This window comes from Oryx dammah, unplaced genomic scaffold (genome assembly GCF_014754425.2).
Source record: "Oryx dammah isolate SB20612 unplaced genomic scaffold, SCBI_Odam_1.1 HiC_scaffold_25, whole genome shotgun sequence".
In the NCBI taxonomy this organism is placed as follows: Eukaryota; Metazoa; Chordata; class Mammalia; order Artiodactyla; family Bovidae; genus Oryx; species Oryx dammah.
In genome coordinates, this window is record NW_024070209.1 from 1,096,000 (window position 1) to 1,223,756 (window position 127,757).

At 47.9% G+C, this 127,757-nt stretch overlaps 1 protein-coding gene across 5 annotated transcripts; it reads right to left on the reverse strand.

Annotated features, from left to right (window-relative positions):
- Positions 1-51,443: 51,443 nt before the first annotated feature.
- On the reverse strand, positions 51,444-120,424 carry BCL2L11 (BCL2 like 11). 5 transcript variants are annotated; one of them, XM_040267542.1, is made up of 6 exons: positions 117,308-120,424; positions 114,552-114,688; positions 114,294-114,383; positions 85,889-85,998; positions 70,393-71,986; positions 67,637-70,346 (listed from the first exon to the last, which is right to left on the reverse strand). In XM_040267542.1, exons 2-5 carry the CDS (start codon positions 114,673-114,675, stop codon positions 71,891-71,893), a joined length of 420 nt encoding a protein of 139 aa, XP_040123476.1. In that variant the 5' UTR covers positions 114,676-114,688; positions 117,308-120,424; the 3' UTR covers positions 67,637-70,346; positions 70,393-71,890. The 5 variants fall into 5 exon arrangements, with proteins under 5 accessions (XP_040123475.1, XP_040123476.1, XP_040123477.1 ...); XM_040267543.1 differs by lacking the exon at positions 114,294-114,383; XM_040267539.1 differs by having other exon boundaries at positions 114,294-114,688.
- Between the last annotated feature and the right edge of the window lie 7,333 nt (positions 120,425-127,757).

A 127,757-nucleotide genomic window follows, 5' to 3' on the forward strand; every position in this document is an offset into this window, starting at 1 on the left:
TCAGACCCAGTTCTCAAAAATTTAGACTTAACTCTGGCCCAGTAAAGATTTTAGTTGGAAATTAAAGTTTTAGCCTAGGAGCTATTTTCCAAAGATCTTTAAGGCTTATCAACGATGATGATGATAACAACAATGGTGAGCACGATAATAGCATCATCACCAATAGCTGCTCCAACCTACGATCCCATAGTATGTGATCACAGGTTCTCTCCATCATCTCAGCACCTCATTCTGCAGATGAAGAAACAGACTTTTCAGTGAAGTAAGTCCTAAAGAGAAAAACAAATATCGTAAATTAATGCATACATGTGGAATCTAGAAGAATGGTATAGATGAACTTATTTGCAAAGCAGAAATAGAGACAGAGAACAAACACGGATACCCAGGGGGAAGTGGGGTGGACTGAGTTGAGAGAGTAATATTGACATATATACACTGCTGTCTGTGCTTCCCGGGTGGCTCAGATGGTACAGAATCTGCATGCAGTTCAGGAGACTCAGGTTCAATCCCTGGGTCAGGGAGAGTCCCTGGAGAAGGGAATAACTACCCACTCCAGTATTCTTGCCTGTATTCACTTCCTTCACTCTCACTGTGTGTAAGATGGATAACTAATGAAAACCCGCCTGATAGCACAAGGAGCTATACTCAGTGCTTCACGGTGACCTAAATGGGAAGAAAATCCAAAAGAGAGGGCACATATGCGTACATGTGACTGACTCACTTCACTATACAGCAAGAAGCTAACACAGCATTGTAAAGCAGCTACTTCAGTTGCTTGTCGCTAAGTTGGGTCTGACTTCTTTGCAACCCCATGGACTGTAGCCCACCAGGCTCCTCTGTCCATGGAGTTTTCCAGGCAGGAAGACTGGAGTGGGCTGCCCTTTCCTTCTCCAGGGAATCTTCCTGGACCAGGGACTGCACCTGTGTCTCCTGCATTCCAGGCAGAGTCTTTACCGCTGAGCCACCAGGGAAGCCCCCAAAACCTCGAATTACAGAAAAAAGAAGAAGCAGCAGACTCAGTGAGCCTATGATCTCTGCTCATGACTAATGGAGGCAGGATTCAGTCAGTGTGGCCCTAGGCCCCCCTCCCCACCTTTTTTCCACTGTGCCACAGTACTGGCCCCCTGGGCTGGGATGTTACCTCAGACCAAAACCGCACGATGAGAGCCATTTCCTCCAAAGGGCCTGAGGATATTGTTTTTTTTCTTTATTTCTCCATCTCACAAGGGACTTGTCTCATGACTCAGAGGTCCTGTGTTGTAGCTCTGAGAGTGGATTACCACCTGGAGGTGTCCTGGGCAGAGGACTTGATCCAGCTCCTTTCTCTCTAAACCCCAGATCTCAGCTGCTGGGTGAAAACTCCACTCTGAGACCCCAGCTATAGCTCTGGGGGAAAGGGGAGAAAATGGCAGGGAGTAAGTTGGAAAGTGAAATAGCTGGCTTGCATGCATGCTAAGTCACTCAGTCGTGTCTGACTCTTTGTGATCCCGTGGACTGTAGTCCGCCAGACTCCTCTGTCCATGGAACTCTCTAGGCAAGAATACTGCAGTGGGTTGCTATGCCCTGCTCCAGGGAATCCTCCTGACACAGGGATGGAACCCATGTCTCTTCTGTCTTCTGCATTGGCAGGTGGGTTCTTTATTACTAGTGCCAGCTGGAAAGCCCCTAGAGCTGACTCAAAACTAAACATTCAAAAAACTAAGATCATGGCATCTGGTCCCATCACTTCATGGCAAATAGAAGGGGGAAAAAGTGGAAGCAGTGACAGATTTTATTTTCTTGGGCTCCAAAATCACTGTGGACAGTGACCGCAGCCATGAAATCAAAAGATGCTTGTTCCTTGGAAGGAAAGCTATGACAAACCAAGACAGTGTATTAAAAATCAAAGACATCACCTTACCCACAAAGGTCCATCTAGTCAAAGCTATGGTTTTCCAGTAGTCATGCACAGATGGGAGAGAGCTGGACCATAAAGAAGGCTGAGCACCAAAAAACTGATGCTTTCAAACTGTGGTGCTGGAGAAGACACTTGAAAGTCCCTTGGACAGCAAGATCAAACCAGTCAGTCCTAAAAGAAATCAACCCTGAATATTCACTGGAAGGACTGTTGCTGAAGCTACAGCTCCAATACTTCGGCCACCTGATGCGAAGAGCCGATTAATTGAAAAAGACCCTGATACAGGGAAAGAGTGAAGGCAAAAGGAGAAGGGGGTGGCACAGGATGAGATAATTGGATGGCATCACCAACTCAATGGATGTGAATTTGAGCAAATTCAGGAGAGAGTGAAGGTCAGAAGAGCCTGGCATGGGGTCCATGGGGTCACAGAGTTGAACACAACTTAGTGACTGAACAACAACAAGTTGGGCTAAGCTTCAAGGTTTAGATGTTAAAGGTGGTTAGTTTACATGGCTGGAGTGATGCCTTCAGGGTCCTAGAGGCTGGTCAGAAACCCTGATTATGCTGGAAACATCTGAGCTGCAGTCCCCTCAGATATGACTGAGACAGGAGCTTTGGTAAACATGTCCCTGAAGAGCTTGCTCATTTCTTGGAAAAGGGACTTCCAGAGAGTTCTCAGAGCACATAAATAGCAGGGCCACACAGACAAAGGTAACCATTCAAGGAATAGAGAAGTATGTTCTCAAAAATTACACTCCAAGCCAGAGTTGTGGTTCAGAAAGGGGGTTTTATACTGTTGCTTCATTGGCCTCAGAAAAGATGCCCTGGGCTGCTGTCAACAGACTCCAGACACTGAGAAGGGGTGTGCCTCATGGCGATGGGCAGAGACACAGGTACAAAGGGCCCATCCCGGCCAGTCTTGGGGTGCTCTTAACGGAGCCCTGGGTTGAGTGAAGAGCATTTCTGTTTAGAAGCAAGCATCTGGGAGGTGTTTCTGTGTTACCAGTCATGACTTGTAATGCAGTTTTCTCCCCGCTGCCTTGCAGCTGGGATTGCCATGCATGTTTGACGAACCAGGAATCTAAGTCTTGAGATGAACTCTCTCAACTCTGAGCACGTTAACACCCAAAGTGAGAGGGAGTGCCAACGTGGCCGCGGGCACTTGGAGGTGAAACCCTCAGATCCTCTCAGATCCCGTTGCCTTGTTGGATTCCTAGTTTAATTTCTGCACTTCATCAACATCTACGCCAGGCTACCTTCCACTACATGCCATATTCTGGGCCATGCCCCGTTGACAACCTGCTTATTTCCACTAATTGCTAATGGGAGCCAAAGTCAGAAGAGCAAAGAGCCGGTAGAGTTCCTGTGAATGTGCCATAGTCAAACTTCACCTCTCCAATGGGCTCCTTCCCAAGGGGCCATTCCTACTGTCTGGGAAGCCAGATCTCAGAGAAGAGAGAGGTGTGATCGGAGATGACCCTCCCTGGGCTTTGTGGGCAGCCACTGAACCAGAAAATGTGCCTCCAGGGAAAGTCTCATTTGGGGAATGAAGAGGCTAAAATTCTTTATTTTGAAAACAGAGGACAATCTTCCTCACGCCCCTCTTCCTTCCAACCAGAGTATCGGCCCCTCTTTGCCAAATATGAAGCGTTAGTGAAGTCTGAGGGACATCTGGGTGATGATGAAAACCAGCTGGAGAATAGAGAGAATATATCTCTCACTACGAGAGTCTGAATGGTGGGGGCAGCTACTCCGCAGGGCAGAGACCAAGCGCTGCCTTCACCCATTGAACACCCTCCGTGCACGGGAGCTCAAAGCTCCCGATGGATGGACGAAGCCAGTGAGGAAGCAGCGAGAAGCAGAAAGGAAAGAAACACAGCATGGACTTGCCACTCCCTATTGTCGAACTGTGGCGAGAACCAGCCTGCCTGCCTTCTACCGCCTCCAACCACACACACACACACACACACACACACACACACTCACTCTGCACCCTGGCCCCGTGGTCCCTGTTTGGAATCTGAAAGCCCATCTGCATCAGACAGTGCTGAACTGGTCACCAAGGGGCACAGGAAATCTAGGGACATGATGATACCCCCTCAAGGCAGGTGATGACAGGATGGGGATCCAGTCTGGGGCAGTGAGGCTCAGGCAAGGGCTGGACTGGGCTTCACTGACCTTGTGTGTGGTATTCTCCTTGCTGGAGAGCAGCTCATTCAAGAGATTTACAGGTTGGGTCTAATTAGATCTCTTGTTCATGTTCTAGATTGGAGGGAGTATGATGATTTTGTTGTTGTTGTTTAGTGGCTAAGTGGCATCTGACTCTTTTGCAACCCCAGGACTGTAGCCCACCAGGCTCCTCTGTCCATGCAATTTCCTAGGCAAGAATACCAGAGTGGGTAGCCATTCCCTTCTCCAGGGGGTCTGCCTGACCCAGGGACTGAACCCATGTCTCCTGCACTGGCAGGCAGATTCTTTGCCACTGAGCCAGCATGGAAGCCTATGGTGATTTTAAGATCAACTGTGTAGATAACTTTCTCAATCAGGAGTTTTCTAAGCAGTGCTTTGATCAACCTTTAGGAATGTCAAGAGAATAGTTACAAGTATCTATTTAACTGGTGAGAGAGTGACAAGTTCATATTTAAAATAAGACATGAGTTTGGAAATGTTTTTTCTATCTTCCCATTCTTTACAGCACTGATTCTTTACCGTCTGAGCCACCAGGGAAGCCCCTTAGTGACCCTGTCAGCATCTAAAACTAACCTTCTCTGAGGATGTTGGAGCCAACGGTTCTTTCCCAGATACAACTCTGTGCTTCAAACTAAACTGTTCAAAATTATTAAGCAAATTGGTGTCCTCTAATGTGAAAAGCTTTAGGAGAATTTCACTCTAAAGTGACTTCCTCTTCTGCAGTGAGTTCAGAAACCCAAGCAAACCTGGTCGTAAATTTGAATATATCTCAAAAGCAACTGGGGCGTGGCTCAGTGTGTTGACAAGCTCACTGTGAAGGTGACCAGTGCCTTAGCAAGTCTGGACCTGAGGACTGGACCTCTTGAGCCCAGAAGGGCCAACAGAGATGGGCTGAGACCCTGCAGGCCCCGGGGACAGCAGGCTGTCCAAGGCTACAGAGCAGAGACCACTAGGCTGAGGCCCAACGCAGCTCTCTTGACTCAAAGCCTCTTCCCAGGGCTTGCCCTTCCCCCTAAATATATGTGCCCCAAATTGTCACCAGAGCTCAGGAAAGCACTGACTTTGTCTGGAATAAACACTAGCCCCACAGTACACCCAGTCATTATCAGATGGTCAACTCTCCTCTAGGTCTTGTGGCTTTCTTGGGGTTTTCTCGAGTGTCTCTCTCCCAAATCTTTCCCCTTCCCTTTGATTATACTCACATAAACATTCAGCTCTGTAGCCCTTATGCACTCGCAAACGTCACTCGGGTTACCCATCTGGAGTGCCTGGTGGGGTCCCCTCTGCAGCTGCCTGTCAGCTGTTGTCCAAGGTGCCCCAGATGCCCCCAGCATGTCCGGCGGCTCCGCCTTCTCCTCTCTCCCCCACTCCTCTCCTGGGAAGATCTCTGCGAGGATCCTGAGGGAGGAGACCTGAGGTCTAGATGGATGACATAATCCCTTTAAGTCTTACAAAAACAACCTTGCGGCTCCTGGCTCTCTCGGCCTCTCATTTTGGTGGCCTCGCGGCAGCGGGCAGGGGGCCAAGGTGCCCAGCCCCAGCGCGGAGACTTGCTGAACTCTAGGAGCACCGGCACTGCTGCAGCCCGCCCTCTCCCTGGCCCAGGACTCAGCCCGCAGAAACTTAGGGCAGGCCCCGAGACAGGCCCTGAAACTCCCCTGTGCCTCCCAAAGTCTGCAACTGCTTAATCCCACACTGCTTCGTACTGACTTCCCCTTCCCCTCTTTGTGTGTTTTCACTGATGAGCTGACTTCGTATAACCTGATGTTAGACAATGATTCAGGTGTGGCTCTAGTCCTGGCAAAGAGCAGGTCCCATGGAAGGCTGAACGCCTATTATTCCGAATCGCTTGAAACAGAAGCGAGGTGTCTTGAAGACAAGATACTGAAGGGTGCTGAATTTGGGTAAGTACTCCGGGAGTTGCTGATGGACAAGGAGGCCTGGTGAGCTGCAGTCCATGGGGTCGCAAAGAGTCGGAACTGAACTGGAGGGAAAAAGTCCAAATATTCATAAGGAGTGGAATGGATCAACAAATCACAGCATAGTCCCACAAGGAAATACTTGTTATTCAGTTGCTAAGTCATGTCTGACTCTTTGCGACCCCATGGGCTGTAGCACAACAGGTTCCCGTCTTCCACCATCTGGCACAGTTGGCTGAAACTCATGTCCATTGAGTCAGTGATGTCATCCAACCATTTCATTCTCTGTCGTCCCCTTCACCTCCTGCCTTCAATCTTTCCCAGCATCAGGGTCTTTTCCAGTGAGTCGGCTCTTTGCATCAGGTGGCCAAAGTACTGGAGCTTCAACTTCAGCATCAGTCCTTCCAATGAATATTCAGGCTTGATTTCCTTTAGGATTGACTGATTTGATATCCTTGCAGTCCAAGGGACTCTTAAGAATCTTCTCCAGCATCACAGTTTGAAAGCATCAATTCTTCAGCAGTCAGCCTTCTTTATGGCCCAACTGTCCCATCCAGCTTTGACTAGATGGACCTTTTTTTGGCACAGTGATGTCTCTACTTTCTAATACACTGTCTGTGTTTTCATAGTTTTCCTTCCAAGGAGCAGGCATCTTTTAATAATGGTATAGACTTAGGTTTAGCTCTTTTGCCTCTGTTTCTCCAGTTACGCCAGCACTGTTTTCTGAAATGGTTCCTTTTGATCCATTGAATTCCCTTTCCACCTTTTGACAGAAATCACTCGGCCGGGGCTTCCCTGGTGGTCCAGTGGTTAAAAATTCACCTTGCAATGCCAGGGACACTCGTTTGATCCCTGGTCCAGGAAGATCCTACATGCTGGGGAGCAACTAAGCCTGTGCCCCGCAACTACTGAGCCTGTGCTCCAGCGCCCACAAACCGCAAACTGCTGAGCCCACAGGCAGCAACTACCGAAGCCCGAGTGCGCAGGGCCCATGCTCTTAACAAGAGAAGCCGCTGCAGCGAGAAACCTGCGCTGCCAGAGGAGGCCCACGTGCAGCAGCGAAGACCCAGGGCAGCCAAACACAAGCGTCTTTTTACAGACCAGTTGGCCACAGTTCTGTAGGTCTCTGTCTGGATTTTCTAACATTGATCTCTTCTGCCAATACCATCCTGACTCGGTCATCGTTACTGTACAGCACTCCTTAACGGTAAGTAGTTTTCTTCTTGCCTTATTCTTTTTCAGAATTGCTTTAGTTATTTTAGTACCTTTGACTTTTCATATACATTTGAGAATAATTGTATCTGTAGCTACAGAAAATGTTTCCAGTAATTTTATAGGAATTTTGTTAAAACTGTAATATATATCAGTGTAGGAAGAATTGATATCTACTGTGTTGAATGTTCCAATCCATAAATGTGATATGTCTCTCCATTTATTTAGATCATCTTTGAGTTCTTGGATCAACATTGTATAGCTTTCAGCATACAAATCCTGTACATATTTTCCTAAATTTGCACCTATTTCTTTTTTCTTGTGTGAGTGTGTGATTATAAGTTGTAATATAATGTATTTTATTTTTTAAACATCACTGTTTTTTTAATGCTTTATTTATTTATTTATTTGCAACCCATGCAGCATGAGGGATCTCAGTTCCCTGACCAGGGATGGAACCCAGGCCCCTGCAGTGGAAATGGAGAGCAGTCTTAACCACTGGACCACCAATATCCTTCATAAATATAGACATAAAAATTGTTCATTGCTATCATATACACAAACAATTGATTTTTGTTATGCTAATCCTGTGCCCTTGCTGAAATCATTTATTAGTTCTAAGAGTTTTTTGGTAAATTCCTTAGTATTTTCTACATATACCTTTAAGAAATCTGCACATACCCAGTTTTATTTCTTCTCTTCTGATCTGCATGCCTCTTATTTCCTTGTCTTGCTTTATTGCACTGGCTAGAACTTCTAGTAATATGTTAATTAACTTTCCCTTGTTTATGGTCTTGGTGGGGAAAGCATTTAGCTTTTCATGGTTAAATATGGTGTTAGCTGTAAGTTTTTTACAGATGTTTTTATCGAGGAGATTTCTCTTTATTTCTATTCTTGAGAGTTTTTATTATGAATAGTGATTGAATGTTGTGTGTCTTACCTGCATCAGTTGAAATGATCATGTAATATTTCTTCTTTAACTACACAATGACGTGGATTACCTCTAGAAATCTGAAACAGTCTCGTATCTTTGGGATAAAATTCACTTGGTCATGGAGTATTATTCTTTTTTCATGCTGCTGAATTCCATTTGCTAATATTTCCTTAAGAATTTTTCTGTCTATATTAATTTGTACTTTCTTTGTCTGGTTTTAGTATCAGGGTACTAGTGATCTCATAAAATTAATTAGGATAACACTGTAAAATCAGTGTCACTTCCTCTTTAATTGTTTGATAGAATTGTCCAGAGAAACCCTTTGAGCTTGAAAATTTCCTCCAATGGAGTTTCTAAATAATGAATTGAATTTCCTTAACAGTTATAAAGCTGTTTATATTATCTACTTCATGTTGTTGAGTTATGGTAGTTTCTGCTTTTTAAGCTTACATTTCATGTAAGTTGCCAAATATATATATGCAGTTATTTATACTATTTTCTTATTAACATTTTAATGTCTACAGGACATGTAGTGATTTTTCCTGCTTCATTCCTGATATTAGTAATTTGTGTCTTCTTTCCCTATTTTGTTCAGTCTTGCTAGAGGCTTGTTTCATGAATTTTGTCTTGTTTCATGAATTTTGTCTGTTTTTTGCTTGCTTTCATTTTCATTGTTTTCTGTTCATATATTTTTATTTTCTTCTTTTTGCTTGCTTTGGGATTATTATTGCTCTTCTTTTTCTAGTTTCCTGAGGTGATAGGCTAGATTATTGATTTGAAAATGTTCCTCTTGGGACTGACCAGTGGCTAAGACTCCATGCTTCCAGTATGGGGGGTATGGGTTCAATCCCTGGTTGGGAAACTCAGCAAAAAATAAAAATAAAGAAAATGTTCCTCTTTTCTCAATCTTCTCAGTATTGCTTTAAAAGCTCCACAAATGTTGATGCAACATATTTTCATTTTCATTCAGTTCAGTGTCTATCCCTTGAAACTTCCTCTTTGACCCATGGATTATTTGGAAGTAGTTGTTTAGCTTCTAAATATTTCAGAGTTTTCTGCTGTATTTCTGTTATTGATTTCTAGTTTGAGTCCATTGTAGTCAGAGAACACACTTCATGATTTCAATTATTTTACCTTTGCTGAGGTTTGTCTTATAGCTAAAGATATGATGTTTCTTGGTATATGACCTGAGAGCACATGAGAAAATGTTTATTCTATTAGTCTGGGGCTATTTTATCAATACCAGTTAGATCCTGTTGGAAGATGGTAGGATTTTTAAAAATATTTATTTGCCCATGTCAAATCTTAGTTGCACATGGGCTCAGTAGTTGCCATGCACAGGCTTAGTTGCTCCATAAGATGTGGGGTTTCAGTTCCCCAACCAGGGATCAAACCCATGTCCCTTGCTTTAGAAGATGGATCCTTAACCACTGGACCACCAGGGAAGTACCTGATGGTATTGTTGAGTTCTTCTCTATCCTTGCTGGTTTTCCACTGATTTTTCTATCAATTGTAGAGAGACAAGTGCTGAAGTATCCAACTACAACGGTGACTGTATTTCTCTTTTCAGTTCTATTAGTTTTGCTTCACATATGCTTCATTCTGTATTAAAAAGCAAAGACATCACTTTACTGGAAAAGGTCCATATAGTCAAAGCTATGGTCTTTCCAGTAGTCATGTATGGATGTGAGAGTTGGACCATAAAGAAGGATGAGTGTTGAAGAATTGATGTCTTCAAAATGTGGTGCTGGAGAAGACTCTTAAGATTCCCTTGGACAGCAAGGAGATCAAGGAGTACGTCAAGGCTGTATATTGTCACCCTGCTTATTTAACTTCTATGCAGAGTACATCATGAGAAACACTGGACTGGAAGAAGCACAAGCTGGAATCAAGACTGCTGGGAGAAATATCAATAACCTCAGATATGCAGATGACACCACCCTTATGGCAGAAAGTGAAGAGGAGCTAAAAAGCCTCTTGATGAATGTGAAAGAGGAGAGTGAAAAAGTTGGCTTAAAGCTCAACATTCAGAAAACGAAGATCATGGCATCTGGTCCCATCACTTCATGGCAAATAGATGGGACAACAGTGGAAACAGTGTCAGACTTTATTTTGGGGGGCTCTAAAATCACTGCAGATGGTGATTGCAGCCATGAAATTAAAAGACACTTACTCCTTGGAAGGAAAGTTATGACCAACCTAGATAGCATGTTCAAAAGCAGAGACATTACTTTGCCGACAAAGTTCCATCTAGTCAAGGCTATGGTTTTTCCAGTGGTCATGGATGGATGTGAAAGTTGGACTGTGAAGAAAGCTGAGCACCAAAGAATTGATGCTTTTGAACTGTGGTGTTGGAGAAGACTCTTGAGAGTCCCTTGGACTGCAAGGAGATCCAACCAGTCCATTCTGAAGGAGATTAGCCCTGGGATTTCTTTGGAAGGAATCATGCTGAAGCTGAAACTCCAGTACTTTAGCCACCTCATGCGAAGAGTTGACTCACTGGAAAAGACTCTGATGCTGGGAGGGATTGGGGGCAGGAGGAGAAGGGGACGACAGAGGATGAGATGGCTGGATGGCATCACTGACTCAATGGACGTGAGTCTGAGTGAACTCCAGGGGTTGGTGATGGACAGGGAGGCCTGGTGTGCTGCGATTCATGAGGTTGCAAAGAGTCGGACATGACTGAGCGACTGAACTGAACTGAACTGAACTGAAGGGAAATCAACCCTGAATATTCATTGGAAGGACTGATGCTGAAGCTGAAGCTCTAGTACTTTGGCCACCTGATGCAAAGAGCCAACTCATTGGAAAAGACCCTGATGCTGGGAAATATTGAGGGCAACAGAGGATGAGATGGTTGGATAGCATCACCAACTCAATGGACATGAGTTTGAGCAAACTCTGGGAGATAGTGGAGGACAGGGGAGCCTGGTGTGCTGCAGTTCATGGAGTCACAAAGAGCCAGACACGACTTAGTGACTCAACAGCAACAACAGTCTTGTTTGCAGGTTGGACTCTGGGCCCTGAGGTATGTGAAGTATTAGCTGGACTGGTGGGGGTGTAGGGGTGGGACATGCTGGGCAGGGGATATGGCTTTGAGGAATGAAACTACTCAGCTTCCCACAGTCCTAAAGCTGGCACTGAGGCAGCAGCCAGATGGGCCCCCAAGGTAAAGCAATGGGAGATTCATTCTCTGTTGACCAGAACTCCAAGACAAAAATAGCAGGGTGATTAGGCGAAAAGGCTGGACCCTGCACAGGCCACATATTTCTCATTACTGAAGTCAGGAGACCTCCCAAACCACACATGTGCAGAAAAGGATCCCTGGAGATCAAAGAGGGAGCAACGTCAAGGGATGGTCTATGGCACTTTTCAGTAGGCTGCATCTTGGCTAAGAGCCGTGTGTGCACATATGCAAGATCCTGAGATATACCAAGTATGGACTGTGGACCAGGCCAATCAGAATGACTGGCCAAAGCAAACCCAGAAGAAATGCCCCATGAAGGCAATTCAACCTGCCACGAGGGCCAACTCAGCAACTCAGGGATTTTCTGAGTCTGCCCATGTACACTTTTTCCTCCTAATCAAGACTTGCTTCACTACTTTCCGTCTTTGTGGAAATTCTTTTCTGCAAAGCCAAGGGGCCAGGGCCTTTGTCACTGACCACTGGTCTAGTGGCTAGGATCTGTTGCTTTCGCCGCCACCACCCAGCCCAGTTTCTGGTTGGGAATCCAGGCCCCGCTCCAAGGCACTGCAGGTCGAGGCCACCTGAGATTAGTACCATCAGGACTGTGATCCTGACACTGGGCAGGATCCCTGAGGCCTGGGGGGCTGGGCAGCTGGGTGGTATTTGGCCTTTGGTGTGAGGGCAGGGGTACCTACGTAGGCAGGAGAGCAGGGGAAGGATGGGTTGGAACTCAGCAGGTGACGCCTGGCCCTGTGAGAGTGGCGTCCTCAGAATGGAAGTTCAGGGCTGTTTCAATGTTTTACACCTTCCAGATGCCTTATTAGCATTTTAATAGGGCTTTCCAGTCCACAACCCCCGGAGTTGCTGAGGCACCCCAGGCTGCCTCTTCTGAGCTCTCAGAAGAGGATGGGAGTTGAAGTGGGTCAGAGGCTCCCCAGGGTTGATGCTGCCTCCAGGGCAGACGGAAAGTAAAGGCTGGAAAGGAACTTGAGGAGTGTGCAGAGTGGGAGTGCTTGTCATCCCCTGGGAGCGGCAGGAAAGACGGATTGGGCATCAGGAAGACAGAAGTAGATTAATTTTATTCTCTCATGGATGAATGACTGTGTCTGCCCAGAAACAGAGGCAGGTTCCAGTGCTGTGACTGCGTTAATTGCCATCCAGGCAGGGACAAGGAGGAAGGACATGGGCTGGGGGGGTGGGGGGTGTGCCTGGGGCTGGGGGAGTGCCTCAAAGCCCTTCTTTTCTCTGTGGGAGAAAAATTAATACTGGTGGTGGGAGAAGGAGAGGAAGCAGTGGTGGTGAGAGTGGCGTGTGCGTGTGCGTGTGTGTGTGTAGAAGTGAGGAGGAGCCCTTGGAATTGAGCCTGAGAATAACACTAAGTGGGCTTCCCGGGTGGTGGTAGTGGTAAACAACCCACCTGCCAAGGCAGGAGACCTGAGAGACGCGAGCTCGATCCCTTGCCCTGCAGAAGGGAACGGCAACCCACTCCAGTATTCTTGCCTGGAGGATTCCATGGCCAGAGGAGCCTGGTGGGCTACAGTCCCGTGGGCTCGCACAGTCCGTGAAGTCAGACACGACCGAAGCAACTTAGCAGGCAGGCACAGCACAGCACTAAACAGTCTCACGTCCTCAACTCTGGCAACTTCAGAGTCTGGGGCTGACTCAGCCAAGGCCATGGCCTCCTCCCCAGGTGAGCTCTGGGCCTCTCCCCCACCTCCCCCACCCTCCAGTGCCCCCAGCACTGCTCCGCCTTTAAGACCCCGGTATTTTCCCACCCACCTTCCTCTCCCCCAGCTGGCTCATTGCCAGCCGACCAACTCCCGCACCGCTTGGAGTTCCAGCTTCCGGTCCCGCCGCGTACTGCCCATTCTGTGTCCATGACCATTTTGGCTTTCAGGGCTTCTCATTTCTAGTCCTTCGCTCCATCATCTCTGAACCTATCGCTCTCATACTTTCCCATACCACCTGCCCAGGAAAGCGCCGAACCTCAAGAGCAATCCCGCTGGCCACGCCCAGGATGCGGAGGACCGGTGTGGAAAGCACCCCGGTAGATAAGGGGCGGAGCTTGACCGGCTCATCCCTGCCCGAGGGATGCGCGGTGCGCAGTGCAGCGCTGCTTCTCCCCAAGGCCCCAGGCAGTCCCGCTCCGGGACTCTAGGTTCTCAGGTGTTCTCACCCCGTTCAGCAAAAAAACCCCGCCCTCCACGCCTCTGGAACGAACTCTTCTCATGCCCATTCCTGTGCAAAACCTCACTTCCCTCCTTCCTCTCTCTTCCAGCGGAATCTAAACCCTAGGATCACATCCCTCCCCCTTTTCAGAACCAGCTACTCTCCCCATCAGCCTCCCTCTCACCACCTCCTTTTTTTTTTTAAATTGGAGTATAATTATAATGTGTTAGTTTCAGCTGTATAAGAGCTGCATCAGCTATATGTATACATATATCCCCTCCCTCTTGAGGCTTCCTTCCACCCCCTCATTCCAGCCATCTAGATCATCCCAGAGCACCAAGCTGAGCTCCCTGTACTATACAGCAGCTTCCCACCAGCTATTTATTTTACACAAGGTAGCGTATATATGCTTCCCTGGTGGCTCAGTGGTAAAGAACCACCTACAAATGCAGGATATGTAGGTTCAATCCCTGGGTCAAGAAGATCCTATGGAGGAGGAAGTGTCCCCCCACTCCAGTATTCTTGCCTGGGAAATCCCATGGGCAGAGAAGCCTGGTGGGCTACAGTCCAGGGGGGTCGCAAAGAGTCAGACCCCACTTATCAACTAAACAACAACAAGAGTGTGTATATAACAATGGTACTCTCTAAATTCGTCCCACCTGCTCCTTCCCCAACTGTGTCCACAAGTCTGGTCTCTACTTCTGTGACTCTATCCCTGCCCTGCAAATAGGTTCATCAGTAGCATTTTTCTAGAGCTCATATATCAACCTCTACTTGAGAAACAGCTAGTGGGCGTAGAGCTCAGGGTTAAGGCATTGGACTGCGGAAACACAGTCATTTACCAAATCTCTCCGAGACCAAAAAGCTGACATATTTAAAATCAATTTGCCAAGTGACCAATTCCACACCTACCAACATCCACCCCCCCCAACGTTTTTCTCTTAATTACTTAGAAAATGTGTCATCATAAGTGTCGCACATGTGTGTGCTAAGTTGCTTCAGTTCTATCCTACTCTTTGCGACCCCATGGACTGTAGCCTACCAGGCGCCTCTGTCCATGGGCTTCTAGGCAAGAATACTGGAGTGGGTTTCCATGCCCTCCTCCAGGGGATCTTCCTGACTCAGGGATCGAACCCACACCTATTATGTCTCCGGCACTGACAGGCAGGTTCTTCACCACTAGCACCATAGGAAGTTTCAAATGTTGAATGATGCTTTTCAACATTTTGGCTCTTGGATTTTTTTCTAGATTAGAAGTTTTATTTTTGGTTTCTCCACCACATTTTATATTGGATTTATGGATTTGTGATTCACATTTCTAAAGCTGACTACTTCTCAAAAGTTACTTTTAAAGCTTTTGATAATACATGAGCCTTTAAAAAAATTTTTAACCTTTGGTTTGCAGAGAAAACAGTTTGACCCTCCAAGTGTAATTTTACACCAATTTGCAACTTCTCTTTCTCTTTTTTTTCAGGGTTTGGCAGTCAGCCAAATAAAAGTTTCTTCTGCATGTTCAGTTCAGTTCAGTTGCTCAGTGGTGTCCGACTCTTTGTGACCCCATGGACCGCAGCACACCAGGCCTCCCTGTCCATCACCCACTCCCAGAGCTTACTCAAACTCATGTTCATTGAGTCAGTGATGCCATCCAACCATCTCATCCTCTGTCGTTCCCTTCTCCTCCTTCCTTCAATCTTTCCCAGCATCAGGGTCTTTTCAAATGAGTCAGTTCTTTGCATCAGGTAGCCAAAGTATTGGAGTTTCAGCTTAAGGATCAGTCCTTCCAATGAGTATTCAGGACTGATTTCCTTTAGGATGGACTGGCTGGATCTCCTTGCAGTCCAAGGGATTCTCAAGAGTCTTCTCCAACACCACAGGTCAAAAGCATCAATTCTTCGAGGCTCAGTTTTCTTTATAGTCCAACTCTCACATCCATACATGACCACTGGAAAAACCATAGCTTTGACTAGATGGACCTTTGTTGGCAAAGTAATGTCTCTGCTTTTTAATATGCTGTCTAGGTTGGTCATAACTTTTCTTCCAAGGAGTAAGCATCTTTTAATTTCATGGCTGTAGTCACCATCTGCAGTGATTTTGGAGCCCCCCCAAAATAAAATAAAATAAACACTGTTTCCACTGTTTCCCCATCTATTTGCCATGAAGTGATGGGATCAGATGCCATGATCTTAGTTTTCTGAATGTTGACTTTTAAGCCAACTTTTTCACTCTCCTCTTTCATTTTCATCAAGAAGCTCTTAAGCTCTTCTCTGCTTTCTGCCATAAGAGTGGTGTCATCTGCATATCTGAGGTTATTGATATTTCTCCCGGCAATCTTCATTCTAGCTTGTGCTTCATCCAGTCCAGCGCTTCTCATGATGTACTCTGCATATAAGTTAAATAAGCAGGGTGACACTATACAGCCTTGACGTACTCCTTTCCTGATTTGGAACCAGTCTGTTGTTCCATGTCCAGTTGTAACTGTTGCTTCCTGATCTGCATACAGGTTTCTCAAGAGGCAGGTCAGGTGGTCTGGTATTCCCATCTCTTGAAGAATTTTCCACAGTTTATTGTGATCCACACAGTCAAAGGCTTTGGCATAGTCAATAAAGCAGAAATAGATGTTTCTCTGGAACTCTTTTGCTTTTTCGATGATCCAACAGATGTTGGCAATTTGATCTCTGGTTCCTCTGCCTTTTCTAAATCCAGTTTGAACATCTGGAAGTTCATGGTTCACATACTGTTGAAGCCTGGCTTGTAGAATTTTGAGCATTACTTTACTAGCATGTGAGATGAGTGCATGTTAATTCTGCATGTTAATTTTTCACATATCCATGACAACCTCCCCAATGGCAAAATCCCAAAGTGGGAGCTATAGTTCAATATAGGCACAAGTCTTTAAACTAGAGTTGACAGTAAATGCAGTTGAGGGAAAAATCCATCCATTGGCATATATATATATATATATATATATATATATATATATGGATTCCATATATATGGATTCCATCCCTGGTCTAGGAAGATCCCATATGCTGCAGAGGACCACAACTACTAAAGCTCACAGCTCCTGAGCCCACACTCCAGAGCAACAGAAGTCACCATAATGAGAAACTTGCACACCACAATTAGTGAGTAGCCCCCACTCGCTTGCACACAGCAATAAAGACCCATTTATTTATTTAGGGTGGCCAAAAAAAAAAATTAAAAAAAGAAGTGCCCTGCTCCTGAAATATGAAAACCCACGTAAGACTGACCTTTATCAGAGATGGACTGAGAAATCCATAGGAAAATATCTGGTAAAAATAGACCTGAACACTTGCAAACCAAGCTAAACTACTAAACATACATGAAAAAACAAACCAAACTTACAGAAAAAGCTTCAGTGTTGTATAAATCACAGCACACAAATTTTTATATTTTTAAAAGTAATTGACCAAAACAATTTTGAGGGGAACTCCAAGGATCACTCATCAGGGAAATGGGTTCTGCAACAAATTGATTTTAAGAAATCAGTTTTCAGTTCATTGGACTTTGGGAAGCAGTGATTGGTTATTTGGCAAATTGACCTATTTTTTCAACCTCTCCATCTTTCCTGGGTCTTCTTCTCTGGAAGCCACCATCAGGTTACCTGCGGCTCCCATAACTGCTTCCTGTTACAGTCAATAAAATAGGCTGGAATAGGATGTGGCCACATCAGCCTTTAACCTAGTACTTTGTACCCTCTTCTGGGCTTCCCTGGTGGCTCAGATGGTAAAGAATCCGCCTGCAATGCAGGATACCCGGGTTCAATCCCTGGGTCGGGAAGATCCCCCGGAGAAGGAAATGACAACCCACTCTAGTATCCTTGCCTGGAAAATCCCATGGATGGAGGAGACTGGCTGGCTGTGGCCCACGGGGTTGCAGAGTTGGACATGATTGGGTGACTTTCACTTTGTACTCTTTTCTGCTGGATTCGCCCCCTCATTCACACTCTTATGTCATAGGACTGTTTTCTTCTCTTCTCCCCACATTGATCTAAGACTCCCAGCCCTGATTAAGCCCCCAGAACCCCACTCTCCAAACGTACTTAGGTATGACCGACTTTTACTGAGGTTTCAGGCCATCCGGCCAAGCAGGTAACTTCACGCGGATTGCTAGCCAACCCCGCTCTACCAATATCACCTGTTTTCCTCCAGGCCTGCTGTGGACCCCTCCCCTGTTCAGCCCCTCCTTTTTGCTGTTCACACTTCCTCCCTCCCTCTGGTCCTTCTTCAATCACTCCTCTTGAGTTTTCTTGTAGAACACCACTCATCCATCCTGTTTACTACTTTCACACACGGATGGGAGATATTCGCCTTCCAGAACCAAAAAGGGAGCTGCTGGGAAAGAAACCTGACCCTTCCCTCACAAGAGAGAACAGGTTATGTCTATATATTGCAGTGGAAAGAAACCCTCTAAGCCATCTCCATAAACTGACATCTCCCACCTTGACACATCCTCTCTCATGACCTTGTCTCCCCTCTCCACCCTCCTCCTAATTTCCTTTCACAACCAAGGTTCCTAGACTAGCTAGTGATACCATTTCTCCTTTGTCCCAGCCAACAGACACTTCTTGATCTTTTTCTTTCCTAACACCCTTGCAACATTGGACAGAGCAGATACCTCCTTCCAGACACTCTTTTTTTGTGCATCTTCTCTGGCCTGGGCTTCTCAATGTCTTTGGCACCATCCCTTTCCCCTGTTATCATCTTAGAGGTCAGTGAGCCTATCTTTGGCCTTAAGACTCACCTGTTCTATAAGCAGATCCTGGCTGGTCCCACCCACTCACAGGCTTAACCACCTCTGCTGTGCTGCTGTGGGGTCTCAGGTCATTGTCCTGGGCCATGATCTTAATAGTTCAAGACAACACTTGGATGTCTCCTTGGGGTCTAGAATGAAACACACATGAAGTGAACTTGTTCTCTTTCCCTCAAATATGTGTCCGTTGCCCAAACCAGGAAGTTCCCTTTCCCACCATCACCAAATCCAAGTTGGGCAGCACCTCTGCTTTAACGTCTCTGAAAGCCACTTTGTCCTCCTCATTCTAGTGCTCCTGGCTCGGCACAGGCCTCATTACTCACTTCTTGGGATAAGACCAGTTCCCTTGGCTTTCTGATCTTCTAATCTGCACCCAACATGGTGGCCAAAGGTATCTCCTTAATGCAAGGTTAGTCATACCCTCCGTCCCCTGGCTTGCCTCTATGAGGCTCGGAGCTTTCTTTTATTATTATTTATTTATTCATTTTGGCTGTGCGGGGTCTTCACTGCTGCCTGGCCTGTTCTCCAGTTGCAGTGTGCAAGCTCTCATCGCGGTGGCTTCTCTTGTTGTGGGAGACAGGTTCGAAGGGTGAAGAGTGTGAAAGCTCCAGTAGTTGGGGCACGTGGGCTCAGTAGTTGCGGCTCCCGGGCTCCAGAGTGCAGGCTCCGTAGTTGTGGCTCATGGACTTAGTTGCTCCATGGCATGTGGGATCTTCCCAGACCAGGGATTGAACCTGTGTCTTCTGCATTGGCAGGTGGGTTCTTTACCACTGAGCCACCAGGAAAGCCCATATTTTTTTCAAAACATTTTTTTTTTTTTAAGATGTGGATCATTTTTAAAGTCTTTATTGAATTTATTACAATATTGTTTCTGTTTTATGTTTTGGTGTTTTGGCCACAAGTTATGTGAGATCTTACTTAGCACCCTGACCAGGGACTGAACTCACACCCCTTGCCTTGGAAGGAGAAGTCTTAACCACTGGACTGCCAGAGAAGTCCCAAGTCTCAGAGATTTCAAGAGAACACTTCAAGATATGGGGCCTTTTGTAATTTAACATTCTCTCTCCAGCTCCAAAATTCAGCTTAGGCTCCTAGAAAACTTGCCTGATCCCATCCTGCAAGGTGTCCTGTAGAGCAGAACTCTCAGCTCACATTACTCTGATGAGGGTCTTCATTGTTTGTGAGCTTCTAGACAGCAGGCCTGGTCTGACTCAGTTTTGCCACTCCAGAGTCTAGCTCATGTCGGCATTCAAAAGTGTTTGATAAAGAGACCTGAAAAAATCTTGGGCTTCTTGGCCCGTGGTATTTCAGTAGAGACTTTGACATTGTGCAAGAGGAAGAGACAGGGATCCCTACGGGGAAACCCAAAATTCCAACTCACAGCTTGACTGGGAGACTTCTGAGGGCAAAGGCAATTGGAGGCAGTGCAGCTTTTCCTCCTAATTACACGCCTGCTCAGTCATATCTGACTCTTTGCGACCCCATAGACTGAAGCCCACCAGGCTTCTCTGTCCATGATTTCCCAGGCAAGAATACTGGAGTGGGTCACCATTTCCTCCTCCAGGGGATCTTCCCAGCCTCAGGATTGAACCCAGGTCTCCCGCATTGGCAGGCAGATTCTTTACCACAGAACCACCTGGGAAGCCTTTTCCTCCTAACTGGGAAGATGTAATTTCCATCATTCTGTTTCCCTGGGACTCTGCCCTGCAAAGTGAAGGTGGTTCATTTGGCAAGGTCTGTCCTGCTGTGAAGGCAGTCAGGGTGGCTTGGGCAGGGTAAAGGCGCCACAGACATTTGCTGACTGCAGGCATGAAGTGTTTTTGGCTTAACCTCGAGGCAGGGGTGCATTTTTGAGCACCCAAACCTCCCCTTCTGCCCTGTTATGCTTGACTTAGAGGGACTCCGGCCCCCTGGAGGATTGCCTTCTGAGCGCTGGGATGGCAGCATGGGGCCACGGTGGCAGTCAGAGGGGACACGTGATTTACAGCCTTCTTTGGTGAGGCCACCAGTCCTTGAGGTGCTCTGCTGCTGGGCCACTCCTTAGATGCCACTGACCTGTGACCAAACAGTCCAGGTAGATCAAATACTTTCCCAGACCAGTGGCCACTGGGCATCCCAGGTAGAGGTGTCATCAAGAGGGCAGCCAAGAAGCAGGCAGCACCTACCTAGTGCCCGAGTCTAGTCCAACAGGCCGTTTCCTCAAACCAAAAGAGATGGGTGACTAATTCACCATGACGGCACAGAGCCCGTGCCAAGTCCTTCCTGAGCAAGAGTCTCTTCCAAGGAAGCATAAAGCTGAGTCTATAAAGCATGGCGCTCTTGGCACCAGTGCTCACAAGTGACAACCCTGCCAAAGCTCTGCGATGCATGGCGTGCCTGGCATCCATGGTTAGAGGCAATGAGCTTGCCAAAATGCTGTGAAAAATCACTTTCCAAGGTAGAGAGACTAAAGGGAAAGACTGTAGGTATTTCACTGGCTTGGAGCCATGGCAGCTTAGCTAGCTGATGGAAAATCAGTCACCATTAACATTCACATCAAATGGAAATACCCATAAAGCAGTACACTTTGGTCTAATACACTAACAAAAATGAACATTTTAAGGACAATTCACAGTGTTGAGAAGGGTATGGTATAACTGCTGTCTTCACACACTGCTTTCAACAGCATGTATTTGTACAACCTCCCATGGAGGGCAATTTATCATTATCTGTCAAGAACTGCAACAGTTCATGACCCTCTCTCCAAAGAAAATAAAGCAAGATATGGAGGAAAGTTTCATTAGAGTGTTAATTGTCATTTTGACAGAGGTTTCAAGTGCTCAAATTGTAGTGCATGACAAACGTTTTAATATTGTGTTCAGTACCGAAAGGATGATGGTGAGCACAGCATGGCAACATGGAAGAGTGCCTGTGGCAACCACAGGACACAACTCCACGTGTGTGTGTGTGTGTGTGTGTGTGTGTGTGTGTGTGTGTGTGTAAGGATGACAAGCCTTCACAGGAAAGTGGAATCTGGGTTGGTCTACCAAAAATGATAACTGTGGTTGTGTCTGGGAGTGGGAGTGATGGGGAGTTATTTTTTCTCTTTCAAATTTAGAATAATGCAATATAACACAAAAAAACTTTTTTAGAGATGTGAGGGTTGCCAAGTAGAGATTAAAAAGGCAACTGAGGGACTTCCCTGGTGGTCCAATGGTTAAGACAACACACTTCCACTACAGGGGGCCTAGGTTCCATCTCTATTTGAGGAACTAAGATCCCGAATGCTGCATGGTGTGCCAAAAGATAAATAAATTAAAAAAAAAAGGCAACTGAGGGACTTCCTGGTGGTCCAGTGGCTAAGATTCCTTGCTCCCAATACAAGGGTCCCAGGTTCAATCCCTGGTCAGGGAACTAGATCCTATGTGCTATAACTGAAGGTCCCCACATGCCACAACTAACCTGGTGTGGCCAAATAAATAATCTTTTTTTTATTTTAAGGCAACTGAGAATCCTCATCTGGTGGGCAGGAAGGAGCCTTTCAGGAAAGGCAGGGTGCTCGACCTCCCAGAGCTGGGTTTCACTTTGGTTTGGACAGGGCAGGGCGCAGGCTGCCATAGAAGCAAGGACAGGCCTTTGCTGACTGCTTTCTCTTGGGATCTTAAGACATCTGGGGAAGAGACAAGCTGATCTTGATTGGGAAAGTTTGGAGACCTCACACACGGCCTGTGTGGGAAACCTTCTGGCTCCAAGATGAGCAGTCTCTCAACATATCCGACGTGGGCCCATGAGGACCCCAGGGGAGCCTCAGGAAGTGACGGTATCAACTCTGGAGAAGCTTCAAGGAACCGGTGACAAAGAAGACAAAGGAGAAGGGATGGGTGCAGGGTGGCAGGTAGGAAGCTCTGATGCTCTCCAGGGCAGTGACAGTCCCAGTGCCTGGGCTTGGAGAAGCAGGAGGAGGCATCCTGGCCCTCCAATAGCAGGAGGGAGGAGCATGGCTTTGAGAAGTCTTCATGATTGTATCTTAAGAGAGCAGGCTCAGTGAACTTACGGTTGCTGGGGGGAAGGGATAGTTAGGGAGGTCGGGATGGGCATGTATACACTGCTATATTTAGGATGGATAACCAAAAAGGACCTGCTGTATAGCACAGGGAACTCTGCTCAGTGTTGTGTGGCAGCCTAGATGGGAGGGGAGTTTGGGGGCAAATGGAGACATATATGTATGGCTGAATCCCTTATGATCAAAACATTGTTAATCAACTAAGCATGCGTGCTGAGTCGCTTTAGTCGTGTCCGACTCTTTGCGACCCCATGGAATATAGCCCGCCAGGCTCTTCTGTCCATGGGATTCTTCAGGCAAGAATACTGGAGTGGGTTGCCATGCCCTCCTCCAGGAGATCTTCCTGACCCAGGGATCGAACCCTCATCTCTTATGCCTCCTGCATTGGCAGAGGGGTTCTTTACCACTGGCGCCACCTATCCCAATACAAAATAAAAAGTTTTAAAAAATAATAAAATGTATACTAACAGTGTCAGACTTTATTTTGGGGGGCTCCAAAATCACTGCAGATGGTGATTGCAGCCATGAAATTAAAAGACACTTCCTCCTTGGAAGAAAAGTTATGACCAACCTAGATAGCATATTCAAAAGCAGAGACATTACTTTGCCAACAAAGGTCCGTCTAGTCAAGGCTATGGTTTTTCCAGTGGTCATGGATGGATGTGAAAGTTGGACTGTGAAGAAAGCTGAGCACTAAAGAATTGATGCTTTTGAACTGTGGGGTTGGAGAAGACTCTTGAGAGTCCCTTGGACTGCAAGGAGATCCAACCAGTCCATTCTGAATGAGATCAGTCCTGAGTTTTCTTTGGAAGGAATGATGCTAAAGCTGAAGCTCCAGTACTTTGGCCACCTCATGTGAAGAGTTGACTCATTGGAAAAGACTCTGATGCTGGGAGGGATTGGGGGCAGGAGGAGAAGGGGACGACAGAGGATGAGATGGCTGGATGGCATCACTGACTCGATGGACGTGAGTCTGAGTGAACTCCAGGAGTTGATGATGGACAGGGAGACCTGGCGTGCTGTGATTCATGGGGTCGCGAAGAGTCGGACACGACTGAGCGATTAAACTGACTGACTGAATGCTTGAAAAAAAATAAAAGCGATTCTTATATGATGGATCTATTTAAAAAAAAAGAAGTCCTACACATCAGAATATTTTTAAAAAAGAGAGCCAGGCTCAGGTTGAAGAGGATGCTAGGCCAGGTCCTTAGGGCACACATGTAGCCCAAAGCCTAGTATCAGAACTTTTGTATAGAAAGAGGCAGCTGAATAAACGGATGGTTGATTGAGTGAATGTTTGAGGCCTTATGTAAAGCATTGGGATGTGATAACATGGTCTTAACGGGATCTGACACTGTCTGAGCTCAACCCACCATGTGTCACAGCAGCTAGCTCTAAGAAACAGCAAAACATGTATTTAAATAATTCCTCTGGAGAAAATGTATCAATCAACCAGGAAGCATGGATGGAGATACTATGAGTTCCTTAGAGCCACGCCTTGCAGGATACAAAAGGAGCCCAAGACAGACTTCTGACCTACAAAGGGTGCCTCATCTCTGTCCTACCCCCATATGTTCTTATTCCTGGGTCCTGTCCGAAATTCTTTAGGGCCAGTGCTACAAAATCAGGGCCATCCTATTTGAAATCAGTAATCTGTGAACTGACTTCCCTGGTGTCACTGTGGGTAAGTGTCTGCCTGCCAATGCAGGGGACATGGGTCCGATCCCTGGTCTGGGAAGATCCCACATGCCTCGAGCAGCAAAGCCTGTGCGCCACAACTATCAAGCCCACGAGCTACAACTACCAGACTCACACACTGCAGCTACCTAAGTGAGGGCGCCAAGAACCTGCACTCTGCAGAAAGAGAAGCTACTTCAACGAGAAGCCTGAGCACTACAACAGAACGGACCCGCTCGCTGCAACTAACGGTAGCCCATGCAAAGCAACAAAGGCCCAGCCCAGCCAAAGATAAATAAAATCAATAGACAAAATTATTAAATAAATAAATACTTAATACATGATGAGGTATATTAAGAGAAATAATCTGTGGGTAACGGAGAAGTGTCTATCTACAAAGTGAGAACGAAATCGGAATGTAAATCAGGTGAAGGCAAATATCTTTCAGACTTAAGAGCAGACAAAAAACTATGCAAAATGAGGGGGCTATTTCATCTTCACGAGATGTGCTACACTGAGAGTGGTTTTACCTCCCCAGCTTATTTGCATCTGGACAAAGAGGAACCTAAATCACTTTCATTATCGTAAGAGGGCAATTAGCCAGCTGAGAAGAACGTTCCTCCTGACAGCAGTTAATCTTGGTCGGCCTCCTCTCTGCTCCAAGGCCATTGCCTTGCTGAGTCATTCCACTGAGCTCTGTCCCGGCCACAGCCCAGCTGCCATCTGCTCACCAGAGGCACCGGGGCCAGCTGACTGCAACCACCAGGAACCCTAGGATCTCACTCCTGGGGTTGTTTTCATTGCTGTCACTTAGTTGGTTTGTGTGTGTGTGTGTGTGTGGTTAGATAAAAAGCATATTATTTATGTAAAATTATGTATTTAGGTAAAAACCCATAGTTAAGACCATGTCAAATCTTAAAATTTTTACAATGGCACGTTCTTGGAATCCAAACAGAAAGAAACTTCCTTTTCATCAGGCTTTATCATCTGCTTCTAAACAGCTATTTATTCCGTTTTATAAAGATCTTCAAGCAGAATGCATAAGTGAAAAAGAGGAAGCAGCAGGGGAAAAAAGGTATACCATAACATCAGTTTGGTCAACGCACACACACACATACGGACAGACACATACATATGTGCTTATACATGAAAAAGCCTTACTAAAAAGCCATACTGAATGCCTTACTAAACCACCGAGAGTTGTGATCTCCGGGGCTGTGAGGGTAGAGGAAACTCATTTTCTAAAGTTTGCTTTTTTCTGATTTGTGATTATTTTACATTGAGTTTATATTACTGTTGTAACTAAAACTGATAAAGATAGAATGTTAAGGATGATCACACACTAAGACTCCCTTTGCCTAGTGATGAAATATCCCAGTTAAACTACATACTTTCTCTCTTAGAACAATTTATTCTCATTTCCTCCTTGCTTTTGTTTTTCCTAGAAATGAAGAAAGTGACCAGTATTCTCTAGATCAGAGGGATCTATGAATTTGTCTTGCCTTTTTCTTATGAAAATTTCAAACGTAACACAAAGGAAGCAGAAGAGCCTAATAAGCCCCCATGTTTATATCACCAACTTCTATAGTTATCCACTTTCTACTGTTCAGGGTTTACTTTTGTCTTCATCTATCTTCCACCCCCATCTCAAACAAATTAATTTGTATGCATATATTTCTTTTTGGCTTTGAAGTAATAATTTATAAACTGTGAAATGAATAAAACGTAACACTTAAATTCTGAAAAAGTAAACGTCTGTGTAACTTACACACCTATCAAGATATAAACAAACTTCCCATCATCCAAAAATATGCTCCTGTACCCTTCATAGTCAATCTCCTCCTCACTCTCTTGACTTTTCACCACAGTTAATTTAGTTGCCTGTCCTAGAACTTTTGTTCATTGGTTTTTAATATAATAAAACTATTTTCATTATAAAAGCTGTACATGTTAAAGAAAACATTGAGAGTTTAAAAAAACCCTACAAAAACAGACAGAAAGGAATAATGAAGTCCCTTTACACAAAAGGAAAAATATTTAAAAGTTTTATTTTCTTTTAGTTTTTAAGTAAGTGAAGTGGCTCAGTCGTGTCCGACTCTTTGCGACCCCATGGACTGTAACCTACCAGGTTCCTCTGTCCATGGGATTTTCCAGGCAATAGTACTAGAGTGGATTGCCATCTCCTTCTCCAGTGGATCTTACCAACCCAGGGATGGAACCTGGGTCTCCCGCATGGTAGACAGACGCTTTACCGTCTGAGCCACCTTTCTAGGTATATATTTTTCTTGTTTTGTTTACTTGTGATAACTTACTTCATACGACTTTTCATAATAATTTCACAAGACAAGCATCTCTCCTATAATATTCTCAAAGGGAAAAAAACCTATCAACTTAGAATTTAATACCCCAACAAAAATATCATTCAAAATGGAGGCAAAATAAAGATTTTTGTAGACATACAAAAGCTGAAAGAATTCTTCAGAAGCAGATTCATACTGTGTCTGTGTGTGTGTGTGTGTGTGTGTGTGTGTGTGTGTGTGTGAGCCACTCAGTCGTGTCCAATTCTTTGTGACCCTGCGGACTTTATCTGTCTACGGGATTCTCCAGGCAAGAATACTGGAGTGGGTTGCCATTCAGCCCACCAGTGAAACCACCAGGGAAACCCCACGGTAAGAATGGTTAAAAGAAGCCTTTCAGGCAGAAGGTAAATGACATCAGATGGAAGGATGGACCCGCACAAAGCAATAAAGAGCACTGAAAACGGTGGGGCTTTCCTGGTGGCTCAGTTGGTAAAGAATCTGCCTGCCAGGCCAGGAGACACAGGTTCAATCCCAGGGTCAGGAAGATCCCCTGGAGGAGGGCATGACAGCCCACTTCCAGTATTCTTGTCTGGAGAATCCTGTGGACCGAGGAACCGTGCCGGCAACGGTCCATGGGGTTCCAAAGAATCAGACACAACCGAGTGACTAACACACACACACACAGAAACGGTAAACATGTGAGTAAATACATAGGAATTTTATCTTAATATTTACTGTCTTTAAAAAACCCTCAAGGATATCCAGTTCTAAGAAGGAGTAGCCCTATTTAGCCCAAGTCCAAGCCTCTTACAATGAAGAGTCGCTGGATAGAGCACAGCACAGCAAACAGAAGATGACTCTGAAAGGAGAGCGCAAAAATAGAGTGAACTGCCTAAGGGCTGCAGGACTTGAGGGGCCACCCGGCAGTGGCGGCTCTCTTAAGAAGCTCGTGCTTGCTTCTGTTGTCTCCTACCTCTCCTGACGAAGTACCGAAACTGTCAACAAGCACAGATCAAAACCTTTAAGAAAAGTCTGCTTCTCTCGTCAAAGAACCAATAAAGAGGGACAGAACTGTAGAAGCTGTAGTTTGAGCATACTTGCCCTACTCCAAACACCGATAGAATTCCTGTGCCCCCTCCCATGATCTTGCTCAAAGAATCCCTCCAGGGAGCCCATGGTCCAGCCCCTTTACGGCAGCGGCAGGTGATACACCGAGTGCCCCTTTGGGGTTGCACTAGAAGGGTCCAGGAGGGAGCTGAACCTCCTCATCCCTTCACCGGGCCCCAAGACTGACAAGGCAGTGGAGTGAGGCTGGTTAGCACCCTGCTTTTCTACAGATGGTGTCAGCACCCGGTAGCAACAAGGTAGAACGAAGTGGTCCCAGGAGCACTGTGCCACCAGCACAGAGACGGGGCTGAACTTAACACTGTACTCAGTGCCGACAGGAGGATGGGAGTCGACGCTCCAGCTTCATCAGGAAGGCGCTAGCTGGGCCAAAAGGGGGAATCAAACATCTGCCCTGACTGCTCCTATACCTAAACAGGTGACTGCCTGCTAACAAAGAACATTAACTAGAATCCAAAGTCACACAACATGGTAGCCAAAATGTCAAGGATATGATTTTTTTTTAAAAAATCACATCAATAAAAAATCTTGTTAAACCGAGAACCAGGAAAATCACACTTGAAAGAGAAAAGACAATCAATCAATGCTTACACCAAGATGACTCAGTTGTTGGAATATTCTGAAGAGCATTTTTTAAAGCAGCAATTATAAAAATTGAAACAGAAGAAAAAGAAAATCTAAGCAAAGGAATATGAATTATTAAAGAAATAACAAATTGGAAATGATAAGACTGAAAGATCCAATAACTGAAATAAAAACCCAAAGGATGAGCTCAAGAGTAGTTTGGAGATAACAGGGAATGAACGAATAAAGTTGAACACAGATAATTGGAAATGACCCAGTCTTCACAATAAAAAGAAAATAAACTGGAAAAAAAAAAAAAAAGCAGAGTCTGAGAGATTTGTGGAATGGTAACAAAAGATCTCTGATGCTGGGAAAGATTGAAGGCAAAAGGACAAGGCAGCCTCAGGGATGAGACGGTCATATATGATAGCATCACCGACTCAATGAACAAGAATTTGAGTAAACTCTGGGAGATAGTAAAGGACAGAGGAACCCAGTGTGCTGCAGTCCATGGGGTCGCAGAGAGGCGGACACAACTTAGTGACTAAACAACAACAGATCCAGCATTGGTATGAAAATTCTAGAAAGGGTAGAAAACGTGTGCAGCTGAAAAATACTCAAATAAATAGTGGCGAAAATTGTCAAGCATCTACAAATAAAATATTAAAAAGTGAATTTATAAAGGTTGCAGGACACAGGAAAGTATAGCATGTAATTGTATAAGCCATATAACCAACACACACACACACACACACACACACACACATTTGGCTGTTTTCTGACAAAGTTGCAAAAACAATTCAATGGAGAAAGAATAGGCTTTTTAACAATTGACACTGAAACAAGTGGATGCTCATGTACAAAAAAAATCGACTTGAGTCCATAAATTGCATTACATAAAAAAATAATCCCAGATGGATGATAGCGCTCAGTGTAAAACCTAAAACCTAAATCTCTAGATGAAAACCATAAGGAGAGTATCTTTGTGATCTTGAAGTAGGCAAAAAAGCTTTTAGATATAACACCAAGTACACAATCTAGGAAAAATAAATTGATAAATTGAACTTTATCAAAAGTAAAACTTCTGCTCTTTGAGAGAAAGAAAAGACAAACCACAGACTGGGAGAAAATTTTGCTAAGCATATATCTGAAAATGCACTTATGTCTAAACTATATAATAAACTCTCAAAACTCAATAGCAAAAAAATGGAAAGTCCGATTAAAAATACAGTGGACAAAAGATCTGAACAAACATTTTTCCAAGTAAGTCCAATGGTTGGCAATGAGCATATAGCGTTAGCTTTTAAGGAAATGCGAATCAAAATCAGACTGTGATATCATTACACACATTATATTGGTGGTGGTGTTTAGTTGCTAAGTTGTGTCTGGCTCTTTTGCAATCCCATGGACTATAGTCCATCAGGCTTCTCTTCCTGTCCCAGGCAAGAATACTGGAGTGGGCAGAAATTTCCTTCTCCAAGGGATCTTCCTGACCCAGGGATTGAACTCAAGTCTCCTGCATTGATAGGCAGTTCTTTACCACTGTGCCACCTGGGAGGTCCTTACACATATTACAAAATGACTAAAATTAAAAAGATTGACCACACTGAATGTTGGAGAGGATTTGAAGGAACTGAATCCTGATATGCTGCTGTGGAAATGTAAAATGATACAACTACTTCAGAAGTTTAGAACTTCTCAAAAACTTAAACATGTAACCACATGTCCCAGACATTCAATTGCAAGAGAAAAGGAAGCAGATGGCCACACAAAGACCTGGACACAAGTGTTCATAGCAGTTTTATTTGTAATAGCCCCAAACTGTCAACAAACCAGTGTCCCTCCGCAGATGAATGGAAAAAACAATTGCGGTCTATCTATATAATGGACTGCTTCTCAAGGGGTGAAAAAAAAAAAAAAAAGAAATGATTTACTTATAACACATTATGGATAAATCTCAAAAATAGTTATGTTGATACAAATAACAAATGCTGAAGAGGATCTGGAGAAGAGGGAACCCTTCCACACTACTGGTGGGATTGTAAGGTGATGCAGCCACTGTGGAAAACAATATGGAATTGTCTCAGAAAACAGAAAGTTGAGTTTCCACATGGCCCAGCAATCCCATTCCTGGGCATATATCTGGACAAATCTATAATTTAAAAAGATGCACGCACCCCTATGTTCGTAGCAGCACTGTTCACAACAGGCAAGAAATGGAAAAAACCAAACTGTTCATTGACAGATGAATGGATAAAGAGGTGGTACATACGTACAGTGGAATACTACTTGGCCATAAAAAGAACAAAATAATGCTATTTGCAGCAACATGGATGCAAGCAGAGATTATCATACTAAATGAAGTTAGAAAGACAAATACCATATGATATCACTTATATGTGGAATCTAAAATACAACACTAATGAACCTATCTGTGAAATAGAAACAGAATCTTGGACATAGAGACACACTGGGGGTTGCCAAAGGGGACAGGCTTGGAGGAGATAAGCAGAGAGAGGTTGGGGTTAGCAGAGGTAAGCTTTTACACAGAGAACGGATAAACAACAAGGTCCTACTGTATAGGACAGGGAACTGTATTTGTTCTCCTGTGATAAATTATAATGGAAATATTATTAAAAGAATATATATACATTACATATATGTATGTGTGTATAACTGAACTATTTTGCTGTACAGAAATCATAAAACAACACCGTAAATCAACTGTACTTCAGTAAAGATTCCCCTGGTGGTCCAGTGGTTAAGAATCTGCCTGTCAATGCAGGAGACACCGGTTCGACCCCTGGTTTGGGAAGATTCCACATGCCGGGGAGCAACTAAGCCCACATGCTGCAACTATTAATACTGAGCCGCACCCTACTGAAGCCTGCGTGACTAGAGCCCATGCTCTGAGCAAGAGAAGCCGCCTCGGTACGAAGGCTGTGCACCGCAAGGGAGAGCAGCCCCTGCTCGCTGCACCCAGAGGAAGCCCATGCGCAGCAACGATCACCCAGAGCAGCCAAAAATAAAATTTGAAAACCTATACTTCAATCAAAACAACAATAATATTAGTATAAATTAAATAATAATGTCAGGGGATTCCCTGGTGGTCCAGTGACTCTGTGTCCCCAAGGCAAGGGCCCCTGGTTCAACCCCTGGTCAGCGAACTAGATTCCAGATGCCTTAACTAAGAGTTCTCAAGTTGCAACTAAAAATCCTGCGTGCCACGCCTCGAATATCGAAGATCCTGTGTGCTACCCAGCATAGCCAAATGAATGAATAAATAAAGATGAATATGAAAAAGAGAGACATTCTTTAAAAAGCATTAATATTGAGTACTAGAAGTCAGACCAAAAAAAGACTACACCCTGTATACTACAATTATACAAAACTTTAGAAAATGAAAGTCTTTAGGGACATGAAACAAATAGGAATGGAGAGGAAAGAGAAGGGAGGCCTGGGAGAGAATACAAAGGTTCATGAGAAACTTTCCAGGGGTGATGGAGATGCTCGTTCTACAGATCATCGTGATGGCTTCACGGATGTATACATATGTGAAGACATATTATATACACTTATGGTTGCCAGGTGGGAGGGTGAGGGGAAGGGATAGTTAGGGAGTTTGGGATGGATATGTACACACTGCTATATTTAAAATGGATGACCAACAAGAACCTGCTGTACAGCACAGGGAACTCTGCCCAGTGGCAGCCTGGATGGGAGGGGAGTTTGGGGGAGAATGGATAGATGCATACGTATGGCTGAGCCCCTTTGCTGTTCACCTGAAGCCATCACATTGTTTGTGAATCAGTTGTACCCCAATACAAAATAAAAAGTTAAAAAAAATGTGCACAGTGTTTTGTATGTCAATATTGTAATGAACTGCTTCCAAAAAAAAATAACAGTAAGGCCATGGAAGGTGTCAAGACTTTACTCTCAATAAGACTGTTCTCTATCTGGTCTACAAACAGGTGCACACAAAATCTATACTTTTGGCTGGAGCCTGCCTGACGACGGCTCTGTAACATTATGCAAATGGCCGTGAGAAAGAGACAATAATTACGTTCGAAACCACCAGCACATGTTTGTTTCCACACATATTTTTTTTGTTTATTTTCAGATATGGGTTGTCTGTAGCATGTGGCTGTCAGTTAACCCAAGTCGGGGCTTTTCTGTTCAGTTTAGAGAATCTGAAATTGAGCTCTGCTGGGGTTTAGGACCACGTGGTGGTTCATGGGCGTGGAAAGTACCTATGGCTGACCACAGACTAGAGTTCCCTACCACTCCATTAGTCTCAAAGCTAACGCTTGTCTTCTAACTTAGTTTTAAAACAATCCTATAGTCTTCATTTTAATTGCTTTTAAATAATCTATAAAATATGCTTCTTGTTCTTGTTCTTGTTTTTTCCTAACCTTTAAGATTTTTCTAAAGGGGGAAAGATCTTAATCTCACTGGAGAATGATTTCAAGATCACATTCAGTCTCTCCTCTCCTCCTGTGCTTCTCTGAGCAGACCTCCTAACCCAAATGCTGTGAAGGGGCCCAGACTTAAGGATTGTTCTTGCCATCCCAAATATGCCAAGTCTTGTCACTAAGGTGGCCCCACCTGAGCATAGCCGTCTACAGCAACAGTCTTACTTCCTACCAGAAAATCTTGAGCCTCAGCAAAGCCTTTTCTAGAATTAACCAGACCACAGGGAGATGTGGAGGAGGGGCTGAGCACCTCCGAGCCTGGCTTTACAGAAGCCCTCATGTGTTCAGCTCATCCCTGTTTTGTAATGTGCTCAGGGAACCGCTGGACTTTACTGGAGGGAGAAGGAGGAAAAGGCCACTGACCGCATCTCTGCCCCTGTGTGGGAAAGGATGCTGTCAGATAACCACAGGTGCAGACGGCCAAGGTCAGTATCACTCCACATGACAGACGAAGCCCAGAGAGCCTCGGGGGCTCCCACGCCCCAGGTCTCAGTGGGACGGAGCAGAGCAGGGGCTTGGTCCCAGGACGGGGGACCCATGTCCTTCCCCGGCTCAGCACATTGCCTCACCGTGACTGCCGGGCCATCGCCACTCTCCATGACCACCTGACCATCAGTCCCTGTCTCTTACAGGGCACCAACCTCCACTGGTCTTATCCCCCAGATTTCCCTGTGGATAAACCCATTCATCCATGAGGTCAAGGAAGCAGGCAACGGCCCTTCACACAGAATCTTTTAGGCTGGGTAAAGAGTTTGGATTCTAGCCTCAGAGAGGATTTTTCTCAGAAGGAGTAATATGATCATAATTGCAAGAAAAGATGCTTATAAGATATTGAAACAACCTAAATGTCCATTGACAGATGAATAGATAAAGAAGATGTGTTACATAGACAATGGAATATTACTCAGCCATTAAAAGTTGGAGTGAAAGGTGTAGGCATTTGCAGCTACAAGGATGGACCTAGAGATTATCGTACTAAGTGAAGAAGGTCAGAAAGGTAAAGACAAATACCATGTGATATCGCTTAGATGTGAAATCTAAAATATGACATAAATGAACCTCTCTATGAAACAGAAACAGACTCGCAAACACAGAGTACAGACTTGTGGTCACCAGGGGAGGGGTGGCGGGGAGGGAGAGCCTGGGAGTTTGGGGTCAGCACAGATCAACAGTAAGGTCTTATTTTTATAGCATAGGGCTTCCCTGGTGGCTCAGATGGCAGGAGACCCAGATTCGATCCCTGGGTCGGGAAGATCCCCTGGACCAGGGAAAGGCAACCCACTCCAGTGTTCTTGCCTAGAAAACTCCATAGACAGAGGAGCCTGGCAGGCTACAGTCCATGGGGTTGCAAAGAGTTAGACATGACTGAGCAACTAACACTTTCACTTTCGCTTTTATAGCATAGGGACCTATCTTCAATATTCTGTAATAAACTATAATGGGAAAAAAAGGAAGATGCTTAGAGATCAGCCCAGTTTCCATTGCAGTAGCCCAGGCAAGAGAGGACGATGACTTGAACTTGAGTGGTGATAGTAAGAATGAAAGTGGGTACACTCAGAAACTGTTTCAGAGACAGAGTCAAATTAGACTTGTTGAAGAAACACTAGATGTGGGGAGCAAGGGTAAAGAGCAGAACCAAGGCTGACTCAGAGGGTTTTGTCTTGAGAAACTTTAAAAACCAAGACAAGAAAGAGTCCAGGTTCGATGCATGAGACAGGGCGCTCGGGGCTGGTCCGCTGGGATGACCCCGAGGGATGGGATGGGGAGGGAGGCTCAGGATGGGGACACATGTACCCCCGTGGCGGATTCATGGGAATGTATGGCAAAAAACACCACAATATGGTAAAGTAACTAGCCTTCAACTAAAATAAATCAATTAATTTACAAAAAAGAGTGAGGGAAAATCAGAAGTGGGAAAATCTTGTACTGTGTTTGGGACAAATTGGAATGGTAAATATCTATTAAAATAGAAATAGACCACAGAGTATAAGAATGGACTCTGGATGGATATAGAAGTGACGAGGCATGAAAATATCGATAGGAAACATAAAGCCGTGAGTGGATGAGATCACCAAGGGAGAAAGAGGGGTGTGAAATGAACCCTGGGGACTTCCTTGGTGGTCCAGTGGCTAAGACTCTGTGCTTCCAATGCAGGGGGACCGAGTTTGATCCCTGGTCAAGGAGTCAGATCCCATATGCTGCAACGAAGACTGAAGATCCTGCCTGCTGCAAACTAAGATCCAGAACAGTCAAATTAATTAATTGGTGGTGATGGTGTTTTAGTCGCCAAGTTTGTCCGACTCTTTGTGTGGCCCACCAGGCTCCTCCTTCCATGGGATTTCCCAGGCAAGAATACTGAAGTGGGTGGCCATTTCCTTCTCCAGGGGATCTTCCCGACCCAAAGGGCTGGGATCGAACCAGCATCTCTTGCATTGAAGGCAGATTCTTCACCATCTGAGCCAATCGAGACAACTGGAGAGCCTAGTGAGGCTCTCAGAAAACAAAATAGAAAACTATAAGGAAAACAAAATTAGATTTAACTCGATGGCCATTGTGTCTGAGTAGAAAACGATGCAAAAACGAAATAGCACAGTGACAGCTTGCAAAGTAGGAACTTAGGGGCAGGAATATTTAAATCAGAAAAGACCGTAATGATCCGCTTTTCCTTGTGGAATTATAAAAGGTTTTAACTGAACACTAGCAAAAATGGCAAAAGAAAAACAGACAGCAAAGAAAATCAAAGAAACCCATTGAAGAGGGAACTTGGGGGCCCAGTTCACACTTGGGACCCCTAACCATCTCCATCCCCTGGAGAAGGGAATGGTTACCCACTCACTCCAGTATTGTTGCCTGGAGAATTGCATGGACAGATTAAAAAACCAGAAAGGAAAGAGGTGAGAAAAGTATACAACTGAGCAGAGCTTTAGGGGCTTCCCTGATAGCTCAGCGGGTAAATGCAGGAGATGCGGGACCCATGGACTCAATTCCTGGGTCGGGATGGAGGAGGAAGAAATGGCAGCCCACTCCAGTATTCTTGCCTGAAAAACCCCATGGACAGAGCAGCCTGGCAGGCCCTAGTCCAAAGGGTCGCAAAGTGTCAGACACGACTAAGCAACTGAGCCACACACACAACCTTCCCCATCAGCAACATATGCAGGTAATATATGTTAAATAAAAGTGAGGTTGGGAGTCATTTGCCCAAATTTCATTATCTGACATTAAATCTCAGAGTTCTTGTTAATTTTGCTGGAAATACAACTACTATTATGGATTTAGAAAACATATAAATTGTATTTTCTATCTGAACATCATTCTAATTAACTTTTGATCTTTTGTCTAGCTAAAGACTTAAAAAATTACTGAAGTCAAATCTTACTTAAGGGACTTCCCTGGTGGTCCTGTGGTTAACAATCTTCCTTGCAAAGCAGTGGACGCGGGTCTGGTCCCTGGTTGGGGAACTAAGATCCCAAATGTTGCAAAGCAACCGAGCCTGCAGGCAGGCACTACTGAGCCCACATGCTCTGGACCTGTACACTCTGGGGCCGGATCCCACAACTAGAGAGTCATTGCATTGCAATAAATAAATAAATATCTTTAAAAATCTTATGTAAACTATATCTCGAAAGGGAAAGGGAAGTCGCTCAGTCGTGCCCGACTCTTTGTGACCCCATGGACTGCAGCCTACCAGGCTCCTCCGTCCATGGGATTTTCCAGGCAAGAGTACTGGAGTGGATTGCCATTTCCTTCTCCAGGGGATCTTCCCGACCCAGGAATCAAACCCAAGTCTCCTGCATTGCAAGCAGATTCTTTATCGACTGAGCTACGAGGGAAGCACTTCTCATCATAATAGAAGAAATTTGCGTCTTCATTTTTAATACCAAATTGCCTTGAAGATTTATTTAATACTGAATTTTGATTCTTATCCTTTGGACCAGTTATTTGAAGAATTATGGTTTTAAGCAGAGAATCTGGAAGGGATAAAATTGCAACTCCTAGTAATTTTCATATTGCTGCCAGTAGAAATGTGATACACAATGCCAATTTATTTTGGCAAAAACCATTTCTAATGGACAAAAGATTTAGACAGAATGTCTAAATGGCCGATAAGCACATGAAAATGTTCTCAAACCATTATTCATCAGGAAACTCTAAATTAAAAGCATGAATGAATATCAGCATACCATCCCTCAAATGGATAAAGTCAAAGAGACAGACAACACTGAAAGTCAGCAGAGATGTAGAGCAAGCAGAATGGTCACCGCTGGTAGGAATGCAAAATACTACAATAACACCAACCTGTTTTTCACATTTTCTCATAAAATTAAATATTTCCCTCCCAAATCAGCCAGCAGCTCCACTCCTAGGTGTTTATCAAAGAGAAGTGATTGCAAATGTTCACCAAAATGTTTACAAGTTTAATTTTGTGATAGTTAAAAAGAAGACACAACCCATATATCAAAATCCTTTAAGACAGGCTCTAACAGTATGTGAATCCAGAACTTCCAGATGTACAAGCTGGATTTAGAAAAGGTAGAAGAATCAGAGATAAAATTGTCAACATTCACTGGAACATAGAAAAAGCAAGAGAATTCCAGAAAAATGTCTGCTGCTTTGAATATGCTAAAGCCTTTGACTGTGTGGATCACAACAAACTGTGGAAAATTCTTAAAGAGATGGAAATACCAGACCACCTTACATGCCTTCTTAGAAACCTGCATGCAGGTCAAGAAGCAACAATTAAAACCGGACGTGGAACAATGGACAGGTTCAAAACGGGGAAAGGAGTCCGTCAAGGCTGTGTATTGCCACCCTGCTTATTTAACTTCTATGCAGAGTTGCTGTTGTCATTGTTCAGTTGCTCAGTCGTGTCCGACTCTTTGCGAGCCCATGGGCTGCAGCACGCCAGGCTTTCCCATCATTCACCATCTTCCAAGGGACAGGGAAGCCTGGCATGCTGCAGTCCATGGGGTCTCAAAGACTCGGACAGGACTGAGCAACTGAACAACAACGCATCATGCAAAATGCCAGGCTGGGTGTTTCACAAGCCAGAATCGAGACTGCCTGGAGAAATATCAACAAGCTTAGATATGCAGATGATACCACCCTGGTGGCAGAAAGCAATGAGCAACTAAAGAGGCTTCTGGTGAAGGTGGGAAAGAAGAGTGAAAAAGCTGACTTAAAAACTCAACATTCACAAAACTAAGATCATGGCATCCGGTTCCATCACTTCACGGCAAATAGATGGGGGGAAAATGGAAACAGTGACAGACTTTATCTTCTTGGGCTCCTAAATCACTGCAGATGGTGACTGCGGCCATGAAATTGAAAGACCCTTGCTTCTTGGAAGAAAAGCTATGACCAACCGAGACAGCATATTAAAAAAGCAGAGAGATCACTTTGTCGATTAATCTCTGTATAGTGGAGCTACGATTTTTCCAGGAGTCATGTACGGATGTGAGAGCTGGACAATAAAGAAGGCTGAGTGCTGAAGAACTGGTACTTTTGAACTGTGGTGCTGGAGAAGACTCTTGAGATTTCCTTGGACTGCTAGGAGATGAATTCAGTCAATCCTAAAGGAAATCAACCCTGAATATTCATTGGAAGGACTGATGCTGACGCTCCCATACTTTGGCTACCTGATGCAAAGAGCCAACTCATTGGAAAAGATTGAGGGCAGGAGGAGAAGGAAGTGATAGAGAATGAGATGGTTAGATAGTATCACTGATGCTATGACATGAATTTGAGCAAACTCCGGAAGACAGTGAAGGACAGGGAAGCCTGACATGTTGCAGTCCACGGGGTCGAAAAGAGTTGAGCAAAACTGAGAGACTCAACAAAAACAGGTGTGCCATATGGGGAGGGAGGGAGCAGAAAGGAGTCCCCTGCTGTTAGGGAGATAGATGGGGGGGAGGGGGGACCCTGGATGAGAAGGGAGGACAGGGGGTATGCTGCCTAGGCTCTGCTGGTCTTCACTCTCCTGGGAGGAGAAGTTGAGGGTAAGGAGGGAAGTCAGGGTGACTAGAGGTCATATTTGCTCTGTGTTTGGGACACTGTTTGAAAGGGAGCCCCCTCCAGGTGCAGCGATCTTGGGGATCGAGGCAGACAGTAAGCCTCCTGTGTTTGCGCACTTGCTTTTAGGCGTCAATATCAGCAGCAAGTCCCGGGTGTAGATGTCTTTTCCTTCGAGCCTGAGTCCTACAGCTTCTCGGGTTGTATGCCCCCAAACTTCCCGAGGATCTTTCCCACAGGTTGTGACTTCTAGGTTGTCAGCGGTGGGATTAATCCTGCCAGGGCTCATGGGAAGGAGGAAGGATTCAGAGAGTCTCACAAAAGTGGCAACTACTCAACTGGTTTTGTAAAAAATATTATACCTGGCTGCCTCAGGTCTCGGGTGTGGCACACGGGCGCTCTCGTTGTGGCGCACAGTCTAGTTGTGGCTCACAGGCTCAGCACACAGGCTTAGCCACTCTGCAGCATATGGAATCTTCCCCGACCAAGGTTTGAACCCGTGTCCCGTGCATTGGCAGGCAGATTCCTGTCCACTGTATCAACAGAGAAGTCCCGCAGTAACTTTTTAAGGTAAAGATACATGGCAGCTTTATACACAAAAAGTGGGGTGAATTAAATCAAAATCCTTTTATTTAATTTTGTCCCAAATTTCTTAGAACCGAAAACAAAAAGGAAAAAAAGGGAAAAGATGGTGATTACCGGTTAATACACTTGTTCTTCTGGAAGATTCTAATTCTCACACTCAGTGAATTTGCCAAGAAGTGCCAAGTATGGGCACAGAAGCCTCCTGGATCTGGAGAAGTGGGTGACTTTGAAAGCCATCACACTGTACTGATGTTGCGAGTTTGCTAGTGGTCAGAGAACATTTTGTCACCACAGACAAAAGGCGTTCACTCCTTCCCAAATCTTTTTGAGCGAAACAGTGCCTTGGTCTGATGCCCTCTCTCCTGCAGGAAACAGCATCTCTTGATCAGTAAAATTCCCTTTGTGCCTTTAAAAAAGAATGTGACGCTCCAATATGAACAAAGTGTTTTGGGTTTCCTTTCAATCTCACCCCAAATGCAAGCATGAAAAAAAAAACACAAGAATTTAGAATGAGTGAAAAGTAAAGTCGGGGTTTATCTGGAAAAATACCTTTAAAAGTTAAATATGAGTTTTTGAACACTAAAAGTATTGATAAAATCACACCTCTGAAGTAAAACACTCTCATCCACCTCACCGATGTTTCCTGTTTTGGTTAACACATTTTAATTACCTTCTTTGGAATTTCCGCTGTAGCTCTTCCACCTACCTTCATGTCTGGACAGAGTGCCACATGTGCTGGCCAGTAAACCAGAGCCCCGGGAGCTCCAGCAGAGCCTGGAGTCACTGCCTGATGTGAACCAATCTTGCTCAGTTATCAATCATCTCAGTCACTTACTACCAGAAGCTGGACACCAGAGAATTCAGCACAAACCTGTCATTTATTTCTTTGACCCTGCGGCTCTTAAGCCTGGGTGCTCACCAGTCATCAGGAGAATTTTCTTTAAGTCTGGGACCAGCCCATGTTCCAAGATTGGGCTTTAAAGTGTCTGCTGGGGGTTCCAGACATTGCTTTGCTTTCTACTGGCTTGACTTCCCTCCATCAGGGCTCTTATTCTGTAATGTGATTCCTGTTCTGGGAGAAGAATGCTCTGTATCTGATGGATCCGCCTTTAAGGGATCGTTTCTACGCTGCTGCTCAGTTGTCTTTTATAAGTTCCCACTTCTTGAGGTTTTCCTATGGGTGGGCCCTAGACCCTTCAATCAAATGGTACACGGGAACTAAATGAATGGAGGCCCCACTGCAGTAACAATTTTAGTCAAGCTTTTCCATAGCATGCTTTTCTCCTCTCTCTACGTGGCTTTTTAGAATCTTTCATTTTGATGTCAACAGTAGAATTATTATATTACATTCACTAAAAGCAATTACACATGCTCTTTGGAAGTGGGCAGAAAAAAAACTGCTGATAAAGAAACATCTTTCGGTTCAGTTCAGTTCAGTCGCTCAGTTGTGTCCGACTCTTTGCGACCCCGTGAATCTCAGCACGCCAGGCCTCCCTGTCCATCACCAACTCCCGGAGTTCACTCAGACTCACGTCCATTTCTCCTGATGACCAGTGAGCACCCAGGCTCAAGAGCCACAGGGTCAAAGAAACAATGACATAGGTAGTATTCCCAAATGGACGTAATTAACACAGTATATTTGTTTTTTCAGGGAAAAGTGGGTGAAGTATCCTTGGTGTGGTTGATAGTTTCCTAGCATGGCCACCATCAGTTTGTTCCTTCCTCGAGGCACCTCGAGATGTAGGATCGACTCCCCTCCCCAGTCTGGGCTGGTTCTGTGATTGCCTTACCCAAAAGATTCTTGCAGAAGTGTGTCCTGGGACTTCTGAGTCTAGAGAAGCGGGCTGCTGACTTCTGCTTCCTTCCTTTTGAACCTCAGTCTCTATGATATGGAGGGACACAGAAAATTATTTCCACTCAGTAGACTGCTGAGTGGGAAAAAAGTATATTTCCTAGTGGATACACTGTGATGATTCTTTGCATATTTCTCTGTTTATCACTCTCTATTCATACACACATCCACACGAATCTTTAAAGGACATATACCAAAATGTCAACAATGACTATCTCTGATAGTGTTTCATTTTTTTCTTCTTGTATATAATTATTTTTAAGCTTTTGCAGAAGAAAATGTGAATTTTTTTTAAAGAACTTTTTATTTTGTATTGCGATATAGCTTGTTAACAATGTTGTGACAGTTTCAGGTGAAGACTGAAAGGACTCAGCCACACATACACATGTACCCATTCTCCCCCAGACCTCCCCGCCGAGCCCCCGCCGTCATCCAGGCTGCCACATGAGCAGAGTTCCTGTGCTGCACAGCACATCCTTGTTGGTTTTTGTTATTGTTAGGTCCGGAAGTCATGTCCAACTCCTTTGCGACCCCATGGACTGTCACCCACCAGGCTCTTCTGTCCATGGGATTTTTCCAGGCAAGGACACTGGGTTGGGTTGTCATTTCCTTCTCCAGGGGATCTTCCTGACCCAGGGATCGAACTCATGTCTTCTGTGTTTTCCGCCTTGGCAGGTGGATTCTTTACCACTGAGTCGCCTGAGAAATCCGCTTGTTCATTATACATTTTAAATATAGCACTGTGTACAGACAACAACAAATTCACTAAGTCTGTGAGTCTCTTTCTGTTTTGTAAGTAAGTCCATTTGTATCAAGAAATATGTGAATTTTATTAAAAAAAAAAAAAAAGCAAGGGAATTCTCTGGAAGTCCAGTGGTGTAGAGTCAGCACTTTCACTGCCTGGGTTCAATTCCTGGTTGGGGAACTAAAACGCTGCAAGCTGTGTGGCATGGCCAATAGATAAAATAAAATAAAATTAGTGTCAATAGGAAATTAAAAAAAAAAAAAAAAAAACAAGACAGTGAAGGAACCAAGAACCCCAGGGGAGTAAATTTGCTGGTGAGTCTATTCATGAAGACCCAGCTTCTCAGGCAGGGAGCCCACAAGGACAGCCACTTGCTCCCCTGGCCACCCCAAGCAAACACTCATCCTACTGGCTCAAATGATCAACCTCACTTATTGAGAATGTTCTTTCTTTTTAAAAATATTCTTTCTTTTTTTTGAACTTTTTATTTTGTACGGGAGGGCTCAGTGGTAAAGAACCTGCCTGACAATACAGGAGACAGTTTCAATCCTGGGGTTGGAAAGATCCCCTGGAGAAGGAAATGGCAACCCACTCCAGTATCCTTGCCTGGGAAATCCCATGGACAGAGAAGCATGGCAGGCTACAGTCCATGGGGTCGCAAAGAGTTGGACACAACTTAGCAACTGAACAACAATAGCCGATTATCAGTGTGATAGTTTCAGGCGAACAGTAAAGGGACTCAGCCACACATATACAAGTAACCTTTCTCCCCTAAACTCCTCTCCCATCCAGGCGGCCACATAACACTGAGCAGAGCTCCCTGTGCTATACAGTAGGTCCTTATTGGTTATCCATTTGAAATATAGCAGTGTGTACATGTCCATTCCAAACTCCCTTGAGAATATTCTTGATGCTTTCACGGTTCCTTTTCTGGAGAGAAAGCACAGCTACAGAACAGGTCAATTCAGAATGAGACACTGAGGTAGGCATCTACTTAGGCTAACAGATAAAGAATCTTTCAACCTGCCTCAAGGTAGGTCAGGTGTGTGTCCACCCTGGCTGGATAGTTCTTTGGTGGCCCTATGAACAGACATTGTCCCCAACACCACCCAGTTTTTATCTGTTATTTCTGAGGCAGTAGAGATGGTGGCCTCCCAGAGTGAACAATGGATGATTGGGGGAGCACCGGGGTACCCTAGCCCTTGGGCACTGGCTTTTCTCCCAGCTCAGCCTGCCTTCCATCTACCAGCGGGGCAGCCAGTGCCAGAATGGGCAGGGACTTGAAGTCCAGAGAGCTGGGTGGGACATAAGGGGATAGAGGGAAGTAAAGGTAAGCAGGCCTTTACTTATCACCTGCACAAAGGGGTGCTGGAGAAGCTTTTGCTCTGCTGGACTGCACAGACTCAAGATGTGCGTGGAAACTGCCCGAATGCCCAGCCCCTGCGGTGACTGAGTCACATGGTTGCCAGAGCCCAGACAAAACAGGAAAACACTCACGAGAAGGAAACTTCCTCACGGGCGGGGATATTGGCGATACTGGTCTGTTTTGTTCACTGCTGTCTGCCCAGTGTCTACAACAGTGCCTGGCACAATGGACATTGATGAATAAACTCACCCATGAGGGTGTGAATGAATAGAATTTGCTAGTAATCAAAGAAATGCACATGACCACAATAATGTGGTATTGTTTTGTATATTAAGCCGCCCCAAAACAGTGTAATGGAAACACTCAGTCCTGGTGAAATCCGATGGGATCTGCCATGTATCTACTATTAAAGGCAACTTTTGTTGTTGTTTATTCACTAAGTCATGTCTGACTCTTTGCAAGGACTGTAGCCCGCCAGGCTCCTCTGTCCACGGGATTTTTCAGGGAAGAACTCTGAAGTGGGTTGCAATTTCCTTCTCCAGGGGATCTTCCCGACCCAGGGATCAAACCTGTCTCCTGCATTGCAGGCAGATTCTTTACCACTGAGCCACCGGGGAAGCCCATTAATGGCAATATGTATTCATAGAAATGTTTTGGAAAGCAGCTTGGTAACAGGGTTATTTAAAAGGGGCTACTCAGTAATTCCAGTCCTAGAAATTTATGTCAAACAGACAAATCAGAAAAAGGACAGAGCTGCCTATATAAACTATCCCTTGAAATGTTATTCATAACTGTAAAGAGATGGGAGCAGTCTGAAGGGCTAGGCACTGGATGATCAGATAGCTTGTGGTTACGGAGGCCCGTGAAATAGTGCAGCAAATAGGCATGTGGAAAAAAAAGCAGGGATGCAAAAGTGTCCATGTAAATTGAGTGTGACCATAAAATGTATTCTGGGCGAAAGTCTGGAAGGATAGAGTTTATGGATTTTTTTTCCCCTCCAAGTTTTGTCATCAAAATATTTTTAACCAAAAAGAGCGTACCCAAATAAAACCTTCCTACAGGACACGATGGGCTCCCCAGTGGCTCAGTGGTAAAGACTCTGCTTGCTAATTCAGCAGACACAGGTTCGATCCCTGGGTTGCGGAAGATCCCGTGCAGAAGGAAGTGGCAACCCACTCCAGTATTCTTGCCTGGGAAATTTCATGCACAGAGGAGCCTGGTGGGCTACAGTCCATGGGGTGCCAAGAGTCCGGCACGACCTGGTGACTGAATAACGGCAACAGACACCGGGCACCAGTAAACGCACACGTGGCACCTGGTGAGCTCACGCCGCTCACAGCTTACACAGCCCCCCAGCGGGCGGCCTGCCGTCGCCCCCGCCCACCCCGCTCGGGCGGGCCTTCAGCCTCCAGGGTTCAAGCCACTGGAGAGCAGAGCCAGCAGAGACTTTTTGGCAGAGTCCACCCATCTCTGAGTAACAACCAAGTGCTGCTGTGGGAACAACAGTATTTAGCACCATCTGATCACAGATTGGAGAACATTTGCTAGAAATAACACTTTGGGCTTTGGCAAAGCAGGTATTGAGTTGCGCTTTCTGATGGTGGTTGAATAAGCATTACAGTTGCTTTTTGATGATAAAACCATGCATACATCAGGACACACTTCCCTTCCTACTGCAGGAGGGCTACAGCCAGTTCACCTACAAAAGCTATCAGGTTACAAAAATGTAAGAAGGAGGTTACAGCCCATGGAGAGCCTCTGATTTGTGCTGATTCAGCATTAGGCGATGGTTCTTAAGTGAACAGAAGCCACCTGGGAAATTTAAACATGGACCCTTTGCTCCCTGTTGCAGAAATTCCGACTGAACTGGTTTGGTGAATTGTCCAGAGCACTGGAAATTTTAAAAGCTCCAGGATGGTTTAAATGAGCATCCAGGGTTGAGATCCACTGTCTTATGGTATCAGCAGATGAGCTCTCTGGAAACATTCAGATGTTCTGAACGGCCATAATCTCTGTGCAAAGATGGGCAAGAATCCATGCCACTTTTTGCAAAGGTTTGCTGTGTCCTACTAGCCAGAGGAAGCAGAGCAAAGGGCTGGGAGGCCCAGGAGCTCAAGGATCTCAGACACGGACAGGATGGGTGCTAAGTGTGACTCTATCTTACTGGCTCTGCAACCTCAGGTAAGTTACTCCCCCTCTCTGAGCCTCTGTTTCCCCCTCTGAAGAGGGGATGCTGGTCACCATGCCAACTTCACAGGGTTGTTCAGAATGGGATGCGTCTGTGCAGAGGGATACAGGAGCATAGCTCTTCCCTAGATCACGTGAGCATGTGGAAAGAATACCATTACCATGAGTTCACAGAACTGTGCCTCCATGGATTTGATGGAGAACCACATACCCCCGGCTGATGTATTAAGTGAGACATACACCTAGTAGACTAGTGGGTGTGATAATTTATAGGAAATAGGGAAAATGGAAATAGGGCCTCTCCCATGACCTCCATTGTCAAAGTGAATTCAAGTACATTTAGAAGGATTGAAGCCCAGTCTCAGCAGAGCACCTGACCGGTTTAAGAGCAGACAGATCTCTCTTTCGTTGTTGTTCAGTTGTTCAGTAGCTGAGTTGTGTCTGACTCTTTACAACCCCATGGACTGCAGCCAAAAGCCTGGCTGCGGTCCTTCAGCATCTCCCAGAGTTTGCTCAAACTCATGTCCATTGAGTCGATGATGCCAAGCAACTATCTCTCCTCCTCTGTCACCCCCTTTTCCACCTGCCCTCAATCTTTCCCAGCATCAGGGTCTTTTCCAATGAGTCAGCTCTTTGCATCAAGTGGCAAAAGTACTAGAACTTCAGCTTCAGCATCAGTCCTTCCAATGAATATTCAGGGTTGATTTCCTTTAGGATGGACTGGTTGGATCTCCTTGCTGTCCAAGGGACTCTCAAGAGTCTTTTCCAGCACCACAGTTTGAAAGCATCAATTCTTTGGCTCAGATCTCCCTTCAGAAGGCACACAAGCAGAAGGTGGTAAGATTCCTGGCACCCACTCAAGGAGAGAGCTTCTGACCCCGTAAGATGTAGGGAAACTGCTGGAGACCAGGAGGCCGGCCTCAGAATATTTCTGAATCTGCATATGTCTTAATGATGAGATACGTGTGTGTGTTCAGTAACTAAGTCACGTCCGATTCTTTTGTGACCCCATGGACTGTAGCCCGCCAGGCTCCTCTATCCACGGGATTTAACCAGTCAAGAATACTGGAATGGGCTGCCATGTCTTCCTCCAGGCAATCTTTCTGACCCAAGGATTGAACTTGCGTCTCCTGCATTGGTGGACAGGTGGACTCTTTACCACTGAGCCACCTGGGAAGCCCAGTGATGAGATAAATGTTCGTGAATCTGCCTGACATGGGGGAAAAAATAAACCAAGGCCTGAAAGTCTTGGTGGAGGACTGAGCCAGCACTGCAGGGCCGTCCCCAGGCCCCTGACAGTCATCTCCCTGGGGAGCCTTTTCGAGGAAGATGAATGTTCCTCCCTTTGGTCACTTAGCAGAGGTAGACATGTTACACCTCAGGAAACCTGCGATGGCCCTCGGTCACGTGGATGCTAATTACTCCTCCTGTCCCTGAAGCTGGGCTGAGGTTTCCTAGGTGACTAACATTCACTGGAGAATCACATCTCTCTGCCTGTCTGGCCGGTAAGGGGTCTGGCCTCTGGCATCATACATGTGGCTGCCACTCACTGATGTGCTCCTGGCTTCCTGGTTCAGCCATAGAAGTGGCTCTAGGCTGAGGCCATGGCCCGGGGCAGCCCACCCCGCCTTGGCTGCCAGCCTCCTCTCCCTCCTTGCGGCCTATTTATTGCAGCAAGCAATCTCCAGGTTGTGTTGAATTCTGTCTTGTAGGTTTATTTTTTTTTAAATCTTTTTTAAAAAGTACGTGTGTTGTAACCATGGAAACTCTCTTCGGCATTCACTTGTGTTTTTAAAAAAAAATCCTCCTGTGTGTCTGTCTGGCTTGTGCTGTCTGCACTGAACTGTGGGCTCCCAGGGGAGGGATGTGTCTCGGTAGGGAGTCTGAGAGAGGCTCCTACCATCTCCATCGGCAGGTGGGACCAAGGCTCTGGCTTCCTGATCCTAAGGAACCCAGAAAGGGCAGCTGGAAACAAAGGCATGTTCCTCGGCCACCCCCACCTTTGGAGGCTGCGGTTCTGGTATCACAGCTCACTTCTTTATTGTGACACTGTGATTACATTCCCATCATTATCTCTACTTTACAAGGTACCTTTTTTCTTTTTTTTGAGAAGCAAAGCCTGAAAATTAGTATCTCAGTCCCTCTGTGGAGCTGGTTCTAGAAGGAAACCCTCCAGTGGCTGCACACAGAGCCAGAGGGCTCCCAGCTGGACATCTCTGCCTTTGAAGGACCATTCAGCACATCTGTATCGAGCCTTTGCTGCAGGCCAGGCAAATCAGCCTGGCCCTGCCCACCATGCCAAGGAGGTGGCTCCTGGGCTGGGCATAGAGCCCACCATGCAACACACGGCTTGGGGGGACCCAGGCAGAGGATCCAGGTGGCTGGCAGGGCAAGAGACACCCCAACTGGGGACCCAGTCAAGCCTGGGTTTCCTCCTGCATCAGATGTACAATGCGGTAACAATAATGCCTGCCTGTCTCCTTTGCAAAGTGGTACTGGTGGCTCAGACGGTAAAGAATCTGCCTGCAATGCAGGAGACTGGGCTTCCATCCCTCGGTCAGGAAGATCCCCTGGAGAAGGGAATGGCAACCCACTGCAGTATTCTTGCCTGGAGAATCCCAGGGACAGAGGACCCTGGTGGGCTGCAGTCCAGTTGTCGGATACGACTGATCGACTAACACACACACACAGGTGGCCGTCGCTGTGAGATGCTCTCCAGAGGCTGAGACCACGGGCTGCGGAGCATTGTCACTGTGCTCTTCTGAGCAGAAGAGTAACGATGCAGGCCACAGTGGTGACAGGGCCCGCCCTGGGGGCCCAAGGCAAGAGGGCACAGGCTGGGGAGCTCAGTCGGAAGATAACGCAGAGTGGGTGTGAAGTCAAGTGTTAGTTGCTCAGTTGTGTCTGACTCTTTGCAACCCCATAGGCTGTAGCCCACCAGGCTTCTCTGTCCATGGAGTTCTCCAGGCAAGAATACTGGAGTGGGTTGCCATGTCCTTCTCCAGGGAACTCTTCCTGACCCAGGGATGGAACCTGGGTCTCCCACATGGCAAGCAGTTTCTTTACCGTCTGAGCCACCAGGGAAGTCAGAGTGTGTGGATGCCTTACGTTCAGCGTTCGATGCTTTCCGTGAGAGAGGAGGAGAAAATAGCATTTCTTAAGGACCCCCCCGCCCTTCCCTGCACATGCCTATTTTTCTTGGTGTGATTTGATGGTCAAGAGGCTGACATGACCACAGAGTCTCCACTCACTGAGGACTCCGTGTGTGTTGTCTGGGGGTCTGTTTGCACTGAGAGACCCGCAGAGGACGTCTGGTTGTGCGGGGTAGGGGAGGGGAGGGGATCCAAGCTGGATAGCTGCCCTGGCTGCAGGATGAGCCAGGATGAGGTCAAGATTGAGTTTTCCTGCCCAGCCCCCTCTATTCAAGAGACTCTGGAGTTGAGGAGTTGGGTGTGTATTCATGGGTCTGTGTATTAAGGGAGCTGACTGAACTGGTCAGAGGATGCCTCAGGCCAGCAGGAGCTGGGCCCTGCAGAGTTTGCCTCAATGGAGTTCTGCGAGGGATCTTCCCCTAGCAAACCTTCGAGGGCTTCAAAGAACTCTCTGGAGGGGAAGTGAGCTGAATGGGGGTGGGACTGCCTAACAGTCTCTTGAGCAGTCCTTCAGTTACACCTCCTCCTTCAGTTAAAGCCACTTAGCCCCTAAGGCAAGGTGGCCAAGGCAGGCTTGGACCTCTGGAAGAGGCTCAGAATGGGGGAAGTAATTAACCAAGAGCCTGGGGCCATGAGGCATGGGTGCGATCCCCACCCCCACCAGCGCCACCATCATGATCAACACCACCGTTATATCATCGCCATCTTCATCACCGCCATCCCTTACATCATCATCAGCACCCCTCCACAGCTAGGCTTAGTGGCTAAGAGCAAGGCCTGGGGAGCCGCGCTGGGTCTCTAGCCTAGCACTGTCACTCACAAACGCTATGAGCTTGGGCATAGTTTTGAACTTGCCTGAGCTTCATTTTCCTCATACACAAACTGGGATAATTTTAAAAGATAACAAAGCTCTTAGCATCTAGCCTGGCACATGGTGTCAGGATAAGCTGGTTATCATGACCACTGTTAGTGTTTTCATCATTATAGAGCCTTCTAAGTGGAGAGGCTTTGGGTCATTACGGTAGTTCCTGATTGACAGAGTGGAAATGAGGCTGGCTGTGTCCCACTTTTCAGATAAGGAAAGGGAAGCTCTAAGCAGTGAAGACGTTTGTCCACGTGGCTCAGCTCACAGCCCGGGTGGTGGATGGAAGCCGAGCAGCCCCCTCCCACAGTGCCTGCCTCCTTCACCCTTGTCCTTGGGCAGAGCCCCACGAGCTGGGATGCGCTCCAAAATGCCCATTAAAACACACAGTTATTTTATGGTTTGTTTGCTCCTAAAGACATAAAATCCAAGCTTATCAAACAAAAGTCACACTTACCCCTGCTGACTTGAACGCTAAAATCCAGCATTATCTATGCTCTTCAGCCCCCACAGAGAACACTTAGTTCTCCACGGAGCTGGCAACATGCTCCAAGGCTGACCTTTGGCAGTCCTTACCCCTCTAGCCATGAACCAGTCACAAGGCAGGTGGGGTGGGGAGTCAGGCAGGTGGGGAGAAGCCCAGAGATCCCGCCTACCAGCTGGACACAGTAGGTTTTTAAACCTCTCTGAACCTTCCTTAATATCCTTATCTGTAAAATGGATTTAATGATGGGAACCTCTTCACTGAGACCTTTAAGTGGGAAACAGCTAGCTCGGGAAAGGAAAGTAAAAACGGAAAGAAGGGTTCAAGAGGGAGGGGACATAGGTATACTGAAGACTGATTCATGTTGATGTTTGGCAGAAACCAACGCAATTCTGTAAAGCAAGTATCCTTCAATTAAAAATAAATAAAGTAAAAAAAAAAAAAAAAAAAAAAACAGAAATAAAAGCAGTATCTCTGAAGACTATCCTGAGCTGAGGCTACAGCTGTGCTTTCCAGGCTGTGTTAAGTGTGGATTCAAGATATATTAGAGAGCAAATCCACAAGACTTACCAATGGATTAGATAAGAGAAGATGAAAGAGATTATATAACCTGGAGAGTGGGTGCCATTGTCTGAGATGGGGAAGTCTAGGGAGAGATGGGACAGGTCTTGCGGGGGTGGGGGAATTTGCATCCGCTCTGGATGTTCTAGTTTTAGAATGCCTGAGAATTCCCAGTGGAGATGGCAGTGGGTGGTGGGAGCTGCAACTCTGAAGGAAGCTCCCAGAAGTCCACGTGGAGAATTCAGACTTGGGATGATTATCATAAGAATGGTATTCATTTATTTATTTTTTAATATTTATTTGGTTGTGTTGGGTCTAAGATGCAGAATGCGAGATGCAGTTCCTGGAACAGGGATCAAACCTGGCCCTACTGCATTGGGAGTTCAGTCTTAGCCATTGGACCACCAGGGAAGTCCCAAGAATGGTGTTTAAATCCAGGTGGCTCAGCGGTAAAGAATTTGCCTGCAATGTAGGAGACACGTGCAGGAGACACAGGTTCCATCCCTTGGTTGGAAGATCCCCTGGAGAAGGAAACTGCAACCCACTCCAGTATCTTGCCTGAAAAATCCCATGGACAGGGGAGCCTGACAGGCTGCAGTCCATGGGGTTGCAAAAGAATCGGACACAACTTAGCAACTAACAACACTGAAAGGTATCTCCTGGGAAGTGAGCAGGGAAAGTGGAGAGAGAGAGCCCAAAGGGGTGTAAGGAGGACCACCATTCAGGGCTCAGAAAAAGGAGGACCCCATGAAGGACTGACCGGCGAAGTCAGAGAAAAACTGGGCAAGTGTTCAGTTTAGGAACTGAGAGAGCAGAGTGCTTCTGGAGGGAGGGAGGGAGTGGTCACCGGTGATGAAGGACTAAGATGAAGCTGCAGAGTGGGTGGGGCTGGACGGCAAGAGGGGGTCATGGGTGGCCTTGACTGAGAGGCATCAGAAGACCATTGGGAGAAGAGCCAGGCTGTAGTGGGGTTGGGCGTGCATGGAGCTGGGAGAGTGGGGGCCATGTGTGTGCTTGGAAAGGGAATGGAGGAATCAGGAGGTGGCTGTTGAGGGAAGGAGGGGCTCTGGGAGGATGAGAGGGGCATGTCTGTGCACTGATCGAAGTCGCCTGGAGAAAGGACCATGAAAGTGAGCGAGAGCTCCCTGCAGAGGGCACCCCTGCAGAGGGAGTGCAGTCTTTTTTTTTTTTTTGGTGGACCATTTTTAAAACCTTTATTGAATTTGTTGCAATATTCTTCAGTTTTCTGTTGTGGTCTTTTGGCCACGAGGCATGTGGGATCTTAGTTCCCTGACCAGGGATCGAACCCGCACCCCCTGCATTGGCAGGCCAAGTTTTAACCACTGGACCACCAGGGAAGTCCTGGGAGCGAAGTTCCTGAGTAGCTGGAGGGATGAATCCAGAGCTCAGGTGGAGAGACTTTTCTCCATCCATCTAGGAAGGAAGAAACAGAAGAGGTGCCGGTCTGGGTGGGATTGGTGAGCTTGTTGGTGGGAAGATGAGCGTTTGGAACTAGAGGGAAAGTTCCGGGTGGAACAGGAGGTTGTGAGCACTGTCGTCATCCTGTGGCGGGGGCCGGGGGGGAGCAGACCTCCAGAGGGAACAGTGGGGTCTCCTGGTGGCACCGATGGCTGCTCACAGACTGAGATCATGAATCCAGAGCCAAGAAGCCAATCGTATCATCTGATGATCTCCAGAAACACTCAACAGCCCAGTGCAGGCCAGGAGACAGTGGGTGGGGGGGTTCACTCAGAACTGGGATTTTGCCAAAGGGTTGTAACCTACAAGAAAAAGGCTGAGTTACTGGGGAATTCATGTTGAAGAAGAGGCTGGATGGCAAGAGAAGACAGGTGTGGCATGAGTGGGCGGGGGCTCAGTGCACTAAAACCAAAGTAATAGGGCAGTGGGGGGATTTGAGTGGCAGGGATGGGAGGATGAGGACGTACTGGAATCCAGATTTGAGGATGAGGCGGCCCCAGGTGTGAGATGCCCCGTCTGATGTGACATCACCCTGAATGAGGACAGAAGGCCCCAACCAGGAGGGAGGTGCAGCTGCTGGTCTGCTGTGCCTGAGCTCCGAGAGCCAGGCCGGGTGCTGCTGGGATTCCCAGCAGGCTCTGCAGCCCTCTGCCCAGATCCTGCCACTTTCTAGATGCAGGGCCCAGAGACCTATTTCCCCTCTTGGTGCTTGAGTATCTCTACTTGTAAAAATGAGGGCAATAATTTGTACTTGTCTCCTCAAGCTATTCTGAAGACTAGAGGAGATAATTCAGATAAAGCACCAAACAGTGCTGGGGCTAGTTAAGTGCCAATAAGTGTTAAATATGGAGCTATGACAAACCTAGACAGCATATTAAAAAGCAGAGACATCACTTTGCCAACATAGGTCAGTATAGTCAAAGCTATGGTTTTTCCGGTAGTCATGTACAGATGTGACAGTTGGACCACAAAGAAGGCTGAGTGCAGAAGAATTGATGCTTTCAAATTGTGCTACTGGAGAAGAATCTTGAGAGTCCCTTGGACTGCAAGGAGATTAAACAGTCAATCTTAAAGGAAATCAACCCTGAATACTCATTGGAAGGACTGATACAAAACCTGAAGCTCCAATGCTTTGACCACCTGATCCGAAGAGCCGACTCATTGGAAAAGGCCCTGATGCTGGGAAAGATTGAAGAATGAAGACTGAGAAATTGAGGGTTGTGTGTATGTGTGCTTAGTCACTCAGTCACGTCTGACTTTTTGCAACCCCATGGGCTGTAGCCCACCAGGCTCCTCTGTCCATGGGATTCTCCAGGGAAGAATACTGGAGTGGGTTGCCGTTCCCTTCTCCAGGGCATCTTCCCAACCCAGGGATCAGATCCAGGTCTCCTGCACTGCAGGCAGATTCTTTACCATCTGAGTTGCCAGGAAGCCCCTAGATGAATGAAGGTGATCAGTAAATGTCAGGGTGTCCCTCCTGACCTCCACCATGCTGGAGTGTGTACACACGCATGTACATGCATGCACACAGGCACGTTCTTTTGGGATAAATGTTGCTTTGCACCATAAGTTATTTTCTGAAGCATAGCCTTTGCTCAGTGTCAGTTCGGTTCAGTTGAGTGGCTCAGCCATGTCTGACTCTTTGTGACCCCATGAACTGCAGCACGCCAGGCCTCCCTGTCCATCACCAACTCCCGGAGTTCACTCAGACTCACGTCCATCAAGTCAGTGATGCCATCCAGCCGTCTCATCCTCTGTCGTCCCCTTCTCCTCCTGCCTCCAATCCCTCCCAGCATCAGAGTCTTTCCCAATGAGTCAACTCTTTGCATGAGGTGGCCAAAGTACTCGTACTCAATAAGAGATGCCGCTACCAATGGTCACATATGTGCAGATGGCACAAACACACACTTACATATGAAACATGCCAGGGACAGTTGTCCAGAGCAGCCCCCAATATCAGACACAGTAATGTCAGAGAGGAGGGTGGGATGCCTTCAGACTGTGTCCACGGGAGGGGGGCGGCAATATGATGGAGGAGGTGCCCTTCCCACTGGTGATCAGAGGCTGGGCCTGGGTCTATGAGTTCTGAAGACTCATAGGGGCACAGACATGCAGGAACAGAGACTGGCCCTCCTTGGAAGTCTTGAGTCATCTGCTAGCTTTAACAAGAACTAACCCTCAGAGAGGGGCTTCCCTGGTAGCTCAGATGATAAAGAATCCTCCTGCAGTGCAGGAGACCTGGGTTTGATCCCTAGGTCGTGAAGATCCCCTGGAGGAGGCCATGGCAACCCACTCCAGTATTCTTGCCTGAAAAATCCCATGGACAGAGGAACCTGGCGGGCTATAGTCCACGGGGTTGCAAAGAACTGGACACAACTGAAGTGACTGAGTATGCAGGCAATCCTCAGAGAGGAGCTGGGGTAGGGAAAAGGCAGACCGGAAGAGAAAGTATAGGGACTCCAGTCTGTTCCACTGACCAACACAGGTCAGTATCTTGAGAGTTTCAAAGCTGGACCCCTGAGAGTTTGACCCTGTGCTGGGCAGTCCTCATAACTGTTCTCTGGACCAACATTCGATCCTTCTCAGTCACGGGGCAATGAAGCGTCCTCCTCCACTTACCCGCAAGGTTCACTTCCACTGTGGATATTTTCAGTGAAAATCATGGCCAGCTTAAGGCAAATAACGTTCAGTCACAGAAAACATGAAAAAGAAAGTTCCTGGCATTTGGGAACACGGGTAAAGAATTCTGTCTTTCTGAAACTGTAGTTTTATTTGATGTTTCTTGGAAATAAACCATCTAACTTGCTTTATATAGTCCTTCATGTCTTCAAAGGGTTCAGAATCAGACCAAAAAAAAAAAAACATAAATAATCCAAAAAAATGCTGTACTCTATCTTATGAATGCTGTTTCCTTCCTCCTCATAAGGTAGGAATATTTATGAACTCTGAAAAGTAATTTCAGGGGGAAGAATGCAACCTTAGTCCAGTTTTATAACAGTGAAAGTGTTTGGTTCTTGCCTTCTGGATTATTTTTAAGTCAGTGCAGTATTATTTATACAAGTTGACATACACAACTCACCGAGGCCAAAGTCCTTCAGATTTATGTCTGCCTTCCTTCTGTTTATGCTTTTAGAAAAGGGGATTTGCAGCCCGGGAATGTGTATGTTAATCCAAACAGGGCTCCTTCTCACTGCTTCAGACCCCAGATGTAGACTTGACCTATGGGTCCAGCCCTCCGCACCCCCACGCCCAACCCACTCCCCCGATCCATGTGGAATCACCCACACTGGTCACAAACTGAGTTTCAGCCACAGAAGCAAGCTCTCTCATCTCAGCCTGTCTGTCTGTCTGTCTGTCTGTCTGTCTGTCTGTCTCTCTGTCTAGACATTCAGCGCCCCACCAGGCAGGTCAGTCCCAGGGCTTGGACCCAGGTGGAGGTAGCAGGGTCATGACCCATGAGAATGGCTCAAAGCCCAGTCTCTCGGACGCTCTGAGGACAGTTCCCTGTGGCCTCTTCACAGACAGCCATCAGATAAGAGATGTAATATCCCCCAGCTCCCCTGGCCGTCTGGTGGGCAAGTATTTTAAGCCTGATTTCTTCTGGAAGGAAAGTTTAAGAAACTTCTGCCATGGGACTTCCTGGATGGTCCTGGTTTGATTTCCGGTCAGGGAACTAGATCCCACAGGCTGAAGCTAAAGATTCTGCATGCTGCAACAAAGATCAAAAATCTCACGTGCCACAAGTAAGATCTGACATAGCCAAATAAATTAATTAAAAAAAAAAAAAAAAAAACTTCTGCCTTGATGCTCTGATCTGTGCACAGTAAAAGACCACAGGCGACTGGGTCCCATGAAGGGAGCCTGTGAGGTGTCTGGAGGGAGATGAGAGTCTCTCCTATTTCCACCCAATTCAGTACTCTCTGCTTTATCTGTTTTTTTGTTGCTGCACTCGGGCTTTCTCTAGCTGCAGTGAACGGGGGCTGCTCTTCGTTGTGGTACTCCAGCTTCTCACTGCAGTGGCTTCCCTGGCTGCAGAGCAAAGGCCCTCGGGTGCACGGGTTCAGTAGTTGCAGCGCCCAGGCTCACAAGTTGTGGCTCAGGGGCTTAGTTGCTCCAAGGCTTCGAGGCATCTTCTTCCCAGATCAGGGATCAAACCCGTGTTCCCTGCATTGGCAGGCAGATTCCTGTCTGGACCGCCAAGGAAGTCCACTGCTCTCTTAACTTGTCAGGGTGTTCAGGTAGCCATGCTCTTTGGCTAAAGTGAGAACCAGGTCATCCCACACCTACTAAGTGCAATGCTGGAGAAGCAAGAAATGAGGCTCCTACACCCATAGTTCTCATGGAACATATAGCCCAGGCCTTTCCAATCACCAGGTCCCCAGAGATGAGGACCCAGGTCCCTCACTCTTGTCCCATGGCCACTCCCAGCTCCCCAAGTTCCAACACACATGCAAGCTGGGGCTCTGGGAGCATGTGCGAAGCCTTCCTGCCCAGAGGATGAAACTGAAGGTGGGACTGGATGGGGTGGAGGGGAAGGCCAGGTCAGGAAGGGGCTATTTGAACAGAAACATTAAAAAGCCAACCCTGTGCACATCTGAGCATTTTAGGAAGAGGGGCAGCAAGCCTGTGATGCGGGAGTGAGCCTGGGGTCATCCAGGAGACAGCCCAGGCTGTTGGGGCTGCATTCAATTAAAGCATCATTTTCTTAGAATCAGTGTGAACTTCTGCTTCATATGCTTAATTGCTCAGTCGTGTCCAACTCTTGTGACCCTCCAGGCTGCTCTGTCCATGGGATTTTTCAGGCAAGAATACTGGAGTGAGTAGCCGTTCCCTACTCCAGGGGAAATCTTTACCCAGGGATCGAACCCATGTCTCCTGTGTCTCCTGCCTTACAGGCAAATTCTTTACCCACAGAGCCACCAGGGAAGCTCATTCTGTTTTGTACTAACCACCAAGTTTAGACAGAAACTTAAGTTTTCAAAATACACATGTCATCAGAGTTGCAAGACGTTGCCTTCATCAAGCCATTATCGGTCATTCATTTGCCAGGGAAACTGATTCACCAGAACCCTGCCAGCACCACGGCGCCAGCAGCAGCTATTAAAGGAAGGGGTTTAGAGGAACCTAGTGGCCTGGGGACCTGAGTAGGTGGAGTGTGGAAGGAGGAAGGGACCACCTCAAAGCAAAAGAGGGGCCCTAAAAGGAGAACCATTTGGCCAAAGACTGGGCTTACCTCTTAAAACAGATGTTTGAGATGTGAATCAGCCCAGGTTCTCACTGCTCATTTTTTAAGTGGGGAAAAGTGCAAATTGTGGTCAGCAGCCCAGAACAAAGTCCGGCTTTCAGAAAAGAGGATTCGCCATGAATCCTAGTCAGACATTTAGTTGGCACCCACCCATCCCATGGTCACCTGTTGAGTGAGTGCCTGGTGCCAGGGACCACGCTGGATAAGAGGGGCTGCCTTGACCCTTACAGTTCAAAGCCCAGAGAGAGACAATTGCCATGTCATTATTAAAATCCTCGGGTGGGGACAAGAGCATGCGTGCGTGCTAAGTTGCTTCAGTCATGTCTGACTCTTTGCGATCCTAATGGACTATAGCCTACCAGATTCCCCTATCCATGGGATTTTCCAGGCAAGAATACTGGAGTGGGTTGCCATGCCCTCCTCCAAGTCCCTATTCCAACTGAGGGGGAACATGGCCTGTGATTTCTTTCCCAGCTCAGGTGACCATGTTCCCCCTCTAAGTACTCAGATCTCATCCCCAAGCACACACTCTCAGGGCACGCTGTGGGTCCTCCCACCCTGGTTTCTCAGGGGACCAGGAAACATCCCGATTCTGAGATGCTCTCACGTGCCACGCCCACCAAGCTCTGGAAAGCGAGGGTCAAGCACACCGCCATTTACCCCTTCCTTCATGACCTGCTCAGCAAGCCAATTCCATCCCACCTCTACCCCTACCCCTACCAAGCCCAGCCCCGGCCCCTTCCTGCATCCCTGACCTTGCTGAGCCCTTTGGCCTTGTCAGTGGGAGGCTCTGTCCTACTTGCCACAGCCTGGGGCAGCCTCACCTACACCACGCCATGGCCTTGGCCCTGGGCCCTCCATCCTGGATTTGGCAGGACGCATGGACGCCTGTGCCAGGGCAAACTGGCAAAGGGAAACAGAAAGGAGGACTGAACGTTTTGCAACTACAACAGAAAACTAAACAAACAGAAAGCACCTTGTTGAGTGTTGTCTTTCAGAGATTTCTCCCTAGGGTGATGCTCTCGCCATATGATGCTGCTGCGGGCCCAGGGTTTCCGAAGTCACCCGAGTAAGCCCCCAATATGCCCAAGACACTGCCACACTGGGTCATGTACTGCTATTGTTGCTGAGTTGCTAAGTTGTGTCCGACTCTTTGTGACCCCATGGGCTGTAGCCCACCAGGCTCCTCTGTACATGGGATTTCCAGGCAAGAATACTGGAGCAGGTCGACGTTTCCGCCTCCAGGGGATCTTCCCAATCCAGGGGTCGAATCCGCATCTCCTGCACTGGCAGGCAGACATTTTACCACTAAGCCACCAGGGAAGCCTGGGGTCTTTAAAAAAGAGCTTTTTAAAATTTTTTTTAAAGGGAGCTTTAAAAAAAAATACTGCACTGGAATCCCACTGGAGTTTTGGAGAGGTTGCTCTGTATGTGGGTATTTTGTATAAGCCCCTGCTAAGTCGCTTCAGTCGTGTCCGACTCTGTGGGACCCCACAGACGGCAACCCACCAGGCTCCCCCGTCCCTGGGATTCTCCAGGCAAGAACACTGGAGTGGGTTGCCATTTCCTTCTCCAATGCACGAAAGTGAAAAGTGAAAGGGAAGTCGCTCAGTCATGTCCGACTCTTCGCGACCCCATGGACCACACACAGCCTACCAGGCTCCTCCGTCCATGGGATTTTCCAGGCAAGAGTACTGGAGTGGGGTGCCATCGCCTTCTCCAGTATAAGCCCCTGGTGGAGTCCAATGTCCTCTAGGGTGGAGGGCTCCGCACCCCCTCTCCATGCAGCATCCAGGCTGTGTCCAGTAGATACTCCATACAGGCCTTAAGGGAGGCATGGATGGTCCTCCATCTCATGATTAAAGACCCAGTTTCCTCCAGTTTGTGTTTTGCAAAAAGTGTTTCATTAAAGCAAATGCCTCAATATTTACGCTGTATCCTTTCTTCAAGCAGCCAATAGTTTACAGTCCAACTGGCTGGGACTGCTCTCCAAAAACCCAACATTTTCCCTTTAAAACGAGCTGATAAGACTGTTTCTGGATCAGCCCCGAGCTGAGCTGGCAGCTCAACAGAACAGAACTCTCCATGAGCCCTCCCTGCCCTCCCCCGCCCCTCCCCAGCCTCTTCCTCCTGCTCCCCGTTTCTGGACTCAGGAAAGGCCACCCTTCCAGTCGCTCAGGTCCAAGTCCACGGTTAGGACTGTCCTGTCTCCCTCCTCACAGGGAGGCTGGGTCTCCTGACTGCAGAGCGTCTCTCCCTGGGTCCCGGGTCTCCCAGGAGGACTCCTGACTGTCCTCTGTGTGCCCATGCTTCTGCTTGCTGCCACCATTTAGGCATAGCTGAAAGGTCTTACATTTTTCACTTTTTCATTTTGACATCCAGATTGCAAAATAGTGTAAACAATTTCCTTAGGGTCCCCACCCAGATTCCCCAAATGTTGACATTTTGTCCCGTTTCTCTATCCCTTTCCCACGCCCCCAAGATACAACCCACGTGTTTGCCTATGGCATGTCTCTCTGAATGTCTGAGAGTAAACCGCGGACAGCAATGGCCCTCATCCCTGACAACTTCAGTGTGTGTCTCCCAAGAATAAGGACATCCTCTCAAACGACCATGGTTCAGTGGTCAAAATCAGGACATTAACCTTGATGCAATCCTACTATCTAATCCAGCAGTACCAAACTTTTTGGCACCAGGGACCAGTTTCATGGAAGACAGTTTTTCCACGAATGAGGGGTAGATGATCTCAGGATGACTCAAGTGCATTACATTTACTGTGCATTTTATTTCTAATTTAAAGCTGCTGCTGGTCTATGACCAGAGGTGGGGACCCCTTGTTTAATCTACGTATCTGATACAGATGTTACCATCTGTTCCAATCATGTCCTTTACGGCCAAAGGAAAATCCCTCATCACCCAGCAGTCAGCCATCATATCCCTTCAATATACCTTAATCTGGAATTCCGAGGAATCTTTCTCAAATAATTCATATTAGGTTATGTTGGCTCTGTAACAAAAGGCCTCCACTGCCTTGTGAATTTAAAGGGAGCCCAACTCAGGAATTCCCTGGTGGTCCAGTGGCTAAGACTCAAAGCTTCCAATGCAGGGCGACCTGGATTTGATCCCCGGTCAGGGAACTAGACTGCACGTGCTGCAAGGAAGACTGAAGATCCTGCATGCCACAGCTACGACTGAGTGCAGCCAAATAAATAATACTTAACATTAAGAAAATAAAGGGAGCCTGTCTCTCACATGTGACCCACTTGGCCCTGCAGCCCTGCCCCAAACTGCCCCCAGGCCACTTGCTTCCGGACGCAGACCAGTTCCAGCAAGTAACTTTTGAATTAACTATTCTTTTAACTTTCCACATTTAAAAATTCCAAAGTTATTCACAAGTAGAGACAACAGTATAAAGTACCTCCACGTTCATGTCATCCAGCTTTAATAGTCATCCACTCGTGGCCAGTCTTGTTTTACCTCCACCCACATCTGTTTCCCACTTTCTGTATTACTGTGAAGTTCAGCTGTTACTGCCTCTAGGTTGGGAGGGAAGAGAGCAGGGAGGGACTACTGGTTCCTGGAAGAGAGAACTCTGTATTCAGTGACACCTTCAGAGGAGCCGTGACCTTCATCAAGGAACATGGAAACCCCAAGGTGATCTCACAAGGCAGGCAAGGGGCAGGGATATTCCACCTTATTCTTCTCCCTGTCTCTGATCTCTAGGTGGGGCTTCTCGTTCTCAGAACCTAACTGGATCCAGAGGGCAAGAATTCCTTCCGCTAATGCAAGGTCAGTTCAGTCACTCAGTCGTATCCGACTCTTTGTGACCCCATGGACTGCAGCATGCCAGGCTTCCCTGTCCATCACCAACTCTTGGAGCTTGCTCAAACTCAAGTCCATTGAGTCAGTGATGCCATCCAACCATCTCATCCTCTGTTGTCACCTTCTCCTACTGGCTTCAATCTTTCCCAGCATCAGGGTCTTTTCAAATGAGTCAGCTCTTCATATCAGGTGGCCAAAGTGTTGGAGCTTCAGCATCAGTCCTTCCAATGAATATTCAGGACTGACTTCCTTTAGGATTAACTAGTTTGATCTCCTTGCTTTCCAGGGGACTCTCAAGGGTCTTTTCCAACACCATAATTCAAAAATGTCAATTCTCTGGGGCTCAGCCTTCTTTATGGTCCAATACTCACATCCATACATGACTACTAGAAAAACCATAGCTTTGACTAGACAGACCTTTGTGGCAAGGTGATGTCTTTTCTTTTTAATATGCTGCCTAGGTTTGTCACAGCTTTCCTTCCAAGGAGCAAGCATCTTTGCTGTCACAATAGGTGACATGGGGGTTGTGGAACCAGGTGGGGGTGGGATGAGACACCCAGGGGAGCTGCAGCCCCCTCACTTCTCCAGGCTCCCCTGCATGGGAAGGTGAATTCTCAATCACCAGACCACTAGGCAAGCCCCTAAGCACATTTGTATTTTCATATGCACCTAGGAAATCGGTAGGATCTTAATAAACATACTTGGGTCAAATAAATTGTTTAGGAAAATGACCGCCTAGACCATGGGTCTGCAGTCTCTGGGATCTAATGCCTGATGATCTGAGGTGGAGCTGACATAATAATAATAGAAATAAAGTACACAGTGAACGTAATGCACTTGAATCACCCTGAAGGCATCCCCCGCCCCCTGGTTCATGGAAAAACTTCTTCTGCAAAACTGGTGCCAAAAAGGTTGGGGACCACTGGCCTAGACAACTGAAAATGTAATGAGGTAGTATAAGCTCTCAGAGGTCCTTTTGAGCCAGAAAGTCTACAATGGAACACAGCATCTCTGGGGTGCATTTTAAGAATGGTCCTCCAAATTTGAGCTTGTTTAGACAGTAGGGAAGGGGTTGCTATGCTGTGCTGTGTGCTGTGCTGAGGCATTCTGACTCTTTGCCATCCTGTGGACTGTAGCCCGCCCGGCTCCTCTGTCCATGGGATTCTCCAGGCAAGAATACTGCGGTGGGTTGCCATGCCCTCCTCCAGGGGATCTTCCCAACCCAGGGATCCAACCCAGGTCTCCCGAGTTGCAGGCAGACTCTTTACCACCTGAGCTACCAGGGAAGCCCAGGGAAGGGGTTCCCTTAGAGCTAAGTGTCCCCAATTCTGCTTTAAGGAGACAAAGATGAGCAGCCAGTATAGTTTTACCTTCTTGAATCCCTTTTGGAAATGCATGTCATATATACCATTGGGGAAAGGAATGGAAACCCACTCCAGTATTCTTGCCTGGAGAATCAGAATGGACAGAAGGGCCTGGTGGGCTACAGTCCATGGGGTCACAAAGAGTCAGACATGACTGAGCACGCAATACAGGATAGCACGCTGAAAAGCAGGGCCTTCGACCTTCCATGGTATCTTCTCCTTGGCAAATGATTCTCCTAAGGGCTTAGGCTTGGCTCAGGAAAGTGCTTTCAGGAAAAGGAGACTCAGTGGGAGAAGTGAGAGAGGATGAGAGAGCATCCTTTGGCCTTGTCTTCTCACAACGCCGTCTGGTCTCACCCAAAGGGGAATTTTAACCTCCAGCCTATCACTGCACACCTTCTGAATGTGTACCATTTATGGACGACTCCTTATCATCCTTTGACTCAGCCCTTCCTGACAGGTAGGAATGAATCAGCGCTTACGGCTGCCAGCAATGGCATCTGACTCCTACTGACTTAGCACAGAGAGAACTTCCAGGAGGGACCCTGAGCTCAAGGAACAAAGAGGAAGCCGGGAGACCAGGCACGAGTGTGCTAGCGACAGGGCAGCAGGTACCACAGCCAGTGGGTACCACGGCCAACGTGCCCTGTGCCACTCCCCACCCCCTAGCCACAAGGATGCTGCCCTCCCATCAGCCCCTTCTTGCTCGCTTGCGCCAGGTGAAAGGTGCTGGGAAAGTGTTGGATTGGCCCAACATAGGCCATGGCTGCCCTTGGCTGTCTGGGGGCAGGTTGCAGGGGGAGAGAAAGTTTCGAGGGTGGAAGGGAACGGCGAGAGGCAGACGCACAGAGAGCAACTGTGGTGGAAGTAAGAAGGTGGGGAGTGCAGTGTTCACAGCAATGCCATTTACAACAGCCAGGGTGCGGCAGCAACCTATACATCTGTCAGCAGAGGAATGGAAGATGGGCTACGTGTATACAATGGAATACTACGCAGCCATAAAGAGGAACACAACTGTGCGATTTGCAGAGACATGGAGAGACCTAGAGACTGTCCTGCAGAGTGAAGTCAGAAAGAGGAAAACAAATATTGTATCACTTATATGTGGAATCTAGAAAAATGGTACAGATGATCTTATTGGCAAAGCAGGAATAGAGGCATGGACATAGAGAAAGATGTATGGACACCAAGGAGGAAAGCAAAGTAGGAGGAACTGGAAGATTGGGACTGACATATTTACACTGCTGGGCTTCCCAGGTGGCGTGGTAAAGAGCCCAGCTGCCAAGCAGGAGACACAAGAGAAGCCAGCTCGATCCCTGGGTCAGGAAGATCCCCTGGAGAAGGAAATGGCAACCCACCCCAGTATTCTTGCCTGGAGAATTCCACCAACAGAGGAGCCTGGTGCGCTACAGTCCATGGGGTTGTGCAGAGTCAGACACAAGTGACGCAGCACGCACACACACACACTGCTATGTATTAAATAGATAACTAATCAGAACATGCTGTGCAGCAAGGGGGACTCTGCTTGGTGCTCTGTGGAGATCTAAATGGGAAGGAAATCCAAAAAAAAAAAGAGGAGATACACGTATACACATAGATGATTCACTTTGTTATACGTACAGCAGAAACTAACACAGCACTGTAAAACAACTATACTTCCACAAACATTTTTTAAAAGTGGGGAGTGGGCAGACTGGATGCCGGAGACTCCCCATTCCTCCCCCTAGACAAAAGCTCACATGAAATGTTCAGGATACGTGGGAAGAAAAGTCATGCACTAACAGCATCAAAAGCAAGCCTAATAGAGCAAAACACAACCCGCCTTGGAAACCCTCTTGGGAAAATGGCAATGCTCCCTCAATGAATATGGTCACTCTGCTTCCAAACCAGACCCGTACCGAAGTTTTCAAGATGCTTAAACTAATTCCAAAATGCACGTGAAAGACACAATGTGGAATGGCCAGGACAGTCTTGAAAAACAAGGACAAGAAATTCAAAACAAAAACCTATAGCAATTAGCACAACGTAGAAGAAATGAAAAGATCAACTGAAAAGGGAAGAGTAGAGAAACAGAACCACAAAATCTGAGAATCTGGTGGATGTAAAAGAGCCATTTTAGGTGAAGATAAGAGGAAAGTGCTGGCTGTCAATGGGGAAAAGTCAAGTTAGATTCATATTATATCACTAAAAAAATCTGGATAGATTAAAGATGAAAACAAACCATAGCACTATATCAACAATGTATCAGAAGATACATTTAAAACTTTGGCCTAGGGAAGGGCTCTTAAAGTACAAAAGACAAACATCTATGTAAGAGGGATAAATCTGACTTTCAAAATCGTGACAACTGCGTCAAATACACCACAGCAGTTCAAAGACATGCAGTGGAATAAAACCTATGCTCACAAAAAGATGTGATCAAGAATATTCATAGATTTATTCAGCCTAGCCCAAACTGTAAGAGCTCAGGTGCTAATTAGTAAGTGGAGAAAAGTGTGGTTTGTTCAGACAACAGAATACTACTGGGCAGGAAAAAGGATTACTGTTGACGGTAACCTTATGCTGAGTAAAAACGGAATCAGACACAAAAGACCACGTTCTGTATGATCCCATCCCATTCAAACTCAGGAACTAATTTATGGTGGGAAAAAATGAGAACTGAAGTCACCCCTGGAAGGGGGGCCAGCGGGGGAGGGCCTGGATGAGAAGGAACACGAAGGAACTTTCTGGAGTGACAGTCACGCTCTTTGATTCGGGTCCGGGAGACAGCTGCATCCTCGGTCAAAACTTAGCAAATGCACACTGGAGAGTTGTTGTATTATATGTAAATCTTCTCTCAAAAGAAGACTGATACAAATTAATGAACTCTCAATCGTATGCACGTGGAAGCATACAGTCGCCAATGACTATGATTTCCTTGGAAATGTATCACAAGGTAAGATGCATGAATGGATGGACAGATATACAATCAAGGAAGTAAAATGAGAAAGGCAGAATCTAGTTGGTGGGTGTTCTCTGTACATTTCTTTCAACTTTTCTGTATGCCTGAAAATCTTCATAATAAAATATTGAGAGAAGACTGGAGAAAATGTATTTCCAACATATAAGAGACTTTTACCCAGAAAATACAAAGAGCTAATTATGCTTTTGAATTGTGGTGCTGGAGAAGTCTCCTGAGAGTCCCTTGGACTGCAAAGAGATTCAAACTGGTTAGTCCTAAAGGAAATCAACCTTGAATAGTCACTGGATGCTGAATATTCACTGATGCTGAAGCTGAAGCTCCAATACTTTGGCCACCTGATGCGAAGAGCTGATTCCTTGGAAAAGACCCTGATGCTGGGAAAAAGTGAAGGCCAAAGAAGAGGGTGGCAGAGGATGAGATGGTTAGATACGGTAACATTATGCTGAGTAAAAACGGAATCAGACACAAAAGATAGATTAAAGATGAAAATAGTGGACATGAATTTGAGTAAACTCTGGGAAATGGTGGAGGACAGAGGAGCCTGGCATGTTGCAGTCCATGGGGTTGCAAAGAGTCCACACAGCTTAGCCACTGAGCAATTATTGATAGGAAAAATTAAAAACTCAACTAAAAATAAGCAAAGGCCATCAGAGAGAAAAAAGCAGACGTCAACTATGTCTGAAAAGATCATCCTACACAGAAGTGGAAAATTCGAATTTGGCCAACACCCCCACTCCAGGCTGGTATCACTCTGCAAAGGCTTGGCAGAACATTAGCAGGTGGTCGTATGAAGTCAAACAGACAATACGGCAGCACGTGTGAGTCTGTTTCAGACCATCACCCTGAAGCACCACCCAGCGTCTCTCCTGCAGGCTGGCAAGGTATGGATCAAGCAGCACCAAAGATAGAGAGAGGCCACAGCAGGACACCAGGGAAAGAGACCTTATTCCTGTTCGCAGTGATCAGAATGAAGTGGAGTCACTATGGAAAAACCTACAACCTCTGCTAAGTCAGAGCCACGTACTGACAGCACAGCATTTATAGAAAAGCAAAACTGCTGAGTAAGTAAACACATGTACACATGCGCGTGTGCTGTGGAGAAGAAGGGCTGCAGAAACACAAACTCCTGTCTTGGCAAAGAAGCAAGATTAAACGGGAGCCAGAACCACCACTCGATTTGAGATACATGTGTGTGTGTGTGTATATATATCTGTGAATCTCTGCTTCACAGGTTCGCGAGAGGAATGGACTAGGAGTTAGGGGTTGTGTATGTGTGTGTGTAGATACAAACTGTTACATATAGAATGGATAAATGAAAGTTCCTCCTGTACAGCACAGGGAGTTATATTCAATAGCCTATGATGAACTATTGGGCTTCCCAAGTGGTGCAAGTGGTAAAGAACCCGCCTGATAGTGCAGGAGACACAGAACACTGGTTTGATCCCTGGGATGGGAAGGTCCCTGGAGAAGGGAACGGCAGCCCACTCCAGCATTCTTGCCTGGGGAATCCCATGGACAGAGGAGCCCGGTGGGTTAGTCCATAGGGTAGCAGAGTGGCACACAACTCAAGTGACTTCCGTTGTGTGAAGTGTGTGAAGTTCAGTCGCACAAAACTTCAGTTGTGTGAAGTTGGGTGATGTGACTTCAGCCTGCGCGTGTGATACACTAAATGAAAAAGGACATCAAAAAGAATGTATGTGTGTGTATAACTGAGTCACTTTGCTAAACAGCAGAAATCAGCATAACACCAAATCAACTATAGTTCAATAAAAAACAAACTTTAAAAATGCAGAGGCACATGTACTGCTCACGTAATTGAAAAGTATGAATCTATTACCTGCTTAAAACAAAGCTCACCCAGTCTTTTAACTTTCCCAGCATGTATTTCGGAGTAGAAGTGGCAAATTATGTATTTATAGGAATCCACAGGATTTTATAAACTGTATCCCCAAAGTAGACCGTAATTTCTCTCTGGCACCCCTACACCAGCTCCCACCTGCCACGCAGCACAGGGCTCCCCAAATTCCACGGCCCCTTTAGAAGTCAGCAGTGATGAGTTCACCACAGATCGGGGCATTTGTTGATTTCTGGCTTCAAGCAGGCGCTATATAGATAAGCTTAAGAGTCAAACAAGACTTCCATGTTTTGAATGTTCTTCAAACTACCAAGACAGGCTGAGATGGCAGGGTATCTGCTATAATCACTAATCAATATAGTTTAGACCTGTGACCTAATACTCCACAGCCAGCCCAGGTGCTGAGTCATACCTGACTACGTGGGCAGAAAACTTTGCAGTTGCTCTTACCAGCCACTTCAAAACGTTAAAGAGTGGTTTGCTTTTAAGTATACTACACAGATTTGACTTCAAGCGACAATTCACAAAATCTGCATGTTGGTAATACATTCAGTGAATGATAAGGGCAGAGTGTGGGTGTGTACGTATCCATGATTTCAGCTGCTTCTCCACCATTTTGTGAAATAAATCAAACAGCTCGCCAAAACTAGTTGAAAGTTTTATTTATATAAAATTCATTAATAACATAAAAGATTGGGTTTCTTAAAAAAAAAATCTGCAATTATTTACAGCAGTATTGCACAAGTAAAGTGGCAATTACCCTGTCAAAATCCATCAGTGCAAAACACAAGCCAGGGAAATTGCAATACAAATGCTACATACGCTGGGTCCTAGGAAGAAAGTTACAGACAGATCAGTGCTATTTATAAATGAGTACCTGATGAGTTCTGATACAGTAACTAGTGGTCACAGAACCTGGACACACAAATTAAAGAGAGCTTCTAAGGTCTGAAATTCCTAAATCAAAGTAGTCAAGTTATTTAGCTGGGAGCTTGAGGGTGCTTCTTAAGCACGATGCCGTCTGGAGCAGGACAGGTGTTACCCCAGCTGGTTTAGCGACACGTGTGTTCATGTCACTGCACATGTGCGTGCGCAGGCTGGACACACACAGGCACCAAGCTAAATCAGCAGGGATGACAACACCATCAACACAGAACCGCTAGAAAATCTTTCAAGCTTTCACCTCTTTGCACCCAGGCCAGTGGGGTCCAGACCCCCATTTGAAGGCTTTGGAGAAGCAGAAGGAAGGCGTCACCCTGAAGACACAGGTGGATCGAATGCTGGGACCAAATGGTTCAGGGCTAGGGTGGGGGGCGCAGGCCTGTACAGTGAGTTCCTGAAGATACATAGTAGAGTCTGCACCTCAAAGCGTAGGAAGCCACAGAGCACGGTTGGGGGCAGGGGAATTCAACTAGTCACCAGTTGCCAACAAAGGTTAGTACTGTGAGGTGGTCCAGTAGTCACTTGGGAACCAGGGCAACTGGTCAACCCGTGCCTTCAATCTGCCTGGTCTCTGCCTTCAACAGTCTCATGGCAACACCTGCAGAAGTGGACGTGTGAGTCTCTCTAAACACTGAGCTGTCAGGGATAAATCTTCAATGGAAAGATCTTTCCCACTGCTAACGATAAGTATTTTATTTTGTAAGATAATGGCCTGAAGTTAACAGCACTTGTTTCTATGAGAAGCTAGCTGTTCAGGAATTAAAGAGTCATTGGAAAGTTCTAGAGAAGAATCTGATAGCCTATCAGATTTCTGGTCTCTCATTATGCTGTCTAAACACAAACCTCATCATGAGGACAGCAAACCCTAAGAATTTAAATCCACTCGACTAGAAACACCAGGAACCAAAGCTGGGGAGGGCCAACCTGGAGGGACCACGTGGCCAGCCGCGAGCTGACCAGTCACCACCTCAAGAGTTAAAGCAATTGACAGGACAGCAGGAGGCAAAGGGGAAAGGGAGGTCAACACTTTGCAGAACGTAAGACATTAAATAAGCCAGAAATAAATATACAACATTCCTACAAGTTACAGCATTATGAAACAGTAGGACGCATTACATAGAAAAAGAATCTACAATATTCACAATCCTCAATTCTGAAAAAGTTTAGTAAAAACTGATTTTTTTTTTCTTTTACTCATTTAGGCTGTACAAATTTTACAAGAAAGGACACATAATAATTGCACAGACATTTGGCTCAGTTGATAAGTAAAATACGACTTCCTAATCTAATAAATAGTCAAAATATATACAGTATTAAGAAGGAGAAAAGGAGAAAGTTGTAGTTCACTATGTACATTTTTCTTTTTTAAACCAAGAAAAAAAAATCTTCATCAATGCAGGTCTAGGGAGGGGTCCAGGTAATTTGCAGATTCACTCATGAAGTTAATTTCACGTGTTTATTGCATTCCTGTGAAAAGTCACAGGCCACTTTCCACAAACACCACATAAGACGGGGTGATCAAGGCACAAAACCTGCATCAAGTTTCCAACAAGGGACCGAATTATTTTTGCTTTCTGCAAGTCAAAGGAAGGAAAAGTAAGACATCGAAGGTACACCCAGCCATGGGCATACCTTCTGCAGGGAGGAGGCATCATGATCAACAGATACATACAGTACAGGGATGTCTAGTCACCTCTCAAGTCCCACGGGCAACATCCTCGTTTTACTACTTCTACAGTTCATAGAATCTCTCATTTCCTCACCAGCTGCTTCCACGGCCAGCCCAGGGGGCCTGGAGGCCCCCAAGCCCAAGGTAAACTTGCAGGTGGGTGAGCAAGCGCTCGGCCCCCCGGGGCACTGGTGCTGAAGGAATAAAGTGCTCCAGTCCAAGAGACTGGCCCGTGAATACGGAGATCCTGGGGGGGCGCGGCCCAGAACCAAATACGTCTTTGGTGTGTGTGTGCAGCAGGCCCACAGCTGCAATTCCATGGACCGCCTTAACCGCTTGCATGGACTTGAGGATCCAGCGGATGGGTTCAAGACAAAGGGTCAAAGGACACACAGGCTGAGACTCAACACAGCTTTTAAAACAATTCAAGACCCCAGAAAGCTACTTGGGGAAAAGAAAATGTTTAGAGGGAAGAATATTTGGAGTCAAATCTCTCTCTACCTAAGGAAAAAGTATATATGTAACATATATATATATATAAAACTATAAAGATACAAAAATGAATCCACTGTTCCAACCGATAAGGAGAAAACATTGGTCCTCGTTGGGCCCAAAGCAAACACGACAGCTGTTGCTGGCACTGTTGACTTGTTTGAAACATCATGTATGTCTTTTAAAAAGCTGTTTAATCAGTTGAGGTTTCAAAACCTGTAAGAGCGATGGGATTCACAGAATGACCCCCACCTCCCTGCTTGCAATGCTCCCTCAGCTATCACAGAATGACCTCCACCCCCCTGCTTGCAATGCTCCCTCATCTGTCTGTCTTGGGTCTCCTCGGGAGTTTACTGCCTTTGAAAAGACTGACCAGCTCCTGAGCCTGCATTCTCTGCCTTCCTCCTGGCAGGTGTGAAGGAAGAGCACCCCCAACAGAAGTGGCTGCAGGAAGGGGGGCCTGACAAGAACCCAGCGGTCCCAGGAGGTGGACGACTGACAGACACCCCTGTGTCTGATGGTATTCTTTATGAGAACTGCTGAGAGCAGAATGAAGCCTTTACTTCAAAGAGCAGTTAGCCAAGAGCCATTGAAGACCAGAGGGACTCTGAGCTGGATGAAAAGCCAGGATGCCCAGAAAGCAGCGGCTTAAAGCCCTGCCACAGCCTCTGCCAATTCCCACGAGGGCTCGAGTGTGGCCCCCTGCAGGTGACCCTGGCCACAGGCAGGCATGCTAGTCACCTGGGGCCTTAGGCCGAGAGTCCATCCTGTGCTATAGGAAAGCCGCAGCAAATCTGGTATTACGACTGCCCTGAACCTCTGCATAACACGTCTAAACAGCAAGTCCATCAAAGCAAGCGAGAAGCGCCAGCGAGCACTCCCCAGTGGGTGAGCTACCAAGAGACAGACAGACCCATGTCTGACCCAGACCCGGGCTCAGACCCAACTGCCTTTCACCATGAAAACAGTCACTGGACCAGATGTGTTCACCAGTGCCCTGACAGGCTCGGAGAGCATCACCAAAGGATGTAAGCAAAACACACACACAGAGTAAAATTTTGCCACAGATACAATTGAATTTTAAGGAGGTAAGTAGGTATTTACACAATGGGAGTGGCATGTCAATACAGGCTGACAAAGGACCTCCCTCTGCCCCTTTTACCAGTTCCATTTCATAAAAACTTTTTTGGTATTAATAATGGTGATTAAAAAAAAAAAGGTCCAAGAGGCAATGGCAGGGAAGGGACGGGCCATGTCATACCTCTCCCGTTTAAAAATGCTGTACGGTGACCTCTAAAAATAAACTAAGGCAGCTTTATAAATGAGCTGGCTCAGTTTCCACTGCAGAGTTTATATAATCCTCTGAGAGTAGGCAAAAGGTTCTTAAAATTTTACTACAAAAATCACTCATGAGTTGGTTAAAAAGTTTCCATTTCCTTTTTGAAAAACCTGCTCTTATCAAAGGTGGGAAAAAAAAACACACACACTGCATGTAAACACCATTCTTGCATAAAATCTTGTTCCAGAGAACCATGATTTGTACATTGTTTTTAAAAAAAAGAGAATCCCTCCCTCATTTACATTCACATCAAGCTTCCGTTGGAAATTCGGCGGCATGGTGATGAACAGACAAAGGTCAGGTCCACGTGCAGCTTGGTGTCCTCCGGGGACGTGCCGGCTGGCTCTCTGCCCACCCTTCCAGCAAAGGACTCCTGCACAGCAAGGGCACTGAAGCGCGGCGACCCCGTGGCGAGGGGCGGGCCGGTCTGAGACGAGCGGAACGTCTGCGCGAGCCGTCACTGCATCCTCCACACCAGGCGCGCCAGGTAGCGCAAGACGCGCAGGAGGGCCATCTGGGGGTGGTCCTCAGCCGCCCGGTGGCCCACGAAGACCTGCAACGAGAAGACAGGGGCTGCTCACCGCCCAGCCCGAGCGGCTCCAGGCGGGCCTGGGGGCGGGGGAGGAGGGCACCCGCATTTCAGGGGGCAGTCATCCTGCGGGAGCCACTGAGAAGCGCGCCCGGTCCCCCGAGTGCCAGCTCTTCCCGGAGCTGTCACCCCCTAAGGAGCAGGGGCACTGACGGGTGCTCTTTATAAAATGGCTGCAAGGCTGTTTGGAGACTCAGAGAGGACCCCTGAATCTGCTTCTCCCTCTAAAAACCACATAATTCTGGGGTACCTCCCTGGTGGGCCAGCAGCTAAGGCTCTGCGCTTCGAAGGCAAAGAGCAGAGGTTTGATCCCCCATCAGGGAACCAAGATCCCACCTGCTGCGGTCAAAAACAAAACAGCAACAGAAACTGCACGTTCTTTCCACAGGTGACGTCACAGCTGACCAGAGTGGCCTGGACCGGGGAAGGCAGCAACCACTGGCAAAGGAACAACCCAGCGCAGGGCGAGAGCAAATCAGCCAAGATGGCGTGGTCAGGCCCTCTCGCCCCACGTTTTGTAAATAATGGCTGTGCAACAGCTGAGACCATTCACAGCGCTGTGCACGTGCGTCACGAGGTGCCCGCTTGGTCACGGGCTGCTGTGCGCTGCACGCCTGTGTGAGCTTCACTGTGAAAGCCCTGGCTGCTGCTGCGCCAGGGCTACACTGGAGCGGCACCGTGATGTTATACGAGGGTACATTTTGGCTATGTTACGGTTACGTTGTGGCTGCTGCACCAGCCAGGAGAGAAATGTGTCTGCAGTTCCTGAGGCCCCTCAAGTCTCCTTCCAGCCTCTGAGCTCGGGCCTTGCCTGCCCTGGGTTCAGCGAACAGCGTAGAGTGTGGACAAGACAACTGGCGTCACGAACAGGATGAAGAGCGATAATACCCACCACCTCCGCACAGGTGCTGAGAAATGTCACCCCAAGTTGGGGTCCCGTGAAGAGAGGCATGGGTAAAGCAAATGGGAACCCAGTGGATGCAAGTAACTAACTAAGTTACTGACATTCAAAGAGGTTTCAGGCTCCCTTAAGGGTGAGTCTCGGGGTGATCTGCCCCAAGAAGCTGAACAAAGTGAAGTGCTGACGCGCCACCCTGCCTCTGGCGTGCGGCAGCTCTTCTGAGTGCATGCTGTCAGCCCGGCACAGCGGCCAGGGTCAGCAAACAGGTGGACTCAACCCTCGCTCCTCTCAGCCCTTACCCCAGAGTGGCAGGCAGAGTGTGACGAAAGATAGAACAGGTCTATCTGCCGGTGACCCCCACAGGTTTAGGACAAGCTGAGATAGCGCTCAGAAGGAAACTGGCAGGCTACTGAACGCCTCAAGGTCCCCATGTCTTCCAGAGCATGCCCACCTTCGGGTCTAATCCATTTTGCAGCTAAGTGCAGGGTGTAAAGGCTTCCCCGATTGGTGGCTCATCAGAAAATAATCTACCTGCAGTAGATGCAGGTTCGATCACTGGGTCGGAAAAATCCCTTGGAGGAGGGAATGGCAACCCACTCCAGCATCCTGGCCTGGAAAATCCCATGGAGAGAAGCCTGGCGGGCTACAGTCCCTGGGGTCCCAAAGAGTTGGACACGACTGAGCAACCGAACAAGAAGCAGCAGCAGGGTGCACACCCAGACCAGCCAAAGCTGGAAACAGACGACCCACTTCCAGCCAGGAGCTGTTTCTCTGCTCAGGCCTGAATGCAACACCCCGGGCCCGCTCCCTTTTCTGTCTGAAGCTCTCCATCAACCCCTCTCCTCACTCTGGGGGGCTGGTCTCTTCCACTGGCCACTGGGGCAGGCTGAGGATGGGCGTCCCCTCCCAGACCTAACTGTCGCCTGCAGATGCCAGCTGCAAGCAGGGCTCCCTCCTGGCCACTGTTTACACAGCCCTCTGGGGCGTGCTGGACGGGATGGAACTGTGATAAGGCCTGAGCACTTCCCTTGCTCCTTCCAGAACCAGACTGGAGGAAATCGGCTTTATGTAAGCGATTCCTGTAGAGGCGTTCCGTAACCACAGTCTGCGATTTTTATCTGCTCGACACACAAGATTGCTTTGTTTTGATTTAACTTTCTAAATTACTTTGCTTCTTTGGGGTGAGAATAATTTAGGGGAAGGTTAATTTTAGTTGAGACTAATATTAACAGGTTGAAAGAGGCTTATTCAAAATAAAACCACGATTTACTAAAATGAAGAAAGTGTACATGGGGCTGGGCTAAGCCATTGCTTCAAGATGGGGAAAGCCGTCTTAAAGCCGTCTGGCTGTCCCTGGTGGCCTTCAGGTGGACCAGAGAATGGAGTCAAGATGACCCCATGAGGGGACCGGGTCACACAGTAGGGATGGACCCTGCTGACCCTTGGCCAATTTTATATTCCAGAAATGGAATTATCTAAGAGGAGAAAACCTTCCACGCACACTATGAGGACAACAGGTGCAAAAAAATTTCTTATTAACAGTGTTGCTTTTGTCTCGCATGAGAAGAATATGTGGTGGAGATACAAAGACGTGCCAGGGTGGCAGGGGAACGCAGGAAAAATTTGGCGAAAGGGACACCCAGCCCCTGACCAACGAGGAGATGCTGCAAGGCCTGGGTGAGCCAAGACGGGGCACACCTGGCCCCCTAGACGGCACGCGGGACAGCCCGGCACACGCCATCAAGCCAGCGAACCACTGATCTGGACACCATTCAACGGAGGAAGCCATTACTGCTGATTCCGAGAGCTGTGCCAGCCCAGAAAGCCCTTGACAGCTGGCCCAGCCAGCCAAAGCTGCTGCTGGCTCAGCGTGGACAGCTCACACCTCAGACAGCTGGAGGACGGGCAGCTCCCGTCAGGGCGGACACGCTGCCCGACACCTGCAGAGGGCACAGACATCGTCTCGCCAGGGGGAGTCACCAACACACACCGTCTGCAGCGCGGCGAGCAAGAGGCCTTGGCTTCTGGCCTCCAGCACTGTGAAAGAAAGCTGTTTCCAAGGTTTAAGGCCCCCTGCCTGTGCTCCAGCCACCCTGGCAACCTAATATACCCGTGCATGCTCAACCATCGCTCCTAAGCCTTTGCCCTTAAGTGAAACCCAGCGCTTCCTGGCTCAAGAACTGCACAGTGCTGCTTTAGTCTAAACCGTAAACACACTTTAAAAAGACATATGACAATGGTACATTTGGAGGGAAAAAGATTAAAAAGCTAAACACGCTCCTAGGTTCAAATCCCTCCTGTCTCAGTCTCCTCTTCTGCTCACCCACGTGCACACAAAGCAGAGCACGCCATCCCACCACGACGTTTGTCTCCGTGGTCTAGATCCAGGCCCCCTTCACGGTCCTCGCTCCTCTCTGGCCGAGGGGCTCTGGCAGCCCTCAGACGGCCCGCATCACAGAACACCTGACTTCAAAGCCTGTCTGCATGCAGGAGGTCTCGTGGGCACTCCCGAGTCACAGCCCACCACACAGGGCGCCTGCGGCACTGCCATCAGTGGGAACAGCCACAGAGAAGGCCTGGGCCCCAGCCCAGAAGCCAGGCCCAGGCACGTGCAAGCTCCCGCCCTGCACACTGAAAAGCACCCACGCATGCCAGCGAAACCAAGGCCTGCGGCAGGACAGAGCCAAGATGCGGGAGAGGTCCTTCCCGTCCAAAGAGCAGACGGGGCCATGCCCTGAGGCACTGGTTGGTCGCTGTGACAGGACACAACACTGGCCACCAACAGGGCTTGAGCTCTGGGACCACCAACCACGGGTCGGGGAATTTTAATTCCATCCGCTGGCCAAACATGCTCTCTTGCCTGGGAAGCAGGCGTGCAGGATGCCACACAGGTCTGGAGAGACCTCCCTGGTCATCCAGTGGCTAAGACTCTGTGCTCCCAAGGCAGGGGGCCCTGGATCGATCCCTGTTCGGGGAGCTAGATCCCACACGCCTCAACTAAAGACCCTGCATGCTGCCACGAAGACCAAAGATCCCACGTGCCACAACCAAGACCCCAGCACAAACAAATAATATTTTTTAAGGGAATTTATTAAAAAAAAAAAAAGTGGGGGCTTCCCTAGTGGTAGAGTGAATAGGAATCCGCCTGCCAACACAGGGTACATGGGGTTGATCCCTGACCCAGGAAGATCCCACATGCCATGGACTCCTAACCCCGTGGGCCACAACCACGAAGCCTGCGCTCTAGAGTCTGTGAGCTGCAACTACTATGCTTGCGTGCTGCAAATCCTGAAGCCTGTGCATCCAGAGTCTGTGTGCCAACAAGAGAAGCCACTACAATGAGAAGCCCAGGCACCGTAACTGGAGAACAGCCCCTGCTCACCACAGCTAGAGAAAGTCTGCTCAGCAACAAAACACAGCACAGATAAAAATAAATGAATTCTTTTTAAAGAATAAGTCTTTTAAAATACTCTCCCAGCCTGCCCTGGAGAACTGGTCAGGCTGACCACACACGCCCGCAGAGGGCAACTGATTCCGCTTTCCTGTCGTGCAGGCACAGAGGAGCCCGGACCCTTCGAAGCCCACAGGACACGCCAGGCCTTCTGACGTCGTGCGCCCGAGCCTGGGGGCTCACAGCATCGCCCACTGTCACCGCTCAATGGAACCACGACCTCTGAGCCAGTGTGGCTCTCCTGCATCTCACAGACCGAGCCTCCAGATCAGGAAACACCAGGTGACCTGACTGCTTGCCTCGAGCTCCAACACAGCGCAGGACACACTCAACAGTCTGGGCTCCACAGGCAGGGCCAGACCTCACTGGGCCTGATGACTCAGTAAGTACCAGCCACAGGTTCACTCAGCATCATCACTCAAGGGGGCTTACCATCAAAACCACAGAGATGCACAAAGCGCAGTAAAAATAAAGGTTGAGTAAGACCATAAACATGATTAAGAGACTAAAAAAAAAAAGGAAAAATGAAAAGGAAAAAAAGGGAACTAGGGAACTAGGACTGAGATTTGGTGCCACAGAACCACAGTTTAGTTAGGAGTTTTCTGGCAGTCAAGGTAACAATGGCAACACGACACTATTTTCACCATCTTATCAAAACAGCACGATACCAAACTCTTGGAGACAAACTAAAAAGCAAGGTATACCAGAACTCTGAGACTCTGAGTGATTTAACTTGTTCAAAAGCTTGCTTCTTAAGAGAATTTCAACAAGAATGCCTAAGACGTCCCAAACTTTTTTTTTTTAAATACAGACTTATCTCTAAGTGGTCACTTGTTACAGGAGCCTGAATTCTAGACTCTGAGACCAGGAAGGACTCTTACAGAGAGAATCTCTGCTCCAGTTTGGGCAAACGAGGACAGAGCGTCTGTCTGGATGTACGGTGTTTGCTCTGCATCTTCCGAAACAAGGCTGAACACTGTCACCGTCGCAGGGGACAGGCTGAGGCGAGGGGCAGGGCGGCCCCACTGTTGGATGGAAGACCCCCTCTGCCCACTCATAACCCATCCGTCTAAACGTTCTTCTCAACGACCAGCCAGTGAGACTACAGGTCAGAGAGGAACAGGGCCCCCGCGCGACGACCCGACGCGGAGCTCGGCAAGACGACTTGGCCTCTCCTCACTTGAAGAGCAGAGTCCAGGGGTGACCCAGCTGCGGTTCCAGCACAAGCCCCACACGACTGATGCTGCCCCAAGGCCAAACGCACTTTCCATCTGTCACCACGGCAACAAGGGCATTTGCATAGCTAGTGCCGAACAAGCTTTGTTGTCAACACAGCTGTGGAAAGAGCGCCAGGGGATCCCCTCGGCCGGATGTGGTGCTCCCCCCGCCCCACAACCTCCCAGCACCAGGAGTGAGATTTCCCACAGCACTGCACCCAGCTCCCACTAGGGGGGCAAGGGATGCCCAAAAGTCGCAGAAAGATCGTAGAGTCATGAATCCCACCCTCTGACTGTCAGCATCACTTCAAAGCATCTATTACAGGTGATGCTTTTGGCAGGACAAATAGCCACTTCCCTCACTGACCTGTCATGCACCACATTTTCTTAGCCCAGTATCACCCCTAGAAATAGAAAACTTGGTTTCCAGGCCCCATGCTGGCTGAAATGAAGAACCCTGGCCCATGACCGAGGGGCATCGCTGTGCCAACCACAGAGAAGCCAGAGATGGCAATGACCACTCCAGCACAAGACACCACCTGACGAAATACTCGATTCAGAGCAAGCGTACGTGGTCGTGAAAGGCCCAGGCTCCAAAAAATGCTAATGAGACATACACACTTTAACCACAGCCCAAACCCCTCTGCTTTGGCTCAGCCGGGAGAAGTCGAGCGGAGGACAACGTGATAGGCTGATTATTTCTGTACGTCTGCAGGAGGGCTGAGCCTCCAGGGTATCACCATTTCCTCCTCAAGAAATTTAAAAAACCCCAGTTAGCCCTCTCTGAAGTCCCCCTCCAGGCACCTGCATCTCCAAATGGTTATGTGCTGACGGCCTCCGGTCCCCCAAGGGCCAGGCAACCGTGCAGGTGTGCCCACCTGCCACAGCACGACAGTGCCCTCGTGGGTGATGTGAGCGAGCCCATATCCAGCTTGGTGCCCACCCAGGCATGCACCCACACATCAGCGCCTCAACCCTGGCTCACAGCTGTGTGACCCAGATAGACACAGCACGTCCGGGGTCCCCCCCACCCAGGTCCAGCCCCGCAACATTTCCTTTAACAAACTGCGTACTTATCAGACAGGTGAACAAAGTTACTAGCCTCTCTCCTTCTATAAAGATCAATGAAGAAAAGTCAATTACAGTTCAGAGTGAGAGAGAACAGCCCTGGTGGAAGATAGCATTTTCTAGATCCATCTCTCCATGCTTTAGATTTGATTGTCACTACACATCCCGAAAGATCTTCCCTGGTGGCTCAGAGGTTAAAGCGTCTGCCTGCAGTGCAGGAGACCTGGGTTTGATTCCTGGGTCAGGAAGATCCTCTGGAGAAGGAAGTGGCAATCCACTCCAGCACTCTTGCCTGGAAAATCCCATGGATGGGGGAGCCTGGTAGGCTGCAGTTTATGGGGTCGCAAAGAGTCGGACACGACTGAGCAACTTCACTTTCACACATCCCGAAGAGACTGACTGAACACGGGGCTCCCGAAAGTGAAGGGACGGAGTCAGGGATCGAGGTCCCTGCACTTGTCCATGAGCTGTTTCTTCCTGCGAGATCACACTTCACCCTCCATAAGAAAGCCCTTATCCAAAAAACCCGCGATCCAGAGCTGCTGTCTTGATGGAGGTCATCTGAACCCCATGCTCTCCGAGAAGGCATGTGTGCAAAGCTCTAAAATCCACAACTGCCTCATTCAGCTCCAAGGAAGGCATTCACCAAGCCTGAAGACTGTATCACACATAAACGGTAGACATCAATTTACCTATCCTAATCACAGCTGTTTTGGCTACAAAAACTCACTCTATCAACGTGTAAGTCAAGTGAGAAGCACCATCTCGTGAGATACCATGGGTCTAGTTTCAATGTTTAAGATGCAGATTTTTCATTATTCTTTCTTTCAGACAGTAATACAGAGCATTTTATTTTGTTTGACTCCAACATTCAATTAACGAAGGCCTCAAAAAAGGACCATCTGAGAACACGCATCTCTGAGTGTACGTGTGGTTTACGCTATTACCAAACAAGCTGCAATTTCGACCTCTCCCTGTCCACTCTCTACAGAAGATAGGAGAATATCACTTCTAAAAATAAGGGTCAAACATCAGGTTCATGTATCTTACAGATGGTCCTTGAACAAGATGGCTTTGAACTGTGCAGGTCCACTTACACATGGATTTTTTTCAATATGGTACCTAGGTTTCATTCTGTTGATCTTTAAATTAGCTAAGTGTGGGGAAAAGTTTGTGTTCAGTTAGAGACTATGCTATGTGGAACCAGTTGAGTCCTGATGCCATCCAAACTGCTTCAGCTTCCTGCCCTTGGGTGAGTCATTTACTAGTTTCTCTGTCTTGAGGCAGAGATGGTAGTGATGGATTTCTGTCTGCATGCAGGGTCGTGCCCCAAGCCCCTCCGATGTTCAAGGGTCAACTAACATGAAAATGCTAATGTGCTGACACGAGTTTTCCTGTTGCTCCCCTCAAAACCAGCCTCTAAGCCCCCTTTTCTTCTCCACTTCATCTACTTCAGGGACACACTTCCTCTGTATAGTTCGGTCAATTCATGCCTGCACACGCCCAGAACCAAGAGTAGGAGGCAGACAGCCTGAACAAAAGACACACTGTTTCCTGAGATCAAACAACGCAAGGGTTTTCATCCACTTCTGGCCCATCTAGAGAGCCTATCCAATGGGCATCAGGGGTAGCTGTCCACTGCAGGCCCCTACCAGGACATCCCCAGGTCACAGCCTACCTGAGTGCAGAGCGACTTCGGCTGGGCAACCTGATGCCTAGGAAGGAAGGTGAACGCCCCCGTCTGGGCGCTGGGAAGGGCAGGCAGGCAGGTTAGAGAATGGGGGGGGGGCTAGTCACCCCAAGAGCATACGTTTTTACATCCTGAAGGGTCTAACACCCCCGTCACAGCCTTGAACTACAAACCCAGACAAGCCTGAGAATCCCACCCAAGCGGACACCATCCTTGAGAACTGGCCATGAGCACAAAGCATCCCATGCCTACAAGGGACCAGAATCCATGCTTGCTGACACTCCCTCCAGCAGAGGATCTTGGACTTGCACTCACACAATTTCTGAATTGTGGACGAAGCCAGAGGCAATCAAGAACAGGAAAGCGGGCGGCCTGGGTGGAGGCCCCCACCCACAGGGAAGAGGAGGCAGCGAGCAGGGCCGACTGAAGCACACAGAGGTGCTGCTGCCCCCGGGCTTCCTGCCAGCTCCTCGCCCTCTCCAGAAAGCCCCAGAGAGAGATGAGGCTTCCCTGCAGGTCCATTGACAGCCCTGGCTGCCCAGTGTTCCGAAAGAGCCCTCTCCTCCCTCCTCGGGGTCCCAGAGAGGAGGACACGGGGAGCCGTGGAGCCAGGACACTGTGCGGCTGCAGGTCACCCACCAGCAAATCCCAGAGGGACCCCAGAGCTCCATCGCCTCTTCAGCCCCTTAGGTTCTGTCCCACTACAAGTCTGCATGTGACTGGGGTGCCGAGGCACTTCAGTGCCTAATTACGGCATGGAGGCACGCTAGAGGCTGCCGGAGCATCAAATTAAAGTGAGCATGCTCAGTCACTTCAGCCATGTCCAAATCTTTGCAATCCCATGGACTATAGCCCACCAGGGTCCTCTATGAGAATTCTCCAGGCAAGAATACTGGAGCCGACTGCCTTGCCCTTCTCCAGGGCATCTTCCACCCGGGGATGGAACTCCAGTCTCCTCCACCTCCTGCGTCGGCAGGCAGATTCTTTACCCACTTGGCCACCTGGGAAGCCTGAGAGAGATGTGTCATAACCTGTTGAACTGATCAGGGACCCAGGAACTTATTTTGATAAATGAAGTAAACATAGGGGAAATACACTCATGAAAAAACCACACTTTCCTTCCATCATGAATGGGAAAGTACTGATTTGTAGAGGACACCACCTCTGACCAGGGGCTCCGGAATGAGACGGATGGACACTCTGTGCCTCCTGATACAACGCCCACGGGAGCATACGATGTCACGCTGCTGGGACAACTGGCAAGGTCTGCATGCAGCCCACAGATGACACAGCTCTGTCATGCTCTTCATTTCCCAGCCGTGCTCGCTACACTGTGGTTACTGGTTACGTAAGAGAATACGCTTAGCTCATAGGAAGGACACACTGATGAATTTGAGAATACAGGAGTATCGTGCCTGCAACTTCTCCAATAGTTCAGAAAATAGTTTGCACACAGGCAGGTGTGAGGAAAGTGAAAGCCACTCAGTCGTGTCAGACTCTTTGTGACCCTCTTTGTGACTACAGCCCGCCAGGCTCTTCTGTCCATGGGATTCTCCAGGCAAGAATACTGAAGTGGGTAGCCATTACCTTCTCCAGGGGATCTTTCCAACCCAGAGACTGAACCTGCATCCCCTGCATTGCAGGCAGATTCTTCACCATCTGAGCCCCGAGGGAAGCCCAAGGTATAAGGGAGGAGGATGTCAAAACACATGTGGCAGAGTTAGCAGCAGGGGCTTGGGTGGCAGATACAAGAGGGGTCTCTGTACCATTTTGCAACTTCGGTGTAAAACTCTGCAATTATTTCAAAACCGAAAGTTAAAAAAACACAGCATGCATGGAGCAATAAAACTCCCATCAAGTAGGGTGACGGGTCCCCCTGCGTGGGCAGGGTGGTTTGGGGGGATGACACAGAGTCCCTGGAAGAGAAGGGAACATTCACCTGGGCTTTGAGCCCACCTGGGCCTCTCTCACCTCCTGCTTCAGGGATTCAGCCTCCACAGCTTCAGCCCACAGGCCGCCCCCCGCCCTCCACACGACAGTTTCCTCTAGCGCTCTAACTGCGAAACGGGAACGCAGCCTGTCAGGCTTTGCAAGGCTCGTAGCAACAGAAGACCAACACTTCACAAAAGGTACTGTAGCCATATTAAGTAGCTAAGGACACCAAATATTTAAAAGGCCATGACCCACCATAAAGTGGCTAAGCGGCAATGGACTCTGCCTGCCGAGAAGTGACACCTCCCGGGGACAGAGTGCCTAACTTGAAAGCAAAACGCCTCCCATTTCCTGCTAAGATGTCCACCCCCAGCTGCACCCCCCCACCCCACCCCCCACCCCACCTCATTCAACAATGGCCCATCAGCGTGACTGCAGACAATGGACCGCTGGAATATGACAAGTTTCAAGACAGGCGACCGCAGGCCTGGGGTCACTGGGTCACCACTCCGAGTTTCAGTCTGCCACTCTGAACTGGCTATTTATATGATCTGGAGAACATGCTTCATTTTAGAAAAATCACGTTTTAAGTTATAGTCCGTCCCCTACTCTTCCGCCAATATTCCAGCCTTCATAGAAACCTAGTCTCTTAAATGATTAGCAAGTGCATTTTTGCATTGGTTCTTTTAAAAAAGAGATGCCAAGTAAGGTTTACAATTACAAAATATTGCAGGATATCACAATGAAACTAACTTCTACTTATTTTACCCAAAACACTGAGACTCTCATTTGAAAAGAAAACAAAACATGAACACCGTCTACATTAAGCCGTGCAGTAACACTGGGCAGGGGAGACAGAGCGGGAAGCAAGAAGAGTTAGAGGCTGCTTTGCCTTCTTCAATGGAGAGGCAGGTAACGACACGGCCAGACAGCCTGCGTCTCCTCTGCACACGATCAGGACTGGCCACCACCTTGACCGCCCACATGTGGGGATGGCTGTGCCCCAAGCCCATCACGTTAGCCCTTCTCACCACTGAGCACTCAGGGCCACCACGGAGATGCATTGACCAGGCCCATCTGGGAAGGCTCAGGGGAACCTTTGTAGAGTCACTGGTATTTCATAAGGGCTCCCCTGGTGGCCCAGATGGTAAAGAATCCACCTGCAGTGCAGGAGACCCAGGTTCAATCCCAAGATTGGGGAGATCCCCTGAGAAGGGAATGGCAACCAACTCCATGGAAGTTTAAAGAGAAACTTTGGCAAAATCTCCTTAAACCCATCTGGCTCTGTGGTCAAAGGCTCTCAGTCAGCTCCCAAGAGGATGGAGTGGACGACTGTTCTCTGTGTCCTGAGCTTCCCGGACTCTGAAGTCACCAGGGCCCAACAGCCTCACCTCTCCCGGGAGCCCCACCCAAGCTAGACTGGAGTCCCAAGGCTATCCACTGCCCCGAAAGATGGGGGGAGGCAAGGCCAGTGTGCTGCTCAGTCACAGCCTTGCTCACCCTGTTCGGCTGCCACGGCCCCTGAAGTCGCCTCTTCCTGCTGGATCTGTGACACACGCCCGAATCACGGTGGATGCATTCGGCCGGACACATGTCCTTCCCCTCTTAGCACTTAGGACCAACATCCCAGATACCCTGGGGCCCTGCTTCTGATCACTCTCCAAGTCCAGCGGGAAAGCCAAGTCCACACACACAGTAACCCCAAAATTCCACCGGAGAAACCGAGGCAGAGGACTGGGGGAACACTAACTTCTGTGGCCCATTACACAACAGTCTACCTTGCAAAGAGGAGTGCCACTGCAGATCTAGGCTGAGAGGGGGTTTATGTTCTGTGAACGGGTTCCCATCAGGTTGCGGGGCATTCTGCCAGCTAGACACAGCATTGTAAGGAATCCTGAAGCCCATTCATCCATGTGACATCTTGCATCTAATGACAGGCTCATACAGTAGCACGTTTCCCATCAAACACACATATACACACCCAACAGAAGGTATGAAGAGGAGCAAGTAAGAGTATTCTGAAAGTGCTTAACTCCTTGGTGGAGATTCTATATTGGAGAAATAAAAAACTTGTAACTGGAAAACATCTCCACGTATGTTTACAAAAGCTTAGAAAGCATCATATATAACAGGAAAATAAGAAAGGCTGAAAGCAATTTTACAGGGACCATCCATTTACTCAGCAAAAGCTAGCTACAAAAAAGACTAACATTTAAAACAGAACAAAACATTGGGGTGTCCAAAGCATAAATTCCATCCAGAAGAAACAAAAAAAAGAATCTTTGAAAGGGGTTTATATGAAACCATAATGTCTGGGAAAAAAGGAGTCAGATGAGAAGGAACACAGAAAGAATGACATTAAATTTTATTTTGTAGAAAATAATTAAGTGCTTCCTTTTGGATGAATCAACACAAATACCTTCATACACGGGAAACAGAAAAAACACTGTGATGTCACTGTTTAGTCGCTAAATCGTGTCCTGCTCTTCGTGACCCCATGGACTGTAGCCCACCAGGCTACTTGGTCCATCAGAATTTTCAGGCAAGAATACTAGAGTGGGTTGCCATTTCCTGCTCCAGGGGATCTTCTGGAACCAGGGATCAAACCCGGGTCTTCTTCATGGGCAGGCGGGTTTATTACCACTGAGCCTCCAGGAAGCCCAGAAAAAAGGTAAGCAAGCCGAAACCACATTCTCTCACGCGTGTGTTGGTGAACCCCTACAAGAAGCAGTCACACATGCTTCTAGGAGCCTAACTCCCTGAGTTAAAGCCTGCACAGTTTAACACATCTTCCATGAGAATAAGGTGTCCAAAATGGTAACATACATTGCCACTGAGCAAAACAAATACACAGTGTCTGCAGCCCAAGATCTAAGGCTGATTTTTTTCTTTTAAACCAACAGCACACCTCAAAATATTCCAGTGCTATCAATTTGAGGTATAAAAAAATTTATACCCGGAATTATAGGCTGAAGTATTGGCCTCCAAATGCATTTCAATGAATGGAGCACTGAGAAGAGCAGTGAGGACTGGAAGGGCAGAAGGCGCTCCTGCTCCGACTCACTGCCTGGCAAACTGCAGGGGAGACTGTTACCTTTTTTCCCCCTCATCTTCTTGACTGCATCCCACAGCAAGCGGGATCTCAGTTCCCTGACCAGGGATCGAACCCACACCCCCTGCATTGGAAGCACAGAGACTCAACCACAGAACCATCAGGAAAGTCCAAGACTCTTACTTTAAAGCTGGCATCATTCCCTTTGGCTGCGTAAAGATGGAAATTTAAAAATTTCTTTACCTCTGACTCAAACTGCTTCAAGGGAGGACAGAAAGAGCCCCTCTGGCTTGAAGACTACGTTAATATTTTTTTGGAAGTATTTCAAATATATACATACTTCCTTTTCTTCTAGCATGGAGGGTTAAAGGTTTGTGCTCCCACAACCCCCCTTGGCTCATACTGTATTTTGTCTAATCGCTATCATTTAAGTTCAGCTATAAAAGAAATGGAAAATGGGAATGGAGAAAGAAGAGGAGGTCACACCTAGGTAATACTGCTCATTTCCAGAATAAGCACAGAATCAAAAAAGGAGGTAAAGAAAACATCATTTACCCTTCTTGGGTAATATGCATTAAACTCGTCTCCAATACGCCGTAGCTCTTGGGCAATCCATATCTCTGGGCGTGTATCTGCAGGTACAGCCTGAGACTGCCTCATGGAAGCTGCATGAAAACAGACAGAACAAAAATCACATTGTTTTCCATGGGTCATTCAGTAAGTCCCGAGGTCAGTTTCCAGAAGTCAGCCCATCTTACACATGGGATGTTCCCAGATGTCAAGAACTACAATCACACCTTCAAGATTACAGTGGCAGGCTCCGCTATGTAACCTCTGGTTCATGAATAAGGGATACTGGAGATTCAGAAGTGCCAAATTTAAATATACCACAGCCGATGAATTACACACCTCTATTTCGTGAAGGCAAAGACAGGCAGAAATGGTACAATCAATACTGCCCAGGAAACACCCTTGACATGCTCCAGCTGCTGTTTAATCACTAAGCCATGTCTGACTCTTTGAGACCCCATGGACTGTAGTCCACCAGGCTCCTCTGTCTATGGGATTTCTCAGGCAAGAATACTGGAGTGGGTTGCCATGTCCTTCCCCGGGGGAATCTTCCTGACCCAGAGACTGAACCTATGTCTCTGCACTGGCAGATGGATTCTTTACCACCTGAGAAGCCACTTACCCTTGAAACATGCAAGAACGTAAGTTAGGCTGTCCAGACAATAACTATATTTTGATCATAAGGTAAGGTGAAATTCCTAGGAAAATGTCAAAAAGGAGGAATATGAGACGAAATGGCTGTCCTACTCAAGGTGAAGTCAGAAGAAACCTGAGAAATGAATGAGCTGGTTTCCATGGAAGGAGGCGAAACACAGCCAGTCCACACCAGCACCACTGCGGGGCCAAATGAAAGCGTAATTGCATGTTTTGTCTTGATATTAATACAGTTAACAAAGATGGCCTCAAGTGTGCAAACATCACACGGAGAGAGGAAATGCTCTGGGGTAAGAGCAAAAGCCCTTCTGAAAGGAGAAAGAGGAGGGAGGTCCGCCCTTTCATTAAGCTGTCATTCCCGAACACACCCAGGACATTCAGCTGCTGGCTAATGAGCCCGTTGCCAAGCCAAAATATGGAGCACGCAAAAAAGTGATTTGCCCAGAGATCCCACGAGCATCAGGGAGATGGTGTCCTCCAAGGATCGCGAGGAAAAGCATTCGCCATACTCAGAGGAGTACAGGCGGGCGACACAGGTAACAGGCAAAGACAGGAGATTCTTGGATTTCAACTGCTCTCCGCATGCGGCTTCTGCCAACTTCCTGTTAAAAAGAGCACGCTGCACTGTCAAGACGCGCAGGCTCCACTTTAACCACAGGGAAATATTTAAACACCTATGATAATCAGATTCTGCCATAACATGAATACAGCTTCCTGTTTTGTGTTTTCGTTAAAAAACTTTTTTTTCTTTTATGTCGTATCTGGAGTTCTATTTATCGTTACAAAAAAAAGTGGTGTGTGTTCTTAGCTCTGTAAGATCACTTAAAAGTAAATTTTTTGAGTTTTTACCATGTCTTCTTAATTGCTTGCCCCAATTTCTCTGTCCCCCAGCCCTCACCCGAGGGAAACAGATGACCCCAAAAAAGCTGAAAGAAGCAGGGCGCGCTGTGTGTGTGCCCGCGTGTGTGCACAAGAACACGTGTGGATTCTCTCCTGGATTATCCATGCTGGGAATGAGCCAGAGGGGAGACTCCCCAAGCACCCTGCATAAAGAATACGAACACTGAGGTCAGGGAAGCTTTGGGGATAAGCCAGGCACATCCCCTGAATACCTCTCCCACCACACAGAAAACTGCCTTGCCTACCTTTATCACACAAACAGTTCTATCGTTACTCTGTGAAAGCTTATTAAAATTACATTTTAAATGGCTAAACTGGCAGAAAAGAGTTTCACTTTAGACGTGATGCCAGATGGCAGGCCACAGTTCACTCCAATCTCCTGGGTTTGCAGCTCCTTAAGGATTTTGTCTATCAGAGGAACCAAACCATTACTGTCTTTTTACATTATCAGTGATCATGAGCTTTGCCCCTGAACTGAGAAGCTGCTGTTACCAAGGTAACTGACCCTGGAGGGAAAGGAAAGCCTCTTTTCTGTGAATGTCCACTGTGAATCTGTACCTCTGGGACTATCTCAGGGAGGCACTGATACAGCTGAGCAAACCAGCACCCAGGGCGCCACGTGGCTGCTCAGAGCCAACCAGCACCTGCCTCTCCCGGATTCCAGAGCCCCGCTCATTTCTCACCATCCTGGGCTCTCTCTGAGAGAGTAAATCTGCCTCCAACCCTAGAGTCAGAAATGAAGACAGTGCCGATTATCCGAAGAGTCTGTGAAATCTAGACTGCGTGTTTTCCAAAGATGAGAGACTGGTAAAAAAAAACTGCTGGCAAGTTACCCGAAGTTTAGCAAATTAAGACACTCACTAATTTACCCAACAAATATGAATGCCCATGAGCTAGACACTACTCAGGAGATGGTCTGGGTACAGCAACCAGAGAGGACCCAGCCCTGCTCCCATGAGCTTACATTCCTGTGGATTATAGGCTAAATTTCAACTAAATGCTAAACTTCTTCTGGACAACGATACTCCTACTTTATATTTTTGTAACACAAAATAGATGTTTGCTCCTTGGAAAAAACACTATGACAAAACTATAAAGCATATTAAAAAGCAGAGACATCACTTTGCCAACAAAGGTCTCTATAATCAAAGCTCTGGTTTTTCCAGTAGCTACATATGGATGTAGCTGAGCGCCGAAGAATTGATGCTTTTGAATTATGGTGCTAAAGAAGACTCTTGGGTGTCCCCTGGACAGCAAAGAGATCAAACCAGTCAACACTAAAGGATATCAACCCTGAATATTCATTGGAAGGACTGTTCCTGAAGCTCCCACACTTTGGCCACCTCATGTGAAGAGCCAACTCATTGGGAAAATACCTCATGCTGGGGAAGACTGAAGGCAGGAGAAGGGGATGACAGAGGATGAGATGGTTGGAGGGCATCACTGACTCACTGGACATGAGTTTGAGCAAACTCTAGAAGACGGTGAAGGACAGGGAAGCCTGGCTTGGGGTCACAAAAAGTCAGAAACGACTGAGCAACTGAACAACACAGAACAGAAGAAGGTCTCTTGGTAAATTTCCCCTACGCAGTAGATGAAATTTAAATTCTACCAATATTTAAAACCCCCACTGACATGTGTGGTTAAGGAGGTTCTATCTGACTCACGTGAGGTCTCGCGGCTGGAAGCACCACAGGAGCCTGTCCAGTATCAAAACGAGCACCCAGTGACTGCATCAACCCAGCACCTGGAACTTTGGGGACCAGATGCGACTTACTCATCTTAGAGATAAACGTCTATGGGGTAAGGAAATAAGCAGATGCTTCTTCTATGGAAAGAAGAGTTCTGTATTGAACTGTTGGCATCAATAAACACACAAAAACATCTACCAGGTCTGGCCAGGAGGTTCAGGTGCGTTGTGTCTGTGGGTGGCCCCTGAGGCCACATTCTGACATAAGCTCCTGCAACAGACTGTCCACAGACCAGACCCTGAGAAACACTGAGCAGAGCGGGGAAGAAGCCAGGGATCAGTCCTGGGGTCCAGACCTGTGCCTGCAGAGAACACTCAGGAGCTGGAAATTCTTATTAACCTTAGATAATGGCCAGGTTAGACTAGGCTAGGCACCTACTAACTGAGAGTAACAGATCAGTAAGAGAGCTAGCCGCTGTTCTTGTTGTTCTTTAGCTGCTCAGCTGTGTCCAACTCTTTGTGACCCCATGGACTGTAGCCCACCGGCTCCTCTTTCCACGGGAGGAGCAAGAACACTGAAGTTGGTTGCCATTCCCTTCTCTTACGGGACCTTCCCAACCCAGGGATCAAACCCATGTCTCCTGTATTGATGGGCGTATTCTTTACCACTGAGCCGGCAGGGAAGTCCAGCCACTGTTCTTAGGAGTATTTTTTAAGTTTCTATAGAACAGTGACATACAATATAAATTAACTTTTACAAAGGAGACTGATCTGTCTGGGCTACTCTATTACCATTTGGGGCAGTTTTCTGAGTAAATACTTTTCTCATTGCTTGAATTTATAAACCTAAAATGTTTAATGACCAATATGCATCCTGCAGTAAAGACTAGCCAATGTGTATACAGAGTATTGGTTTCCAAGTAAGACTATAAGGCAAAAATTATATTTTAATTATTTTCAGAAGCATCCTATTCCTGTATTTTAAAAAAGTAGTGTTAATCTGTAATACGATGGACTTTTCCACCTAAGTTTCAAAGGCTATTTCTTAAGTGACAAAAATCTCCTTTTCGGGGGAGGACGGGGGAGCCTTTCCCTAGTTTCCTCACTAGTTTAGTATCCGTCTGTCTGCCTTATGTGGCCTCATGTCACTTGAGAACCTAGCAAGACAGAGAGTGGGGTCTGGCTGACCTGAGAGTCAGCTTATCAGTCCTAGGCCAGCACTGGTTGGAGCCAGAACAAAGGTTTTTATTTCCTTTATCGTCAGTTTGGGGAATTCTTCTCCACAGTGACCAGAGCATTGACCACTGTGATGAGGAAGGGATCCATGGCTCCATCTTCTGAAGGTGAGCCTGGAGCTGGTGGCATTAAAGGGCAGGGGATACTTGGGAAAAAAAAAAACCCTCAATCCTACAATCCTTTCTAGATACTTTATCTGCCTGCTCCCCTCCGCATATAGTCCACTTATCAAAAAGGTAAGTTAAATTAATATCTCTATAAGAAAGAGAAACATCATTATGCTGTCTGCAATGTGCTTAATAGCCATAAATGTTACCTGGGCTTTCCTTGTGGCTCAGCTGGTAAAGAATCTGCCTGCAATGCAGCAGACCTGGGTTCTATCCCTGGGGTGGGAAAATCCCCTGGAGAAGGGAAGGCTACCCACTCCAGTATTCTGGCCTGGAGAATTCCATATACTATATATAGTACATGGGGCTGCAAAGAGCCAGACACGACTGAGCAACGTTCATTTTCACTAGCAAACTGTGTCTCTACTGGAAACAAAAGCTCTTATTACTATGTAAAATGATCACATTTTTAAATAAGTATTTTTACATACACATAAAAACTTCTTCAAGGGGGAAATAATAGTGATGAGGCATATTTTCACCCACAGAAAATGCAGTTTCAGCATTTAAGGAAGCATTTCATACATAAAGGTGGGAACTAAAACAGGAGAGGGGAGGAAGACCAAAAGGCACAACCAGACAGGAACTGCTCTCAACGTAAACCTGTTTCCTGTCGCTCAGCTGTGTCTGACTCTTTGCGACCCCATGGACTGTCACCCGCCAGGCTCCTCTGTCCATAGGATTCTCCAGGTGAGAACACTGGAGTGGGTTGCCATTTCCTTCTCCAGGGGATCTTCCCACCCCAGGCACAGTATCTGCACTGGCAGGTGGATTCTTTACCCACGGAGCCACCAGGGAAGTCCAATGCAAAGCTACTACTGTCCAAAAGCTGTAGCCAGAAGCCCACACAAGGCCAGCTCTGATCCCACAGTGTCTTCCTGAGCTCGGGAGCTTGCTGGGAGCCCAGATTTCTAACCAGAGCCACTCGTCCAAACTTGTAAGGCAGGACTTCCCTGGTGGTCCAGTGGTTAAAGAATCCGCCGGCTGGTGCAGGGGACACGGGTCCAACCCCTGGTCCAGGAACGAGGGTCCCGCAAGCCGCAGGGCACCTACCGATGCCCGAGCGTCACACTGCTGGGCCTGCCCACCCTAGAACCTGTGCTCTACAGAAGAAGCCCCCGCACCGAGCCTGTGCACGCCATGACCAGAGAAAGCCCGCACACCGTGACAAGGACCCAGTTCAGCACCCCACAAAGGCTTAGCGTGCAGCCGCGCCAGAGGCGGGCGAGCCAGCAAACTGAGACACGCTCAGTACAGCTCATCGACCCTCCTGCAGACAATTTTATGAAATCTAGCACTTACTGGTAACCTGATTTCCTATAGAAAAAAAAAAAAAAAACCCACAAGGTGTATGATTAATCCATTTTTCTCTACCAGTGTAGAGGCAGGTAGAAAAGAGGACCTTTTTCAACACCAAAGAACTCTCGAGTCACTGAAAGATGTGCAATGTCTGATTAACAGACTGTTGTGGTTCAGCTACAGAACTAGTTTCCAGCCCAGAGGGTAATTCCAAATCTTAAAAGTTCAACAATTGAAAAAAAATTAATATCGTGGTTAAGTGGCTGATAGTGAAATCAGGCTGAGGCTTTCGGAAAGGGCTTTCTGTAGCGCTGCCAGCAAGAGTGGGAACATTAAAAAAAAAGAAAACGAGATTGCCACTGCGTAATGAGCTTGACGTCAGTCAAGCCAAACCTGATTTCTCCTGAATGCCCAGCCACCTCACCCTGCTGCTCCGAACGGCAGGTGTTCAAAGGCACCGAGGTCCCAGCCTGACGTCCACTGCCACCCTTCCACACCCAACCAGGGGACTGCGAGCATCCGGGGGCGGGGCTAGGGGAGCTCGGGGTATACCTGCACGCACACCGCTTTGGTCCTCCTTGGGGACAGGGTGCTCTCACATCCCTGGGCCAGCGACTGTCTGAGTTCCCAGCATGTCCCTACTGGAGCTTCAAGTGCAGAACTGGAAACCAAACAAAAACCCACAGGAACGAGCACGCTACACTGTTCTCAGATGTTCAGTAAACGGTAAGCCCTGGGGTAGAATCGAGATCAGATTTTCAGCTAACCAATGTGAACTGAGCTCTGAATCAATTTCCAACTCAGAGCTGAGAAAGGATTTCTCTTCCTTGAAGAGATGCTGGACTGTTTTTATTTTAAACACACCACAGCATGTACTGAGGCAAGTAAGAGCACATTGTGCCTCCTATTTACCAGGGACTATGGAGCAGTGAGAAAGACTGGAAAGACAGTCCTCCTCCTGGCATTTAGGGGCTGAACCAAAAGCCATAAAGAGCCACTTTGTAGGCTCTGAAACCAGGGCTAAACCAATTCTGAAAGGGATGGTCCAAAAATTCTGAGGAAGCACTGATTCTGCATGCGGCCCCTTAAGATTATTCATTTGGGGAAGTAAAAATTCTGGGATGTTTATCCCACCCAACAGTCTCCTGACTTAGGGGGCTATCTTCGGAAGTACCTTTATTAACGAAGATTTGCCCACAGCTGACGAGGAGGATGAGGAAGTCACTAGCCACCCGGCCACCATTTCCACTGGAAGCCCATCTGAGGGGCTGGGCGGCCTCAGACGCTTCTGGATCCCCAGCCCCAGGGTAGAAGGTCCGCTGCCACGACAGCTGAGCTGCAGCATGCAGTCAGAAGCCACCTTCCACTCTGACGGTTCTCACAAAGCAAATGAGCCAGAGCCCAATGATCTAGACACACACCTCTCTCTGGATCTATTATTTCCCAACTGCCTCATCTTGTTTTTTGAGACTCCTCTATCAATTCCACTGAGCCACTGCATGAAAATGAAAGGGAACGGAAATAAAGCGACGACACACAGCTACTCGTCAAGTTTTTACACCTGTTTTTCCCTGGCACACACGTAGGTGAACCTCTAAGCAGTGGCATGAATTCAGGATGGTGCTTTATAAGCAGCTGCTGGGATCAAAAAACAAAAAGAAAACTTACGAGCTGCAGCCAGTGTGTGTTGCCCACTGCTTTCACACGACTGTGAGTAAGAAAATCAAAATAAGCTGCTTCAATCAATTTCCAGTCTGACCGTGTGGAAACTGCCAGAAAGCCAAGGCTATGAGGCTGGAAACCAGCATTTGTATCTTTTCCCTGTGACAGTTACCTGTTTCTTACAATAAACTATGAATTTAAAAGCATTAGGATGAATGCTATGCCTTCTTACTAACTATGCAACCTCTAATGACCTAGCTCCCCATACCACCCGAGCTGTCCCCCCCACCAATCCATGTTTTTCCAGAAGCCAGTGACATGCCAGAAGCAAACCCAGACTTTGAGTTTTTATGTTTATGTCCAAGGACATACCCAGCTAACTCTGAGTCGCAGCAGGAGCCAGCAGGTGGGGACGTGCAGAAGCTTCCTGCACCACAATGCCTGCACCCTGGCCTGGGACAGGTGCACCGCTTTTCCTAAGGCGCTGCAGTCCTGCTGACGGGCACTGGGGGCTACAGAGTTCTTCTTTCTGGGAACCGAAGCGTTCCCTTCTAACCCCAACCCAAATCTAGACTCTGTCCCCTGGGGCTACAAAGATAATCCCTCTCAGTCACCACCCTGCCTTTTAATCATGAAGCTGCTACCACGTGCGCCACATGTGGTCCTGAGTCAGATCGCTCCACGTTCCTTTCGTGGCAAGGTGCTCCATAACCACCCTGGTCCGGCTCCATCTGCTCCCCAAAACATGCTGGTCTGAGCAGTGTGGAGCCATGGTCTCACTAGGTCTGGATGGGCGCAGGAAGACACGCGACAGGACTGTTCCTCGCGTTCCCTATATGCGCCTAGCCCCACTGTCCCCAGGACCACTGTGCCTCTTATTTCTACAGTCTCACAATTCTTTCCAGTCAGTCCTAAAGGAAATCAACCCTGAATACTCAATGAAAGGACTGATGCTGAAGCTCCAATACTCTGGCCACCTGATGTGGAAAGCTGACTCGTCGGAAAAGACCCTGATGCAGGGAAAGACTGAAGGCAGGAGGAGAAGGGGACGACAGAGGATGAGATGCTTGGGATGGCATCATCAACTCAATGGACCTGAGTTTGACCAAACTCTGGGAGACAGTGAAGGACAAGGAAGCCTGGCGTGCTGCAGTCCTTGGAGTCGCAGGGTCAGATACCACTTAGCAACTGAATGAGAAGATTTCTTCCAGAAGATCATGGAGGACTTGACTATGCAGTCTTCTTTTGAAAAACAAAAATAACCCCCCAAATAAATATAGTCCAAGCTATGCTCCTTCCACTGACATCAGAGACAACTTCCTATCCACAAAATTTACTTCACCACTTATTCCAGCAAAACTACAAAAAGAGAAATGCTTTTTGAAGACCCTTGACAAGTAAACATACAACTATACATGTTAATTCACTTAAGACCATTCCTTAGAAATAAAGTGTTAAAAATTTTGAGGTTACTAGCTTTTGGTAACCTGGGTTCCTGGCCCATCATCAGATCTAGGGGAGGAAACGAGAATTTACACTACGAATATAAAAAATTTCTGACTAGAGAGCGCATGTGGCTTCCTCTATGAAATTTAATGCTGGCGGCAGGAAACAGGTGATGAAAATCTCTCCTCAGTTCACATGAAGGTCTTAAGCATCATAGTGTTTTGTCTTAATAACAGTGGAGACCCAGGCAAAGGGGCCAAAACAGAATCCTGAAAAGCTGCATCCGAAACAGCTTTCCAATTAAGACCTGTAAAACCCTGTAATTTTATTTATGCACTTAAAGTTTATCAAGGCCATGTGCTAAGTGAAGCGCTTAGCTGTTAATGCAGATATATGGTGACTGATAACACACTCGAAGGATGAGGTATAATGAAAGCTTCCCACTTAAAACAAATTCACAAAAGCCAGCTGCCTCTTCTTATCCCACATCGTATCAAGAGAGAAAACATCACACCTCAATTCCAGACACTGTTTTGCATAATCACAAGGACGGAATCATTGTGTTTGGACATTTGATGGTTTAAGTATTTGGCCTCAAAACACATGTCTGTCTCAGTTGGGCTGTCTGATTCCTCTCCCCTAGAAAATTCACAAAGCTCCTGTGTCTAGAAGACACATTGATGCCGAACGCGGGGCCGGGGGCGGGGAGGAATCCCTCCAAGGGACACAGGCGAACACAGCCCCAAAGCCTTTTGTAGAAAAGCGTTAGTCACTCAGCCCTGTCCGACTCTGTGACTCCATGGACTGTAGCCCGCCAGGCTCCTCTGTCCATGGAATTCTCCAGGCAAGAGTACTGGAGTGGTTGCCATTCCCTTCTCCAGGGGATCTTCCCAACCCAGGGATCAAACCCAGGTCTCCTGCATTGCAGGCAGATTCTTTACCACCTGAGCCACCAGGGAAGCACTTTTTATAGAAAATCCCATGATAAAAAGAAACACTGTAAGAATTGAACCCTGCGTAAAAAATAAGAAAAACAAAAGGCTCAAGTGAGCAGAGAATTTGATTGGTGTGATGAGTAGTCCATCAGAAAGATGGTTGGAGCCCAAGTTCCTTCATCCATGGACCAGCCTGTATCAACCCCACTGAAGGCACCACCTAACCTCTACATGACAAGGCAATTCCCGGGGTGGAGGTGGTGATCCTAAGGCCTCCTCTGCAAACCACAAAATGTCCTGTCAATGGCTGTGCCACGTCCCCATGCAGGACAAGAATGGAAGCTGATCACTGCTCTACTGCTCTGTGGGCTCAGATCCTGGCTGCAGTAGTCTGGCTGCCCCTGGGCATCCGAGGTGGCACTAGTGGTGAATAACTTGCCTTCCAATGCAGGAGACATAGAGACGCGGGTTTGATCCCTGGGTCAGGAAAATCCCCTGGAGGAGGAAACGGCAACCCACTCCAGTATTCTTGCCTGGTGAATCTGACGGACAGAGCCTGGTGGGCTACAGTCCATGGGGTTGCAAAGAGTCGGATAAGACTGAAGTGACTTAGCACGAGCTTAGAAACCCAATGTGCAACACCGATTACTCCAGTTCAGCGTAGCCTCCACCAACCAACCCCCTACAGTGCTCCTCTGACCACTGCAGACTGGCTGCGACGCCCTCCCGTTTCAGGAGGACACAGGTCCCCAGCCAGGTGGAGAGACCTGCCCCGGGGACTGCACAACATCAGAAGAAGGATCAAGACTGGCCTGGGTCACTTGCTGGAAGTGTCCACTCCAACACTTCCTTCCTACCAACTATTAGAAATAAGGACCTGAGAGAGCATGAAGCATGGCTGGTGTGTGCGTCAGGCTTCCCTTCCAGAAGGAACCCAGTTCTAAGCTTCCAAGGCTTCCAGTGACAGAATCCATGTGACAGGAGACAGGGAATCTCAGACACTCATCCACGCTTTAAGTATCAGCAAACTCTCTTTAAACTGACAAGTGTACGTGCTTGTGCTCCATATCACCACAGTTCCTTAGGCTGGCAAGTTGTTTTGACCAGTTTAGCTGAATTTATACTCACTGCAGGCTTCCCTGGGGGCTCAACAGTAAAGAATCTGCCTGCAATGCAGAAGTGGCAGGTTCGATTCCTAGGTCAGGAAGATCCCCTGGAGAAGGGCACGGCTACCCACTCTAGCATTTTTGCCTGAAGAATCCCATGGACAGAGGAGCTTGGTGGACTACAGTCCACGGGGTCAACAAGTAGTCAGACACCAATGAGCAACTACACACCCCCAGAGGTCTAAATTCAAACATTTACTAAGATAGCATGGATCCAGAATTCAATTCCAGACTACCCTGCATTAAGAAATTTCTCAAAGGAGGAAAAACCAGACAATAAACAAGAAACGTTTAGTCTCTCCCCAAGCACTTATTCCACAGAAAACTCACCTAAACTAAGGCTGTCAAGTGTGGCTCATCCCATACTCGCCCCCCACCCCCCACCCACTCCAAGACACACATCTGCAAGAGAAAACCAAGTCCCTACCACCCAAGCAAGTTGCTGCGAAAAGTCGCAGGTCACTCACTGAACCGATAAATCGCTTACATCCAAACGTTTTAGGAACTGGAGAGGGACGCATGCTCTGGTCTAGGAACGGGACTTATTTGGGGGGAAAAAAGTCCCCAGAGCAACTCAGCTGAGCAGCCTCATGTCGAACCAGTCTTTTTACCATACACCCTCGTGGGCTGAAATGTTTTTTTTTTTTTAAGAAATTTTAGCTCCAAAACCATTTTCACGCCTAAGGAAGGGCCGCAAAGCCCAAACTAAAGGAAGTGTTGCATCCTGTGCAGAGTGCCAGGTTCAAGGCTCTGGGTCCAGGACAAGACAGGGCCGCAGGCAGCCCTCCCCCATCAGCCTGCGGGCACACGTGGCCAGGCAGCCCTTCTTAGGAGCCGGTCGGCTCACCACTGGTTAAACCCTCGTGAACCACCGGGATCTGATCCAGGGTTGCAAACAGAGGAAACGCAAAGTGAATGTGGGGTTACCATAGGACGCCGGGGACACCAACTCACTCTAAGCAAATACTTAAACCCACGAAGGCCTAGCCTCTTACACACTGGGCTTCAACCTGTCCTCCCAGGAACAGGTCAGCTCACAGCGTGTAAACAAAAAGTTCTCAAGGGTTCATGACTCATTCACTCAGAAGTAAAAACCAAAATTTAACAATGGCCAAGAAGCAGAATTTGCACAGGGAAAAGGGAAAAAAAGCTATTTTAAAATTCTCAATTCTATTCATGTGCGTGCACTGAGTCATTTCAGTTGTGTCTGACTCTGTGGGGCCCCGTGGACTGTAGCCCACCAGGCTCCTCTGTCCACGGGATTCTCTAGGCAAAAACACTACAGTGGGTTGCCATTTCCTACTCCAGGAGATATTCCCGACCCAGGGATTGAACCCATGTCTCTTACGTCTCCGGCACTGGCTGATGTATTCTTTACCACTGGCATCACTGGTGAGCCCCACGTACAGACCAGGGGCACCCACCACAGGCTTCATCTCTCCTGAGATAAGCAGGCCAGTGGCTGGGTTCTCTCTCCAATGAGCGTATTTCACTGCCTCCATTGCCGTGAACTGCCCACAACACACTAACGATCATGCGTGTGCATGTGTGTTTGTGCCTGGGCGCATGTGTACTGGCCCTGCTGCTCTCCGTCCCTTAGCAGGTAATGACTTTCACAGACAGGCTTCCTGAACCTGGGAAGGAACCCAAGTGTCTCCCATCTCCTGCACTGGCAGGCAGGTTCTCTACCAATAGCACCACAATTCTATTCAGCCAATGACTACGGCTAACGTTAAAACAGTGAGCAAAATACCTCTTATTTTGAAAAAAGTTGCAATAACTTCTAACTGCAGGAAAAAGCAGTTCAAGCCTGTCTTAAGTGTCCAGATCTTTCTTTCTCCAAATACACGTCTTGAGCTACAGTCAAGTTTCTGCCTAAGCCAATAGGCCATCCCTTTCAGGTGTCCCTGACACAGACCTGGTTCCAACAGAGCCGGTGCAGTGGGGGTTTCCAGATGTTTCTCCATGGTCCAAATATCTGCCAAGGTTCTTCTCACAGTGATGTGCAGGTTCATGGGCAGGTCAAGGGTGATTTGGACCTCCCTTGCCCTCCCAGGCCACTTCCTAGAAAAGATTTTCTTTCCTTTTTTGCTTGTTTGTTCTGGGGCCTGGCAGGGTTAGAATTACAGCTCATTTCCAGATAAACTGACTTCCCTGTGGGTTTCCTGAAGTCCTAAAATGACAGCTCCTTCCCATGGAAAGGAGGAAGGAATGTTTCATTCTGTCATGCTCAGGGTCCTGCCGGAGCCTCGACAGTCCCTGAGCAAGGAAAACAGTGACCAAGTCCCTGCCAGCTGCTCTCTGCCCAGGAGCTTATACAAAAGCCCTCAGCTCTTGGGATGTGAGCACTTCTGTCTCCATCTGATGGAGGAGGAAATCGAAGCTCTAAGAGACAAACAGGTCTGCCCAGGTTACTCATGGGGCTGAGAACAGCTGGGTACCACCGAGACCCCACTTCAGACCCATGTGCAGCCCTGAGGCCGGAAGGCAGTCCTACAGGTGCCCAATCAACGCTAACCCTGCCAGCCGGAGCTCTTACACTGTGACTCAGGTGGCACCAGGGGCAAAGAATCTGCTTGCCAATGCAGGAGACCTAGGTTTGACCCCTGGGCTGGGAAGATCCCCTGGTGAAGGGCATGGCAATCTAGTCAAGAATCCTTGCCTGGAGAATCCCATGGACAGAGGAGCCTAGTGGGCTAGAGTCCCTGGGGTCGCAGGGAGTCAGACACGATTGAAGCAACCGAGCAAGCACACACTCACTTTGCTAAAATAAAAGGGAGACCCCCAAAGAGAACATTAGGAGGCGAATGTCCACCTGGAGTACTTGTGATGAGCCAAAAGCTTCATCTCACCTGGATGAAGTCTTTACCAACATAAGGGATGGGGCTGTTAATACTAAGCCATACAAGTTAGCGCTGAATTACACACGCCATAGTGACAAGCTGCTGGTCAAAAGGCCAGAAGTGAAGGTTCAAATTTTTTTAAAAAATCTTTTTTAATTTAAAATCAAAAAAAATCTTTTTAAGATTTTTTTTTTTGATGTGAGCCATTTTAAAAGTCTTTAATGAATCTGTTATAATATTACTTCTGTTTTATGCTGGTTTTTTTGCCCTGAGGCATGTGCGATCTTATCAAACCCACACCCCACCCTTCCCCCACCCCCACATTGGAAGGCAAAGTCTTAACTACTGGGTTGCCAGGGAAATCCCCCCTCAAAATTTAAATATATACATTATGCATCAATTATATTATAAATGCTAGTCATGATGATTTTCCAAATACCAAAAAAAAAAGGTAAGAAGGTTAAGACCACCTGTGAGTTGAATACAGAAATTTTCACTATTAACATTTTGATGTATTTTTCTTCTAATCTTTTTGTTATGCTTGTAAATTGCTTGAACACAAAATCACGTGCTATGGGGTACATGTTCATGTCGTGCATAAAATTCACCTCCAGTGTGATGTACATGGAGGTGGGCCTTTACAGGGTTATCAGGTCATGAGGGTGGAGTCTTCGTGAGTACAGTTAGTGCCCTTAGAAGAAGGGGTCGAGGAGCTAGCTTCCTGTCTTCCCACCTCGTGACTCAGGAGCCACCTAGAAGCCTGGAAGAGGGTCGTCGGAGCCTGATCGTGCCAACACCTGGGTCTCAGACTTCAGCTTCCAGAGCTTCAGACAGAGGTTCATTATCAAAGCCACCCAACCTACAGTGCTTTTGTTACAGCAGCACAAACTGACGGTAACACTAGGGTGTCATCCAGAACTCTAACTCTGTAAAGCTTAACATTACGCCAGGAGCATTTCCCGCACGATTAGTCTTTCTAACACCTTTATGGAGACAGCTTCCCAAGCACAGCCCAGGGATGTGGAGGAACGGAGAGGTTTTCCTATACCATGAGTACTGCCAATAGTTTTCCGGCTGGTGTAAAGAACGCCGTGAGGAACGCTCTGCACATACGTTTCCGCCAGCATCTCCTGTGGAAGGAAGGACTGTCAGGCCCTCTTCTGTGCCCACTGAGCAGGGTCTGCAGGCAGGCGGGTGACACAGGGCTCACAGCCCAGTGCCCAACACAGCACAGCACAGGTCTCTAAGGACAGACGTTTGCTTTGTGTCCGCAAGAACTCCACAGACCAGGAAAGCAGCCTAAGGCCACGTGCCCTGGCCCAGGTCCTGCCCACTGACGTGAACGACCAGAGGACAGTGACGGCAGGGTGGAGTGGCTGGGAGTCCGTCTCGGGAGGAGTATGTCGAGGCTGAGGCTGACCCAACGAAGCAAAAGCAAACACCGCTGGACTCTGGTGTGGGCAGTGGGGGTCCATGGGGAGTCCTGCCCAGAACGGGGGGGGTGACCACAAACCAGGAGTGTGTGGACACTCAGGCACCGGACAAGTGCTCTGAATCACTGGTTTGAAAAGTAGGTCAGGAAACACTGTGTCAGATGGTCTAGCATTCAACTGGCAATTATGTGCCTATGTAGATCTAGAAATCTAACACCGCCAAGGTCCTAGATATTAACTAAGACAAATCAATGGATGATTGATCTTCTTCCTGCTTTACAGTAGAGTCCAGTCATTCCAACAACTACAGGACTTACCATTTTCCTTAATGAGAAGTTCCTTTGCAGCATGTGCTGCCAAACTTGAGTTACCCATAAATTTTCAGGCAGTGCGTATGAGGGGGGCCCGCTGGGTACCCATGGAGGGTACGCTACCAGAGGGATTACAAGACTGAACACTGCAGTTAGTATCTGAAAAACATGTCAAGGATTACTGTTCAGTCTCTTCCGACACGAAAAGCCTATTATCCCATATAGAGTAAAAATAAAGGGCGAAAGACACGATTTCTCAAATGTAGTAGTACTGGGTTGGCCGAAAAATTAGTTTGGGTTTTTCCATTAAGATGTTACGGAAAAACCTGAATGAACTTTTTAGCCAACCCAGTACTTTGCAACCAGAGCCAGTCAACATCAGTCGTGAGCACTTGGTGAAAAGAAAATAAAGGTTTCTAGTTCCATGAAGGTGGGGGTCTCCCTGTTCTCTGAGATCCTCCTTTTTCACAACTAAAAACCCTGGATTTTAACAAGCAAGCACAGGGTCTTCCCTGGCGGCTCAGTAGTAAAGAATCCACCTGCCGATGCAGGGGACATCAGTTTGACCCCTGGTCTGGGAAGAGGCCACATGTGGTGCAGCAACTAAGCCCGTGCGCCACAACTAACGGGCCTGTGCTCTAGAGCCCGGGCATCAGTCGAAACTACTGAGGCCCTCTCACCCTAGAGCCTGTTCTCTGCAGTAAGTGAAGCCAAAGCAACAAGCAATCCACATACTGCAACCAAGAGCAGCCTCCGCTCACGGCAACTAGAGAAAAGGTGTGTGCAGCTGTGAAGACTCATCACAGCCAAAAAGAAACACACAATAAAATTAACAAAATAAATAAAACAAGCACAGAGGACTGAGCAGGAAATGAGAGTGGGCTCCCTGGGGACCATGGGGTTTGAGGAATGACGGGGGGGGGGGGGGGGGTGACTCTCCTGGATCCTCCGATTACCCTCCATACCCCCAGCCGCAGCACTGCAGACGCCTGCAATGCAATCTCCAACAGGCAGAGAAAAAACACAGCAAGGAGAGCCTGTCTGCCTGAGCCTAAGGCCTGGGGGATGGGGGTCCCCCAGAGCAAAGTCTCTTAGCTACGCCCACCCTACTGCAGCTGAGCACTGCACGCCACCCATCCCCCACCCAGCAGGCGTGCTCCCTGCTCTGCAACCATCCAGGCGGTGCGGCAGGTTAGGTGGGGAGCTGGCCTCCTAGGTGATGCCCAGAGGAAACAAGATGCTATGGTCCCACCCTGGGGGCCTCACGGAGAGCTGACCCTGCTGTTGTTTAGTAGCTAAGTCGTGCCCCACCCTTCGTGACCCCGTGGACTGCAGCCTACCAGGCTACTCTGTCCTCCACTGGCTCCTGGAGTTCGCTGACCCGCCACTCTGACTAAGCAGCACGGAAGCAGTTAACAGGCTGGGTGAGTCGCCACTACCCATGTGCGTGTGAACACACACACACATACAGTAACAGGCTGGGTGAGTCGCCACTACCCACGTGCGTGTGAGTACACATACACACACACTAACAGGCTGGATGAGTCACCACTACCCACGTGCATGTGAGCACACACACACACACACACACAGAGTAACAGGCTGGGTGAGTCGCCACTACCCATGTGCCTGTGAGCGCGCACGCGCGCACACACACACACACACACACACACACAGAGTAACAGGCTGGGTGAGTCGCCACTACCCATGTGCGTGTGAGTGCACGCACACACACGCACACACACACACACAGTAACAGGCTGGGTGAGTCACCACTACCCACGTGTGTGTGAGCACACACACACACACACACAGTAACAGGCTGGGTGAGTCGCCACTACCCATGTGCATGTGAGCACACACACACACACACACACGCATGCATGCATACTGTCTGTGGGCCCAGCCCCCACCTCCACCTAATGCTGATGAGCAATGAGACAGAACAAGTCAGAGTGAGTCACCCTTACCTGTGGCAGGGGGCGGGCTAGCGGGAAGCTGAACCTGCCCAGCCCCTGGCAGCAGTAAGACTGAAGGAGGCAGCAGGCATCCAAGCCTTAAGAGTCAGCAGGACCCGGTGGGTCACCAGGTCTCCACAGCCACCCAGCAGGAAGGGGGAACCAGACGTGGCAGGCAGAGCTGGCGTTCGCCCCCCTCCAGCCTCCACTGGTGTCAACAGGGAGCAGAGAGGAGCTGTGCCTTGGCCCCCCCGCTGCGGAAACAAGGCCTGCAAGGGCCGAGGGAGCGTCTGCCTCCAGTGGGGCTCCGTGAAGCCGCACAGTCAGTGCCCTGCTGCGCTGGGAAGGGATCTGAAGGGATCTGAACGTCCACTCCCCCAGCCCCGGCAGGAGCCTGCAAAATCTTAGAACTGAAAAATACATTTAGAGTAAAAAAGCACTGGATAGGTAGGACCAACAATAAGAGTGGAAGTGACAGATGAGAGTTGGCTGACATGAAGCTGATCAACAGAATTTCATCAGAAGAGAGAGGGTACGTGATGAAAAATGAACAGCCGTCTCAGGGACCTGTGAGACCCCAACACAACACTAATATTCTCCTACAGGAGTCCCACAAGAGGCAGGAAGGGACTGGGAAAGTATCCAAAAATGTAACGGCTAAAAACTTCCCGAACTTGGCACAAAACATCAAATCACAGATTTAAGAAGCAGAGTGAATCTCAAAAGAGATAAGCCTAAAAAATCCAAGCCACATTAAATTTCTAGAAGCTAAACACAAGGAAAACCTCCAGAAGTAGCCAGACAGAAATGACACATCACTTATAGGAAAACAACTCAAGTGACAAAGGATTTCTCACCTACAACCATGAAGGTCAGGAGGAAATGACATGTTTTTCAAGCACTAAAAAAAAAAAAAAAACACCAACAGCTATCAACCACAAATTCTATATCCAGTGAAGATATCCTCTGGGGTGGAGGGGAAATAGATTCTCAGACAAAAGAAAACTAATGATTGTTGCTAGCAGGCCTGTCATTGAAGAATGATAAAAGAAGTCCTCTAAATAGGAAGGAAATGATAATGCTCTTGGGACTTCAGAAAGGAAAGAACATTAGGAAGGGGAAAAAATGGAGGTACATATAATAAACTAGCCAACTTTTCAGGAGTTTAAGTTATATTTGATGGTCAAAGCAAAAACAATAATAATAATAGTGTCATCTGACATAGTACTCAGTGTATATGGAAGAAATACTTTAAGACATTTAAAAATCAGGGCAGAGACTTCCCTGGTGGTCCAGTGGTTATTAATCTGCTTTCCAATGCAGGAAACACAGGTTCGATCCGTAGTCAGGGAACTAAGGTCTCCTATGCTGTGGGGCAATTAAGCCCACATACCACAACTATGGACCCCGTGTGATCTGGAGCTTGTGTATCACAACTAGAGAAGCCTGAGCACCTCAACAAAAAGTCCCACATGCTGCAACTAAAACGCAGAAATAAACTGAAAAAATTTAAAGAAATAATAAAATAAAATAAAAAACGGCAGGATAAAGGGCCCTAAAAGGAAGAAGTAAAGTACCTATGCTGAGCTGAAGCCGTGAAACAGTGGTGTCACTGAGAGTGGCAGATGATAATAAGTTACAAGTTACACATGTATAGTGTAACACCAGAGCAAATATGACGGCTTCCCCAGCGGCTCAGCGGTTAAGAGTCACTTGCAATGCAGGACACTGGGGTTCGACTTCTGCGTCAGGAAGATCCCCTGGAGGAGGACACAGCAACTGACTCCAGTATTCTTGCCTAAAAAGCTCCACAGACAGAGGAGCCTGGTGGGCTACAGTCCATGGGGTCACAAAGAGTCAGACGCGACTTAGGCAACTGAGCGCGCAGGGCAGTATATGTAAAATGACTACCAAAAAAAAGAGAGAAAACCAAGATAGAATTGTAAAAAGTGCTCAAATAATTCTTAGTAAGACTGAAAAAAAAAGCAACACAAAAAACGGAAGAAACAGAAGGAGAGTCAGCTGGCAGACTCAAGCTGTAACAAACACATCAGCAGCTACCCTAAACGCAAACAGTCTTAGCACACAGCTGAGAAGAGAATGGGGGGGAAGAAGCAGTGTCGTCTAAAGAGGCACTGCGTACAAAAAAAACCATACTGCAGATACAAACACTGCTAATATCTTTTACAAAAAGCAGGAGTGGCTATATGAATACCTGATAAAGCAGACGTCACAGCAATGACAGGAGGATCAATCTAACAGGAAGACATAATTCAAAATGTGCTTACACCGAACAGTGCCTTGCAGTATATGGAAGAAAGTCTGACAGATACGAAAGGAGAAACAGACAAATCCACTAGTATAGTCGGGGACTTCAACACTGTACTCTGAGCAACTGACAGGGCAGCCAGACAGAAACTCAGAAAAGATACAGAGGCGCCAACAGCACGAGCAGCTGAGAAGATTGAATGGACAAATACATACTGACACACCATCCCACAGCAGCAGGAGACAAACGCCCCAGCCCACAGGCACTCATGGGCCATTCCCCAAACAGACCACGTCTTGACCCACAAAACAAACCCCAACAAATTTAAAAGAACTGGATTCATTCAGAGTGTGTTCTCTGACCATATTGGAATCATACAAGAAAACATCAGAAAGACAAGACGATCTTCGAGTACTTGGAAATGAAACAACACATGTCTAAATAGTCTAGGGTCAGAGGGTCAAAGGAAATAACACATAAGTCAATGAAAATGAAAACAGAATATATCAAAACATGTGGGATACAGTTAAAGCAGGGAAGAAAGGAAATTTATGACACTAAATGCTTGCAGTAGAGAAAAGGGACCACTACTCTTAAATTCCTACCCTCAAGAAATTAGAAAAAACAAAACAGACACAAAGTAAACAGCAGAATGATAAAATAACAGAATTGAAGACAGGAAAATAATAGCGGAAAGTAAATGAAACCAAAGGCTGGTTTAAAAAAAAAAACAAAACAAACTCTAGAAAGACTAAAAAATCCAGAAAGATTAAAAAATAAGAAAATACAAATATTTGGATGCACGCTCTGTTGTGATAGCCCATTTCATTCCTGATATTGGTAATTTATAGTTTTCTATAAGTTATAACCAGGACTGAGACTAAAACAATTTTGGAAAATTGCATACTCTGGCAAACTGTTTGGCAGTTTCTTAAAAAACACTAAACTACCACCTGACCCAGCAATTGCATTTCTGGACATTTACCCCAGAGAACTGATGAAGACTCACATTCACACACAAACCTGTACAGGAACAGTTCTGTTGTCGTGGCGAATGGCCATCTCATAGGAGGGCGGACAGAGACAAACAGACGTGAAAAACCATTGAGTACCACCAGCACTCCAGTATTCTTGCCTGGAGAATCCCGGGGACGGGGTAGCCTGGTGGGCTGCCGTCTGTGGGGTCGCACGGAGTCGGGCACGCCTGAGCGACTCAGCAGCAGCAGCAGCGTTCCAGTGAGCTGTCAGCATGCACGCATCAGGTAGTAGCCAGGCTGGCAGCGAGGCAGTGGCTTAAAAATGAAGGCCGGTGTCCATGGCCTTCAACTGAAAGCTGCCCAAAGACATACCAGAGGGCACAGGTTGACTTTTCACTTGCATGCATTGGAGAAGGAAATGGCAACCCACTCCAGTATTCTTGCCTGGAGAATCCCAGGGACGGGGGAGCCTGGTGGGCTGCCGTCTATGGGGATGCACAGAGTCGGACACAACTGAAGCGACTTAGCAGCAGCAGCAGCAGCGAGCTGGCAAATGCCCCCAAGTTCCAGCTATGCCAGGTCCCTGCCAGAGCCTGCCAACAGCCAATGTCCTTCAACAGGCCAACAGGGAAACGGAGGCACGTGCAATACACACAGCGTCCTGGGTGGACCTCAGTGGTTTCATGCTGAGTGAAAAGAGCCAAGTTCAAAGAGCCACTTACAGTATGACTCTACTCTGATAGCATACTTAAAAGGACAGAAGTACAGACATGCCACTCAGATTCATGGCTGTTGGGGGTTAGGGAGCAGGAGGAAGGTGGCTGTGACTATAAAAATGTGCAAGAGAAACCAACGGATGAAATTCTTCTGGATCCAGACCGTCCCGGGGATCACTCAAACCTACACATCTGATAAAATGTCACAGAACATACTCCCACGCACACAAAGGGAGTCCATGTGAAGCTGCTGAAATTTACATAAGGCAGTGGGGTTCTAAAATGTCACGTGCTGGCTATGATGTTGCGGCTGTGTTAGTCACTCAGCCGTGTCTGACTCTTTGCGACCCCTGACTCTTTTCGACCCCATGGACTGTAGCACGCCAGACTCCTCTGTCCATGGAATTCCCCAGGCAAGAATACTTAAGTGGGTTGCCATTTCCTTCTCCAGGGGATCTTCCCGACCAAAGGATCGAACCCACGTCTCCTGCATGGCAGGCAGATTCTCTACTGTCTGAGCTGCCAGGAAGTCGCTGTGCTATTTAAACAAGATGCTGCCACTGTGGTAAGTTGGGTAAAGGATACCTAGGACCTCTGTCATTCTCTTACAACTGCAGGTCAATCTATTTTCACCTCAAAGATTTTGGGTTTTTTAATAGATGTAACTTAAAAATGTGTAGAAAGCTGTAACTTACTAAGTTGTTCGGAACCAGTGAAGAAGCTGTTCCCTCTCTGTCATCACTTTCTGGCCCCACACAGGACACAGTAATACAAACTACCTGTTTCTCTTGGTGTCTGAACGAGAGACCTTGGGGTTTGGAGGCCAGAACCAAGTCTTCAGCAAAGAAAACCATCATCAGGATTTGTGGGCAGACTTATGGTGCCCAAGGAACCAAACCACTCCACCTTCCACCTTCTCAAAACCTGCATGGATCACAGAGTTTAAAGAGGTGAAACAAAACCGATATTTACATTTGCCTGGAGAGTAGATCTTACAAAGCTCATCGGATGTTTAAGATGCTTACAAGATTAGGGTGATTACTTTCACTCATCTAAGTCAACAAAAGTAACCAAAGGAATAAGTTCCATGGAAATGAAATGCTTTGAGAGGAAGAGTCAGGTCTGGCTGCTAAAGCACCAAGCTGTGTCCAGCTCTCTCATCTGCAAGGCCAACCCATTCCAACCCATTCTGTTAGAGCCGAATGCTAGCCACAGACCTAATCTGACTTTTTTCTAGTAGTCCCACTTAAAGAAGTAAAAAGAAACTGGTAAGGGTAATATTAAAAACTACTTAATGCCCAACAAATATACGAAAAGATGCTCAACGTGACTAACCATTAGGGAGCTGCGAATCTAAACCACAAGGAGTTATCACCTGACTCCTGTTAAAATGGCTATTGTCAAAAAAAGATAACAGATGCTGGTCGAGGATGCAGAGAAAAGGAATACTGATGGTGGGAACGTAGATCAGTGCAGCCACTGTGGAAGACAGTTATCAGTTCAGTTCAGTTGCTCCGTCTTGGCCGACTCTCTGCGACCCCATGAATCGCAGCACGCCAGGCCTCCCTGTCCATCACCAACTCCCGGAGTTCACTCAGACTCACGTCCATCGAGTCAGTGACGCCATCCAGCCATCTCATCCTCTGTCGTCCCCTTCTCCTCCTGCCCCCAATCCCTCCCAGCATCAGAGTCTTTTCCAATGAGTCAGCTCTTCGCATGAGGTGGCCAAAGTACTGGAGTTTCAGCTTCAGCATCATTCCTTCCAAAGAAATCCCAGGGCTGATCTCCTTCAGAATGGACTGGCTGGATCTCCTTGCAGTTCAAGGGACTCTCAAGAGTCTTCTCCAACACCACAGTTCAAAAGCATCAATTCTTCAGCGCTCAGCCTTCTTCACAGTCCAGCTCTCACATCCATACATGACCACTGGAAAAACCATAGCCTTGACTAGACGGACCTTAGATGGCAAAGTAATGTCTCTGCTTTTGAATATGCTCTCTAGGTTGGTCATTAACTTTTCTTCCAAGGAGTAAGCGTCTTTTAATTTCATGGCTGCAGTCACCATCTGCAGTGATTCTGGAGCCCAAAAAAAGAAAGTCTGAGACTGTTTCCACTGTTTCCCCATCTATTTCCCCTGAAGTGATGGGACCAGATGCCATGATCTTCGTTTTCTGAATGTTCCTTAAAAAACTGAAAATAGATCTACTGTAGGACCCAGCCATCCCACTTTGGGGTATGTATCTGAAAGAATGGAAAGCAAGATCTCAAACAGAAATATGCACATCCATGTTCACAACAGTATTATCCACAACAGCAAAGAGATGAAAGCAACCCAATGTTCACCAACAAATGAATGGGTAAAGAAAATGTGGTTTATACATACAACGGAGTCTGATTCAGCCTCAAAAAGGAAGGAAATCTGCTTCATGGACTACAATGTGGATGACTCCTCAGGACATTATGCTAAATGAGATAAGCCAGTCAGAAAAAGTCAAGTTCTGTGTAATTCCACTCACTGCTGCTGCTGCTGCTAAGTCACTTCAGTCGTGTCCGACTCTGTGTGTGACCCCACAGACGGCAGCCCAACAGGCTCCCCCATCCCTGGGGTTCTCCACTCACATGAGGTACCTAACTAGAGTCATCAAGAGTCACACAGAAGGTAGGATGGCGGCTGCCAAGAGCTGGGTGGGAGAGAGAAACGGGGAGGTGCTTTAACGGCTACCAAACTTCAGCTGTGTATGACGAGAAAGCTCTAAGAACCGGCTACACAGCTCAACATGACTACAGAGTATTCTCAGAAACAGTGAAGACGGTACGTTTTGTGTTTATTATGATAAAGAAATATAGAATTTAACCCACTATATTCAAAACATCTCAGCATACAATTCATACAAAAGACTGAGGCATTTTACTTTCTTTCTTCCACGCTAAACCCACAAACCGCAGCGCTCCCGGACACTGAGTGATTGACCTCTCGGCTGCACTGGCCCTACGGCAACAGCACGATGCCCCCGGGCGGCTTCCCCGCTGGGCCTGTGCTCCCGCCACCATACCTGTCTCTCCTGCAGGACACACCTGGCAGCTGGATCTAAATAACAAAACCGATTTTTTGACAGGCGTGGGCAAGGTCATCCTCCTGCAGAGACTTTTTGGGAAACCTTATTTGTCCCTGGTCAGCTCTCTGGAAAGGCAAAGCTTGAATGACTCTGAACATCCTCTAAGCACCCCCTCCTCCTCTCCAGGTCTCATCAGGACCTTCAGGATGTCATGTCCCCACTCTGAGATCTCACAGTTTAAAAGAGGGGCCAGCTACCAGCTATAAGGATCGCAGGCACAAGATGCTGAGGGATGGACTTGAAGAACAACTCAATTAACTCCCACCAATGGATTCTAATGCACCAGGAACAAGTATAACATTTACCACAAAAAGTATGGGAGCTGTTAATAACCAGCATTCACCTATACTCAGCCTTTCTGAGCTCTGATTTGCAACTGCTTAGACTTCATCTTCAAAGCATATGAACTTGTACAGAATTTAGTGCATATCTGAATCAAACACATCCATGGCATAAGCACACTCTCCAGAAAAGGCCCTCTGCAAATCAACACCTCTGTTGGTGATTCTGATGAGAATACACAGCTCACTAATTTAAGATAGCATTTGCCAAGGTCAATCCTCCCAGGGGGTAAAGAATAAAATTTGGTAAAAATGAAAAAACTGTCTCTCTTACAAATATTTTTTGAAGGTATCTTTAGAAAAATTGAGGACGAAGAAGACAATGGAAAGACATTTATAGCTCAAACATCTGTTGTATATCTTAGACAAGACTTTACATTCTCAGGACAAAATCACAACATACAGGCTTTCCACCTCATCTCTCAGCAGAAAGCTGTTCTGTGGCCAAAGGAAGCCCTAAGGAAGGACCTCTTTCTAACCTCCCATTTGTGCTGCTGCTGGCTGAAAGCAGTCATAATGACCTCTTTGTGAAAAATGTACTTTGCAACAAATCATCAGAAGCTTCATTGAACATCTTAATGGGTATGGCTGAGCAAGGAGTGCTCCTCATGGCCATGCTGAGAGAACACAAGTTGATCAAATCACCACACTGAAGTGGTCCCCAGGCACTGAAGTATTTTAAGAACAGCCAGGAAAAAAAGTTTCGGACTACGAAAGATGCAAGTTCTATTCTTTAACACACTCACAATCTTAATCCCCTCCCTCCATCAGTAACTCACTCCAATCCCAATATATCTCCCAAGAACTTAATACTGAAAACTTGATGCATTATCTTCAGACAAACCCCTCCAAACTTATCATTTAATCCTGTGCATTAACCTCTAACTTATCACACCAACCTATGGGAATGCGGTTAATACTATAAAATTACACCTCAGGATCCATTATTTTATATTTCACAGGTAAAACCATAACTTCGCTTAATAATTTAGATTGTGATCTCGCTAAAGCTCTACATCTGTCATCTCAAGTAACGGTGCTTACCTTATAACTAGCTTGCTAAACATCACCAGAAAAAGCACTCATGCCCATCCCTACTTAAACAAAAACACAAAACTATCACACCCACTATTCCTGGTTGAAGGAGGAATATTCCAGGCAATGATAAACTATTTCCATGCACTAAGCTACCTGCAGAAACTGATTCAAAGGTCTGCAGGGGGAATCTAGAATAGTTTCTGAAGGATCCTCAAAAAAAAAAAAAAGCATGGGGTTTTTAAACATCCACAAGCTTCCCTGGTGGCTCGGATGGCAATGGATCTGCCTACAATGCAGGAAACATGGGCTCTATCCTGAGTCGGGAAGATCCCTAGAGAAGGCAAAGGCTCTCACTCCAATATTCTTGCCTAGAGAACTCCACGGACAGAGGAGCCTGGCAGGGCTACAGTCCATGGGGTCACCAAGAGTCAGACACGACTGAGCAACTAACACTTTTCACATTTTCATTTAAACATGTACACTGTAAAACCACATTAACTCATTTAGTAACTCATTAGGTACCTATAAATGTTCTTACAGTCAAGAGCATTTTCAAGGGCAAAAAAACATATGCAAACACCAATGCCTTCTAAGGCTGAAATGAACTCGGGAAAAGCGTAACTACAATAATAATAAAACTTCCAGTTCCTTTCCCTAAGGAAGGGGTCCTAATAAATCAACTCTCAGCATTCAGCAGGAGATGAGCAGCCAACACGTATAGCTGATGGTGTTTTTGTCATATGTCTGTCACTTCCCAGGTGTGCCCAACTTCTGAGGTTCTTTCTAATTTTGCAACGTGGGGACAGACCTGCACGGCTTATCCTACTGAAGATCTTCTAGACAGAGCTCTGTGGTATTTGCAAAACTAAGATTTGTCATTGCGGTCCAGCAGTCACATGTCTACCCTGATGATTTCATCTTAATTAGCTTTTGACATGGTGTCACCTATGTTTTAAACAGAACCTATGCTGGATTTCTTAATCCTTAATGCTGCCAACTTACTTATATCTCAACACAGGAGAACTAATCTGGATAAATGGTAAGTGAGATTCTGGTGAATCCTAATCAAAATAAGAACCTTTTCCACTACTGAAGAGCAATGATTTGAACCAACCCATATACCTCCTGATTATTAAACCTTTTCCACTACTGAAGAACAGTGATTTGAACTAACCCATGTACCCACTGATTAGGGTGGCTAGAACTGCATATACTCAAAGTCACATGCGGGAAGCTCAACTGGTCAAATCAAGCCCACAGATGTTTTTATGTGGCTTGTACCGTGCTTTCAAAGTTCTAAATGAGTTACACTTGTTTAATAAGCAGATTACAGACATCAAGCTCTGCATTCTCAGACTATCTGGCCTGGAGGAAAACCTCCAGGGGATCTTCCTCACCCAGGTATCAAACCTGGGTCTCCTGCATTGCCGTCAGATTCTTGACCATCTGAGCCACCAGGGAAGCCCCTTCACATAGGAAAACCTACCAGCTGGAGACCACGCAGCCGCACAGCTACACCTGGGGGCACCCAAATGGACAAGGGCAAGTGCTCTTCTAGCTGGCACGTGCTCCTTCCCTCTGTCAGGGCCCTCACCAAAGGGACTGCCAGACTTTTCTGGGCATCATGCTTGCCACTCCTCCTTCAGACTCTAGACTGCCTTTAACCCCTGAAATAAAATTCCACCATCTAATCTTGTTAGTACTACATCCAAACCCCTAACCCCTAGAAAACAAAAGAAGTCTAAAGAGAAATCTAAGTAGAAAACAAACTATTTTCATGGTTCTATGGTGGGAAGGCAGATATGAACTAGTTCATCTTTATAAAAATATCATTTTTTAAAATGATGAGCTTCTCATCTCTTTCTCCACAGTTTTGGTTAGATTCTCACCCTATCTGCCGTAACTGATTGTGGAGTCCCTTTCAAATGGAATGTCATTCATGAGTACATCTTAAGGTGTATCTTAAGCATGCAGCCGTTAAGACACTTTATGAAGGCACCGTGCGGTATGATACGTGATACATACTCCCCAACAGGGTGATGCATGGACATCAACTCACTGCTGCCACAAAACTTAGCAACATGCTTTTTAAAATGTTGGTTGGATGTTTTACTTGACATGTGCTCCATTCCCAACAGAACATGAAACCAATCAGTAAAAGGAGTCTGAACAGGAGGCTGCTCTAAGCACACCCAGGCATGCACAGTCGCCCCCCTCCACCCCGGTACTGCTTACCCATTGCACTGAGATAATGGTTGAAGGCCTGGCAAGGAGGGCTTGGGGTCTGTGTGGATTTGTCACAACTCATGGGTGCCGGGCTCCTGTCTGTGTCAAAAGAGAAATACCCGCTGGAGGACCGAGACAGCAAGGAGGATCTTCTCACGAAGATGAAGAGCGGGGACCTGGTAGCGAAAGGGCCGGGGCTGGCCGGTGGGGCCAGCGGGCCCTGCGGGCTGCCTTGGGGGCAGCGGTCCCCTTCTCCTTCAGGATTACCTTGCCGCTCTGTCTGTAAAGAGGTGGGGGCCCCTGGTCTGAGCTGAGGAGGCCTCTCGGCAGGCTGCAATTGTCCACCTTCTCTGTCACACTCAGAACTTACATCGGAAGGTTGCTTTGCCATTTGGTCTTTTTTTCTGCAAGGAAAATTAAAACTAGGGTTATCTTAAGCAAAGTAACAATTACAACGAATACCTGAATAGGCAAACTTCCACCTCTTCATGACAAATTCTTAGAATTAACACCCAATACTTTAACATTGTTAAAGTCATTACTAATAGAGTAGTTCTCCATAAGACCTTCCAAAATAATAGAAATAACCTTAAAAATAAAGGTATCATTTTTTTTGGGGGGGGCGTGAAGTGGGGAGAGGGACTAAACTTCCAGCCTCCAAACAAAATAGCAACAATGTCAATTACTCCTGGAACCGGTGCTGTAACACACACACACGTTTTAGCAGAGGCTGCTTGTTTGAGATCTATTGACAAGTGTTCTTTGCCCAGGGCCCACTAGAATAAGTCAGAAACTCCCCGCGGGCTCTGATTTCCCCGGATCAGATACAACACTGGAGCCCAGGAGCGGGCGCAGATGCAGCGATTGCAGGCGGCTGGCCGCGTTCCCCACTCCGGCCCCATTGTTCTGCCGAAAGTGCTGAGGACAGCAAGTCTGGGGAAGGTTTGGCAAGGGCCGTCAGTCGTAGTAAGTGCGTCACAATAGAGTTTGTAACTCAGCGCGGCTCGGCTCGGCCCCGGCTCTCCGCCCGCCCGCAGTCCCTCCCGCTCCCGGTCCGCGCGCCCCTCCTCCCGCGGTGAGGGGCGGGCGGGGGCGCGGGCAGCGCGCCACACCGAACCCGACAGAACTTCTCCGCGGTACACCCGCGCTGTTGGGTGCACATCTCCGAATGGGAAGAAGGTCCCCCAAGCCGGCTCCTGGCGACCCCAGCCAAATCCACAAGTAACTCCGCACGCTGAGCGGCATCAGGGCGCGCGGCTCCCGCACCCCCGAAACCCTCCCTTCCTAAGGCAATCAGGCCGAAATTCACGTCCGCCCCTTCCCTTCCGAGTCGCGTCCGAGCCCGGGCCCCGCGGCGCCCAGCCCGCGCCCTTCGCCGACCTGGAACCCCCCGACAGTCCACACGAAGGCGGCGCGGGAAACAAAGCCCGAGACTCGCGCTCTGAGCTCCCCGGGCAGCGCAGAGCCTGCAAATCGCCGTCCGCCCGCCGCCGCCGCGCTCCGCCGGGCAGCCGAGGGCTCCGCGCGCCTCGCCTGTGGCCCGCGCTGCCCCGGCCGCAGCAGCCGGGAACATCCTCCGCCTCCTCCCGCTCCTCCCCTCGCGCACTGCGCCCGCCGCCGCCGGCACCGCCGACCTCCCCGCGCCGCCGGCGCCGGGTGCCCGCGCTCCCAATTGGCCCTCGCGCGGTCGCTCGGAGCCGCAGCCAATCGGTGGCGGCGGCGGGGGCGGCGCCTGCCAACAGGCCGCCGAAGGCGAGGCGATTGTTGACAAACTCGCCTCCGAACGCGGCTCGGGCCCTGACTGCGGCGGGAGCGGCGGCGGAGGTTTCCGGGGCCTCTGGGCCTGGGGCTGTCCAGCCAAACCTGCCCCTCCCCTCCGTCAGTCCTGGCGCCGCGCCCGCCTCTGCAGCTCCCGCCGCCCCCAAGAGCCGGTCACCTGGAGACAAAACAGGACCCGCAGAGCCGGCCCCAGACTCCAGCCCCGGCCGCCGACCCCAGTGCAGGCCCGCTGGGGTGGGCACCCTAAAGGCCACCCTCTCCCCAGCCGAAGCCCCCATCCTCCTCCGACTTCCTCCCTCTTTCTCCCCATGCGCCACGGGACACGCATCAAATGGCCACCGATGCGCACACCCGCGACCACTGACAAGAAATATATCCACACCCCCATCGCCGGGGTCCAGTGGGCATTCCACTACCTGCGCCAACCCCGAGTAACAGGCCCCCGAGGGCACGGTACCGCCAGCCAGCCAGCCAGCACTGCGAGTGGATCGAGCGGCGAGTGAGCACACCCGAATCGCTAAGAGGATCGGGCCCCACGGACCGGGCCGGTCCTACAGCCAGCGGCTCGTCCACCGCGTGCCCCGGCGGTCGGGGAAGGCCCTCTTGTCTCTGGCTGTCTGTGGATCTTGCGTCTGGCATCGTCCGCAGAGCGCCCGCAGACGGGGCAGGACCCCCAAAACGTCCCAGAGAGAGGACGAACGCAGCAGCAGCCCAACACTTCGGCCTGAATGAGTAAAAAGAAAAGCCGAGTCCCGTCAGTTTAATCACCGTCGCTGTTCCATAAATCCTTCACAACGAGCCTGCGTCCCCCAAAAAAGCCGAGACGCGAAACCGGCTGCTATCTCGCGGCCGCTACTCAGGACCCGTCGGACCTGGCGGGCGGGCGAGACTTTACGGGCGGGCGGTCAGCCTGGTCCGGCGCGGCTGTCCCCAGCTCCCCAGTCAGCGCGGGGCGCACGCGCTGCCTCCCCCAGTCGGCCCGGAGAGGCTTCACCATCCCGGTGCGCCGCATCCCCGCCCGAGCCGTTAAGTGCTCGCAGCCTCAGTGCGGACGACCCTCCCCTGCCTGCGGCTCGAACTCGACCCGCACCGGTGACCGCCTCCCACCCGACAACACGCGGGACGAGGACGCGCGCCTCTAACCGCACGTGCGCGGGAAGCGGGCTGGAGGTGGCGCCGTGCTGGCTCCCGCGGCAATCTTCCATCCGTACCCGGCCTGCTCCCCGGGACTCGAAAGTATTTACCTTGCGTTTCTCAGTTCGTGAATTAGGGTCAGACATTGGGGGGCGAGGGCCAAGGGAACGGCACCGAGGCGGTGGTACCGGCTGCGGCGGCGGCGGCGAGAGCGAGGCTAACCCAAGCAGCCTGAAACGGTGCTGGCCGCAGAGGGCAGGGTACGCAGGGCGGTAGCGAGAATCCGAGGACCGCGGCGACGACGGCGAAGTGGGACAGAACGCTCCTGCAGGACCGAGACCTGGCGGCTGCTCGGAGCGAAGTGAAACCTGCGCGCCTCTGCTGCCCAGCTCAGGCTGGCGGCCCCAGGTCCGGGCCCAATCACCGTGGGCTCCGCCCCCGCTAAGTCCCGCCCGGCGCGCGGGCTGGCAAGCCCCGCCCCCGCGGCGCCGCGGCCGCCCGCGCGTGCAGGCTCGGACAGGTAAAGGAGGGGGCGTCCCCGCCGACTTCCCCGCTGCGCGCGCCGCCGGCCCTGCCCCTGCCGGGCGTGTTTACCCGGGAGACTTGGGCTACGGACTGCTCTGCGCGCCCCCATCCCCCATCCCAAAGTGCACTCTCTCCTCCCCACACCCTCCGCAATTCACTGGTGGCCAAGGCGTGCGAGTGGAACAGAGGGGGCGCTCCGGGCACACTCTGAGCCAGGCCCGGCCTCTGCCGCCCGCAGAAAGCCTCAAGAGGCGCCCCTGAGCCTTGGCTCTGCCTCGGGAGTTTCCCTTCTGAGCTGTCCTGGGGCAGGCGCCGAGACTGGGTGGGTCCTCGGGAACGCGCAGGTCCAAGGGTGAGAGGGGTGTCTCTTTAGTTCTCCTCCCTTCCAGATGAGGGGGCTCCGCGCTGGACCCCCATCTGCCGACTGCTCATCTTCCTCTCTCTCGCCTAACGCGGTACTCTTAGGCGCCCTCTCTAAAGCCACCCCAAGCTGCATCCAGCTTTTCTACCGCGCCAAATCTCCCCTGGTAAGAGGTAAAGCCTGTAATGAGAAAAGGACCCAGGGCAGCCCCGCTGCGAGACTGGGAGTGAGCGCTGAGCAGGTGAAATAGGGAAATGAAAAAATCTTTAAAGATCCTTTTAAGAAAATAGGACTGGGAAGAGTCATGGCCTCCAGATGGGAGATAGGATGGTGCCTCCACTTGGCTGGGTCCTCGAGAATTGTTGGGCTCTCAGAGAACCGTCCAGGAATGGTCCCCTGGCGTGTTAAGGTCAGAGAAGGCAGCGCCGAGAGCGCAGCAGGGAGAGCGCAATATACCCCTACCCGTCCTCCCTGCGGGTCTCCGTCCCCTTGTCTTTAGAGTCCGAAGCCCCACTCCACTCCTTCCCCGAAGACCAAGTCTGTGAACGCCGTGGTCCGCACGCCTACGGCCCTTTCAATACGCATCCTGCATCCCCACCTCCGCCCTTCCCTGGGCTCCCCTAGTTTTGAGACGCCCGCAGCCGGAGTAGTGGAGGGCAAATCGGTTAGGAGATGGAACATCCCGCCGCGGGAGAGATCAGGCTAGATGGATTACAGACTCAATTTAGGGGCCTCCCTAACCCGAACCCCAGATGAGTGCCTCGGTGCAGAGAAGCAAATCAGCGAGGAATGATCCCGCCGTCTAGCCACCTTGGTCAGTTTTTATGTTTTATAAGCAAATGCGGAACATTAACAGCACAGCCCCAGGTTTGTTTTCTCAGCGCATCCTCCCGCGAGTCCTGAGAGAGGTGAAGGAGGCCGAGGGGCTGGAGGACTCGCGCCGGGCTCCACCCCGGGATTTCGCTGCAGGAGGGAAAGGACGCGCGCGGGTGGCCGCAGCTTGGAACTGCCATCAGTGGCTAACAGGTGGCGGCCGCAGGCAAACTCTGCGCCTTAACCTCCTATCGCGGCACTCGGGGAAAAGAGACCAACCTTCTGTGCCCGCGAGGAGCCCCAAACCCGCTGCGCGCCCGAGTGCTCCGCGCTCTCCGTGGGGTTGGACGATGAAGACAGGGACCGGAAAAGAACCACACAGAAGAAACCCCGATGGTTGTTTTTTGCTTCTGTGCAGCTCCGCCGCCCCCGCGTCGTCTGCTCTGGTGACCCTGTGAACACTTTAAAAAAAAAAAAAAAAAAAGGAGTCGGAGAAAGCAGCCGGCTACATGCTCTTATTTGGGCCACAAGCAGGCGGTCGGCTTGGAGGTGGCAGTTCGCGCAACCCAGACTGTGCTGAGGAGCTTCGACCAAGCGCCTGACGTCGGGGTGACGGCGTACCCTTCACGCCCTCTCCCGCAGAGCCCCAGCCTAGGGGAGGGCGGGTAGGTGCGAGGTCTTGGCTCCCGTCCTGTGGACAGAAGCAGAGCGGCGTCCCCTTCTGCCTCCGCGAGATGTGGAGAGGGAAAACGGAGGGCATAGACTGAAAGCAAGAGTGAAGTCGGGCGACATCTATGGCCCTCGCTGGAACCACAGGCGTGTCTCTCCACGTCCCGAAACCAACTTCACTACAGCGGATCACCTCGCTCAGCTCCCCGTGCTCTGCAAGCTGCAGGAACCTTCCCGACGCCTTATTTCATTACGAAACTGTATCTCTGTCTGTGCTCTTCTCAAGAACACATTACACTTTAATTTGGTAAAAATGTTTCCGAGCTTCGTCTGGCGGTCGGTCCGGAAGCTGCCAGCCTGGAGGGACACGCCCGGGTTCATGCTTTGCCCAGAGCAAGATTCCAGGTTCACACTCCCCTCCCGGCTCCTGTGTGTCCTCGCAGGGCGCCCCGCCCCGCTCCCCGCCCCCCGGGTGGGGGCTGGGAAAGCGTCACTTGCTGAATGGAACCTTTGCCTACGGGCGTTTCATTTTTAGACGTTTATTTTTCATCCAGCACCACAGTCTTCCCAAATCACTGGGAACCTGAATCACCACTAGCAGCGGGAGACCTTGGATGGCAACCGGCTCTGCAGCGCGCCCAAAGGAAAGCCCACTCGGTGTAGTGCCCTAGGCGGCAGAGGGCCTGGCCCAGCGAGTCGGGGTTACTTGGGGGAGGATAAAAGGCCGCGTTCCGGATCGGAAATGGGGCTGCCGCCTCCCAACAGCCTAGTGGCCTGGCCAGCCTCAGCGGGAACCCCATTCCATGACCGAAATCCCTGAGGGCTGCGGCGCAGCGCGTGCCAGCCGGCCTCGGGCCCCAGCTCCAGGCGTCTGAGAAGCATTCTGGCAGCTGCGGGCGGGCCACCACCCTGGCCGCCCCACCCGCTTACAGCTTGGCTCCCAGCTTGGGCCACGGAGACCGCGCTCTTTCCCCGGCCAGGGAATGCTGTGGTGCTGGGTACAAAACCCAGGCGGCCTTCGGGTTGGCAATTCCAGCGATCGGTGCGTGGAGGGAGGCGTGTGAGATGTTAAAGGCAGAGATCACCCTTAGGGCATCATCCTTCACTGAGTTGCACAAATGGAGCAACTGCAAAAGACAACACAGGGGAACGAGTCAGATGTTGGCTCACTCCGCCACCCGCTTTACGCCCACTCGCAAGCACCCGCACACCCAGCAGTCGCTGACGCTAGTTTCCCTTCCGATTTCCTGGGACCCAGGAGGGTAGAGGCTGTTGGTCACCGTCACAAGCCTTCTTCATATTAGAAATTCCTAGCTCTTGACACTTAGTCTGGCAGAAGCAAGCTTATTCCTCGAAGGCGTGGGTGTGGGCTCCAAATTAGCTGGGGGCCGGAGACCAACAGCTAGAGAATCCCCCTTTCCAGCCTCCATTCCCCTTCCCCCATCTCTCCTCCGGTTCTTTCCTTTTCCCTCCACTCTACCTCTGGAGTGACTGGGGTGCCACCCTCTGGCACACAGAGGCAACTGAAGAGCAAGAGCATCAGAAAAAGGTGAACCAGTGGAGACTTCCCGCTATTCCACAATGACCAGCACCTCCCACCCCTGGCTGGCAGAGACCACAGTTCCTGAAACATCTGCACAGTGGAGCTGGGGGACCAAGGCCATGCACTGGTACCTTTGTGCACCTCCCACCCCCGCTGCTGTGCAGGAAATATACCTGCGCAGGAAATGCAACACAAAGGAACCCCACTGACACCCTTGTGTCCTGACAAAAGTTGGAAGGCACAGATAAGCTTTTCCTGCAGAAGAGAAAGGGAAATGCAGGCCAGTGATTTTGAAGGCGCTGCACTGAGTGTATTTTTATTTCATTTCCCATGGTTTAGGTGCCAGGAAAAAAAAAAAGCTCTTAAACATAATAGATTGTTTTCCTAAACCTTGACAAGGGCAGGGCAGAAGAACTACTTTCCTTTCCCACTTACTAGCTACACAATTTACTCCTCCATTTTTCAAGTTTTCATCCAGCCATAAATTTCTTTCGCTCACTAAATTACAGTTAGCCCCCAGGTTTTTATGGTTTATTTTTATGGTTTTTAAAACATCACTTATACCAACCCCACCTTTGCCCTCATGGTGGCGGTCATCGCTGACTTACACTAATGCTGTTAAGATGACAGTTCTTTGCAGTAGTTCAAAATGCCACTTCAAGTGTTCAGAGACAATGAGAGTGGGCTCCCCAAGGGGGGATGGGGAGTAGGTGGGGAAAGAACGTGAATTTTAATAGTCTAACAATCCATCTTCCCTTAAAACTTGCTCTATTACATCAGTATTTTCTAATGAAAACCTTCATTCTTTACACACTGTGGTTAAGCATCATCAAATCAGTACTGAAAAGACTTTGATCACATTCACAAGGTACACTATAATGAACTTTCACTGACCAAGATTTCAAAGTTTGTAATTAATACTCTTGACAAATCCCTGACTAATCTGTCAACTCTGTATCTACCCACACAGTTCAAAACCATGAGATGGTGTGCAAGTCCCTAAAGCTTCCACACATTGTAGTATCATTACTGGAGACAAATTTTCCTTTCGGTTAGCATTATGAAACTCAACCAATTCTGTAGTATATTCTACAACAGGGAAAATTCAATTATTCAAATGCATATTGCTTGGAAGAGAATATGGGTTTGGTTTGTCTGATGCCAATCACAGAATAAGGACCCAGAGGTAGAAATTATAAGAGGCAGATTTCTTTTCTTTCTTTTTTGGATAGGTGTTGGTATGTGTACACTTAGTCATGTCCAATTCTTTGCGACCCCAGGGGATCTTCCAGACCCAGGGATGGAACCTGTGTTTCCTGCATTACAGGCTGATTCTCTATACTAGCCCCACTAAGGCAGCCAAAAAGTGGATTTATTTAGAGACAAATGCACTCCACCGAGTGTGGGCCATCTCAGGAGGCTAGAGGATGGGAAGTAAGGTGTGGTTAGTTTTTAGGGACTAGGTAATTTCATAGGCCAATGAGTGGAAGGGTTATTCCAACTATTACAGGGGAAGGGGGTAGGGATTTCTAGGAATTGGTCCCCCACCCACTTTTCAGTCTTTGATGGTTGGCCTCAGGAGTGTCAGGGTGCTGGTGGGTGTGTCATTTAGCTTGTTGATGTATTTCAAAGAACCTGTACTGACGCTTCCCTGATGACTTAGCGGGTCCTCAATGCAGGAGACACAGGAGACAAAGGTTTGATCCCTGGGTTGGGAAGATCCCCATGAGGAGGAAATGGCAACCCACTCCAGTATTCTTGCCTGGAGAATCCCATGGACAGAGGAGCCTGGCGAGCTACAGTCCACTGAGTCACATAGAATCAGATATGACTTAGCGCCTGAGCACGAACGCAAAATAGCCCTCCTTCTTTCTTTCTCCATTTGTCACAGGCTGCAACACCAACCCAAAATGACAAGTGTTCAGATGGAAGGATCAAGCAGCATTCCTGTTTGACTCTGATCCCAGGTAGCCTCCTACCTCTGGGAGGGATGATGATGATAATGATCATTCTTCCACTTACGAAGTGTGTACTGTAGTCCCCAGCTGTGTTGAGGACATTCTGTGCTCTAGAGTAGAGGTGCATACTGCAGAGACAGGCTCCAGCACTGCAGCACTACAGTGTGGTTTTAGACACTTTTTACAAATACAATTCTTCATATAACGTAAGCCGTAGCTAATGTAGCATTGATTTTTCTTGGGCTTCCCTGCTGGCTCAGTGGTAAAGAATCAACCCCAAATGCAGGAGACATTGGTTCCATCCCTGGTTTGGGAAGATACCCTGGAGAAGGCTATGGCAACCCACTCCAGTATTCTTGTCTGGGAAATCCCATGAACAGAGGAGGCGGGCAGGCTATAGTCCACGGGTCACAAAAGTGTCAGATACAATTTAGCAACTAAACAACAGTAACAACAGCATTTTCTTATTACTGTTGCTGTTGCTGCTAAGTCGCTTCAGTCATGTCCGACTCTGTGTGACCCCATAGACGGCAGCCCACCAGGCTCCCCCATCCCTAGGATTCTCCAGGCAAGAACACTGGAGTGGGTTACCATTTCCTTCTCCAATGCATGAAAGTGAAAAGTGAAAGTGAAGTCGCTCAGTTGTCTCCGACTCTTAGCAACCCCATGGACTGCAGCCCACCAGGCTCCTCCGTCCATGGGATTTTCCAGGCAAGAGTACTGGAGTGGGTTGCCATTGCCTTCTCCGATACTTCTATACTATAAGTATAAAATGATACATATTGTAACCTGTTTTCCCCCACTCTGTCCTGCCAGTGAGCCAAGGGTGCTGGACAGAGTACCTCGGGTCCATTCATCTCTTTGTAAGGAGTGTTCACCAGTTTTTGGAAAAACATCAATGGAGAAGTGCCCTTAAATATAAGAGAATATGAACAAGTTATAAATTCTTGCAGAAATTTTTTAAAAGGACAGGCCAAAAGCAGGGGAAGTATTGGTCTAAAAATAAGAACATAAAATCTGGGACTTCCTCGGTGGTCCAGTGGCCAACTAGATCCCATAAGCCGCAACTAAGAGTTCTACTGCAACAAAATATTAAAAAAGAAAATGGAAGATGCATTGAAGTATCGGGTGGGGAGGATTGGACATATCTACTTTAAAGAAAGAGGAAGCACTCCATAATGGAGGGACAGTATGTGGATATGTGAATATGTGTATTGGAGGTAGGGTTTATAACGTTGATTTTTGCTTTCCACCCCTACCTGGTTGCAGTAGATTAGTTTTTTCTCTCTCTCTGACTCAACTTGCATTTTTTTTATTCCAGCTGGGAGAGCAGGATGGCCTAGGATGGGCAGTGACTAAGCTTTATAGTCTTCTAAACAAACTGTATTTTCTATGGTGTTGGTGTTAATTATAGAACAGATGCCCAAGTTTCAAGGTACCCAGTGCACTTACAGTAGCACCCAGCTATTCCTGAGACTCTCTGCAGGTTTGCCTGCCTCTTCCCATATCCCCGTCTCTGTTCCCAGCACCAGATGACCTCAAACTGTTCTCTGTTTGTGTAAAGTCCCTTATCCCAACTTGAAATGTCCATTAATTAGCCAATTTCTTGCTTGGGCTCCATGATAGAGCCTTTTCCTCCTTGAAAATAGAGCCCTTAAATCTGGGCTGCCTTGTGACTTGCTTTGACACAATAGAATGTGGAGAAAGTGACGCTATGTGTTTCAGAGCCTGGGTTTCAAGAAGGCTTCCAACTTCTACTCTCCCTCCCCTGGGACCCTGAGACCCCTTGCTGTGCAGAGGCCCAGCCCAGCTTGTCAGAGGATGAGTGGTCACGTGGGGGAAGAGCCAGACCCACAGCTAGACATGTGAGCAAGGCCATCTCAGACCCCTCAGTCCTATTAAACTCGGATTGCAGTTATCATACCAAAGGCTAACTCAAGAATTATGCTAGAACCCAGGTTTCCTACCCAGAGAATTGCAAAGAATAAACAACTTTTATTTCATGACACTACGTTTTAGAGATGTATATTACATAGCAATAGGTAACAAACAAAAAATTTAATTCAACTTTCCGTCCACTGGGGTTATCTTCAGCTTCACTTCTACCTTCTTACTTTAGTTATCTGAGGGCAATTTTATAATTATACAAAGTAGTTGACAGGTGTAGAACTAAAGAGCGTCTTGATGAAGGTGAAAGAGGATATTGAAAAAAAGCTGGCTTAAAACAACATTCAAAAAATTAAGATCATAGCATCCAGCCCCATCACTTCATGGCAAATAGAAGGGGGAAAAGGGGAAACAGTGACAGATTTTATTTTCTTGGGCTCCAGAATCAATGTGGACAGTGACTGTAGCCATGAAATTCAAAGATGCTTTCTCCTTGGAAAGAAAGCTATGACAAATCTAGACATTGTATTAAAAGCAGAGACATCACTTTACCGACAAAGGTCCATATAGTCAAAGCTATGGATTTTCCAGTAGTCGTGTACAGATGTAACAGCTGGACCATAAAGAAGGTGCTTTTGAACTGTGGTGTTGGAAAAGACTCTTGAGAGTCCCTTGGACAGCAAGGAGAACAAACCAGTCAATCCTAAAGGAAATCAACCCTGAATATTCATTGGAAGGACTGATGCTGAAGCTGAAGCTCCAATACTTTGGCCACCTGATGTGAAGAGCTGACTCATTTGAAAAGATCCTGATGCTGGGATTGAGGGTAGGAGGAGAAGGGATGACAGAGGATGATATGGTTGGATGGCATCATCAACTCCACGGACATGAGTTTGAGCAAACTCCAAGAGATAGTGAAGAACAGGGAAGCCTGATGTACTGCAGTCCTTGGGGTTCCAAAGAGTCAGACATGACTTAGTGACTGAACGACAATAGGTGTAGCTGATAGGCTTAATGGAAAGATAGAACATCAGTCCTGAAAGAATAAAGCTAAACGAGCGTCCAGTGGTAGGGTATGTGGGAGAGAATTTGAATAGCAGGCTGGAGATCTCACTGCAGGCCACCACCCAGCCCACTTCCCTAGTGCAGTTTAGAAGGCAAATCACCAGAACCTGCCTTAAAACCATCCTCCACTCCTTCAGCTTCTCTGTGAGGGGTTTCTGTTGTTGTTGTTTTAGTTGATAAGTTATGTCCGACTCTTTTGTGACCCCATGGACTGTAGCCCGCCAGCCTCCTCTGTCCAGGGGATTTCCCAGGGTATCTTTGCATCCCAGGGATCAAACCTGCATCTCCTGCATTAGCAGGTGGATTCTTAAACCACTGAGTCACCAGGAAAGCCAAACCTCCAACAAAAATCCTCAGTACAAGCCAAGTGCCCAGGATGAGGAAAAAAGAAAGTATTTGCAACCAGCGATCCCAAGTCTTGTAACTGCTTAAGTTCTCCTGGGCCATCAGTCAAGGGAAATGGATGGGGCCTGCTCGGGCCGAACCAGAAGCAGCTGGTATGATGGATGGGTGCCTCTTTATCACCTTACTTCAGCAGGAATGTAGGATTTCCTGACTCCCAGAGCTGTTTTAAATAAGGATGGCCCAGGACATCCCCATGTGGTCCAGTGGTTAAGACCTCACCTTCCAATGCAGGAGGTGCAGGTTCGATCCATGGTTGGGAAGCTAAGATCCCACAGGCCTCATGGTCTAAAAAACTAAATAGAAAACCAAAGCAATATTGCAACAAATTCAATAAAAACTTCGGCCCACATCAAGAAATCTTAAAAAAAAAAAAAAGAAAAAAAAACATTTAAAAAGAACAAAAGAACAAGGATGGCCAGGAGGGGTCATCTCCAAGGCCTGGAGTCTGTCTGTTCTAGAATGTGGATGAGAGGACGGAGTGAGGTAATTATGTGAAGGTCACAGGGTAAGGTGCAAAAGGCAGGAAAGCAGAGACTTGTCAACTGTTTATCCCCAAAATGCCATCGTCAAGGCCTCTAAAGGCGTCTAAGAAACTCCTATCCAGGGAGTTTCAAGGCAAACCTGTCCATTTACACATAAAGTCGGGGGCTGATATGACAGGATGTGAAATCAGGCGTGGGTACCTGGATGCATAAGTTGCCACTTCTATCCAGTTGGATTGCTCTTTATTCTCTGATGCTCAATATTTCTCACTTAAAACCATTTGAAAGAGCACTCTCCTTAAAGAAGAGGGTCTATACATCAACACATTGGCCTTTCATCCAAGGCATTGCTGGACTCCACCTGGGAGGTGATGGCAACTAGACAGTGACAACCTGGGAAACAGGCATAGAGACGCCTTCTCTTACGAGTCCCCTCTGTGAGATGTGTAAAGCCTTCACCCTGATGTGTGTGCGCAGGGGTGTGTGTGTGTGAGTGAAACAATATCAGGATGTGTTGTTTCATTTCAGAGCAGGAACAACCTGCTCCAGATGGTTGTTGAAAATGTTAAACAAAACAGGGTATCAGCATACATCCCTCAGACACACTTCAAACATTTCTCATCAAAGGAAGGGTCAATTCATTTTTGTTGTCTGTCTTCATCACCCATGGTAAGTCATCCAGGCTTTCTCTGCTCTATTGATTTTTATTCTGGAATCTGGCGTGAGAACTGCCTCCACTCTCTTCTGTAGTCCCTTTAATTCAGACTTTCATTATGTTCTCTAGATTTTTGTGGGGCTACCATAGTGGCTCAGATGGTAAAGAATCTGCCTGCAATGCAGGAGACCCAGGTT

Coding starts and splice junctions, on each gene's coding strand:
- BCL2L11 (XM_040267539.1), bottom strand. CDS start 114,675: ATGGCAAAGCAACCTTCCGATGTAAGTTCTGAGTGTGACAGAGAAGGT. Junction 85,999..114,293: donor CCATTATCTCAGTGCAATGG/GTAAGCAGTACC, acceptor GTTTTCATGCAG/CTTCCATGAGGCAGTCTCAG. Junction 71,987..85,888: donor ATGCATATTACCCAAGAAGG/GTAAATGATGTT, acceptor TTCTCGTTGCAG/GTCTTCGTGGGCCACCGGGC.